This window comes from Heptranchias perlo, chromosome 28 (genome assembly GCF_035084215.1).
Source record: "Heptranchias perlo isolate sHepPer1 chromosome 28, sHepPer1.hap1, whole genome shotgun sequence".
Classification (NCBI taxonomy): Eukaryota; Metazoa; Chordata; class Chondrichthyes; order Hexanchiformes; family Hexanchidae; genus Heptranchias; species Heptranchias perlo.
In genome coordinates, this window is record NC_090352.1 from 21,726,236 (window position 1) to 21,870,414 (window position 144,179).

A 144,179-nucleotide genomic window follows, 5' to 3' on the forward strand; every position below is an offset into this window, starting at 1 on the left:
GCAGGCCATCCCACTGCTAAATTGGTATACGTTGCGCCCATTTTTCGGGCGTAAAATGGGCACAACACATACCAATTTCTACCCCAGTATGTCAATGAATCCAGTTACCATCTGCTTAGGAAGCCAGCAATCACTCTGACACTTATACGCATCACCATTCCTAGTTTTTGTAATTTGATCAATCAATGAATTACAATATTTCTAAGCGTAATCGAGTTCAGTTGTGAACATTGTTTGTAGAAGGGAGCTACTCTTGAGCTCCAAGATGATGCACAGATGATCCACTCCGCTGATACATTATTTGGCCAAATTTGACTGAAGTTAAGGAAAAGTCAAAGAGCTTTAATTTTGATTTTTTTTCTTCCTTTGGGGAGTACCTTCATGACATCATAACTAACATCAAGAAATTGAAGCGCAGAACTCCATCCCTTGTTTCATGGCACCAAACACTAATACTAAATTGGATTGTTAGCACGAGAAAGCAATTCAAGATGCTACATCAGCTCTATTTCTTGGATCAACTGCTTTCAGATGAGATGTTAACTGAGATCCTGTTTAGGTGGATATTAAAATCCTATGGCATGTTTTGAAGAGGAGCAGGGAGTTATCTCAGTGTCACAGGCAACATTCCTCCTGAAAACACTACCACCATATTAACTTGTCATTCATCTCAATGATATTCGTGGAATGTTGATGTTGAAGAATGGCTGCTATGTTTGCATACATAACAGCGAGTATACTCCAAAAGAAAATAATGCATCACCTGAAGCATTTTGAGATGACATGGCAAGGCACTATAAAAATGCTAGTATTCTTTTTAATTAACATAATTGGTAGGTGATCAGTTAAATAACAGGTTTGCATTTTATAGTCAAAAACAAAGAATATTTGGCTGTCTGTAAACAACCACTTCTCCTTTCTTTTGTCGTAGCAGTTTATTTCTGCATTAACAAAGAAACAGGAAGAATAATAGCCTACATACACTGGAAAGACAAGGAAAGGAAGTGACTTAGTCCTTAATTCATAATATGGTCAGTAGTCTTTTAATCATGATGACGACTGGTTGATAATTATTTGTTTTCTATGAACCTGCTCTTGGCTAACTGGTCCAGTCAGTGATGCCCAAGGCTTCCTGTAGTGTGCATGTATGAATGCTCCATTTTGGTCACTTGGGGACTGAAATTCTGCTATTGTTGCACCAGCAGTGCAAGTGCATTTGCACCAGCACATTTTGCATTTCTGCTGCACATGGGGACCTCCTTGGGTTTGCTGAGGTCCCCTCATTTGAATATGTGTGGTGCACTCCAGTGTGATTTTCACCACATGCTTGGGAGCGCAGCGGCCAAGGGGTGGGATTTCCTAGGCAGAAATATAAATGTGCAGGTACCATTCCTTAAAGTGGCATCTGCACTTCTGGTTTGCGTTTTGTGTAACTGCTTATTTTGCTGTGTATTATGCTGAGATGAGCCAGGAGTCTGCTAATTCCCAGGGGGAGTAAGGACAACTCCCTTTTCTGGAGGTCCTGCTGAGGAAGATTTTGGCAAGAAATTGTGTCATTTTTGGATCTGAGAGGCATTCTCCTCAGCAAACTGCTTTTAGACTTTTCCAGCCAGGGGTGGCTGAGGAAGTAAATGCAGTTTCTGAGTCAAAAAGTCAGCTTCCCAAATTAGGAAGAAATTTAAGACCTTGAAGATATTTCAAAACTCCTGTCCTTATCTCTTGACAGTGTACTGCAATGGCATGCCTGCAACACGTACACACACGCACACACACACACATACTTCCCTCTCATCCAGATGCATGCTCATGCAGTATGCTTCCTTTTCCTCACACGCCACTTCGCTTTTTCCTATCACTAGTACAAAGCAACTCAAATTCAGGCATGACCTAGCCTCTCAATAATGGGTGTGGGGGGGACACCATTATGCACTCCCCCAAAACCCATGTGTATACTGCATCTTCTTGAACTCTTGTTTAGGGAAGCACAGTGGCCAATTGCATAACTATGGCAGGCCTGAAGAGACAGTCACATTTCGTTAATGTGTTTACGACTGCAGGCGAAGAAGGCACAAAGGAGGGAGAAGCTGAACATTTTTCCTGAGAAGTGATAAGTAAATGAGGGAAAAGCATTTTATTTGAAAGGTGATTGATTCAGGTATTCTTATGTTGAGGGGTTGGCGGGGATTGGTGGAGGGGGGGTTGCGGGGTGGCGGCGGTTAGTGAGATATATAATGAAAATACACAGATATTCAATGAAAATCACTGAAATACAATTCCCCTCAACAGTTTGGTGGGCATGTCACTGACCTGAACTGTCCCTTGTTTGAAGAGAATAACATGGTGGCTTGCTCATAAATAATCATAGTCACTACAGTCAGTAATGGAGTGAAAAAGCAAATCAACCAGTTGAATGAGGTTGCTCTGTATACAACATTTTCAGTGGGGCTACTTCTTCCCCCCCACCCCAACTATCTCTTGAACAATGGTGGGCAAAATCTCATCAGTCCTAATTCTTTGCATCATGTTCCATAAATCCTGTAGCGGGTCACAAAAAACTCTTTCAAGGTAAGAACTGGACCGTGCTAATTTATGAGCTATCCAGCGTTGTGGCACTTGTGGAGCCTGCCACAATTTTAATAGTCGTAGTTTCAAAGATGCAATTCTATAATGACGTCAAATATATTTTACACGGTTAACCGCATAACATCCAAGCTGAATATCTATTTCCATGTTAAAATAGTTTAGTTTTTTTGCCCCCAGTCTCTCCCTTTTTCGCCCTCCTGTCCTGTCAAATGGTGATTTGTGCTGGTTTATGCTTCTCGTGCACCTATTTGGTACCTTGTCCAAGTGGCTGTTCTTCATGCATCAGTGAGTTTGACCAATAGGGGGCATAATAGGAAGTCCAACCGTGTCCTCCCTCAATGTCCATGTATATTTTCCAGCAGGAGCTAACTGGATTAGGAATAGAATCTTGGCTGATTTTTCCCGTCTGTAGCCCAGGGATACCAAGGCAAATTGTATTCTCGCTGAAATCAGTCCACTCAACACAAATTTGATATGTAATATGGGATCTTCCTCATCTGTATCGCTCACTACCACAACACAAAGTACATTTAAACACTGAACTTTCAAGGGACCACAACAGAGTGGTTTTCTAAATATTCCCTCCCGCTCTCCCTAAATCCAGGACTCAGACAATAATCTCTTCTTCTTCCTTTTTAGCCCCTCATTAATGTAACCTAATAATGTACATTTTTGTAATTTAAAAATTGATCATTTGATTTTGTATTCAGTTCATGTTCATTCTGTTAAAACTGTAATTGCTAGACTGGAAGTTGCCAGTTGGTCAACTATATCAATAAACAAATACATAGAAGAGAATTTTAACTCCCTCGCCCAGCAGAAACTGGGAGGGGGGCAGTTAAAATGGAGTGTGTGAAATACCCCTAGTGCTACCACACCCCAGCATTTTCTCCCACTATTTCAAACCCTGGTACCCCCTTCTCAGTGCTCAATCCACTCAACATAAATCTGATATGTAATATGGGATCTTCCTCATCTCTATCGCTCACTACCACAAAACAAAGTACATTTAAAAACTGAACTTTCAAGGGACCACAACAGAGTGGTTTTCTAAATATTCCCTCCCGCTCTCCCTAAATCCAGGACTCAATCCCTCAATCTCCCTTTCAAGCTCCCCCCTTTCCAGACTTTCACCGCCCGCATGCCTCCACACCTCTTGACTCCCAGACCTCACAATCTCCCAATATTGTCAATCCATATGTACTGCTACACACAGTTTCTACAACCTAACTCTCATTTACTTGCAACATCTTCCCTAGACCTTTCTTTGTATCCTGGGTGTTAAGAAAAGGTAAGAGAGGAAGAGAATGTTGAGGGACAGCAGAGGTGGAGCGAGAGAGAAAAGGAGGATACAGGGTGAGGGGGTAGTGTGAAGATATTGGAGAAGTGATGCAAGCAATGGGATGGTGGGAAGAGGAAGGGGTTAGGGGAGGTAATGGAAACATGGGGGCAGCAGAAAGCAGCAGGAACAGTGAGGGCAGGAGTTGGGGTGAGTGACAGTGGGGATTGACAGTGGGCATGGGGAGAGAACAGTGAAGCATGAGGCAGGATACAATACAAGGGGTGAGTAGTCATGGGAAAGAATGGGGTGGCCATGCAATCAAGGTGATGCTGGAAAAGGGAAAGGGATACAAGAGGAGATGCATTTTGGGGCTACTGGAGCAAATGTTAGACAAGGGAGCTGGAGCACAACCGTTTCATGTTTCATTCTGTTGCTGCTCTGCATCCTACCAAACCCCTCTTCCTGTCTGTGACCTGAAAGTTGAAACCCTGCACCTGCCACCCACCAGCATGGCCTGCAACTCACCATGTCAAAGCAAGCCTGTGGTCCACAACCATGACCAAAAAATTGCAGCCTGTGGCCCTTGGTGTCTCTTACCTGCCATGCTACGCCATACACCACCTCTCACCTGAAAAAAACAGGAAGACAGAAAAGGACAGGGAAAAACAAAAAAGAAGAAAACACCAGAGAAAAGAAAAAGAGACAAATTCAGGAGGAGAGAGACAGAATGAGAAGTAGCAGATCATAGATAAACAACAAGTAAGACTAAGACTATACTCCGGTTTACCTTGAGTAACGTCACAGGAAATCTACTAGTAATTAAAAAGAGTGGTCTGTCACACGTCAACTGTCACACTTTCTGACAATTTCAATTTTGAACACACTTGCACCAAATTGCTCAAATGCTAATGATGAAACAGCAACAAAATACAACCAGAGAAGTCGGAAACCTGCCAATGAACAAATACCAAAAGGGTATAAAAACTACTAATCAAGAATCATTAGTAAGCAAACTGCTGCCAATAAAACAACTGGAAAAGAAACCATTGAAAATCACTCAGGATATTCAACAACAACAACTTGTATTTATATAGCGCCTTTAACATAGTAAAACGCCCCAAGGCGCTTCACAGGAGCATTATCAGACAAAATTTGACACCGAGCCACATAAGGAGATATTAGGACAGGTGACCAAAAGCTTGGTCAAAAAGATCTTGGGTAAGAAGCATCTTAAAGGAGAGAGAGGCCGAGAGATTTAGGGAGAGAATTCCAGAGCCTAGGGCCTAGACATCTGACGGCACAGCTGCCAATGGTGAATGGTGAAGGAAACTGGGGATGTACAAGAGGCCAGAATTGGAGGAATGCAGAGTTCTTGCTTTCAGCCACCATCTTGTTTTGTCAGTACCCTGAGGACACAGTAATTTGTAAACATGGTAGATTCTGAAATTTTTAATCACTAGACCAAAATTGCAAAATCGGAATCTGTGGGAGCTTGTAAAACAAATCTTTAGCATTCAGGGTTTGGCAACCTAAGCCACTAGATGTCAGGGTTTACTTAACCAAGTCATTGGATGTCAAGGCTTAACAAGCAATGTTTTACATGCCAATATACAGTAAACCAAACTGCTAGATATTTGAAAGAAGGGTCTGCACCAAAATGTTAACTTGACTGTTCTCTCTACAGATGCTGCCTAACCTGCTGAGTGTCTCCAGCATTTTCTGTTTTTGTTTCAAATTTCCAGCATTTCCAGTTTTTTTTGTTTCGTTTACTAGATGTCAAGATTTTATAAACAACACTACACTATGTAAGGGATAACAAAGCAAGCCATTCATCCAAATATACTAGTTTGAACACTTTTCCTTCCTCCCTGCATTATCAGTGTAAAGAAATCAAGACCTGTTATACCCTGCTCTAACTCATTCTTTCCAACACTTCAAATCTCTGGAACTGCTTACTTCCTTCAGTCTTCCTTTCCTCCTACAGAGTTTTCCAAAATCCACTTGTAGTATCACCTAACCACTCCTTAATTCATCTAATCATCTATATATATTTTTTAACTTTGGTAATGTCCTGCATCACAGGTCTTGGTCCTTCATCTAGGTTTCTAATTAAATAATTTTGGTTTAATGTCACTAAACCTTGACATTAAACCAAAATTCAGGATGCATAAATATTACCAAGTTATAATTTATTAGTTTGTCATTTTTGGTATTGTGCTTTTTTTTTATTCGTTCATGGGATGTGGGCATCGCTGGCGAGGCCAGCATTTATTGCCCATCCCTAATTGCCCTTGAGAAGGTGGTGGTGAGCCGCCTTCTTGAACCGCTGCAGTCCGTGTGGTGAAAGTTCTCCCACAGTGCTGTTAGGAAGGGAGTTCCAGGATTTTGACCCAGCGACGATGAAGGAACGGCGATATATTTCCAAGTCGGGATGGTGTGTGATTTGGAGGGGAACGTGCAGGTGGTGGTGTTCCGTGTACCTGCTGCTCTTGTCGTTCTAGGTGGTAGAGGTCGCGGGTTTGGGAGGTGCTGTCGAAGCAGCCTTGGCGAGTTGCTGAGGTGCATCCTGTGGATGGTAAACACTGCAGCCACAGTGTGCCGGTGGTGAAGGGAGTGAATGTTTAGGGTGGTGGATGGGGTGCCTATCAAGCGGGCTGCTTTGTTCTGGATGTCCTTTGTCGAGCTTCTTGAGTGTTGTTGGAGCTGCACTCATCCAGGCAAGTGGAGAGTATTCCATCGCACTCCTGACTTGTGCCTTGTAGATGGTGGAAAGACTTTGGGGAGTCAGGAAGTGAGTCACTCACCGCAGAATACCCAGCCTCTGAGCTGCTCTTGCAGCCACAGTATTTATATGGCTGGTCCAGTTAAGTTTCTGGTCAATGGCAACCCCCAGGATGTTGATGGTGGGGGATTCGACGATGGTAATGCCGTTGAATGTCAACGGGAGGTGGTTAGACTCTCTCTTGTTGTAGATGGTCATTGCCTGGCACTTGTCTGGAGCGAATGTTTCTTGCCACTTATCAGCCCAAGCCTTGATGTTGTCCAGGTCTTGCTGCATGCGGGCTCGGACTTTTTCATTATCTGAGGGGTTGCGAATGGAACTGAACACCATGCAATCATCAGCGAACATCCCCGTTTCTGACCTTATGATGGAGGGAAGGTCATTGATGAAGCAGCTGAAGATGGTTGGGCTGAGGACACTGCCCTGAGGAACTCCTGCCGCAATGTCCTGAGACTGAGATGATTGGCCTCCAACAACCACTACCATCTTCCTTTGTGCTGGGTATGACTCCAGCCACTGGAGAGTTTTCCGCCTGATTCCCATTGACTTCAATAGTGTTTCTGAAGTGAATTAGTGGGGTGCCTAGATTCACTCAAGCCACATAAACAGATTCACCCAGGTGGGGCCTGGCTAGTATCAGTTTTAGGCTGACACTTGATGAGGTTACTATATTTTCTTGATTTTTTTTGTTGCCTGGGTGGGAACCAGAAGATTCAGTTTGCACTTCTCAAAGTACCCAGGTGGAGCTCCTATATAGCCAATAATTGGTGGGGGAGATTAGGAATAGGAAGACATAGGGGTTGACAGAATAGGTACAATGTCAGTCTGAATGCAATTTGAGGTCATTTTCCAAGACTATGAAATTGGAGGGGCTGGGGTGCCTGAGAATTACCCTGCAGTTCATGCTGGAACTTGATTATGGTTTGTAAAAGAAAGTAGAAAGATGTGCTTTCCAGAAATGTGAGCTGAATAAATATCCCAGGAGGGCCAGGATCCTGGCCATGCTCTGGACTCAAAGGTTTGGCATTAGGATGTTGTGAGAAGTGGACTTCATTCTTAATGAAAGAGCTAACTCAGATGGGGTGGGGTAGTCCTGTCAGTCTCATATAAACGGTAATACATAGTTTATAGTTTATTTCTTGAAGAGAATAATGTTGATGTTCCTTGGTTTGAGAGAAAAGAACTTCTGGATATGATTAATGTACAAGATTTTGGAGTTCATATCTGAGCATTAGGACACCTTTTAGCTGCTAGGATGATTTAGGATAAAGGTGATAGAATTTATTGCCTATGCACCAAATACCCATGCGCTGTGTTATTGTGACCTTTTGACTTGTCCTGATTGGGGATCAGTCCTATGAATAGGTAGTTGGGATTGGTAATACAATGTAATGGTCACATCCTGTGGATCAACACATGTCATTGATCAGTATCTCTACAGTTGTACAGTTGATTCTGAAAGGATTTTCTGTTTGGAGGGATATCATTGCTTTTACTGTATAGTCCAATTATATGATCCTTAAATCTGAGGCGTCTTTAAGTCTGAAAAAAACCACACAATATATTATTATATCAGATCACATTCCAGTGGGAATTGTCTTGCACTTGAACTAACATTAATCCCTCTAGACACTGCAGAATCAACGAGCCTGATTTTTCAGAATAACTAGGAGGAATAGGTAAGGCACAACAGCATTTTTTGACATCCGTAGCAACTGTTGCATTTAAATTTTGATCAGCAGATTTCACATCTAATTTACAATGGAAGGAGTGACATAGAACAGGGTTTCATGGTATATTTTGCACACACTTAATGAGATATACAGTAGGGTGAGAAGGAAGATAAACTGAAGCTGCTTACAAACCAGGAGCTGGCTCCTGCCCTCCCCATTTCCAGCACCCTTCTCAAGGGCAGTTAGGGATGGGCAATAAATGTTGGCCTTGAACGAATAAAAAAAAACTCCCTCCACAGGATTTCCAGAGATCCTTCCACATATGGGGTAAGGGGTTCCATGTTTGTGGGGCCAGCAGCTATTGCTATTCTCTCTCTTGTTATGGGCTGACTTCTCCTTAAAAAGGTGCAAAAAATGAGAAGTAGCTAATGTCATCATGACGTGCAGTAATACCCAAGTGTCAGTATGCAGCCCATAATAACGTGATCATAGGGGCATAAATAGGCAGCTACATTACATGGGAGAGTTCTTGTAGACTGAATGCATGTAGGGATGTGAGTGAAAGAGAAATTTCAGGTGAAGGCTGGGGGCATAAAGTGAACTCTACTGCCTCATTGGCATTCACAGTAAGCACTTTAAAGGGTATGAAGAGAGATAATTGCAAGTGACAAACATGCTCTGTATAGTGCATTAATGAAAGGTCTGGGTGGTCTCTCTTACCTTGCCTGACCTAATAAGGTCATTAAACTTCTTCCTGCACTGTTTGAATTTTTTTTTTGTTTAGGCCCCTTTTATAAGAAGGGGGGTTAAGGGTGTGCTTTATTCTTTAAAAAGCAAATCAAAATCAAATAAAAAACAAAATCAAATAATAATTTTATTATACTGGTCAAGGATGCACTCCAGTCCCTGCGGTGCCCACTGGTCGCAGAAAGCCTCAAGCGTACCGGGGGACACTGTGTGCTCCCTCTCCAGGGCCAGCTGGGCATGGAGAATGCCGCGGAAGAGAGGTAGACAGTCGGAGCGACCGCCCCCACTGGCCGCCTCCAGCCTGGATCTGTAGCACTGTTTGAATTATCATGCAGTGGTGAAATTGTCAGTGACAGATGTGGTGACCTCCTTCCACTCACCTTGGGCGCCTCTCCTTGGGAGATTGCATCTATTTGTGTCAAAGACGGGACCTCTCCTCTGTGTTATTTCTTTCAACAGGTCCCATTAGAAAACCTGGCTGCACCCTGGCCTCCTACACTTCTTGACATGCAGCACCTGTGATTTACCATACCCCCCCCCCCCCACCCCACAATGGGTGCGCTCCCAATCAAACAGAATACATGAAGCTTGCCTATAATATTTTAATAAGGCTGACCTGGGAAACGATGGCACAGGTCAGCGCTGAGCATATCGGGCAGCCACAAATTGCCCATCAGTCCACTCCCAGTTCGCCAATCAAAAAATCCGAAAATCTAGGCTTAAGTGCTTAAAAAGTATGAAGTAACCACTCTTGTTCTGGCCAACCAGAGTGTTTCCTCTTATGGGGGTAGCCAGTTACACAGATAAACCATGGAATTACTGCCAAACCAATTGCACAAGAAGGAAGAAAAACTTCCATTACTGGTGTCCAGCAGCCAAATGCTAAAATGTTTAAAGATAAATAAGAATTTTGTGAGCTTTGGTAGAAGACTATATATGTCAATGTGCCAAAACTGTAGAGGCAATGATCTAATTTTAGTGAACTATAACTTCCTTATTTTTGCACCTTCTGGGAAATAAAACCTGCAGAGGCCATTCATTTTCAGAGAGGCAGACAATGTGGTTGGATGCTGTTCATACTCAAGTACAGATTGGTTTATTTCATGTTTCTACAAGAAATTTATTGTTAAACATAAGTAATTAGAATACAAGTCATTATCAAATTGCAAAGTGCTCTGGTCAGACTCTACCTTGAGTACTGCATCCAGTTCTGATTGCTGAGACACAAGGCAGATATTCAAGTACTGGAGGCAGTGCAGAGAAGAGACATGAGGCTGATCCCTAGAGGTCTGAGGAAAGACTGGAAAAACTTTGCTTTTTCAGCTGTGACGGATATCTGAGAGGTGACCTTAAAGAGGTGTGCAACATAGCTAAGAGTATGTAAAAGGAAAAATTCAGAATATTTAAATTAAATTATGAAAGTAAGACATGGGGACATTGGTTCAAACTAGTTATAGGCAAATTTAGTTCTTCTTCACATAGACTGTGATCAACACATAGAATGGACTTTTAGTTAGAGTAGTCTATGCAAAAGCTCTGGAATCATTTTAGAAACAATTTGATGCTGTAATGAGGAGGGGGGCTGAAGTATGCTTCTGGATGGGAGAATTAAGATGGGCTGAATGGGCTTCCTTGTCCAAAAGTATCTTGTGATTTTGTGATCTGATTATATAATCATATAATAATATCAGTTGGTATTTATGTCTGAAAATAAATTGAGAATTATGAATTCATTAAATTACTAACTCCATCTCCTATGGTACTGTTCACAGGCTAGACTCCCAAACTCTGCACCAGGGCATTTTTTTAAAAATAGAAATTTGTATGAAGAGAGACGGCACTGTGCAAGAACAGGTTAAAAAAAAGCAGGTAAGAAAGTAAGTTTTTAAAAGTGCATTTTTTTTAAGTAGCACAAGCATGCATGAGCAAAAGATATCAATGCACAATTGGACCTGACTAAGAAAAACAAACAAGGAATTAAGGCCAGCGAAGAAGTTAAACTGCAGGCATGGAGGAAAAGTGAATCTTAGCATACAAGCAGGACTCTGGAAAGAAAACAACGTGTACGAATGTGCAATACCATAGAGGCAAATGTATGAGTAACTTCCATAATTTTAGGTGGAATTATAACATTTTTATGGGCTCTGTGTGGCAGTTGGAACTACTTGAAAAATAAATGTAGCAATGTAATTTGATCTTATACAGGATCTTTGCTGATTTATAATTAACTGAAACAGTATACTTAAGCTGCTTATTTGAGCCAATGAGAAGAGCACTTGATTTTTAATTACTACTCTACAAATTTAACGCAATAAGCATTCTGCAAGACTTACTTATAGTTCAGAAATTTCCAAAGTACAACTTGTGGGCCATTTCCATCCCTTGAGCGCAATCCTATTTGGGATTAGGGCTGGAAATTGCTGGAGAAATAATGGCAAATTGACACCACGCCCCATTATTAGTTTGTAAAAAATCCAGCAATTTGTAGTGAAGAAAAGATAAACCATGACTTCTGATTCGCTGCAAATTGTTGGTCGATTTGCGCCATTCCTCCATTAGCCTTATATTTTTTAATTGCAGGCAAGGAGGAAAAGTGTATTTCAAGAGTCTGGATGTTTGGAAAGGATTGTTCTTAGCACTGTTGCCTCACTGGTGAATAAATTTCTAATCAACACCTATATCAGCAGCTTAAGGTATATACACAAGGTTCCATGGCATGTACCAAACGATTGGACCCGCCAAGATTTGTTAGTTAAATATTTTTTTATTCGTTCATGGGATATGGGCATTGCTGGCGAGGCCGGCATTTATTGCCCATCCCTAATTGCCCTTGAGAAGGTGGTGGTGAGCCGCCTTCTTGAACCGCTGCAGTCCGTGTGGTGAAGGTTCTCCCACAGTGCTGTTAGGAAGGGAGTTCCAGGATTTTGACCCAGCGACGATGAAGGAACGGCGATATATTTCCAAGTCGGGATGGTGTGTGACTTGGAGGGGAATGTGCAGGTGGTGTTGTTCCCATGTGTCTGCTGCTCTTGTCCTTCTAGGTGGTAGAGGTCGTGGGTTTGGGAGGTGCTGTCGAAGAAGCCTTGGCGAGTTGCTGCAGTGCATCCTGTGGATGGTACACACTGCAGCCACTGTGCGCTGGTGGTGAAGGGAGTGAATGGAGGTGCCAGTCAAGTGGGCTGCTTTGTCCTGGATGGTGTCGAGCTTCTTGAGTGTTGTTGGAGCTGCACTCATCCAGGCAAGTGGAGAGTATTCCATCACACTCCTTACTTGTGCCTTGTAGATGGTGGAAATGTAAGGGTTAATTCCATGATCCTGTGCTGCTAAAAGGAACGCAGGTCAAAGGTATGGCGACAACACTTTAGTCCTGATCTAACCCACATTTCCTGCAAGTGCAACTTCCCAAATAGGATTAACCCTATAGCAAATAACAAAATGATCTGGATTTGATACGGTTTAAAATAGTCAAATACAGTATCACCAGATAACTTAGCATGGTTTATGTTAAAGCCTGAATTGCAAACATTTAATTCCCCCAAATAATATTTATAACTGAAGAACATCCGAACAGCAAATCAAAATCTTCAAACAAACCACATGAAATGGTTCTACTGTGTTGAAACGTTAGGAAAGCTGCAATCATTATGGTCGGACACAACGTGTAAGTTTGTACAGGTGCCAGTGAATCTTCCAGAGGAAGTGACGGTTCTGGCCGGCAACGGCCAGGATGAAAAAAGAGAGCAGAGCCTATTCCCTTCTCTTTGGGAATCAAATCATATTAAGATATCAGCACAGTAAAAAGCGACCATAATAACTCAGGATGGACTGAACCACTACAGAGCTCCGTATCTATGCAAATCCGCGTGGGGGTGGGACTGGGGCTGGGTTTTGGGGAGGCGGCTCTTATCACCGCCATCGGAACGTGCTCTTATGTTTATTTGCTTTTATAATATTCCGGTTGAACGCGGTACCTATGGGTTGCGACAGACCGTGCACTCAAATGCATTACTGTTTAGGAAGGAGTTGCTGAAGATTAGCGACAGTCGCAAGTGAACTGCAGTTTAATAAATTTAATAAATAAATGATCAGGTGATTAAAATCGCCAGGGATTAGGATCTGAACCAATAAATGTTAATGTTTCCTTTCGAAGTGCACAGAGCTACAAGATGGGTTTGAAAGTTTTCCTTTATGTGCCAAACGTTATCGGTAAGTGGCTTTTCCGGATTTTATGATAGTTTTGATTTATCATAAAAATAATTAGGAGTGGAGATGATGGATGGCTTGGATTGCCCTGCGAGTTCTCACCCTGATTTGGAGCATGTGATTGATGTACTTTTCCCAGGGCGGTAGGAGAGATTTATGTGTTGTGTATTCCTGTCTATTATCTGCATCTTTGTAGCTTTATTGCTTCGATTTTGAAATGTTCCCCCTCCGACCTGAGATGCGTTTGAAATGTGGGCACGTGTTTTACCGATGGTGCTAGTTATCAGATAGCTGCTACATTACAAAACGTCACAATGTTTGGAAGAGCACCTTTATCTAGGCTTATATTTGCAGTCTGTCTGACGAATTGCTGTTTAGGTGATGTGTTGAAGTGGTGCTGCTGGTTCTTGTGAACCCGTACTTGAGGAGAGGAGTGCTGGGGGTTAAAACAAAGGGTAAAAAAAACTGCAAATGTAGGAAATTGGATGAGGAGAAAAAATATTAAGATGCAAGTGAGGAACGTTTGAAAATATGTAAAACATTTTTGATATCAAGCAAACTACATGATCTATTTAAAAACATATTAGATTTTCTTTTATAGAAAATTTGTGTACAAGCACCTGCTTAAGCAGGAAAAATCTGCTCACAGCAAATATTCTCTGTAGAACCCAGTACTGTTAATAAAAAGGAAAGTGAGATTGGAATCATAAAAAAGCACAAATGAAAATATGTGGGCAGAGGGTTGTCTGTGTGGCTGCAAAGAATTCTACTTTTACCTTTTTTAGTTCCTGTTCCCTCCTTAGATTATGATTTTATCGGCACCAGCAACCCCAATAGTCATTTCTTAAGGTGTGAGCCTGGACAGTGAGTGATGGTCTATTCCACCACAGTGGCAGTACTGCTGAGCTCAACAGTCACATAAATGCACTTTCCTGCAGAAGACAATAGATAGGAGTCTGGTGGGGGACCCCTGGCAAATTTCCACTCCCCACCTCGGGTGCTAAAGTACAATTTTACTACCTCAGATGGTCTCCCAGCTGAGAGCAGTTAATTTTTTAAAAATCTGGAGATTGAATCTGGAACCTTCTGGTCGGTGTTGATTGTGGAATGCCATATGTTGCATTTACCTGGCAAGCTATTATTAGATCTCTATATTATGTGCTTAGGAGAAAGGAGGAAGTGAAGACAAAATGTTGTATGTGTTAATGGATTCTTCTCAACCCATTTAATTTCTTAAGGAAAGATTCTGTAATGTTTCCCCTTGTTCTTACTCCACCCCTGAATTAAAGAGTGTTTCTATAACTCTTAATTACAGCCCATCCAAAGTATTCCTCAGTTTGAGCATTCATAGGTTGGCTTGGAGACTGAACACAACTGTTCAGGGAGTAACTGGCAGCATGCACCTGCAATAAAACAGGCAGATTCAAATTATGAGTTCTCGGGAGCCATTGAGTTGGTCACTACAGGTCCCCAGAATGCAGGCAATTTCAATCTGCAGATTTTAACGTACATACTGGCAAGGTGCAGCTGGCAGTACTACACTTGGTTCAGTCCTTCTCATTGTGTAGTGGGTTACTGCCTTGTGATTCTATCTCCTGCAAAAATTAGTTGTTTCACTATCATCTTGTTTCACTTCTCTTTCCCACTGCAGCAGCTTCAGGTAGTTTAAGTAGAAAAGAGGCTGTTAAATGGGCGTTTGGGGCAGGGATAGAGTGTGACACTGGGCCAGGAGCTCTGATTATTCTCACACATTGTTGTAAGTTCCTGTTATCTTTTCCTACTCCTTCCCACCCCTTGTAATCTACCTTGGGATGTTTTCTCCGTTAAGGATGCTGTATAAATGCTTGGTGATGTCGGTGGAGAATCCAGCACTGCCAGCCTAGGTAGAGCTCTCATTACATTATTTAAAAAGGAATAGTTTAATCTTTCAGTATAATTTCTTACTTTTGGTGAAACTTCTACACCTTTTTATAATTAGAACTTTCATTTAATCATAGACTTGCAACATCTAGCAACCATAAGTGAATTATCTCATGTCAAACACTGACAAAAAAAGCAAATGTACCTTCCCATTCATTGTGTTAATCTACCTTTTATGCTATTTAATAAGCATTTGCCTGTAGCATAACAAATTAATTGTTTTACCTTCTCCCATGTCCATATAGTTTTTTTAAAAATTAAAATTTGCATTTGTACCACTCATTTATGGAAATCCTGTGTACATCTACCCTCTGTGGGGCTGGAGTTGATGAGTTGGAGCGACATAAGGCATGGAGAACCCATAGACCATGTTCACTCAGTATTCCGGTATCAGTGTGCTCTGGCTCTTTGCAGATGGATTGTAGCTATATTTATAGTCTCTTGCCAAGTTTTTCTATATTTTAATCATACACATGGCAGACAGTGAGATAGAAACAATCAGTGCAATTCAATCGTCTAGTATTTTTTTTAAGAGAGCAGGAATTTTTAAGTGTTGGCAGCAGCCACTTAATCTGATGCCCCATGATTTAGGACCCCCACAAGGTATCAGATTTTCCATTGTGATATCGTGATTTACACAAAGGAATCACTAAGTTTCTAAAAAAAAAAGTGCTGAAAGATAAGATATTAATATATGATAAACTCCCTCTAATTCTCTCTTTTCCTGTCCTCCAGTAGCACCTCCTATATTGACGGAGCTGAGATTGTGAATACAGTGGTACTCTAAAAGGCTTTGCGGCTTTGCTACTTTGCTGTTGAACTTTAAATGCTTAAAAGTCAAAGATATTGTGCGATGTCTCCAAATACTGTTGTAAAGTTTCCATTAGTTATGTTTTTCTTTCCTGGTTGTACGAGTGGGCATAATATCAGAGCTATTGTTCTAGCATGATACAGTGACATTCACAGCAGGCTGTCTATCTTAAAACAAAAGCAAAATACTGCGGATGCTGGAAATCCTGAAATAAAAACAGAAAACGCTGGAAATACTCAGCAAGTTAGGCAGCATCTGTGGAGAAAGAAAGAGTTAATATTTCAGGTCGATGACCTGACTATCTTGTCAGGCCATCGACCTATCTATCTTGTTTGTTACTTGAGCTGACCTGGAAAGGGGGTGCAGGAAGATGGAACTGACTGGATCAGGGAATCAAATCCCTAATTACTTTAACGTAAATAATACTGTGAAAGGGAACTAGAGAATGTAGTTAGCTAGATCATCATCGTTTCATTTCTGGGACCTAGTTTAAATGCAGTTCAGATTGATGGGATAAAAGTCTCCTTTTTCTGCCAAATTTAAGGGTTCCAAGTGAAGTGAGTTGGGCAGTCACAGTCGGGTTCCCATGGGAAGGGCTGTACTGTGCAAAACTGCTTGTGATTCTGCACAATAAGTGTACTAAATTTGCAGCGTTATTCAGACAACTAAGAATGGCGACTGTGGGAAGTAAACAGTACAATAGGGATGCTCCATTGCGGTTATGGTAGTGAGAAGCTAGCTTTAACCTGTAACTCACTCATGTTGTAGCTGGACCTGGAAGTGGTTAAATAAGTATACAACACATTATTTTTAAACTGAAAACACAGGTATCATGGTACTGCTGCTGCATTAACTTAGAGACCTCTAAAGGACGATAGGTTAAAAATTGATACCGTTAGAAAATAGCTTTCAGTTTGAGTTTGTTTTGGAACAGATACGTTAAAATTTCCCTCCTACAAACTGAAAGCCATTTTAGAGTCATAGACTCTATGACTCTAAAATGGCTTTCAGTTTGTAGGAGGGAAATTTTAACGTATCTGTTCCAAAACAAACTCGAATAAGTGTTGAGGTAAAATATATTTTGCTTTGCCCTATTCTGAAAGGTTAATAAGTAATTTCTGTAAGTATAAAATGTCTGTATATTGTATGTGAAAGTTTGAGATGTACTTTATTTGAACTAAATCCAGACTGTGTTGTTTTCAGGTTATATAAGGATACTCCTACTGTTGGTTAGCTGGTGGACTTTCAATTATCCTGCAGTGTTTGTTCCCTGCTATGTGATTTCCATTATTCTTGATGGTGAGTGTGTATCTTGAAATGTTGATCAAGAGAAGGAAGCAGAAAGTTTTAAAGTAACCTGAATGTGTCTAAATGGCTGATGCTGTTTCCCATCTGAGGGGTTGCAGCTCACAGATGTTGCTAGTTCTCTTAATTATTGTACTTCGTTGTAGCACCTGTTGGTTTCATGTTAGTACTGCATAAACTTCCCTTTTGAGTTTAAACTTCTCTTTTTTTTGAGTTTAAACTTCCCTTTTTGTGCTTTTTTAAAACAAGCAAATTATGAGATGGAAACCACCACCCATGGTCTATTTTTTAAAAAGTCACCTTCTCTTTGTGATTTTTTATTTTAAAAGAACTTCCTTTTTTTTAGTTTAAAAGGTTTCAGTGGAATTTGCTTCTGAAGTATTATTACTAAAATTATCATCTGTTAATCTTGTGAATTTCAAATATTTTACTTTATAGACAGATATAATTCATATGCATAGGACAGTGTGTCGACATTTCTTAGATTTACATTTTCCCCTTTCACTCCTGTCACCTACAGCTTGGAGGATGGGTTGAAGCTAAGGCCTTCTCCAGCATCTCAATGACAGTTTCTCCCCCGCTTGACCTGGTTCACAAGAGGCATACTTGATATTGGTTGAAGCACACTATCAGGCTTTCCCCTCTTGATGCAAGAAGCTCCATTACATGACATCCCTGCAGATACCTGTCAGAGATTCAGCCAATTGCATGATAGCTAGCCCATTCCCAAAGCAAGCAGCCCTTAGAGTTGTGTAATCACCTCTCACATGAGATCATTCCACATACTTGAAAAAATATAATTGCTGTTCTTTTCTGTCCTGATTTCACATCGTTATATGATGGTTAGGCACAGAAGGCAATGGAATCATCTTAGATCGTAGCCCAGAAGAAGACACATTACTTACTTGCACTTTCAATAATGAGAAGCTTCCAAAACAGTAAAATATTAATTTTACAACAAAAGATTATCTGGGACAATTTTCAATTGTAATCTTTTTGAAAAACCTAAAAGAAGGAGCAGAAGGACATAACATTGTGAAGTCTGGGAACGAGAAAAGATCATTTAGCCAATTCCTTCCACCATAAAGGCTACCCAACCTACTCAACTTCCTGAGAAAGGTAGTAAACTAATCTCCACAAAGATAATACTTTTCAACTCTGAAGCCCTTTGAGCAGAGCTCCAGGATACTAATTCACTGTTACAGTATCTACTGGTAAACTCTATCCAGTTACGTTCTACAGATGGCTCATCCATAGTCCTAGAAGCACAGGAACAGTTGTGTTTGAGAGAATTTGATCATATGTGCATATTCAATCAAATGCATAAATAGATATTTATCTAGATTTTTCAAGCAATTAATTGACATAACATTTACTGTTTTTTCTGGGAATTCATTCCAAACATCATCTGTACTTCCAGATAAGGGGAATCTTATAATCTCTAATGTCGCATGAAGCTTGTGAATCTTGTACTTGTGCTCTAGTTCTACCAGCACACTTTAACCTGCTTATATATCCATTAGCTGTACCTTTCAGTATTTCATATAACTGGAGTAGGTTTTTTCCCATTCTTCTTTTCTCCAAGAAAACAGGGTCAAAGCTGCCCATATGGCTCAGAAAAGTCAGTGCATTGAATGAAGGAGAGGATAAAATTGCATGTCGTGAAACCCAATGCAATTTTATTTGTCTCTTTTTATAACTTGGAGCTCAAAATCCAGAATCATCATAGTTGCTCTTCTCTGAACTTTCTCCAACGCATCAATGCCCTTTCGAAGGTAGGGTGCCTAAATCTGCACACACTATTCTAAATATCGCACCACATTTCAAGGTTTTTTTCTACAGAGAGGATTTAGAAAAGAGTCACATTTAAATGTTGGGTTTGAAAGCAAAGTATATTCACACAAGTTTAAAATAAGCACTGAAATGAATGGTGGTTTAAATGCTAATGAACTAGGCATTAATGTTGTTCCCAAAAGATTGAAAACAGTAACAATTAGTTAGTCTGTCTTGGTAATCGATAAACACTTCACACGCACTGTGTTGGGAGGACCCTTGTCCTTGGCACAATCTTGTCTGGCATATTCCGTCCCTGCTGGTTGTGAACAAGGTGAGGTGAAATACAGACTGGCAGTCAGGCTTTAAAATATAAAGCTGTGAGGGAAAGCTTTTTGCTAGGCTCAGAAGGTTAGAATGAAGGAGGGTAGTTAGAAGTTATCTTGTTTAAGTCAAGCCAGATGAGTCACTGACTTGGGGAGCTGAAATATGTTCAGTATTTTGTACTATTACATGAAGACAAGTTGTACTGATTTAATTGTAAGTCTGACCATAACTGTTGTTCTGTATTTTTACTTGATGTCTGTGAAATAAAGCTACTTAACAATTTGTGTCTCTCTTCATCTGACCAAAAACAACCATGGACAACTAAAGAGGTAAGGGACAGTATAAGACATAAGGAAAGGGCATAGAAAAAGGCAAAAAATGGCACAGATCCTGGCGAATGGGAACGATACAAAGATCAACAAAGGGTCACAAAACAGATAGTAAGAGCAACAAAAAGAGAGTATGAAAAGAAACTTTGCAAGGGCTATCAAAACCAATACGAAGAACTTTTATAGTTATATTAGGAAAAAGAGGGTGGTCAGGAGCAGTGTTGGCCCCTTAAAAACTGAAAGTGGGGATATTGCCATTGACAATGGGGAAATGGCGGACATGTTGAATAATTACTTTGCGTCAGTATTTACAGTAGAAAAAGAGGATAGCATGCCAGAAATCCCAAGAAAACTAATATTGAATCGGGGATAGGGACTCAATAAAATTAACATAAGTAAAACAACAGTAATGAAGAAAATAACAGCACTAAAGAGTGACAAATCCCCAGGACCAGATGGTTTCCATCCCAGGATTTTAAAGGAAGTAGGTGAGCACATTGCAGATGCCCTAACTATAATCTTTCAAAGTTCTCTAGATTCAGGAACTGTCTCTCTAGATTGGAAAATTGCACGTCACTCTGCTTTTTAAGAAAGGAGAGAGAGAGGGAAACCAGGGAATTATAGACCAGTTAGCCTAACATCTGTTGTGGGGAAAATGCTGGATTAAGGATAGGGTGACTGAACACCTTGAGAATTTTCAGAGTCAGCATGGATTTGTGAAAGGTAGATGGTGCCTGACAAACCTGATTGAATTTTTTGAAGAGGTGTCTAAAGTAGTGGACAGGGGAATGTCAATGGATGTTCTTTATATGGACTTCCAGAAGGCATTTGATAAAGTCCCACATAAGAGACTGTTAGCTAAGATAGAAGCCCATGGAATCGAGGGAAAAGTACGGACTTGGTTAGGAAGTTGGCTGAGCGAAAGGCGACAGAGAGTAGGGATAATGGGTAGGTACTCATATTGGCAGGATGTGACTAGTGGAGCCCCGCAGGGATCTGTCTTGGGGCCTCAATTATTCACTATTAACGACTTAGATGAAGGCATAGAAAGTCTCATATCTAAGTTTGCCGATGACACAAAGATTGGTGGCATTGTAAGCAGTGGAGATGAAAACATAAAATTACAAAGGGATATTGATAGATTAGGTGAATGGGCAAAATTGTGGCAAATGGAATTCAATGTAGACAAATGTGAGGTCATCCACTTTGGATCAAAAAAGGATAGAACAGGATACTTTCTAAATGGTAAAAAGTTTAAAAACAGTGGCTGTCCAAAGGGACTTAGGGGTTCAGGTACATAGATCATTGAAGTGTCATGAACAGGTGCAGAAAATAATCAATAAGGCTAATGGAATGCTGGCCTTTATAGCTAGAGGACTAGAGTACAAGGGGGCAGAAGTTATGCTGCAGCTATACAAAACCCTGGTTAGAGCGCACCTGGAGTACTGTGAGCAGTTCTGGGCACCGCACCTTCGGAACGACATACTGGCCTTGGAGGGAGTGCAGCGTGGGTTTACTGGAATGATACCCGGACTTCAAGGGTTAAGTTAAGAGGAGAGATTACACAAATTGGGGTTGTGTTCTCTGGAGTTTAGAAGGTTAAGGGGTGATCTGATCGAAGTTTATAAGATATTAAGGGGAACGGATAGGGTGGATAGAGAAACTATTTCCGCTGTTTGGGGATTCTAGGAGTAGGGCACAGTCTAAAAATTAGAGGCTAGCTCAATTGCTAAATTTAAATCTGAGAAAGATAGCTTTTTGGCAACCAAAGGTATTAAGGAATATGGGCCAAAGGCAGGTATATGGAGTTAGATCACAGATCAGCCATGATCTTATCAAATGGCGGAGCAGGCTCGAGGGGCTGAATGGCCTACTCCTGTTACTATATTCCTGTGTTACCATGTGTTTTCTTGGTCCACCTTTGAAAGAGAGGTCTAGATGGGGGCTCATACGAAAGACATGAATATTCAATTCAGTCCACAAGGAGGTCCTACTATTACACCCCTGGGTTATGCTATCATATAGATAGATATTGGGCAGTACAGGCATACCCAACTACAAGATGCGCGGATTGTACTTGAGCGATGTCTAAGGCAACATTTGAATTTGTAACATGTGGCCTTACTAATTATATAGAATTTTTTTCAAGGTTTTAGTGTGGATCCCAGGCAATAAAGTTTTGTTGATACGACTTCCATTTATTCAATACTTGTTAATAGTCAATAATCATATCCAAATTCTTTCTTTCCACTTTAATGGACACTCATTGTGCATGTAACAAAAGCTAAACTTCCTCTTGCAAATAAAATTGCGATATCTTTTGTATTTTATTTATTTTTATATATCTATCTATCTGAGGCTAAAATTCCTCACCAAACCAGCTGAGAACAGGATCAGGCTATCTGTGAGGAACAGGCCAGGCTTTTGATCTAGTAGTTAATCATATAAGGGGCGAGTGATGCATTGTCACCAGCAGTTAGCAGGTCCTGAGTATATGAGGCGAGATGTGAACATTTGCTGGTCAAGTGCTTCTTTGCTCCATACATTCCATTGCATTTTTCATCTGTCTTGAGTCACTGTTCTGTATCCACAGGCTGCTCAGGCTATGTTAAATATAGAAGCTGTCGCCTGTTCTGGAATTCACTCAATCCAACATTATGCCTGGTTACTGCGGTGATTCACAGTAACTCAAGTGTAGAAGAGGTGTGCAATTACATAAAACCTCATCAAAAGACTCTGTTTAAAGGACTATGAATCGCAATTATTAGTTTTATTGGACTCAGAAAACAGTCTACTGTATTGATGCAAGTCCCTTTCATTAGTCACATAGGCTGGTGTAATCAGTTTTACAATATTTCTGGATGCTCCCTCCTCTGTGTAATAAATGGACCATGTAAATAGCAATTGACCCAGAACAGGGACTACCCTGCAGAACTGCCCTAGTCACTAGCCCCAAAATAGAGTATTTCCCATTTGTCAGTTTTACTCCTGCCAGCAAATTTGCCATTAATTCAAATGCTTTCTGAAAATCCAAATAAATTACAGCAAGTGGGTAGTGATTGATTGTTTACTAATTTATTTACATTGACAAAGAATTCCAGAAGATTCATGAGGCATAGCTTGCCACTTCTAAAAGTATGCTGACTACCCATTATTTTTATTTTTGGGTGATTAGGGGCATAGGAACAAGAGTAGGCCGTTCAGACCCTCGAACCTGTTCCGCCATTCAAATAGATCATGGCTGATCTGTATCTTGACTCCATATACCGACTGTGATTCTGTAACCCTTAATACCCTTGCCCAACAAAAATCTATTAATCTCAGTTTTGAAATTTTTAATTTCCCACATATTGGTGTCTGTTTGCTGACTCAACTAAAAGTACAGGAATGAACCAACATATCCCCAATTGTGACGTAGGAGATTGATGGTTTAATGCACTGTGCCCATATCTCTGGACTGGCTGGTGATACTAAATAGAACAAGAGTAAGCACCTAAAATTTAATGTGCAGAACTCTGCAGCTGAATCTTGCTTTTTCAGCAGCTTTGAGGCCCAACATACCTTGTGAAGCTGGTGACTAAAGCTCATGTTGATGTCAGATAGGTTCTATTCAGTCTGCATGCGGGCCTGCAGTGATTCAGGGTGTAAGCAGGAATCTGATAAAGTTATGTTATACACACCTTTTAAAAAAAAAATCATGTGGCTATGGTGCCTCTAGAAATCTGCAAAGATTTCTTGCTCTACTTGTGTAGAAAATGCAGAACCAAACAAGCTGGAAGGTAGGCTGCAGTTAATGGCTGCGCAAGACCTCCTACAGAGACAGCCAAATTGTAGCACATATTACCTTGGAATTATCTTCTAAGGCAAGAAGTCTGATGTAGTGGTGACTCACTGGTTTCTGTGAAAGCTTAATCTTTCTCCCAGTGGGATGTTGTCTCTTTTAAAAAAAAATAGGAACTTTCATGCTCTGGGAAATACATTTTGTTCTGTCCTAGAGTGGCTTGTCATAAAAGGCAGTGAGAGCGACCAACTGTTTACTCAGAGGAAAGAGATTCCATACACTCTCCCTAGTGTGACTGATGGTGATAAGAACCCAATTCTCTTGTGATGCTCTGACTGATGGAAATTCTGAGATTAGGTTTTCTGCTGATGCTGCTTAATGGAACTTATGGTGAGAGTTGAGGGCTTTCACTCAGACTGAACACCTCAGAAGTTCCCTTCAGTGAAGTACATTAATTTCACCTTTTGTGCCAAACAGTACATTTTCATTTTATCACTGATTAACAATCAGGTCAGTTATTGGCAAGGTCATTGCTTTGTCATTGAATATATCAACAGATAGCAAATGGAAAAAACTGCATGATGCAGCTGAATTTTAAAGAAAACCCAGTAAATGTGTGTGTTAATAGTAAGAAATGTAGTTCAGATAGTTATAGTTTCTATGCTGAGTACTGTATAAGGCAGTAAACCCATCATGCATTAAAATGTTAGTGTATAAGCTTTATGCTGAGTATAATCCTACCAACACACACATTACTTTAGACTACATGGTGTGTATAAGGTTGGCAATCTAATGTAACAGTTACTAAATTGCACTTGTAATTTTCTTCCATTCTGAGGTGTATGTTTCCCCATAGTTAGTATATTCACTTTTAAAATGCTTCAAACATTACAGGGGTGGATGGGCTTGCAGCCCGTCAGTTAAATCAGGTATCTGAATTTGGAGCCTGGCTTGATGTTGCTATTGACAACCTGGGGCGTAGCATGTTATGGAGTTTACTCTTTAAGGTAAGAGCACAACTGACTGAGCTGTGAAAATGATATTACTGTACAAATTTGAGCACTTTTCAATTAACTTCTGTGGGCATTTGTTCCAATATGCCTAGGTTTAAAAAAAGAAAATGTGCACAGTAAAGCCATAGAGAATGAACAGCATAGATTCATCAGGATCAGTTAGGAAGCTATAATTATAAGGGGGACTTGAGATACTGGGACTACTTTCAGGCAGCAGAGAAAACTATGAGGAGATTTAATAGAGGTTGTAAAATTATGAAGGTTTTTTTCTAGCGTGAATCGGCAAAGACGATTTCTTCTGGTTAGGGAGTCAGTGATGAAGCATCATCAATTTAAAATTCTCACTGAGTGAGGAGAGAGGTTAGAGGAAATTTCTTTGCGCAGAGGGTTGTTGGAGCATTGACTGATTTGCCACAAGGAATAGTTAAGGCAGAGTCTGTTGCTTCTTTGAAGGAAAAGATAGACAAACTTTTGAAGCAGATGAAGATACAGGGCTATGGGAGAGAGCAGGGCAGTGGGAGTAGTTTTCAACTGATTCAGGAAAGAGCTGGTATAGATATGATAAGATGAATGGCCTCCTTCCATGATGTAAATTTCTATGGTACGAATGAAAGGAGATTGTAAATAAACTTATTATTTCAATGCCAAATTTTAATATTTCTTTTTTTATTTTGCCAGTGGGGACATTTTATCAGTAGCTTAGAATGGTGTGTTTTTGTCTGTACACACAATTCCATGGGAGCAGACTGGAAGAACAAGTTTGGCAATGGTCCTTGGTGGGTTCAGAAAACCATGGCAAATGGTATGAAAATCTTGATTTAATTGTTTTAAAATAATAAAAAAGGTATATTGTATTAGAAATTACACTGGTGGAAAATTGCAAGTTCCAACTGGCTCTCCAGCACTGTAAAATTTTGATTAAGGGTGTTGCAAATAGGAACTCCAGGAGTGGTCTCTTCTTTGGATCAACGTGAATGACTTGTTACTAAAAACCTCACTGAAAAGATCTGTAAGTATTTGGGCTGCTTGTTTTTAAACAGACAGACCAGTTCATATATTTTGTACAGTTGATCTTTGTGCTGTTTTAGTATCTCATTAGATCTTTTTTGCTTCTGTGTATTGTTTCACCTGACTGAGTAGCTCAGTTTGTACACATTGGTCTGGTGACCTGTTATTTTCACCTTTGGGAGAACATGGTGGGTATCCCATGTATTCTTCATTGAGTGATACATCACAATTAGGGGTTCATTGTTAAACCTGGGCATGCAAACCTGTCCATACATGGCCAAGAGCATATACATTTTGTAAGGCACTCAGCATATTTATAGAAAGTATAGTCTAGTCATGAACTGGAAAATTTGTTGGGGGGAATGTTCAAACTGTAACAGATGTCTGTGACTGAGAATACTTTTATCAGATCACCTGTGTTTCCTAGCACACTCTAGCCTGAGTTGACATGCTGCTATTTTCAAACAGAAGACAGATGATTTCTTCATATTTTGACACAACTGTTATTTCCCTCATCACAGGATTATTCTATTAAAGTAAGGGATGATTTGAAAATGTTCCCAATGTAAGTGTGTACACAAAGCATTGTAAATGTCACTGCTAGCAATGCCCCGGAATTAAGTGCAATAAAAATACCTGTGTTGCAGCAACTGTGTAACCAAGCGAGCAAACCCGAATTTCTTTACTGTCAGCTTTTTCTACCTACACAAATGTCACCTAAGCTACGCTTCTACTGTACTACCTTCTAGGCATCTGTCAATGCGGATCTTCAGCTGGCTATCAAGACGTATTCAGTAGTGAGACAGGAAAACATCTCTCCCTCTGAATTTTCCCCTTTCGTGTAAGGAAATATAGGTTTTAAAAGGTATTTAAGGGAGCCGGGCTTGAAAGGATTAAAAAGTCTAAGCTCTAGTTGAAATGGCAATATCAGCAGATGGACTGCTTTTGAATTAACTTGCTGAGGCTGCAGGATGACTAACAGCCCATGAGCATCCTGTTACTGCAAACCAGGAGGGAAAGAACACAATGGTATTTTCACTCCACGGTGGTAAAATTCACTCCTTCAGACATACTAGAATGCTGAAGCTAGCTAGAACTCCCGTTAGCATCAAGGCCTATAGGATGATTCATCAACTGCAGGGACAGGAAGGATCTTGTTATTGAGAATAAGGAGAGATAAGGGGGTTACAAGATCCTGTCCCACCTGGACAAGTACTTGTTGTTTTGGGAAATACTTGATTGGATGTATTTTACTGCAGTTCTGTTCTTTTGAGATATAACTGGAGGAGTCTGAGACTTTTAGTGTAGCAGCAACACAAGTGAGAAGCGGACACACTTTCTACCCAGAACTGAACGGGTAATATAATTGTTGTTCTGTTCTGATAACTATTGCCTCAACAGTTGCATGTGTTGATTCTTGTGTGAAGTTAATAAAGTATCACTATTTCCAATTGGAGTCAGGTCGAATCTTTATCAAGAAACTGGTGATCTTGTGGCAGGATCTGACATTTAATGATATCTGTTTTCTTTAAACGAGGACCCAGGGCTGACCTATTTGATATCAGTATATCATTTTGGGAAGGAAACCTTTTAGGGGCGTGCAGGCGACTTGCGTTACCTGCCAGTAGTCAATGTGTTCCATAATGGCCAGCTCTATGGGGGTTGGGGAAGCATTATTAAAGCAACAAGAGAATCTAGATGTACTGGAATTACGGTCTATGATGAGGGAAAAAAACCTATGAAAAGGTGGTTAATTATGTCCAGAAGTGAGTGGATGAGAAAAAGATTAAAATGGAGAAAGGTTGACAGTTGTTGGTCTATGCTGCGCAACTATGTGCGCATCAGGGCAATCAGATGGCTAACTCAACTGATATTAAGAGAGCCCAAGATAAGAAGTTTGAGAAATTATGTGTAACAGATTTAGTGTTGTTTTTGACTAGTCATGTCAAAAGGTGACAAAATGGATTAAAAGTCAAGTAACTGAGGGTAAGAAGCAAGAGGAGCGAGAAGCAGACACACCTTCTACCCAGAACAGAACGGGTAATATAATTTTTGTTCTGTACCGATGACTACTGCGTAGACACTTGCATGTGTTCATCCTTGTGTGAAGTTATTAAAGTCTCACTATATCCAATTGGAGTCAGGTTGAATCTTTACCAAGATTCTTCCCCACCTGCCCTCATCATGACAAAGTTCTTAAGTGTGCAATCACAATCTCCCCACAACAGTATGTTCAAGAGCTAAGGGATGGAGATGCAAGTTCAATTTCCTCAATTTGCCATGTAGTTGTTGGAAGTCAGGATTGGTGGCTGAACGTTTGATTGAGGCCAAGGAGGTGGAAAAAGTGCAGGTATACATGGAGCAGTGAGACTTATACACGTAGAAAAACAAAGAAAATAAGTGCAAACGAGCCTGTGTTATAATGATTTTAACCATGAATGGTTTAATTGAATAGTAATAATGCACTTATGTGCACAATGTCTAGCAGGAAGCAAAGGACATAAGGGAGTCCTGTGTGTAATATAAAGGCACAATTCTTCAACTGAACTGTCCTAAATCAATTATAGCTTATTAAAACATTTCTTAAAGGTTGCACACAAACTAGAAAATACCCCAATGTGCTTGTGAATGACAAAGCTTTTATTGTTGGCCTATCCTCAGCTTCCTGATCCAGTAAACAAGTATGTACACAAAACCAAATTCCGTGGTTAAATGTTTGTTTGCTTTCCTCTGTTATGCCACGACTGCAATGTTAATTTTATCTATATGCTTTCTATGGAACCAGAGTTTGTGTTTATTTCATAGAGCTATATTCCAGGTGACATACTTTATCGAAATGGTGAACAGCCATTTTCAAATGCAGATTCTATTTCAATTTGATCAAGGCTGTATAGCCATGTGAGCACAATCTTTTATCTCTTTTACTGTATTTTTTTAATTTGATTTAAATAATTGTTCTTTTTCTAACTTTTGGGTCATGTTCAAGATGTTCTAAGTCTTGCCAAAAGTCAGGAACCTTATGAACAAAAACAATGAACAAGTAAGAAAACTTAAGACGTAGTAAATTTTAATCTTCCTTAAATATTTCCCTCCCTGTTTATTTCAAAATAGAAAAATGGAAAGTTCATTACAGGTGAATTATTTTGATGCATATCAAATTTCTGGCCCACTAACCATGGACTAGCAACTTGCTGAACTTTGCCTGAGCCTCTGGTTAGGTACCATACTGATAATTCCCAGTTTATACAGCTCAAATAATCCGTTTCCTCTGTGGATGTAAAACAACTTGGGGGATGAGCCCTTCCACATCCTTGCCGTTTTAAAGTGGCCAGTCCTGTCAGGAAATCGCTGACTCATATGTGGGCAGGTGCATGGTTAGTACATGCAAGTGAGGGAAATATGGCCTCTGCTGAGCTTCCTGCCATTTGCACTCTTGGAATGCTGGATGCATGGGCCTGGCTATTAGGTTCCAGTATGCAGAGATTGGTAGTGGGGGGCTCTGCGGCAAAATTTGAAGAGAGGCAATGCACAGGCCCCATCAGAAAAAAATTTCCAAATTCTGAACAAAAACAAAATAATTTTTAAGTAGGCAGCTTTGCCAGCCATCATCTTCTCCTGCTGCAACAGATCTCTACTCCCTATTGGTCTGACTGGCCGAGACCAAGGAGCCTGTCTTCCCTTGGTAAAGGACCTCTGGGCCAGAAATACTGCCAGGATCAGTGGGGCATCTTTCTAATGGGTGGAAGTCCTGCTCCACTGGAGATGCTCCTTAATCAATGAGAAACGGGGTAGAAACCTTGGCCATTATTTTTGATCATCATTCTAGAAGACAAGTTGAGGTCTACAATGAACTCCCCTGAAATGTTATTATTGATTTAAAATAAATCTGCCACACTACTCAAGGAGTTTGTTTTCCTCCACGTTATCATTTTATAAGGTAGTTAAAACCTATAAATTGTACACTTTTTAAAGTGTGAAGCTCTGTGATTCAATAGTTCCTACCAAATTGTAAAAAATATTATTTAAAAATTAGTTCTGCATTTTATAGTAAAATCCATAGGCAGCTTTCACTTGTAGGAATGACACCTTTTTTAAAATCATGATTGGAGGAAGACATGGCTGTGCAACACATTGGCATCCTATCATACTGTTGTATGGAATGGTCCCACACTCCTTCATGCCCCTCTCAGCCCTGCTGTAGTTGGGAAGCACTAAGCAGAGACCAGGCACTTCCTGTCAGAGACAGGGAAAATTAAAGGTGCAGTCACTCTGGGCCATTTCCATACACCCAGTGCCCCCTTTTTCTCCGATGAGAATTAAATTACAGCTGATTGGCATTCACATAGTCTCCAGGAGATCAAGGTTCTGTTATTCTAGTTATTGGGTTAAAAATTTATTAAAATCTGTACTGGATCTTTAAAGATTTCTGAATTCAGGTCAGCTGAAACACTTGTATTCTTGAAGTCAATTTACAAAATATTATTTGCACTTTAGTGTGATAATACAATGGCTAAATTTGTATTATCCTACCGACAGGTTTTAAAACTCCTGTAGGAGCATTTGCCATCACTGGATTACATGTACTTCCTGTTTGGCTGTATTGGTACCACAATCAGGTTCTAACAGAAGCCTTTCTCCTGTCTTTTACCCTGCAATGGCTTGCAACAGTGTTGCTTGTTGCTGGAAGGCTTCTATGTATGGCTGTGGAGGTAAGAGGAAAAAAAGGTGACTTTAAAATGTATTTTAAAAAAACTGATTTTTCCAGAGCAGATAATTGAAAGACTTTTGTTTTCATTTTAGTTCTGGTGTATCTGGATTCATATTCTGTACCTCGTACGACATGAAAAAGAAACCAAAGGAGAGTAATGGACTGAATTTACATGCACTGCAGGCAGTTTGAGTTGTTCAGGAACATGATTTGTTAATTCAACACTTGAAAGAAAGCAAATGTTCTTGGTTAAGTAAGGTAACTAGATTCTGTAACACTGTGAAGTATAATCAAGATTTAGGTTCTCACTGAAATAGGTTGTGTGACGTTTACATTTTTGGGGGGCCTTTGGGAGAATTTGCCCCCCTTTTTTTAAACAAGGGTTGGGGGGGGTGAAGAGAGAAGAAAAGGTGTCAAATTAAAATTCTTGTTCTGGTATTTTTTTCTATCTTAAATAATTTTCTCGTGACAATCAACAAATCACTTTTTTTAAAATGAAAGGGATTTTCTGTGTTTTCATTTAGAAGTTTCATAGAGTATTTGATAAGTTTTAAAAGCCTTAGTTATGGGTTAGTTCATATACAATACATTTCTAGAAATACTACACCATCCTTTATTGAAATTGGAGTTTAATCAAAACAATTAATTCTAGACATGGCAAGAGGAAGAAGTCCTTTTAATGCAAACTCCCTGCCTGTCATTTAAATTATATTTTAATAAAAAAGTAGGAAGATGATTAGAATTTAGGGTGCAGGTATGCTGCCATTTTCACTTTGATGTAAAATAGTTTTAAGTGTCCACCGATATGAAAGTAGCAATATAGCTACTCCTGAGCACTCAAGGTCACATTACTGGGTCACCAGATAGTATAACCCCAGATTAGTGCAAAAATCATATTAATGCATTTACAGTACAACTTTAGCTTTAATGATTTTTGCACTAATCTGGGGTTATACTATCTGGTGACCCAGTAATGTGACCTTGAGTGCTCAGGAGTAGCTATATTGCTACTTTCATATCGGTGGACACTTAAAACTATTTTACATCAAAGTGAAAGTGGCAGCATACCTGCACCCTAAATTCTAATCATCTTCCTACTTTTTTATTAAAATATAATTTAAATGACAGGCAGGGAGTTGTAGCTTTGTTTTGCACCGACATTAAAGTTACAGTGTAAATTCAGACGCGGGGCCAACTTGTCTGTTTCAAAGTGGCACAAGACCGCTAGAGAAGTCTGCTTCATAATGATTCTACAGTTGTACTGTTAAAGCAGCCAAAGAATGTCTGAGCAGTCTAGTGAGTCACTTGGGGCCTTTATAAACTTACTTTGCAATCTTTTATGATTATTATTACAAGTAGCTGATCTAGCTTGCTCTCTCTTGCACTGAGCTCAATCAGCATAACTTGGGTCTGCTGAGCACTGTACGAGTTGGAAACTGCTATCTGTAGGTGCAATGTGCCCTTAGTACAATTCATTTCTGTTTCTTTGAGGCTCCACAGTAAACAGAAATGACTTAGCTGCTGAGGCCCACAGCTGATGCTAATGAGTGACTGACTTAATGAGATGATCTTGATTGGTATTCTTTCCTGTACTGGGAGGCATCTGAGCTAGGATTGACTGAATATTAGAATGCACTTGACTGGTACTTAAATTACCCTGCTTGAACACAACCCAACTGGGAAAAATCAGTACATACTGTTTTGCATTATTTGCTATGGAGTTTCTCAACATCAGCTGTAAGCCCTATCAACTAAGCCTAGTAGGGACAGTAGAGTCCTTAAGTGGTAGGAAGGAATTAGACAACATTTAAAAAAAAACACAACTTCCTTAGTTCTCCATATGTTATTGCCAACAAACCCACTTGCAGACAGTCCTTGTGTTACCTGCTGAGTTTGGAGACCAGGAATGGCAATGAAATGGCAAATATCCTGCAAGGCAGGAGTTAACATTGAGAAAGTACTCACCCCTAATGTGAACTCTTCCTTTGTCTTTAAAATCAAAATAGAAATATTTTTAGACATGTCTCTTTGACAACAATATTGTATTCATTTTCTAGGAGAGATTGATCTAATTTCTTCAGGCTAGCAAAGCACCTTAACTTCAATCTTACCCAAGAGTAAACGGTAGGGCACATATCCTATGGTCTAAGCCCCAGTTTTTTTCTTTAAACAAAAGTAGTTAAGATTATTTTTGCATTTCATGAAAAATGGTAATTTATAGTTTAAACTAAAAATTTAGTTATTGTGACCAAAGCTGAACTTATCCATAGGCTTCCTGAAGACTCAGCAGATTTACATTGAGTAACAGCATATTGAACAAGTCTCTGGTTCAGTTATGGATCGGAGTTAAACGATTTCAACTGAATTAGCAATAGCCGCAGAGTTAGCTATCATTCCCAATTGCTACCCAGCTGGGTAAGCTGGGTTCACTCTGATGGCCCACTGACAAAACTCACAATAAATGGTCACTGATCAAAGTTGAGTGGATGGAGAAAAATGCCTCAACACCTTTAGGAGAAGGAGAACTAACTTAATTGGTAGAGAATCTTCAAAGCTGCAGCAGAAATGTTCATGTTGCAATGTTCAAATGTTTACATAAAATTCAAAAGCTTGTTTAGTTTTTACATATGGAAGGCTAACCTGTGAAATGCTGCAAAAGAGAATTGAGACTTCTGACTTATTTCTACGTTCAGGAGGGATAACTGTTCCAGATTTCCACAAAAGAAAGGCTTTTTCTGAATTTGGTGGTAAACACTGGAGTTAAGAATTCTAGATTAATGTTATTTGCTGCATGCTTTTGTAATAGGACAGACATTAAATTGTTATTTCAACAAGTTTCCTTTCACTTATATTTGTGATTCACCTTAAAGCAATTGCATCTCCAGTCCTGTTCATTCATCTACCATTTAAGAAAAGTAATTACAAAAAAAAATGCTGCATTTTATCATCCTAAGGTTACAAAGTGAGAGTTTACAGGTTGCATCTCATTCCACTCAATTACCAGCTGGAGTTGTGCTGCTCAGATACCCCAGTGAGGTATCTTCCTGCAAAAAGGAAAATCAAAGTAATATCTTCTCCAGGTTATTGTTATGAACTCCTAGAAGCTGGCGAGAGAGCATTGGTGCTACTCTAGGTTCAGGCTATGTGTTTGAAAAGTTGTGATCTAGAAGGACATACTTTGAAATGTGGGGAAGAGAGAATTCACACCCGTAAGGATGAATATTCTTTCTCCTCCCATTTTAAAAGAAACTTGTTTTTGTTTTCAAATAATCTCTAACTTTTAAGAAACCTTATTGCATATACAGCTCTAAATATTTTTGCTTTCAAGATAAAACATCATTTTGAATCCCCAAAGGAAACTTTTTAACCAGTGTGCTGTACATCCTACTTTTATAAATAGAGCAAAAGTAAGTTGGCTTTTTTTTCCCAGATTGTAGGCTTCTGGTACAAAATCACTGCCAAGAAACTACTGTCAGTTTGGACACTTGTAGGAGGCGGTCTCATATCAAAGCAAAACTTATTAAAACATTTCTACAGGTTATTGTACTGAATAGAATGTGAAAACCTCCTTACGTTGCTTGAAACATCTTGAAAAAGTAACTGGGCCACAGAATTCCCTACAGCTGCAATTTTGTAATTCAAACTTGGCAGTTGTGAATTTTTCAAGTGTTATGTAACAACCCTTAACATGAACTATACTGGTAGATGGGTGGCAGTGTAACAGCTGAAATAAATGTTAACAAGTCTGAAGGTTCAGATAACCGATGTAAAACACCTCTAATAATATGTACCCCTCAGATTGCCAGCTTGTAATGCCTCTGGTGTAACTGCTTGGATATAAATGACACTTCACTGTGATGCAGTGATTTACATAAGACTCAACACTTCAATCTCAAACCTTAGAGGGATACCAAAGAGCAGGATTCATTCTTGAGAAATTAATTACAAATGATTTACATCTTTCTCTTTCAATCCAATATTTGTTTAAATATAGAGTATGCCGATTGGCCAGGAGCACTTGCTAAAAGCAAAGGAGCTGCATTAAGAAATGCATTTAGTGAAGCCCTGCATGTTATCTGGAGTTCTGCTAAATGCTAATTAAGCTCCTTTGCACAAGACATTTTTCTAAGACATCTGTCCTTGTCACTCACTTTTGACAAAGAGACAAGAAAAATGCAAATACTGCAGAATGATGTCCCTCATTATAATTCATTGTCAGTTTTTATTTGAAAGTGGTCCTGCTTATAGGACTCCTTTTAATACTAAAAGTGCTTTGGTCCAAACTTTTAAATGAACAATATAATGATGGCTTAGCACAGAAGCCAATATGATTGACGAGCTCAAGGCTTAATCATTCAGCTTAATTAGCTTGCAATAAATTGCTTGCTAACACTTCCAAACTGCAAAACATGAAATAATTGTTAGGTCACAAAAAAACTGAAGAATATCACTGCTTATAACCACGATGGAGGCTTGGGCCAATTAATCAGGGCAGCAGCAGGAAAAGTAAGCATGAGTAGGACTATACTTGCATAATAAAATTAAAACTCCAATTTACATGATCAAAGTAATATTTTTAGGTATTCATTTCTGGTAAAGCAGAAGAGTGATTACCAATATGTAGTGCAGGCCTCTGGTATATGGAGCAATCAGACAGATTTGGATTATCTCTAACCTTAGGACAGGATCACAATTCTGGTAAATTTCAGACAGCTAACACAATGAAAGTGAACTAAAATAACTTTAAACTTACATTTCTTGGACTGTGCTTCCACTTTAAATTTATTGCACAATGCTATTTAACAAATTGAATATGGAAGTATGTAGTATATCTTTCTATGCAAGGCAAAAGTGTTATTTTGGGCAGCACATAGCAAATGCAAACTTTACATGCTACAATGAACTTCTGTTTCACTATTCCTCTCATACTAACTCATAAAAGTATCAAAAGACAACTGTTGAGATTTCCTGGCCACATATCTTAAAAATGTGTTCTATTTATCAGTGATGTTATTTGATGTTAAATCAACACAACCATTCAAGTTGCTATTGCATGTAATTAGGTTGCTGTTATCTAAGCATACAGTTAACAAGATACTAATTTTAACTGGGAAAGGGCAATAGTTCTAAAAAAAAATCAAAACTTTGAAAGTGTTGATAGAAAAGGTTGTGGAAACTTTGGTTTTTGAACTGTAAACATTCAATTATTATTTTGGGCCATTTTTGGACGTGTTAAATATGCTTACATACACATGGTTAGATGTTTACTATGCTTTTTAAAAAAAAAAGTGTGACAAAGGGCACTTTTATACAAATAAAACCTCCACTATTATATTCCAGTTGTTCAAGACAAATCATTGGATAATTTGAATTTTTTAGCTTAAAAAATTATTGGTAGTGTACACTGAGGCCGTAGCAACTGAACAGTTGGTGGCTGTATGGCAAAATGGCCAGGAATATCCGTATGAATGTAAAATGTTGTTGCACTTGCTGCTAATTAACAGCCACTGAAGTTTTGTACTTTGCGACCACACCACCTTGTCCCAGACTCTCTGCCACTCTAAAAATACATCATTGGGGCAAAACCCAGAGTAACTGTTCTGATAGCTTCCTACTAAATGCCACTATCGCAACAAAGGTAAAAGTAGTGATGGCTCCTCGCCAGCATAGCTGTAGCAACAGGGCTTTCAAGGCAGCAACCTGATGACCGACAGTATTACTTGAATATTGTACTCTGCTTCTTCTCTCCCTCCCCCCCAGCACCCCTACCCACTTAGGCTTTTTAAAAATAGTTTCTGGTGTGAACATTTTGCATTTAAAATTTTCCTAGGCACTATACAGGGAAAACAATGCCTTTTACTGTGCCAGTTATACCCATGCACACAAATTAAACCCAAAGAAATAGCCATAGGAAAATCATCTCATTTAAAAATACAAAAGGATTCAATAATCAACTAAGAAGCAAAGACTCAGGTTGTGCATGAACACTGTATTTAGCAGATCAATAATGTTTTATTTAGTACAGTTACAGAATATCACAATGTTTGTTACAAACATAAGCAATAATGGTTTGATGGTTGCACATAATGTTGGGCGCTGCAGCCTGTATGTCGTTACACTAAAAGTTTCTGTACACAAATAATGGAATTATTTAAAATGAAACATGAAATTGTGATGTCACTGTACAAATTCAGCGTGGCACTATTACAGGGATTCCTGCTCAAGTATCATTGAGTGTCTGCTTGTCACCTTGCTTTAGAACAGCGGAGGCTGAATATGGTAATAGTGTTAAGCCAGTGCTGTCAGCAATTCAGGAAAATACAAAAATAGTACTGTTTACTTAAATGTGCAATAAAATGAACACCGTTTACCTTTGTTTCATTTCCATATCCTCAAAATGTTATCAAAACTTTATTATTCACTTAATGCAGAACATGGCAACATTATTCCCAATGAGGAATATAAATTGAATTTTAAAAAAAATGGATGACACAAATGGTACCTAAAAACATCAGTTAGTGATCCAACACTGAACTTGTGCACCACAAACCAACTTCTAGATATATCCTTTAATATTTCAGTTTAAAAAATGTGCACTTCAACAAACTCACTAAGGCCACTCATGCTATAGATACCTAGGAATATAATGACATACTGTAATGTACAGCAAACCTATCACAGTGCCCTTAAGGATGTCATTTTGGAATTGGTGACATAAGCAAAATAATTAGGAACTAACTGCGAGTCTGTGTGAAGACAGGCAGTGCAATGGCACCTGTTAGCATACTTCACAGGGAACTGCTATATCTTTCAAGATGCAAAAAATAAAAATATTCAGCCAATAGGCAGCAAGGCCTGAACGTTTGAAATCCACTTGCACATCCTAAAATGATCTGATTATGCATTAAGAAATGGTTGGATTACTATTCAAAAATTATTTATGTGGTCAGCAGCAACAAATGGCTGAAAATATAATTAAAATAAAATATTAAAAGGCTGCAGCTGCAAAATAACTTCACTTTAACCAATGTTTATGGCATTCAGGTGTCGAGACAAATCCTCCACGTCTTCAGCATTTGCAAACTTTACTAGACAATGACATGCCATGGCGACTGTTACCGTTCAGTTCTTTCCTAGTCTTGTATCTATTACATGAATTTTTTTTCCATTACCTTTACCTCTGAGCTTAACACCTAAATGAAAGTAATTACCCTAATGGTATTAAGTGTAGTTACTGGATTGTTTCACAGTATGCTTCTCCCTTGCAGTCCAGGGAATAAAGACTCTACGTGACAATTTACTCTTGTTTTGATCCTCAGCAACCCTGTCCATTTGTAGGCTGAGCTAACAGAAACGATCTGACCACTTCCTCTGTGGATTGTGTGCTGCCATTTACATCCTCAAGGGCATCACTGATGGCAAACTGTCGATCCCGCAGGCGGTTCCAGTTGGACAGAATATTATGGTATTCATATACTCTCTCAAAATTGCCAACAGAGTTGTACAGTTTGATGAGACCTCTGTAATCATACTCCAGTCCACTGTAACCTTCTCCAAATAACTTCTTTCCTGCAAGCAAACACATCATACAGAACTTCATTACTTGCTGAATGAACAAGTCCAATTCTTTCACTTTAACACAATCACGATTAAATCCTTTGATAAATTTGACATAAAAATGATGGGTAATTTACTTTTGAACCAAGGTAACTAATCTCTATATAGTGGAGTCTCCATATATCAGGATTCATTGAAAATCTCAACACAGCAAAGTTTTGGGATGGTCCCAGATCCTGGTCCAATTTCATTCAATTTACAACTTACACTTATACACACCTTTAATGTAGCAAAATACTCCATAGCTTGATGCTAGACCCAAACACAAGGTGGTAGGGATTAGGGGAGGTGGCTGAGAACTTGATCAAACAGGTAGAATTTAAAGGAAACTTCTGACAGTGGATTGGGATATGATAAGGCAGAGGGATTTAAGTAAAGAATTCCAGAGAATGGAGGTGAGGTCATTGAGTCTCTGCCACAAATGGTAGGGCTGAGGGAGTGTAAACATTCAGCAGGCCAGAGAAGGTGTGAGGTGGAATGCATGAGATTGGAGAGGTGGGGGATATGGTGAGATCATGGAGGAATTTGGAGATGACTAGGAGGATTTTGAATGTCACGCACTGACGACTGGGAAGCAAAGGAGGTTGGCAAGAACTGGAGGTGGTTAGTATAGAAAGAGTCATAGAAAGGTTACAGCACGGAAGGAGGCCATTTGGCCCATCGAGTCCGTATTGGCTCTATGCAAGAGCAATCCAGCAAGTCCCACTCCCCCAACGTATCCCCGTAGCCCTGCATTTTTTTTCCTTTCAAGAACTTATCCAGTTTCCTTTTGAAAGCCATGATTGAATCTGCCTCCATCACCCTCCCTGGCAATGCATTCCAGATCCTAACCACTTGCTCTGTAAAAAAAGGTTTTTCCTCGTGTCGCCTTTGGTTCTTTTGCCAATCACCTTAAATCTATGTCCTCTGGTTCTTGACCCTTCGGAACAGTTTCTCTCATCTATTCTGTCTGGACCCTTCATAATTTTAAATATCTATCAAATCTCTCAACCTTCTCTGTTCTAAGGAGAACAACCCCAGCTTCTTCAGTCTATCCACGTAACTAAAGTTACTCATCCCTGGAATCATTCTAGTAAATCTTTTCTGCACCCTTTCTAAGGTAAGCAGGACTCTGGGGATATAACACAGACAAGAGTGTCCTGGATGAGTTAGAGTTTATGGAGGGTGAGGCATGGAAGGAGACTAGAAAAATTAAGCCCGATGATGACAATAGCATGAATGAGGGTTTCAGCAGCTTTGGGGATGAGTAGTTGCAACATATTCCAGAACCTTGGAGAGGAAAGGAAGGTTGGAAATAGAGTGGGTACTTGGACAGAATTATTACAAAACCTTGAGATGGTGTAGCTAAAAAATATGCTCTATTCCTTCCACAACCGACATGACATAAAACCAAGCCAAAGCTGATAATGTAGCCACTGGCGTGCTGTACCTGGAGCACATTAATTTTCCATGGATATCAACACTGGAGGATAGCTAACAGTTTACTTCAATATTAAAGTCCATATGAAGAAATTAGTGAAAAGGCAAAGTGAAAGCATTAGGTAATATTAGCAAAGCTAGTTGTGGTGCACAGTGGTACCCAGGAAAAAAAAAAAAATTTGTGCAGAAACAAAATGGCATGCAACTGAATGCACTACTGATATACAGAATGTGAAGTTGACAAGGTAAAAAAGCAAATAAAGAAGTCATTTTCTGTAAATGGAAGGAGGAACATAATGTGGTTTACCCAAAATGAGAACAAAGTACAAACCTTCAGCAGAGCTTTGCTCGTGGAAGAGGCAAGACAATTCACTCAACAGCTTGGGTTTGCTGGCGACAACACTGGCTGGCTTTATAATTTCATGACATGGCATAGTGTTTTGAAGGATTTCCATCTCATGGAAATGACTGAAGGTTGGCCCCACACTAAGCTCCTCACTTTGTTGCATGTTTTCTGATCACAGGATTTTTTTTTTAAAAAAGCACACAAGTGAGTTTGGGACGTTTAACCAATTTTTGTCAAATAAAACGCTCAGCTCAAAGAGCAGATATAGTCAGGCATCAAAACAGCACATTACAATCCTGGAACATACCAGTGTGACTAAAAGCCCTCCAATGTGCATCAACAAATCTTACTTCTCAGAACTTTTCACAGAGGGTCTGGAAATGTGCTAAGACAGAAGAGAGGTTACCTAATCGTGGATAATTTCCCCACTCACCTCAAAAGATTTACTGTAAAGATTAACTTACCACCAAGCATGATGAGCCTCAAAATTTCACAGGTGCCCACCACCACCATCTAATAAGCGACATGACTGCTTACCTAAACAGAGCAACAGCGATGACAATCTGAAGGCCAGGCAGATTATCACCGTGCATGAAATGAGGTGACTGAGCAAACCATCAGAAATTTATCGCCACTGTGGTAGAAAAACTATAGAAGAGTCATCACCTGTGGTTGAGGGCCTAAAAGAGCTGGCAGATAAGGATGTAAATAAAGAAACAAGCTCTATAGGTAGGCATCAACTTAAAAAACTTTGAAATGCACATAAATGCTATGTTAAACCTGTACTCAGATTACAGCTACAGAAATCATATCTGCTGCCACTGCAGAAAGATGGAAACAAAGATGATGCTGACAGTATGTATGAACCGGCCAATCACTCATACGAGGCATTAACAACGGTGAACAAACTCGATAGGCTTACTCCAGCATGAAATGATTGTGATGTGTGCAGCACAGACTGTGCAAAAAACAGCATCACACCACCAGAAGGCACACAAGATAGACTTTTTAATTACACCTTTGCTTTACCTACTGGATAGTATTTTGCAAACCGTTTCAAATCTTACTGCAAGCTATTATACACTGTTTAAACAGTTACTGTACAACACCATGCACACTTTTTAACCCTGTTTATTAAATAGCCAGAGTAGTGATGTTTATTACAAAATACCGCCTACAATCACTGTGGCGAAAGCAAAAATTTTGTCTAATGTTAAATAGTAAGAACCTCTATATTTCAGACAGTTTTCAAGATAGAGTTAAATCGGAAGTTCTCTTACAAAAACTCCAACAGAGGACTGCAGGTGTGGTGGGTCTGGGCTGAAGCTCTCCCCTCTAGTAGCTTTTGAATGCAAGCTAATCAAATTATTGGTCCTATTAAGGACAATGGGTATTTTAGAGGTTAACTCCAGTTCATGCCATTCTGGTTTAAATTACTGTCAGATGTCAAAAGCAAATGAACTACTTAGATGGCAAATGAACTACTTAGATGTATGCAGGGCAAAAAGCTTGGTTTCATATGAACTAAAATGTGCACCCTTATACATGCAAGTCTGAGATAGTATAACCAGGATGAACAATTGCACTTTTATTGTGATATCGGCTCTTGGAGATCATAGTGGGTTATCCACCACGTTCTCTTGCCTTCTCCAAATGTTAATAGCAAAGTCTCCATTTTGAAATATCAGATGCTTAATAAGGTGAAGATTCAATATTAAGATTTTTTTCATTTTTGAAGATGATTCACTGCATCGACATTTTCCCCAGAACCTTCAACTTCAATACAGGGACTTCACCGTAATTTAAAGTGCTGATAATTTTCACAATTTTCTTATTTCATATGTTCCTGATTGTTACAAATATCAGATCACCAGGCTACTGCTTAAGTTAACTAAGAACTGGAACTCCCAATCAGAATACCAGAGTTCAAAGCATTTCTGCAAATGTCTGTGGGGGAAGGTTTTCTCTCGTTTGTTTGAAATACGACTTCAAACTCCATTAGTCATTCAAACAAAATAGCACACAATGAACATAAGTTTGATTGCTTTGACATTGTATTCTCAAATTCAAGTGATCATGATACATACCTATTGCTATAGATCTCAGATAAAGTTTTTCAGCATCTTCATACTGATTCATATCATAGTTATAGAGTGACGCAAGATGTCCTACTGACAGTGCCACTTCATAATCTTCTTGGCCCAAGAGTTGCTCCTTAATTTGAATTGCTTTTATGTGCATTTCTTCTGCTTCCTATGAAAATTGTAAAAAGTATTACGATTATGAAGATGAACTGAATACCGTCTTCTGAAGGTAATGATTTTCAGCATCGGCCCATAACTAATACCAAAATAAACTGGTTCAAATAGTTATTTCTTTACACCTTTGGAATGAAAATGATTCTACTAGGTCTTCCATAGTTTCCCATCAGTATCCTACTATGAACCTTCAGCTTCAAATGTTGCCAAGCATGGAAGATTCTACAGCCAGCAGTTATGTAGGAATGTTCCCCTATTACAGTCAATAAGGATGACTTGGACTCATGTTCATTCATCCATTGGAGGGACTAGCCAGCAGACAGCAGCAAAACTTCCTAACCTTAACCTACATCAGCAAATAGGACGAACAGCTTCTGCTCTATTTATCCTTGCTGTTGTCTCTATATCTTTTCTTGAAGTCTGCAGCAGCCAAATACTTTTTCTCTCTTTAGTTTTAAAAGGAGTCAACATAATGATTCCACTTCACCTTTATACGCTTTAATGATTTACGACTAAATCAAGTGTGGGCACCCTTCAAAGCCCAGTGCTAGAGAAAGAAAATGGATACTAACAAATTTGTAAAGTTTTAAATATAGTATACTGGTATTCTTATTATAACTACAAGTATATCATACAAGAAATCTAGCCCAATGTGATAACATGTTTTTGTTTCCAACTTCGATTACGTGGATAGCTGGGGTTGTTCTCCTTAGAGCAGAGGCAGTTGCAAGGAGATTTGATAGAGGTATTCAAAATCATGAAGGGTCGAGACAGAGTAGATAGAAACTGTTTCCCACTGACGGAAGGGTCAAGAACCAGAGGACATAGATTTAAGGTGATTGGCAAAAGAACCAAAGGCAACACGAGGAAAAACTTTTTTTATACAGCAAGTGGTTATGATCTGGAATGCAGTGCCTGAGGGGGTGGTGGAGGCAGACTTAATCATGGCATTAAAAAGGGAATCGGATAAGTACTTGAAAGGAAAAAATTTGCAGGGCTGTGGGGATAGGGCGGGGGAGTAGGACTAGTTGGATTCCTCTTGCATGGAGCTGGCACGGACTTGATGGGCCGACTGGCCTCCTTCCGTGCTGTAGCCATTCTATGATTCTAACTGTTTATTTGAAATCTGGCTGTACTCTTCCATCTTCATTCTCACCAATATCCCATCCTCTTGCCTCCTATTCCATGTTTATGACAGCAGTTGTTTGTCTCGTAATCTTGGTGTCTCAAATCAAAGAAATTGGTAGTATGAGGAAGCTCTTTACTTATGGTGGTAGTTGCAGTGTACCCATTTGCTCATTCGAGGGGCCCTGACCAGTTTGTTGTTTGAGCTATGTGTGCATTCAGGCCCTGCCGGATATGGTTGTGTATTTGAACTAAAATTAGTTTAAATTGCAGCTAGTTTAAAATATATCAATTAGCTGGGTCAGAACTGAAGGAAGGTCAACCTGTTTTCTTGTAGCAGATTGTATTCTCTCTGTTATTCTGCATGAGATTCAGTGTATGAGGCAGGTGCTACACAAAGCATTTAAAACCACACTTCAGCCAATGAAGAACTGCAAGATTCTCATGAGACATTAGGTACCCACTCTGCTAAATTAACCAAAGTGGCAGATAAGATTGGTGTCTGGGGCAACTCTGAACATCGGGGGAATTGCCTAATCCAAGAACAGCACTAGCATCATCTGTTGCATATTGCAAGTTTCCATTTTTCTCATGTTGACCCAAAGACAGGGCTTCACAACTAGTGTTTCACATATGGCTTGTGCTGGAAAGAAGTACCAAGTGGGGTGTGGGACTTTCTGAAATGGGACAATGAACTGTCTGCAGGATACATACAGAGTGGCATTAACAAAAAAGGGGGAGGGGGAAAAGGGGAATGAGTTCTGAAAATTCTAATCGTTGACTTGGAAAGCTGTGCATCATTTAACATTACCTTGAACTTCCGCATAGATTGGTAGAGTCTGCCCAGGTTTCCATAGTGCTTTGCTGTCTGCACATTGAATTCTCCAAAGGCTTTCTTGGCTAGCTGGAGCGAAGAAAGGTGCAAATCATGGGCCTCCTGAAGAAGCCGTTGCTCAGTTTCCTTGTTATGACAGTCAATAGCAATCTCCTCCAGTATAAGTGCTGTAAAATAAACAAGTGACACAATCAATCTGCAAACGGATTTCAAAAAGAGGGCATAACTAGTGACAATAACCCTGAGAATTCATAAATCCTGAAGATTGAAAGTAGATGTCTAAAACAAGGTCAGACATCAAGTCTTGGATTATGCAGCATGGTTTCAATATTCAGATAGAAATTGGCTTAAAAATTCTGCTTCTCTTCCCTACCTAAAAAATGACACCTATTTAATCCCACTCCCATGAAACTCCCACCTACTCTGGAATTAATGTTTTGAAATCAGGATAAATTTTTGATGCCTAATTGATGCCAGCCATATCACAGTGAGCAATACATTACAATATTCAGAAATGAACAGAAGTACATGCCAGACATTTGCTATACCACACCAGCTCATCACCATTTTGATATTTATTCACTTCTCTTTCTTCCAAATTAAAAAATTAAACAAATAGGTTCTTATACATTCTCAAGCTTAATTTGCTTCGGTAATATGGTGCTAGGTTTTATAGCTCAATATTCAGTCACCCTTCCAGGTTCCTTAAGTCAACTGTTTGAAGGAGAAAGTGAATTCTGTACTGTAAAAATATAAATCAACATGCTAGAAATTAACATTTTTCCACTTTACACTCAAACCACCAGGCACTCCCATATCAAGAATATACAAGTTTTGCACATTAATTTCCTGCATCATTTCAACCTCTCAGTCTCTACCCCAATAGTCTCAAATTGCTAGCAGTGGATATCTGCTCAATTAAAAGTACCCAAATTTATTTACGATTCCAGATTGGTTCAGTAACATATATTCCAAGATAAAATGTTCTGACCCTCTAGACTACCCAGCCTCTCAAACTAATTTATTTAAAAATGTTATTAAAACCAAATGAGGGTTCCAACACTGTGCTACTATGCATTAATGTCACTAAGTGCTGGACATAAGTTTATGCCCACTTCACACACCTCTAAAATACCTGATCTCAGTTCCGTTACTGTGCACAAGTGATGGAGAGGCTGGGTATGCCTAGGGGGATCAAAAATGTCAACCTCAGGTTGCTCTTGTGCACCACCAAGTGGCTGCCACAGGAGTAGTCTTGGCAGAGGCCTTAGAGCAGGTTGTCTACCTCATTAGTGCATTTAGTGCTTGGCCCATCCAGAGAGTATACTGGCTCAAAGCACATAGAAAAAGGTTAGAGAGAGAGAATCATAAAAGTAATCTATAATTTCTAAGTCTGTTCCACCATTAACTTTCCTTCTAAATGTACTTGTTAACTTTGTGTTCTGTTTAATATTTGAAAACACAAACTGGACTTGCACATTCTTTACTACCAATTACCAAAACAGCTACTCTTCAAACTTAAAAGATAAAACACTGAAATTTTGCTATAACATAATTAAAATATCGTTGCCGTAGATTAAACTTTGTATCGACAGTTCAGACAGATACATAGAAGGTAAGCAACACTCAAGCTTATCAAGTCACAACATTTTTAATATACAAACCTTTAACTCTTTTAGAAGAAGCCAACAATAAATGATCTTCAGGGAGGATATGGGTGATGATGTCTATGGCACGCTCAGCATGGAATCTGTAGGGGGGGGAAGTACATGCCTAACTTTAAAAAAATGCAGAATATTCCTTCTGTAAGAGGAGTAGGCCATCAAACATAGTAGCAGTAAATCAGGTAAATCCAAAGTTATTCATTTCGTTTTGCAATGTTGGGGGGGGGGGTGGGGGAGAAAAAGAGGAAAGAAAGAGGAAGGAAGGAAGAACAGTTACCTCGATCCAGTTCATGGTAGATGTGGACCCACAGTACAAACAAATAAAGAATAAAAATGATACAATCTATAGTCAGACGTTCTGGCAGAATGAGTATTAAATGTGGACAGATTGATCTCCTGGTTAAAACATTCTTTGTTATTCAATCTGAAGAATAGTGAAGAAACATTTTAAATGGCATTACCTTTTCTTACATATTTATAAAGTTACTTTAAAAATGCTGAAAATATGCAATAGGAAGTAAGGGTGGAGGTACTGGCCATAATTTTCCAAACATCCGTAGATACTGGGGTGGTGCCAGAGGACTGGAGAATTGCAAATGTTACACCCTTGTTCAAAAAAGGGAGTAAGGATAAACCCAGCAACTATAGGCCAGTCAGTTTAACTTCAGTGGTGGGGAAACTTTTAGAAACAATAATCTGGGACAGAATTAACAGTCACTTGGACGAGTGTAGATTGATTAGGGAATGCTAGCATGGATTTGTTAAAGGCAAATCGTGTTTAACTAACCTGATAAGAGCTTTTTGATGAGGTAACAGAGAGGGCAGATGAGGGCAACGCAGTTGACGTGGTATATGTGGACTTTCAAAAGGCATTTGATAAAGTGCCGCATGGTAGGCTTGTCATCAAGATTGCGGCCCATGGAATAAAGGGGGCAGTAGCAACATGGATACAGAATTGGCTAAGGGGCAAGAAACAGTAGTGGTGAACGGTTGTTTTTCGGACTGAAGGGAGGTGTACAGTGGTGTTCCCCAGGGGTCAGTGCTGGGACACTGCTTTTCTTGATATATATTAATGACTTGGACTTGGGTGTACAGGGCACAATTTCAAAATCTGCAGATGACACAAAACTTGGAAGGGTAGCGAACAGTGAAGAGGGTAGTGATAGAATTCAAGAGGATATAGACAGACTGGTGGCATAGGCAAACACGTGGCAGATGAAATTTAACGCAGAAAAATGCAAGGTGATGCATTTCGGTAGAAAAAATGAGGAGAGGCAATATAAACTAAAGGGCGCAATTCTAAAAGGGGTAAAGGAACAGAGATTTGGGGGTATACGTACACAAATAGTTGAAGGTGGCAGGGCAGGTTGAGAAAGCGGTTAAAAAAGCATACAGGATCCTGGGCTTTATAAATAGAGGCATAGAGTACAAAAGTAAGGAAGTAACGATGAACCTTTATAAAACACTGGTTCATCCACAACTGTATTGTGTCCAGTTCTGGGCACCGCACTGTAGGCAAGATGTGAAGGCCTTAGAGAGGGTGCAGAGAGATTTACTGGAATGATTCCAGGGATGAGGGACTTTAGTTACATGGAGAGACTGGAGAAGCTGGGGTTGTTCTGCTTGGAACAGAGAAGGTTGCGAGGAGATTTGATAGAGATATTCAAAATCATGAAGGGTCTAGACAGGAGAGAAACTCTTCCCATTAGCGGAAGGATCAAAAACCGAAGGGCACGGATTTAAGGTGATTGGCAAAAGAGCCAAAGGTGACATGAGGAAAAACTTTATACAGCGAGTGGTTAGGATCCAGAATGCACTGCCCAAGGGGATGGTGGAGGCAGATTCAATCATGGCCTTCAAAAGGGAACTGGATAAGTACTTGAAAGGAAACAATTTGCAGGGCTACGGGGTAAGGGCGGGGGAGTGGGACTAGTTGGATTGCTCTTTCATGTAGCCAGCGCAGAGTCGATGGGCTGAATGACCTCCTTCCGTGCTGTAACCTTTCTATGATTCTATGACGCGTTTCCTATTTTGATGTATGTGTACTAAGATGATATTTTATTTTTCGAAGATGAAAGTTATGAAGAGACTGTGAATTACCATTTTAATAAAAGATCAGAAAACATTATTGACATGCAACCAACTGGTTAACTTACAGTGCATTGTCAAACTTCCCCGAACTATAGTGGTGTACGTAAGAGGAATATGCCAGGTCTTCATGAGCTGTTGCTACATGGATGTTCTTGCCTCCAAATACAGACTGCCGGATATCGAGTGCTGTCTAAGAAACAAATTATTATTCAAAGTTAACTAAAAGTTTAAAATTATTAAGAATAAATAAGCTGCAAGAACCACCTACTTATAATAAATGTATGAAGAAGATTTTATAAGAAACTATTTATTTTGAGTACTATTACAGATGCCTGTCTACCAGTGGAGTAATTTGCGCAATCAAGATTCTCCATTTTTAGGCCATGATATTGCTTAAGTGCATGACCACAAATAGTGAAGCTTAAATCAAGGTATAATTTGTTTAAAATAAAATGACCCTGTGTAGGAGCAGTCTCACAGCTACCATTACAGTGTCAGTTTTAATAACCAAGATGTAATTTCTTCCTTCTACAGAGCAGCACTGTTCTTGCACTCTCCTATATTAACTTTTCATTAGCTAGCAAGTGCCTTCACTAGGAGAAGTTTTTTAAATGACACCAGTATTCATCAAAGCCAGTCTACAGAACAGGTCAACAGCTGCAACAAGACAAAATGTATCAGATGCGAAAAAGAAAGAAATGCTGCTGCAGCAAACTGCCTTCTTTCCAGCTCACCAAAATACGTGATTGGAATATTCCAGTCCTGTTATTTGGGGGGGGGGGGGGGGAAAGAAAGAGAGGATCTTCAACAGGAGGAGGGCCAAAGTATTCATTGAAATGCTTCCTCGGGGTGTGGCCTCTCCCTCCAGGGAGATAGTAGTAGCAGCAGCATGATGATGATAAGGCCAATGACAACTTGCATTTATACAATAACTTTAACATAGAAAATGCCCCAAGGCACCTCACATTGGTGTGAGGAAAAACAGACACTGAACAAGGAAAGATTAGGAAAGGTGACCAAAGACCTCACCAAAGAGGTGGGTTTTGAATGAAGAAAGGAATGAGCCACGGCAGAGCGATTTAGGGAGGGAATTCCAGAGTGTGGGACCTCGGCAGCTGACGGTGTAACCACCAATTGAAAGTGGGATGTCGGAGCCAGAGACACAGTGGGTTGGGAGGGGTTGTAAAAGGAGAGTGGTTGTAAGACTGGAGGAGGGGCAAGACCATGAAGAGAATGAAATATAAGAATTGAGTATTTCAAATTTGAGCCATTGAGTGTCTGGTGTCAATGCAGATCTGCAAGGACAGGGATGATAAGCAAAGAGAATTTGGCGTGTGGTAAGAAACAGGCAACATAGTTTTAGATGAGCTGAATTATTATGGAGACTGAAGGATGGGAGGCTAACCACAAGAGCATTGGAGTAACAGGATGCCAAAGTTACAAATAATCTGGCTCAGTCTGAAATAATAGAATAGTGGCCAGACAGGAAGATTGCCTTAGTAGCGAAGATATTGAGTTTGTGGCAAGGCCAAAGATGTTAGCTTCTGTCTTCCTAATTGATTAGCTAGAGGAAATTACAGCTCATCCAAGACTGCATGTCAGACAAACGGACTAATAATAGGCTTCACATTTTCAAACTTAAGAACATGCTTGACAGAACAATGATTTAAAGTGCACCCTAAGTGCTAAATGAACACAATTTTCCAACATACCTGATAAATAGCCACTGATTGACAAATATTATCTACGTTCAGCAAGTAAAATCCATAATCTAAGAGGGTATCAGAGTATTTGGGATGTTTAGGTCCAAAATGTTCCCTGAAAACAAAATACCAAATTTCTGTAGTAAATATTCAATCATGTACTATAGTATATCAGACACTTTTCCATTACATTGAAAATTTTAATTACAATAAAATTTTAAGTACTCTACTTAAATAAAGGGTGAATGTCGACAACACTTCCTTGTTAAAACTGTCTTTTCCCCCACCCCATAGAAAACATGACATGCTGAGTGGAAGAAGTTTATTTTTCACTAGTGTCTCTTCTTTTCTGATGTACTTATTTTGTTCCTTGCTATCACTTCAAAAGATCTGTGCCAAAGTAAAGAATGGAATAGTAATGTCTGAATTTTGGCCTAGTTGTTATTGTGCACAATATCAAAATGAGAGTGATCGAAAAGAACTATAAATAAGGAAATGACAACAGCAAAAGTAAAATCCAAACTTAGTGGTCAAAATATACATCAGCTTACCCATAGAAAATAAAAACACTCCACTGATCAGTAGAACTTTTATTAGTTACACTGATATGTACTTCAATGAAAATTGAATTTAATGGAAACCCTGTAATTTAATGCATTAAATTCTTTTGTGGATTACTTTTACATGGGAACTTACCGTGCTAAATAAACTGCATGTTTTATTAACTGCTCTGCCTTCTTGAATTCCCGCTTCACTACACAAGCCTATAAAACAAAAAGAATTCAATTCCAAATAACTTAATCTTAATCAACCAAATATAATTGAGAGTGAACTGATGATGCAATTCAAAAATCAAAATACAAATTCCCTTGCTAGAATACCATTGGGAATTCATTTTCATTATATTTTAAAACAGATTCTTCTGCAGGAAAAGAGTCTTTAGTCATTTTTGCTTCTGCTACACAGGAGCCAGCAGTAGCTTTTGTATCATCGGTACAGGTTGCAATAAAAGGACTCAATGACCCAGAACTATTTATACTGTTAAAATTTATATTGAAAAAAATTAAAATTGAAGATGCAGGGCACCAATGAATAATGAAAAAAAACTGAATTTTCACCTTACTTTAGATTAGGAATGGGACACAACTGTTTATATGTGGCTAAAATCCCAATTACTTATTTAGGTTTTTTTAATGCAAGATGGCACAGGCAAAACAAAACAATTATACCCTCTCTTCCAAACATGTACAGGTCGCAAATTGTGCAAAGTAGGTTTGACTCTATAAAGAGATTTTTAATCTTCAGAGGTGTTATATACAGCACATATAAGGACAAGAATAAACACTAAATTTGGTCAGGAAAACTATTTGTAACTCAAGTAAAATGAGTGGGAAAGAAAGCATGGCACTAAAAAAGAATATTTGCATACGGTCAATATAATCTACTCCATTTTGGATACTATAACGACTACATATTTTGCCAGGGTGAAATTCTGCGTAATTTCTTCCTGACCCAAAGACAATTGAGCAAAACTATAGACTGTCCATTAGTACAGAATGTTTATTATTTTTCACCATTCAATCCTGGCTGGCAATTTTCCATTGTTGACATTCATTTGGTCCCAAGCAGCTCATGGATCTGCATGTTCCATGGAGTGATTGTTTTTGTCTATACTTTTCCCTATACTCTTCAGTCCCATTACTACCAGTTATGTGTGGAACTCTTGAAGGAATTAAAACAACAACAACAATAATTGCTTTTGCTGGGAATCTACTGCACTTTCTATTGTCCTCTGGAGGAAGACAGAAAAGTCATCTTTAGTCTTGTGCAAGTCTTGGCAACCTAGTTCCGTGCTCAAAGCTCAGTTCTAAGAACCAGTTTACCTCTACAACTCCTTTGTGGCATTTGTTGTGTTCCAGTGCACCATTGCAAACTACCAACTTTCAAGTTTGATTGAAGTGAAGGGGCATTTGGTTACCCTGCTTTTTTTTGATGCTAATAGATATATAGGAACAGGAGTAGGCCAGTCAGCCCTTGAGCCTATTCTGTCATTCAATTAGATCATGCCTGATCTGTATCTTCACTCCATCTACCCACCTTGGTTTTGTAACCCTTCTTACCCTTGTCTAACAAAAATCTATCAATCTCAGTTTGACTTGACCTAACCTCAACAGCTTTTTGCGGGGGGAGGGGGAAAAAAAGTTCCAGATTTCCACTACCCTTTGTGTAAAGAAGTACATTCTGACATCACCCCTGAACAGCCTAACTGTAACTTTAAGATTATGCCCCCTTGTTCTGGACTCTCCCACCAGATGAAATAGTTTCACTCTATCTACCCTATCAAATCCTTTAATCATCTTAAACATTTCAAATAAATCACCTCTTAATCATCTATATTCAAAGGAATACAAGCCTAGCAACTAGGGATACAAGCAACCTGGCCTCATAATTTAACCCTTTTAGCCCCGATATCATTCTGATGAATCTGCAGTGCACTCCTTCCAAGGGCAGTATTATCCTTCCTGAGGTGCGGTGCCCAGAACTGAATGCAGTACTCCAGATGGGGTCTAACCAGAGCTCTGGAGAGCTGTAACATAACTTCCACCCCTTTGTATTCCAGCCCACTTGAGATAAAGGCCACCATCCCATTAGCCTTTTAAATTATTTTTTGTACCTGTCCACTAGCTTCTGGTGATTTCTGTACTTGGATCCCTAAATCTCTGTTCATCCACAGTTCCTAGCTTCTTACCATTTAGAAAATACTCTAACCTATCTTTCTTACGTCCAAAGTGGATGATCTCTCACTTTCCCACACTGAACTTCATCTGCCACAGTTTTTCCCAATCATTTAATCAAGTGAATGTTAAGGAGCAAAAGGAATTGTAACTACATGCTATTATCCAGCTGCATTTGGATCCAGCTCCTCATGAAATATATGGTAACTGGACAGATGCAATAAATTAACCACATCTGAAAATACCTGACTTGGGTAGGATTAGTTGGATTAAGGGCACACTGCCCTACCCACTTGCAAATTAGATGATGAATGCACATTACAATTTAATTTAAGAAAACAAAGGCTCAGCAACCTTTAATACATTACAGTATTTGACAATCACAATTATTTGAAAATGTCAACTGGTTTTCACTAAAATTTTCTAGCTAACTTCAACAAACATTGACCAAAACTACTTTATAACAGAACAAACTACTCACTTTTGAAGCTTGCCTCAAAACATCAACCGCTACTTTCACTGGCAAGCTAACTGTGATTTCCTTCATGGCTTCTACACACCATTTATAAGCCTATAAAAAACAATTGCATTGTAATTGCATACCTTTAAACATGATATATAATACCTTTTATCAGTTTTCTAATATGCTGCAGTATAATCAGAATTTTAGGTACTGACTGCAATAATGTAGCAGTGTGCACATAATTAAGGTCATGCTACAATAATCATTCCAATTTCATTAGAAGGATGATGCATGAGCAACCCAGTGCATCCTTGACCTATAAATATTTCCCAAATTAAGCCAGTGAATGGCTACCCAAGAGCATTTCAAGCTCTCAGCCTAAATACCATTTCCAGCACTCTAGCCAAATCTACATGGTAACCATACTGGTTAAAAAGTATACCAGACCACTTGATATAGAGACACTGCTCTTTGCCGTGATCCTAAGCATATGGAATCAATTCTTTGACCTTCCTTTGAAGTTGGCACAGTACTTGTCAGAAATAAAATCTACATCAGCTAGCTGTCTTCCTGCACCTAATTTAAAGCCAGCCTGGAGAACAATTTTCTGTGAAAATAAACTTAGGCCAAAGACAATGCAACACTAAGAGAGAGAGAGAGAAACTTTGCAATTTCAGAAGCATGAACTTGTAACTACACTTCAAGCACAATTACTTTTGAAGTGCTTTGGGATGCCCTGAAGACGTGAAATGCACTATATAAATGTACATTAGTCTTTCCTTCTTGTATATGCACTTTTACATCTTGATAAATGATTAGTGTCAGCCTTGGCTTAGTTGGTAGCACTCTCACCTCAGTCAGAAGGTTGTAGGGACTTGAGCAAATAATCTAGGCTGACATTTCGGTGCAGTATTGAGGGAGTGCTCTACTGTCAGAGGTGCAATCTTTCTAATGAGGTGTTAAAACCTCGTGCACCTCGCCCCATCTGCCCCTTCAGGTGGATGTAAAAAAATACCATGGTACTCTTCGAATAAGAACAGGAGAATTTTCCTAGTGCCCTGGCCAACATCTCTCTCGCAACCAACATTACTAATAAATGATTATTTGATCACTTATCTCATTGCTGTTTGTGGAACCTTGTAACGTGCAGCCAATTTGCGCACAGCAACAGTGACTACACTTCAAAAGTACTTAATTGGCTGTGAAGCACTTTGTGACATCTTGAGAACGTAAAAGGTGCTATATGAATGCAAGCTAGTTCTTTCAAGTTTTTTGCAAATCAAAGTTGCCCTTGAAAGTTTGTTTCTAGAACCTTCAAACAAAATTTGCAAATCTGCATGTTTGTTGGTGCTGCTACCCAAGATCTACAGTGAAAGATACTGCGGTACTTCAAATCTGCTATGGTGACTGTATAGGTTTGACCAGAGTGCTGAAAATAAGCAACAATGAATATCTCACTTTGTCTTCATTTTCACTCCTCTCCTGAATGTGGTGACTCATACTATTCTTTCGCAGGAACCTGGAATCCTCGGGTAACTTGCCAAAATAGGTTTTGTCACATGCGACCTTAGACATAATCTGCAGGCTATTCAAACATGAGAAACATCACAGTGGAGCCTGATGCTGTCCTCACATGATGTAACTGAAGCAAGCTTTTCAGGGGTCACCCGAGAGAAATTAGTAGGGTGAAATCTCAGCTAATTTTTCCCATTTTAATCCCAAGATACTGGGATTAATTTTTGTGCCCTCACTATTGCATAGGTTGAGATCAGCTAACTCAGCACAAACTGCAGACTGAACCTGGTGTAGTATCATACCACACATTACTGTACATAGTTACAAGTTTTGATGGGAATTTGGATAATCCAAATTTTGAACAGTTTGAATGTTCATTCACAAACATGTCCAATAATCAGTCATTACTAATTCAAAATTGCTGATAAAATGCAGTAAAAGCAACACTGTACTTGTTAGAAAAGCCACATATACACCACTAACGATTTGATCATTGTCTCCAGTGATTTTTTTTGCACTGCACACAACTTACCTCATCATAATGACTCTTAGCGAACAGTAATGCACAGAGCTCTCCAAAGAGTGCTGCTTTGTTTGCCTGGTGACCATGTTTTGCCAGTTTATCAATGTAGGTTTGAGCCAGTTTGTAGGTCTCTTCCCCTAAGTGGTACTTACAATTGCCATTGCGCACATGGAGTAACCTTGAAAACAAAAATTGGAATTAGAAAGAATGACAAACATCTGAATAACATAATCCAAAACTGTTATTTTCCACAGCAACCATTTACAATGCTTTTCACCAAAAGGCCACTTTTTAGAGATTATGGCCCGGAATTTCCTCATAATTTTCAGCACAGCAATAGTGCAAGAGCAGTGTTGCGCTGAAAATTACAAGGAAATTCGCATGTACGTGACTTACGCTAGAACCTCGCTAAGTGCAAATTTCCTCGATCGGGACATAAAGAAAGAAGATGCCATATGTTCTGCGCTCTCCTTGAGCCCAATTGTTTATGCTGATTTCTGCTCGTTTTACACTGGATTTTACATTACAGCAAATGCTAATGAGATTCTCAGGATTCAGTGTAAATTGCCGTGGGCAAGGTCAGCATAGAAACCGGCGTAAATCGAGGCGATGAAACTGTGGGTTTTTATTACTGTTGCAAAATTTTGGATTTTGTGCTAAATATGCTCTTGGATTGTCACTGGCCATCTTGCATTCCTGACTATCTGGAGTGCCCCCTTCACTGTCCAATATCTAGTTCCTGGTCACACCAATACCGAACCCATGCTGCATTTACCATCTACTGTAATATTGCAGTGTATTCTCCTGCCTTTATGGAAGACAGACTGAAAAACACTTTAGTGAAATGAGGCACAATTGCAAACCAACAAACTAGTTTATTTTACATGGATAATCAGTATACAGTTTTCAATGTACAGCTTCTCATTCTAGGGAAGAAACAATTAAAATAAACCTACTGACTCTCAATGTGAAAGCCCATTTTAAAGTTAGCTGGCTCTGTCTTTCAATAACAGACTGCTCACCCTCACTCTACCATAGTGGTAAGGTGGGAGAAGAGAAAAAGGAAAAGAAAAAGGAAAAAGAAATGAGAGAGAAAAAAAGAACGAATGAACCTTTGATCTCTCCCTCAAGTCAGTGTGGTCAGGGGCCTCAGCCTGCTAAGGTGTGTCACAGAAGGCACCAAATTGCCCCAATAGAACTGTGAGGAAACTACATGCTTTTCATTTTTCAATTAAGCCAGGGTGGCCAACTATCAACACTAAATGAAAACTATCTTTGCTGATATGATAGACTGCTTCTTGTATCTCTACTTCTAATCCATGAGCTTATGCAGCCAAGAGCCTGGGAATTTCCTGATCTAAGCCAGCCATTCTGCCCCACCCCTCCTCTCCCCACATCACACATTCACACTATAAAGGTTAGTCCGTCAACAATATACAGGTTACTGAACAGAAATAGTAAAAACAATTGACTAACGATGACAACGAGAATCTGTAAAACAACCTAAGTGACAAGACTGCAAAACATGCAGCTCATGATCAAGGCTGCATTGCCTTTATACAATTAAATATTGCGAATGTGCTTTCAAAATTATTCCAAGAATGCCATCTACCTGCAACACATTAATATTGTATTTGCAAAAATAGTATATTGAGCAGTCCACACAAATATTGAAATATATATTGGCAAAAGATTTCACACTTTTTGACCGAAAACCATAACAACTTAGTAATTATGGTTTAGACTTTCCTCCAACACTTGTAACTCACGGCAACAAGCGATTTCTATAAGCAGACTGAAACTCCAATGAATTGAAATCCGCACCTTTCTGTGTACTATGGGAACAATGACTCCTCAACTAGGATATATTGTACCGGAGACTACGTAACATATCCAACTACATTCTCTTTTCTACTGCAAAAGGCAATAAATATTGTACTGTCAGATCATTACATCTAGGCTAAAACTAATAGATTATACAAGGGACAAGATAATAGTACAATATTTAAAATTCATTATGATAGAATTATGGGGTTAAAATATCCTACATAGAACATACTTCTCACACAGATCATTATGCAAGGATGAAAAAAAAAAGTATTTCACAGACTTTCAACAATGTGATGCTGCAAATAGGCAATACAATTTCTACACTGGCCCTAAAAGCCTTGGTGAGACCACACCTGGAGTATTGTGTGCAGTTTTAGTCTCCTTACCTAAGGAAGGATATACTTACCATAGATGGAGTGCAGCGGAGGTTCACCAGACTGATTCCTGGGATGGCAGGACTGTCATATGAGGAAGGATTGGGTCCACTCGGCCTGTATTCACTCGAGTTTAGAAGAACGAGAGGGATCTCATTGAAACATATAAAATTCCGACAGGGCTAGACAAACTGGATGCAGAGAGGATGTTTCCCCTGGCTGGGGGGTCCAGAATGTGGGGTCACAGTCTCAGGATACGAGGTAGGACATTTAGGACTGAGATGAGGATAAATTTCTTCACTCAGAGGGTGCTGAACCTGTGGAATTCTCTACCACAGAAGACTGTGGAGGCCAAGTCACTGAATATATTTAAGAAGGAGCTAGATAGATTTCTAGACACAAAAGGCATCAAGGGGTATGGGGAGAGAGCGGGAATATGGTATTGAGATAGAGGATCAGCCATGATCATATTGAATGGCGGAGCAGGCTCGAAGAGCCAAATGGCCTACTCCTGCTCCTGCTCCTATTTTCTATGTTTCTATATATCACTGACCAAAAGGGCCTCAAAATGCAATTAATCACATTCAAAAGTACAACAGTCAATGCTTGTGTTCCATGCTAATGACAGAATCTTATTCATACCTTAAATAATGTACATTTTGAACTTCTCCTAGGATAGACTCCTTAATGGCTCAACCATTTAAGATGTCAATGCATGAGTCAGTAAGTTCACAGCAATTGACACCATTCCTAAATCTGATTGGCATAGGCTACAGTCTACAAATAGAACAAAGGGGCTAATAATTTGATTAGTCCCCAACAATCAAACTGCTGCATCCTGGTGAATTTTCAGGTCAAACAAACTGCCTGTACCTTGCAAACAACAGGGCTCCAGTCTCTATTCTGAAGTTTAGTAAGGAAAGAACTTCCATCCTAACTCAAGCTAGTTTATGAAATAGATATATGTTGCATATGCACATCAATGTTTAAAAGAAAATCAGTACAGAAATCTTCCAAATCAAGTTTCCCAATTAGCTTACAGTTGAAAAACTCTCTCAATACCTTTATAGAAGATGTATATAGTTTATTCTTGGAGGTCATGAGTTTAGATTCAGCAACAGAAGTAGATTCTTTTGGTGCACCTATAGATTTAATTGTGATTGCAGTGGTTTTCATATTCAGTAGGTTTTTTAATCCAAACCTGATGCTCAGTCCCCTCTTCTACTACAATTTTGAATATCTTTGAATTGTAAATATTGTCTGTAAGCTCTGTGCATTTGGCTTATTGCTTCATAGATTGGAAGATACAGGTCAGGTGATTTAGAATTATTAAGTTATTTACAGTCTGATGGTCCTGTAATCCTACTTTGCTAATAAAAATTTAGAGCAGTCTTAATTGGAGGCAAAGTTCTAAATTTTCAAGAGAGAATACCATTTCTCCCTCCAAAAGGAATCGTTGCAATTTGGTGCAACACTTAAAAATGTTTGTTTGAATTCCATCCCCCAGAATACTGTATACAACAAAGAGTACGAATGCAGAGTGACACAGCAAATTGAAGTACTAACATTCAGACACAGATTGGAATATTACATGTTCAACCCACAATGGTCATTTTCTGATCTAAGGTGCACTTTATGGGGGAGGGGTGGGGAGAAAGACGAGAAAGAGAATCAGGTGGGATAAATCTGGCCAAGCTGACCATGCTGGTGAAAGGTCAGCAAGGAAGCCATCTACCCAGATTCAAAGGACCAGGGAGAAAAATTGACAGCATGCCCTTCGCAAGAAAACAAATACCCCCAGTAAGAAGGTGGTATACTGGATGACCATCACCGTATGCATGTAGACTTGAGTATTGGATTTCATAGTATTAACCTTGTCTCAGAGGTAGAACTCTCACCTCTTAAGTCAGAAGATTGTATGTTCAAGCCCCACTCCAGAGACTTGAGCACATAATCCAGGCTGACACTTCAGTGCTGCACTGTCAGAAGAGCCATCTTGCAGATGAGACATTAAACTAAGGACCTTTCTGCCCTCTCTGGGACATAAAAGATCCCATGGCACAATTTGAAGAAAAGGGGAGTTTTCTGGTGTCCTGGTCAATATTTATCTCTCAACCAATAGCACTAAAACAGATTATCTGGTCACTTACCGCTGTTTTTGGGACAGTGCTGTGTGCATATTGCTGCTGTGTTTCCCTATATTACAACAATGACTACACTTCAAAAGTACTTCATTGGCTGTGAAACGCTTTGGGACATCCTGAGGTTGTGAAAGGCATTATATAAATGCAATTTCAAACTTTCTTTTTAGTTACTACACACCTGACACAGCATTCGACTGCACGAAACCAGTGAAGCACCTCATCATGTAGTGAACATAGCTGTAGACAAGAAAGGAACACCTTCTCAGCATCACTATACCAGCCTGCATCAGAAAGAAACCCACCTGCAGGAGGGGAAGAGAGAAAAGAAAACATTTTTCAGAAAATTGTTAAGCATGGTTTTACTTTACAATACACCTCTTTGACTCATGAATGGATACCCTGTACAGCTTCCAAATGTATCTTGTACACAATCAAGAGGCACATATACATGCAGTATTCAAACAATTTAAACTCAGCTGAATTCTAGCATCATCTTTTTATCTTGTGATTAAAGAGTTATTTTCGAAACACTTGCCACAAAACCTATCCAAACAAAATTAAAGTGCCTTGCCCTGGGAATGATTTCCACCCAAATTGTTTTGCATTTTGGTTTCTACAAAGCGACCCAAAGAAAATAAATTGTTCAGATAACTAGGCACCAGAGTTAAGTACAGAACCGGGTGGTGCAGTGTGCTGGAATAATCCTTTGAGTTGGTCATGATGTGAAGAGCCCTAACTGAAATTAGATACACTCAATCCAATTTCTGGTGAACATGGGTACACAAATCAAATAGGCATACAAGTGCCCATCTTGTGCCACACCTTAGGAAGGATACATTCGCCTTGGAGGCAGTGCAGTATTGATTTACTAGAATGATACTTGTACTCCAAGGGTTAAATTATGAGGCGAGATTACACAAACTTAGGTTGTATTCCCTGGAATTTAGAAGATTAATGGATGATTTGATCGAAGTTTTCATGATATTAAGGAGAACTGATAGGGTAGATAGTTTCTCTCTATTTCCACTGGTTGGGGAGTCCAGGAATAGGGGACATAGCCTAAAAATTAGAGCCAGGACTTTCAGAAGTTAGGAAACACTTCTACACGCAAAGGGTGGTAGAAGTTTGGAACTCTCTTCCGCAAATGGCAGTTGATGCTAGCGCAATTGTTAATTTTAAATTTGAGATTGATAGATTTTTGTTAACCAAAGGTATTAAGGGATATAGGGCTATGGCGGGTATATGGAGTTAGGTCACAGATCTCATTGAATGGCGGAACAGGCTCAAGGGGCTAAATGGCCTACTCCTGTTCGTATCTGAGAAGCTCGAGTCCATAGGAGTTCCCAGAACTATTAGTCTCAGCTGAAGAGACCCAAATTAGGTAGCAAGCTATTTCTTCCAGCATACATTTGCACTTACAACTCCATTTCCCTCCCCAATATGACTGATAGCAAGACTACAGAGGATTGCTGCTTAAGTCTCACCCCCTCGTCCACATCAATGGAAAGTTACAATGCACAAGAACCCAGAGGAAATCCATTTTTAGGAATATTGAAAGCAAGAGGATTTTTTGTATAAAACTTTAAAACAAAGCAGGAACACCCAGTTTTTGAGTTAAATTAGAAAGCACGAATGTTGTTTACTATATACGTTTGCTGATCTCCATAACTACAGATGGCATGTGCAGCAAGAGCCTAACAATGATACAGCTGAAATGAAAACTAATTCATGGGGAAGAATGAGAGAGAACAACTAAGAGTAGGTCCTTATATTCTGTATTGTATTGTAATGGTCACACCAGCTGCCTTTTATTTATGTTTATCTTGGAACTGAAAAACAACCAGCAAAATAAAATGATTCACATTCGCAGTGAGTTTTGGAAGAACTGTACCATTGCAATCCACTTCTCTTAATTTCAAGTTTCTTAATTCAAACAAACCAATAATTCAATTTTTTTCACATTAAGTTCTCACTTTGCTGTATTATTTACATTGCTTAATTCAAATGATTGATAATTCAAAATTTTCAATGTAAAAACATCTTTGAGTTTTCAGCAGACTTTATTCTAGTATGAAGGCAGGATCTGAATTGAAGTTGCGATTTAAACAGAATGTTTTGCTACCTCATTTGATATGCAGAGATATATTTATCTACTTAAATGTAGTATGTGAAGGGAACAATTTTATTTGTTAAACTACCTGCAGTTGGTAAGGAAAATGTTTATTTATCAAGAGCCAAGCAATAAACAAGCACTTACTGGATTGTCTCGAGGAGATCTTACAAAACCTCTTTCCCAATCCCTTCAGCAGAGATACACAGTCCCCACCGCTTGTAGCGATTTGTCCGCTATAAGTGGTGGACGCTAAAACTTAAATTTTATATTCGTAACAAATCAAAACTCAGTAAGAGAAGTTAGAAAAATCTACCAATAAAAAACACAAACTGCACCATAATCGGTGAAAATACTTGAAATGTTTTGTTCACAGCCTGGTGGGCTAAAAATAAACATCAAAAAATTTAAAATAATTCAAAACAACACAATTAAACTTACCAAACAATTGTTTTTGTGTTTGAGTAATTTAATTAATCCTTTTATGTGACGATCTCAGTTCTCTGAAAAGCTTGGGCTTGAAACTGATATTTTGCCCTAAAGCCATCATCATGGAAATGGTCTGAGCATCAGCAGAATTTCCCCATCGTGCATCAGGATTCTATTAGTTCAATTGCAAGGGTGTATTTCCTCAGGGAGCAAGCTTTGATCGTCGCCTATGTTTCGTCGATAGAAAAATGTAAACATTCCAACAAATCACAGCTGTGCTTATCTAGGACCAATGTGTATGTATTTTTGAGCAAAAATGTTCTGTTCCTCTAGCTTTCTATCAATACTGTTTCAGTGCCCATAGCCCACACTTCATACCACTCTCCCCTCTTCAGCTACTCACTACCATGCTCAAATACCAACTATCTCCTCTCCAGTTACTCACTATCCTCAAAATGTTCACTTGTATTGAACACCAACACGAATTCTCAGCACCCCATTCTAAGGACTCAATTCTCCTGTCCCAAAATTCTACACTCTCCGAATTCTCACTTCTTTACCCAGTACTTACTATTACCTAAAATCCTCATTTTCTCCCCCAACCACTGAGTGCCCCCTTAAACTAAACTACTCACCTTCCTAGTCCCTGCCCGAATCTTTATGAACTCAATCATTTGCCAAATATATCCCCTCACTTAATGTGAACAATGCCCCAGAAGATTCACTTCCCTATAAAACATTGTGTCTTGCAACTTTCAGCAAGTCAATGCCACAGGAGATTGATACAAAATAAAGTGCATCTAGAGTGCACTTCTTTTCTGTCATATTTTAAGCATCAACTGTATACTGCAAGTCTCTGTGACACGTGTATCAAAATTGACCCACCTCAATTCAAAATGTTTCCACTCGATTGCCTAATAAGAAAATTTATTGAGATTCAAACTTATTCGTTGTACTTCAATCTTAGGCAAATTGCTTACTGGAGACAGCTCAAAACACTGAAAAAGTTTTTGTCCCCTTAAACCTACCAACTACAGGTTTAAAATAAGTTTTACATTTTAAAAAGTCATAACTTGATTTAACACAAGCTTTTCAGCTTTTTGGAGTTCTGCCATGACGATTCCAGTTTGGTTAAGTGAACTGAAGATATGGTGAAAGGCTACAATAAATATGCCTGATTCAGGCAGCTTCTTACAACTCAGATCAAATGCAGATCTTTCATAATTGCAAGTGTTTGTGAAATCCAAACTCAGAGGCCCGTTGATTAATATTAATATCATCTACAATCCAGATGGTTGGGAGGTGAAAAGCCCCTCCTCCTTGATGAGTTTGCGTGTCAGGCTCAAGACAAAATCTATTGGAATCACGCCTGGTAAAGCCACGCATCTTTTTGTGAAAAATTAACCATCAAATGTCACATTGACCAGAGAGAATTTTAGTGCTATTAACTGTAATTCCCACAGACAGAATCACACATTAGCTTAGTCAACCGGTTCTCAAGATAAAAGGACAAAGGAAATCTTTAACAGAAACTGTACCATCAATTTTAAAAATCCCAGTCCCTTGGCCAAGTTGCATCTTTTCACTTTAAACTGTAAGACATGTTTTATAACATGGCACAGGACAAAACCAACATTAATAACAGATCTCCTATATTAGTATCTGTAAGAAATCAGACCAAATAATCAGTTACCTCCCAGTTGGTGCAGTTTCAATTTTTACATAAAATTTACAGCATAGAAACAGGCCATTCGGCCGACTGGCATAGACCAGTTGGGTGTTTATACTCCACCCACCCTACTTCATCTAATCCTGTCAGCATATCCTTCTTTTCCTTTCTCCTTCATTTAATAATCTAGCTTCCCCTTAAATGTATCTGTGCTATTTGCCTTAATTAATCCATGTGGTAGCAAGTAAAGAAGTTGCTCCTGAATTCCTTACTGGATTCATTAATGACTACCTTATATTTATGACCTTAGTTTTGGACTCCCTCACAAGTGGAAACATCATTATGTCTACTGTATCAAACTCCGCAATGATTTTAAAGACCTCTATTAGGTCACCCCTCAGCTTTCTCCTATCTAGAGAAGAGCCCCAGCCTGTTCTGTCTTTCCTGATAGTTATAACCTCTCAGTTCTGGTATCATCCTTGTAAATTTTTTCTATTCGTTCATGGGATCTGGGCGTCGCTGGCGAGGCTGACATTTATTGCCCATCCCTAATTGCCCTCGAGAAGGTGGTGGTGAGCCGCCGCCTTGAACCGCTGCAGTTCGTGTGGTGAAGGTTCTCCCACAGTGCTGTTAGGAAGGGAGTTCCAGGATTTTGACCCAGCGATGATGAAGGAACGGCAATATATTTCCAAGTCGGGATGGTGTGTGACTTGGAGGGGAACGTGCAGGTGGTGTTGTTCCCATGTACCTGCTGCTCTTGTCCTTCTAGGTGGTAGAGGTCGCGGGTTTGGGAAGTGCTGTAGAAGAAGCCTTGGTGAGTTGCTGTAGTGCATCCAGTGGATGGTACACACTGCAGCCACTGTGCGCCGGTGGTGAAGGGAGTGAATGTTTAGGGTGGTGGATGGGGTGCCAATCAAGCGGGCTGCTTTGTCCTGGATGGTGTCAAGCTTCTTGAGTGTTGTTGGAGCTGCACTCATCCAGACAAGTGGAGAGTATTCCATCACACTCCTGACTTGTGCCTTGTAGATGGTGGAAAGGCTCTGGGGAGTCAGGAGGTGAGTCACTCACCGCAGAATACCCAGCCTCTGACTTGCTCTTGTAGCCACAGTATGTGTGTGACTGGTCCAGTTAAGTTTCTGGTCAATGGTGACACCCAGGATGTTGATGGTGGGGGATTCGGCGATGGTAATGCCGTTGAATGTCAAGGGGAGGTGGTCACTTGTCACTTATCACTTATAAGATGTCAAGGGGAGATGGTCACTTGTCACTTATAAGCCCAAGCCTGGATGTTGTCCAGGTCTTGCTGCATGCGAGCTCAGACTGCTTCATTATTTGAGGGGTTGCGAATGGAACAGAACACTGTGCGATCATCAGTGAACATCCCCATTTCTGACCTTATGATGGAGGGAAGGTCATGGATGAAGCAGCTGAAGATGGTTGGGCCTAGGACACTGCCCTGAGGAACTCCTGCACATTCACTAGTGTCTCTTTATCCTTTTTGTAACATGGAGACCAGAAACCAAATTTTGTTTTTAAAAAGTTATTATTTGTTTACTGAAATGCAGCTTCGTAAATGACTGCTGCAATATCCACTAGCAGCCAAAGTTCCTCTATCAATTTTCAAGTGATTCCACTCAGCATTCTTTGATCCTCACTTCTCTTATGAATAGCTACAACAAGACTTAAATCTTTAACAAACATTTACTCATGTCTCAGTTTTTCAACAGATAAAAGGATGCATGAGTATCCTCTCTAATAAATCTATATCCAGCAAGTAACTGAGGGTTACTTCAAGGCAAGTAATTCAGGGCAATTTTATCTTTAAATATTTAAACACACATGCACTTAGTTCAAACTTTTCAGTATCAAACTATATGGGATCCCAGTATCTTATTCTGGTTGTAAGAAAAATTGTAGATCCTGTAAGCTTAAAGTCAGGCCACATCTTTATCACAAACTGTTTATGAACAATTAAAGAATGTAAACCACTGGCGCCTAATCGTGAAAAACATGGAGAATGAACAGATGTCAGCAGGACCACTAGTTTTCAAATTCACCCAAATTTAAGGCCATCGTTATAACAATTTACTCAACCCAGGAAAGACTAGAGCTAAGAGCTCAAGCATAGCATTCCAAAGGTTACAAACAACAGCTGAGAAATGTAGAAAAACATTTTGCCTATCACATACATAAAATTTGTGCATTTATCTTTGTCTTGAAACTTACAAAGGAATGAGAAAATGGTCAGTAGGTCAGAATCAAAACTAAACTGGTTTGTCAAACTCGAGGAAAAAGTTCAAATGAACTGGGAAAAACAGAATGCAGATGTATGAGGGGTACCTAATTAACACAGTGCCTTTAAGAATTAGCCAGCACACAGTATACCTTTACACCATGGTGTAATTCTTTCCAATCTTATAATCCATCCTTCAATCTATTTAAAACCATTTCTTACCTAAAACAAATCCAAATTGGATTGCCTTCTCTTTTACATTGGCATCTGACTCCTCAATGTACGAACAGCGCCTGCTGAAGGAATTGGCCAGCACTGAAGCCACCTTTACTCCATGGTCCATTAAAGCCTGGAAACAGTGATGCAGAAGATGTCTGGAAGAGATAGAATGGCACTGATTAAACACAGACTGCAGTACAACTTCAAACAGCTTAAAGATCCCTTGGTACAGCTAGCTCTTTTAAAAAAAAATAGAAAAATAAATCAGTTTCATTTTCAGGACTATAGACTTATGGAGGAAAAAAAACTCAATCCCTTCACTGGTCCTAACTAAAATGGTGCGAGTTTTTCATTTTACGATGCCTGCTTAGGGGGTATAGTTAATACCAAGGAAGATTGCGACAAAATACACGAAGACATTAACAAACTTGCAGAATGGGCGTGTAAATGAATTTATAAGTGCGAGGTGTTGCATTTTGGCAGGAGAAACAAGGAGGCCACATACTCCTCGGAAAATAGGAGTCTAAATGGGGTAGAGGCACAAATGGATCTGGAGTACAGATTCACAAATCATTAAAAAGTAGCAATGCAGGTTAGCAAAGCCAAACAAAGTGCAAACAAAACACTGGGGTTTACTTCTTGAGAAATAGAATTGAAAAAGAGAAGTTATGTTAAACTTATATAGAACCTTGGTTCGACCACACTTAGAATACTGTGCATAGTTCTGGTCTCCATATTACAAAAAAGGATATAGAAGCACTGGAGAAGGTACATAAAAGATTTACAAGGATGATACCAGAACTAGTACAACTATCAAGAAAGAATTAATAGGCTGGGGCACTTTTCTTTAGAAAAGAGAAGACTGAGAGGTGACCTGATAGAGGTGTTTAAACTTATGAAGGGGTTCGTTGGACAGACGTAGAGAAAATGTTTCCACTTGTGGGGGAGTCCAAAACTAGGGGCCATAAATACAAGAGAGTCACTAATAAATCCAATAAGGAATTCAGGAGAAACTTCTTTACTCAGTGGTGAGAACATGGAACTCGCTACCACATGGAGTGGTTGAATAGCAGAGCATAGATGCATTTAAGGGAAAGGTAGATACGTACATGAGGGAGAAAGGAATAGATGGACATCTTGATAGGGTGAGACAAAGTAGAGAGGGAGGAGGCTCAAGTGGAGCATAAATACCAGCAATGGCCTGTTTCTGTGCTGTAAAATTCTATGTATGCTTCTGGCAAATGTTTGTGCCTAAAGGAAGAAGGATATCAGTTCTGATGAACAGAACACTTCCATTTTTAGGATCCAGTGTTAGCATCCCAAATCAGGGAAATTGGAAGAGAGGGGCAAAGTGAAGTTCCTCTGTGTTGCTGCCCCAATGCAGCCAAATCCCTACTGCATCAGTACAACTTCCAGCTGTCAGTTATCCTTGCAGCCTATGACTAAGATTGCCAATTTATTCTGCTTAGTGATGCTTTGGGTAGTGCGCCTGTGCCCACCAAGAACAATGTTGAGACTGTTAGTTTACCTTGCAACTGGCTTGGGGGGAGTGGGTTGAGAGAGAAGGGGGGAAAAAGAAGAGAGAAACAGAAAGGATTTTATTTATCCCAGTCTCAGCTGATTTCAATCTCAGACTCCAGAAAAGTATGGTAACCTACTAACCAATACTTGTCAAACATGTACAATTGACAACCGGTGATGCTTCAATCCTTTTCTCATTTTCTCTGGACATATAAAGGAGCAGGTCTAAAACAGATGGCTCGCAAGGTAAATACAGATAAGAGCAGCTTTTTGACCCATAGTTTCTTTTTTTGGATGGATGGACTTAAAATGCCTTTCTCCCTCTTGCTACATCATGTCACCTAATTATATCTAGATTTTCACCTTTATCACCCCATATGGAAGATAATTCTTAATACTGATTGCTGTTTGCATGACATCTGTTTTAAATTGTTCGATCACCGTTAGTTTATGCAACCTTGTTCTAGCAACTTGAGGCTTACCTTAACTGTACAGTTTTGTATACTTCTATTAGGTCCCCTCTCAGTCAGCTCCATTCAAGGTTGAAGAGCCCCAGTTTCGCCAATCTTTCCCTGTAATTTAATTCTTAGATTTCAAGGATCTTCTTTGCAGCCTTCTATGGTTTGAATGTTTCCCTTACATCTGGATGACCAAAACTGATCAAGGTTCAGTCTGGCCAGGGCACTCTACATTTTCACAAGACATTCTCTGACTTGTACTCTACTAATTTAGCAATGTAATTCAGAATTCTATTCACTTTATTTATTGCTGCTCCACAATGATTTGACATGCTAAATGCCGAATCAATTATCACTTTAAATCTCTTTCCACCATATCCACTTCTATGCTATTTATAGTGTACTTATGTCACCCATTTTTCCTTCTAGTGTCTGTATCTTTCAAATATCTGTATTGAACTTCATCTGCCACTACTCTACCGATTTACATATTTTATCTACTTCATTTTGAAGGACCTTGGCTGCTTCCGCCAACTCAACTGCCTCTCCTCCTAATTTAGTACCCTCTGCAAATTTCACCAGTTTGCATTGGGCTGCTGAAATCAAGTCAATGATGTAGACAGTCGAGTTTGTATAACGTTAAGTTGTCTATTGTTAGAATCCGCATGATGTTATACTGGTGGCCGGTCTCGGCAGTGCTTGTTGTTTTGTATAAATTTGAGTATGTATACGGTTATAGCTGTATAATGATTTGTCTAATGTTATGTAAATTTGTGGTCCCAAAAATCTACTTGGAATTTCAAAAAATTTTGATAGAAAATTCCGTCACAAATCACTGAAGACATCAGGTTTAGCAATCACTCTAAAGTCAACTTGGAATGGATCAAGAGATGGAAAAATGTTCATACCATAACTCATAAGAAAATGGTCAGTGAAGCAATCCCTGAAATGACAAACAGATGGATTTCATCTCTAGCTGCATTACTTCAAAAGTGTGGGCCTTTTCTGGAAGCTTCTTCCAGGAGGGGACTCGCACCTTTCATGGAAGGAAATTCACTGGTGGGAAACAGAGCAAGGAATGCTTGATTCTTCTGGGCGTCAATATGGACAGATCTGAGAAGCAGTGGTAAAAGTGAGCAGCCAACATGTTTCAAAAATATTCGAGGAGCTTGCCCAACACATGTTGGGACTTCAGGCAGTACAGAGAAGCCCTTAAAGACTTGACCATACTCATATCACATTTTAATCTTTAGCAAATATTGCGAGAATCGAAAGAGTCAGTGAAGAGCACCAAATTTGCACACCCTGCCATAACATGAGACAAGAAAGTCGAAGGGCTGGAGCGTATACTGGATAGTTATGTTCCACTTCAACCCTGCATACCAAATGTAATCTAGTTGCAATCATTGTGGAAATTCACGCTCCAACATCACTTGTGCCTAGTGACAGTCGGTATGTTCTGTTTATGAAGCCAGAATTTTTAAAAAAAATCTTTGTAGACACACTTTTTGGAACAAATAATAAGAGAAAAGGCTTCAGATGAATTCCTGAGAACATCCAGTACAGCAGGGCTGCTCCACTAATTGTCTGCAATTCGTATGAAGCCTGGACTATGGCAATGGATTGCAGTAGATTACTTCTATGTGTGGTTCAGTATTGATTTTTTTTTAAAAAAGAGGATGTAATAGACAAGGTGGAACAAATAACCACTTAACTAGCTTTACGACATAGGAAAACATGGCATGGACAAGCTAAATAGCGGGGTAAACTGTGTATTCTGCTTAGGCTCCATGTTTAAAAGAAAGGTTTCACTGGGTAATTTCAAGCTCCAAAGATGCTTTGATAACTCCCTGGTGACCTGCCTCTCACTCCTCTAAAATTGACAGGTTAGTATCAATTTCCTAAAACAGGAATTAAATATTCAAAGTCAATTGGTCAATACATTCAAATACTACTTTCAACAATGAACAGAGTTCTCGGAAGGTTGTAGGGCTGAGGAGGTTACAGAGAAAGGGAGAGGCAAGGCCATGAAGGGATTTAAACATGAGGATGAGAATTTTAAATTCGAGGCTATTTCAGTGCTGCGATGGGATTAGAAAAATGCAAACATGGAGATGCGGGTAAGGTGGGCATGGATTTTAGAGGTTTGAGAGAGGAAAGGGAGGTTGGAGATGGGGCGGTGGTTGGCAACAGAGGGATCAAGAGTGTGTTTTTGAGAGGACCGATGATGCCAATTTTTAAAGGGAGGAGAGCACCTGATAAGAGGGAACCATTTACATCAGCTAGCATGAGGGCCAGGAAGGGAAGTTGGATAGTCAGCAGTTTAGTAGAAATGGGGTTAAGGGAGCAGGAGGTGGGTCTCATGGGCATGATGAGCTCAGAGAGGGCATGAGAGGAGATAGGAGAAGAACGAGAAAAAGACCCAGTTTCAGAGCGAGGGCACGCAAGAGCCTTGGGGGAGGTTTGGTTTGGTGGACATGTGGAAGGAGGGATGGGACAGAGGTAGATGAAAAGTTGGTCTCAATCTTAGTGAGAAAGAAGTCCAAGAGCTTTATATATTTGTCATTGGAGGCGAGGGTGGAGGGCCAGGGGAGAAGGATTCAAGGAGACAGTCAGTAGTGGAGAAATGAAGCCAGGGATTATCTTTGCTCTCCAAGACATCCTGGAGCAGTGAATGGTTTTGGCAGACATGAGCAAGGCCTAATAGTGCTTGATGTGGTCCAGACAGATCTGGTGATGGATCTGTCTGGACCATCCAGTTGTGTGCCAGATAAGCTCAAGTCTGCATCCCTTGGATGTACGGATGCACGTCAAGGATGTCACAGAGCGGCTGCAGGACATTCTGAAGGGGGAGGGTGAACAGCCAGAGGGCGTGGTCCACATCGGTACCAACGTCAGTAAAAAAAGGGATAAGGTTCTGCAAGCAGAATATAGGGAGTTAGGAAATAAATTAAAAAGCAGGACCTCCAAGGTAGTAATCTCAGGATTACTCCCAGTGCCATGTGCTAGCGAGAGCAGAAATAGAATAGACCAGATGAATGCGTGGCTTGAGAGATGGTGTAGGAGGGAGGGGTTTAAATTCCTGAGGCATTGGGACCGATTCTGAGAAAGGCAGGACCTATACAAGCTGGACGGGTTGCACCCAAGCAGAACCGGGACTAATATCCTCGCATTTGCTAGTTCTGTTGGGGAGGGTTTAAACTAGTGTAGCAGGGGGATGGGAACCAAAGGGCAGGTACAGATAGGACAAATTCAGAACAGGAAACGGGAAGTAGGAAAGCAGTTAGTGACGTAGTTAGCGACTCAAAGGCAAAAGAAGCAAAGGTTAAATAGTGTTCAGCACAGGAATTTGACGGGGTTAACGGGTATATACTTCAATGCAAGGAGTATTACAAACAAAGCAGATGAGCTAAGGGCACAGATAGACATATGGCAGCATGATATCATTGTTATCACGGAAACCTGGCTCAAAGAGGGGGATAACTGGCAGCTCAATATCCCTGGATATAGAGTTTTCAGGCAGGATAGAGTGGGTGATAAAAAAGGAGCGGGGGATAGCATTATTGGTTAAAGAATCAATTACAGTTGTGAGAAGGGATGATATGCTAAATGGATCATCAATCGAGGCCATATGGGTTGAGCTAAGAAATAAAAAAGGGGCAGTCACACTACAAGGAGTGTACAATAGACCCCCGAATAGCGAAAGGAAGATAGAAGAACAAATATGTAGGCAAACTTCTGATTGCAAAAATAAGAGGGCAATAATAGTAGGGGACTTCAACTACCCTAACATCAAATGGGATTCAAACAGTGTGAGGGGCACAGAGGGTGCAAAATTCTTGATCGGTGTCCAGGAGAACTTTTTTTTTCAAAGCCAGTATGTGACAAGCCCAACAAGAAGGGATGAAATTCTAGATTTAGTCCTGGGAAATGAAGATGGGCAAGTGGGTGAAGTGACAGTGGATGACCATATTGGGGATAGTGACCACAATTCAGTTAGTTTGAGCATTCTGGACCCCATGAAATCTCATGGCATCAGGTCAAACATGGGCAAGGAAACCTCCTGCTGATTACCACCTACCGCCCTCCCTCAGCTGATGAATCAGTCCTTCTCCACGTTGAACACCACTTGGAGGAAGCACTGATGTTTTATTATTACATTAAGAACATGAGGATAGCTGAGGAAAAGGTGGGACCTATCAGGGATGATAAGGGTAACTTGTGTGTAGAAGTAGAGGATGTGGGTAGAGCTTTAAATGAATATTTTGTCTCCGTATTCAAAGGAAAGGGATGATCCGGATGTGGTAGTTAAAGAGGAGAGGTGTGAAATATTGGATAAGGTAAACATAACGAGAGAGGAAGTACTAGAAGGACTGGAATCCTTGAAAGTTGATAAGTCACCAGGGCCGGATGGATTGTTTCCTAGGCTATTGAAGGAAGCCAAAAAGGAAATTGCGGATGCTCTGAGGATCATTTTCCAATTCTCACAAGATACAGGGGAGGTACCGGAGGACTGGAAGACTGCAAACGTAGTTCCATTGTTTAAAAAGGGTACGAGGGAAAGACCGAACAATTATAGGCCGGTCAGTCTTACCTCGGTGGTGGGCAAACTATTAGTTTATCCCATCTCTCAGTATTGATTCTGTCACTGCCACTTGGAAAGGCATGGTTTAATCAGGGATAGTCAGCATGGATTTGTTCAGGGAAGGTCATGCCTTACAAATCTGATTGAACTATTTGAGGAAGTGACAAGGAGGATTGATGAGGGTAGTGTAGTGGATGTTGTCTACATGGATTTTAGTAAGGCATTTGACAAGGTCCCACATGGCAGACTGGTCAGAAAGGTAAAAGCCCATGGGAAAAAGGGAAATGTGGCGAATTGGATCCAAAATTGGCTCAGTAACAGGAAACAAAGGGTAAAAGTCGATGGATATCTTTGCGAATAGAAATCCGTTTCCGGTGTTGTGCCACAGGGCTCAGTGTTGGGTCCCTTGCTGTTTGTGGTACATATTAATGATTTGGACTTGAATGTAGGGGGCATGATTGGCAAATTTGCAGACGACACAAAAATGGATAGTGAAGAGGATAGCTGTAGACTCCAAGAAGATATTAATGGGTTGGTGGAGTGGGCGGAAAAGTGGCAAAATGGAGTTCAACCCAGAAAAGTGTGAGGTAATGCACTTAGGGCGGGCAAACAATAAAAGGGAATACGCAGTAAACAGGAACATATTGAGAGGGGTCGAGGAAGTGAGAGACCTTGGAGTGCATGTGCACAGGTCCCTGAAGGTGGCAGTACAGGTAGAAAAGGTTGTGAAGAAGGCATACGGAATGCTCTCCGTTATTAGCCGACGTATAGAATACAAAAGCAGGGATGTAATGATGGAACTGTATAAAACGCTGGTAAGGCCACAGCTGGAGTATTGTGCGCAGTTCTGGTCATCACATTACAGGAAGGATGTAATTGCTCTGGAAAGAGTGCAGAGAAGATTTACAAGAATGTTGCCAGGGCTTGAAAATTGCAGCTCCAAGGAGAGATTGGATCGGCTGGGGTTGTTATCCTTGCAGCAGAGGAGGCTGAGGGGAGACTTGATTGAGGTGTACAAAATTATGAGGGGCCCAGATAGAGTAGACAGGAAGTACCTGTTTCCCCTAGCGGAGAGTCCAAGAACTAGAGGACATAGGTTTAAGCTGAGTGGTGGAAGAATTAGAGGGGACATGAGGAAAAGTTTTTTACCCAGAGGGTGGTGGGTGTATGGAATTCGCTGCCCGAATTGGTGGTAGAGGCAAGGACCCTCAACTCTTTTAAAAAGTAGCTGGACCTGCACCTAAAGTACTGTAAACTGCAGGGCAACGGACCGGGTGCTGGAAGATGGGATTAGAATGGGCACCTGGTTGTTCTTTGAGCCGGCGCAGACCCGATGGGCCGAATGGCCCCCTTCTGTGCGTATCTTTTCTATGGTATCTATGGTTCTTGGAGCCAAGATGGGGGACCATGAGGGGGAATGACTAGGGTGGAAGAGAGTAAGGGTTTTACTGGGGACAAAGTCATTAAAAATGGAGGCTAGAGAGTGGTCGAGTGGATCAACAACTGCAGAAGTAGCAAATGGAGGGCCAAAGGCTAGAGGGTTCGGAGTTTGGAAGTGCAGTTCTAAGTGACTTGCAGGAAATGCAACTTACTACTCTCCAACTCCCAGTCACCCACTCTCCTCTCTCTATACCAATAGTGGTGTAGTCAACACAAATTAAGATCAAAATCCCTCATTGACTGGAGAAACATGGTGAGAGATCAGGTTTTACACAAGCCATACTCTTTTTTCAGGCTTTTTGGCCAGAAATTAAGACGGTCATTTAATATTTGGATGCCTTATATGCAAACGTATGTGGTAGTCGGCGACAACAGATCATGGTTTATCTTCTGCAGCTACCTGTGAAGTTTAAATATTTTAGCCAAACTAGAATGACTAATGGCAGGAATTTACAGTGTGAACAATAACCTCTCATGGAACAATTGATCACTCTGCATCTACAGGCTATCAGCATTGGATCCTGTTGTTTTCAGTGACACATCATCAATTGGGTTACACAAAAAGTCACAACCTAGAAAATTATCTGGAAATGCAGAATGGTCTAGAAACTGTACACTGCTAAAGGTAGATCCAAAAATAAAATGTAAGATAGCTATTCTCAAATCAGTTCCAGTAAACAAACGTAGCATTCATCTGTTCAATACACACAAAATTGCCTACAGCTGGCAAGAAAAATAAAGCATGACTGCACCTCTACCCTCACCTCTGTTTACCAGAAAGGATACCGCAACCATGCAGTATGGCACATCATATTGTACTACAATGAAAGCTGATTTTTAATCTTTCAGTTATGCTACAATTGAAAGGTTTCTCTTTTAAATGTGAAAAATGAACTGCAAAAACTGAGTTTAGGCAGCAAAACAAATTTTGGTTCATTTTCAGGTTTCTCAAAAATCACTCCCTTTTCTTTCAATGGTTTACCGTGGTGTTCTTGGGTACTTTGCGCTTTGTTTACTCATTACAAATAGTCTAATTTGTAGAGTGGGTAAGTTTTTCTAAAATTTCCCAAGCTGCATCTCTCAAATTACTTTTGGTGAATGGATAAAATTTAACACATTAAAAGGTTCTAATAAAAAGCCAAAAATAAGTCTGTATTTACTTTAAGATCAGTTCTTCATTTCTATACTTCTGACAACTGAAACCTGTTAAGCACGACAACACCACCCTACAAGTTAGTGGTTTGATACCAACTTCTCTAATCATAGACATTTCATACGCTGCAGTTTTTCCATTATCTGGTTGTATTAAATGCCTTGTGGAAAAGTGTTGATTTTGAAATATGCCCATGACATTAGTAACCTCCTTCCCCTCTCCCCAGACAAAGCAGAATATTTAAGTAACTATTCTGGTTAAGCTCAGTTTCAATGTTTAGTGTACTTGTAGAATGCTTCCAGTCATGATCACAAATTCATGTTTAATTTGTCTAGCTGTTTGAGTACTACAGAAGATCTGAGCCACCTTCTCCCCTCTGCAAAAAGTCCACGTTGCACGACATTAGAAGAACATCAAGCAATAAAATAGTCGAAACTCCTTTTTCAGCTGACAATGTCAACTGCTCTTGCCAATGTGCACAGCAACGTCAGCACACTATGCTGTTCAACACTGGATCTTATCAGGGATTGGAAATTCAGGGGATCTCACAAGCTCAATATTCTAAGCTTAGCAAAAATCGCTGCTTTCACTTGTAAGACCAAGTTTAACTTCTGCTCAAAATAGGACTTCATGTTTACATAATAAATAAACATGCCTCTCTGCAGCTTCTGATGTTACCTCTTTTTTCTGTAGTTCCTATTCAAAAGTAGATAATTACATCAAGACCTGAATGTTACTTTTTCTGAACAACTGAAATCAAAAAAATTGCCAAAATTGACTCAACAGATGCAGAAATCAATATTTAATAGGAAGAATATTTAAATCAAAGATTGTGAATGGAGGAGGGGGGAAGATAAAGAGGAGGAAAGAAAAAAGGGTAGGAAGCGAAGAGAGAGAGAAGCAAAGGGGAAAAAAATTGAAGTCCTCACCAGGCCACTCAAGCGTCACCTGGGTGGTAACTTAGTGGCATTGGTGGAGGCCTGGGAGTGAACGGCTGCAAAACAAATGACTGGAATTCATATCCTCTTAAATGAAAATGTACAGAAATTAAAGTCCAACCTTTAAATTTATACCAGCACAGAGTGTACTTTCCCAAACTGCTCACAAGATTAACAATTAACCACCAACAGTTCACAATGGCATTATAGGTCCCAGCATGTAAACATAAGCATGGCCCCTGAAGTGTGAAAATGCAATGGTGAAAATTGGCACTTCACTTCTTGCAATATTTAGAGCTGCTCAACAGCATGCTTAGACCTCAAAACACACGGCTAGGACATGCTAGCATTTTAAACTTATTAAAAAATGGGTCATTGCCAAAATGAGTTTTCAGGCAAACTCAGTTCCTTCAATCACCTGTTTCAAAAGCAACTTCAAAGCTAGAATGCTGGATAGAACATATATTTAATGCACGCGCGCGTACACACACACACACCTGTGCAGTGAGATGTCCCATTTCTTAGTGCACACATTCTTGAGCAAAATATGTACATGGAAAAAAATTACCCTGTGTCATTATGTGGCAATTCAGATGAATACATTTCCCTTGAGGAGAATTTACCATGTTGTTCTTGGGCACTTTGTGCTTTGTGCTTTTTTTGTTACTCATTACAAATAGTCTAATTTGTACAGAGTGGATAAGTTTTTCTAAAATTTCCCAAGCTGCATCTCTCAAACTACTTTTGGCGAATAGATAAAATTTAACACATCAAGAGGTTCTAATAAAAAGCCAAAAATAAGTTTGCATTTACTTTAAAATCATTTCTTCATTTCTATACTTCTGACAACTGAAACCTGTTAAGCACGACAACACCACCCTACAAGTTAGTGGTTTGGTACCAACTTCTCTAATCATAGACATTTCATACACTGCAGTTTTTCCATTATCTGGTTGTATTAAATGCCTTGTGGAAAAGATTTGATTTTGAAATATGCCCATGACATTAGTAACCTCCTTCCCCTCTCCCCAGACAAAGCAGAATATTTAAGTAACTATTCTGGTTAAGCTCAGTTTCAATGTTTAGTGCACTTGTAGAATGCTTCCAGTCATATTCACAAATTCACGTTTAATTTGTAAAAAAGGTGCACTGTAGCATTGCGTATTCATGAAACTGCTGACACTCTTAGCAGCCCATATTTGAGCTGCCAGATATCACATAAAACAATTAGGATTGGTTTTTCATCAATTCCTTCCCCTTTACACATCAGTTCTTCCACATGCCATGGTTTCTTTTGTTGAACCTTGGAAAATTTAGTGAAGCCAGGAAAGTCTCAGTGCTCAATCCATTTTTTATTTTGACAATGTCAAATAACAGGTGAACAGGACAAATTTAATCCATACTTTGTCAGTTAAAGGCTTTACTTATCTAATTATTATAATTAATATAAATTCATTCTTTAAAACATTCCTTTCTTTATGAGTATAAAGGATACTGGTTACCCTGAAGACATACAGAATGAACACCAAAAATTAAAACCCCCTCAGATAAGTGAGCCAACTGTAGTCACTAACTGATTTCAGTGGGAGAATTTTCCAGAGCAGTACGAACCCCATATACAAGCACCAGATAAAAAGAAAAATCACACCAAATTAATCATCAAGAGCAAACTGGCCTAAATGTTTAATAAAACAAGGTAGTAGCATAACCAAAACAAAGTCACAGGAACCACTTAAATCAAAAAGGGAATATGAATAAACTGACATAGCTTAAAAGATAAAATAGCAAGCAACCATACGGCCCTCCTCCTTCAGGTAGATACATACCAACTTGAGGAGTCTGTGAATAATTCTCTCACTATTCCTCCATTTCTCCTATCCTAAATGCTGTGACTCAGGATTGGGTACCATTACACCATAGGCAGCAGCCCTTCTCTAGATCTACCCGAGTAGCAATTCGAGTACATGGCGAGCGTCAACAAGCTATCTGACATGGTGGTAAAAGGACCTGCCAAAACTGAACCCCAACCTATCCTCATCCAGCATACACCCACAAAAAAGCTAGCAAAAAAAAAAAGTCACTGAATAGCATGAAAAGCAGAAATTCTAGTTGATTATTTTCCCCTCCGTAACCCAGGGGAACAGGCCAACTGCAGCACCCTCATCACTGTCCCAATAAGACCAGCTAACTCAGCAGTGACCAAAGATCAAACTTTAGACCTTCCTGGTCATCATGGTTCAGTACCATTTGCTTACTGAACTATTGCAAGCAGTAGAATTACAAGTTTCTGTAATCTCTTTGGGAGTGGGGGAAGTGCACCTGGAGTCTACGTTTGGGCACAAAATAAAATGATTGCTTTGTTAACTTCTTAAATGTGCAATTTGCAATGTGTAAAAAGTACCAGGAGATACAAAGATGGATTGGGGGGCGGGGGTGGGAAAGGGAAGGAGAAAGAGAGAAAAGTTGCAGGGGGGGGGGGGGGGGGGTAGATGAGAAGAGAGAAGAAGAGGAAAAGTTGACCCTATGTGCTCTCCATCACGAAGACTGCCGTCTGCCAATTCCGTTACATCATCTGCCACCATCCCCATCTATCTGCTGCTGAAACCCTCAACCATGCTTTTGTCAACTCCACATTCCGTAAACTTTGGCTCATCCAAAACTCTGTCCACATCCTATCCTGCATCAAGTCTCGCTCGCCCAGCAGCCCTGTCCTCGCTGACTTACATCGGCTCTTGGTCCCCCAATGTCTCAAATTTAAAATTCTCATCCTTGTGTTTGAATCTCTTCATGGCTTTGACTGTCCCTATATCTGTTACCTTAACCAGCCCTAAAGCACCCCCCTCCCAAACTCTTCTTCTGGCCTCTTGTGCATCCCGTCCTCGGTGGCCACACCTTCAACTGCCTAGGTCCAAAGTTTGGAATTCCCGCCTTAAAACCGACTACTTTGAGCAAACCTTTGGTCACCCATTCTACTATCTCCATCTTTAGCTCAGTGTCAATTTTTCGATTATGCCTCTGTGAAGCACTTTGGGATTTTTTCTACATTAAAGGCTCTATATTAATGCAAGTTGTTTGTGCTGTGGATAGGAATTGAAAATCTCTCAAAAGGAATTTCGGATCCAACAAAAACAACAGGAATTTCCACCAGAACCATGCAGAAGAGGTTCTATTCAGAGTTAAACAAAAGGACCACCTAAGAACAAGGTCTGGTAATGAGGATTGAATAAGGAAAGGTGGGGAGAGAAGAGGGTAATAAATCTCCAAGCAAAGGAAGAAAAAAGGGCAAGGGCAAAGATTTGGCAGGGTGGGGCAAGAAGCAAGTGCATTACGGTTATGAGAAGGAGGCTGGTAGGGGGGCAGTGGAAGTCATAATATTTTATGATTTTTAAAAAGGCTCCCAAATAGAAAAGTTCTACAACTACTGAAATGGACTAGAGAATGTTATAAAGAAGAAAACAAAACAACCTTGTCCTTATAGAATTACAAGTATCATTAATCCGAGGTAAGAGCTATCTTCCTAATAGAACTGGGTTGTACACTGCCCGCCAGGAAGATATAATTAAAGCAGATTTTAAAATATTCAGTTAAAAGAAATACCAATAATGCCTGCAGCAGCAGGTTAAGCCTATGCTTTAAGATAGAACCTTGTCATTCAACTTGCCAAAATACTTGAAACCAGAAATTGGTAATCAAGTTCAGACTGTTTTGACACTGGCCCATGATTCCAATTATATAGAAGGAAGCAGGATAGAAAGAACACTGGAGGCAATTCCAGATCACTAAATTTCAGGCCCAGAATCCTATTACTCGGTTGTTGCTTCCGGATTGAAACAAGGCACAAAGAAAAAGTTAATCTGTTGACTGGGTAATGACAAGTATGAATTGATTATATTATAGTATAAACATTTACATGTACGTAAAATCAGCTACGCTTACCTTTTGTCTGATGCTCGAAGCACCTTCGCAAACACCTCAAGTTCACAGAATTCGCCACCCAGCTGGCACAGACGTCCTTGTTGATAAAGCTGCAAAAGCCAAACGTGATTTTGGTTTGAAAAATTACAGCACCTGTTATGAGCATCCAAATCATATTTTGGTTACTTTTAAGAAAACATATTGGTTCATTTCCCCAATTTTACTTGGACTTGCCACTATTCTTGTTCTTCTAAGTATTACTTAACAAGCAGCAGTTATACAAAGTTTCTTTACAGCCAAAAGTTAATGCTGATGAGTGGAACACTTTGCACTGTGGGCAACCAGCATCAACATCAAGTACACCCAGGTCAGGTACAGCACACTTATATGCAGAGTATTGTTCCTCTATGCGGCTCCTGCTGCAACATGGTATTTTTTCATTTTTTACACCAGCTGTCCTGTAGCCTCTCAGTGAAACTGCCAATTTAGTACTAAATTAGGCACAATTTATGCCTACTAGGATGCCCAAACTCCTTTTGCTCCAGGTCCTTATAGTTAGAAGACAAAGAAGACTTTCATCCCATTAGTCTGAGTTGGACTTTGAACAAAAAAAATTGCACTTTTCAAAGGCCGGAAACTGCAGAACCACTCAAAATGGAAAGACTCAAATGAAAATAACACATAAAAGCCATTGGTTGAAAGACAACCAGTTACAACTTGGATCGTAAACTTCCACAAACAATGTAAATTGTACTTAAAAATCATCAAAACCTTGACCGAATATACAATTTTACACAAGACAGCTTTTATCACGACAGGAATGCAGTTCATGAAGCAGCTGAGTGTGAAATCCCACATAGTGCAACAATTATGTAATTTGTTGAACTGAATTTTAAGGAATGAACAAGCAATTAAATCCCAACCACGTCATGTTTGGTTGGCTCTACGAGATGCACATCGAGTCTACAGCACAGAAATAGGCCATTCGGCCCAAGTGGTCTATGCTAGAGTTATGAGCCTCCTCCCTCCTTCATCTACCCCTATCAACATACCCTTCTATGCCTTTCTCCTTCACGTGCTTATCTAGCTTTCCCTTAAATGCATCTATTTGCCTCAACTACCCCTTGTGGTAGCGCATTCCACATTCTTACCACTCTTTGGGTAAAGAAGTTTGTCCTGAATTCCCTATTGGATTTATTAGTGACTGTCTTAGATGGATGACCTCTAGTTTTAGACTCCCGCACAAATGGAAACATTTTTCCTACGTCTACCCTATCAAACCCTTTCATTAACTTAAAGGCCTCTATCAGGTCACCCCTCAGTCTTCTCTTTTCTAAAGAAAAGAGCCCCAGTCTGTTTAGTCTTTCCTGATATGGATGATACCAGCATTGAGAGGATATCCTTGTGAATCTTTTTTGCACCTACTCCAATGCCTCTATATCCTTTTTAGAAAATGGTCGAAGTGTGGTCTAATCAAGGTTCTATACAAGTCTAACATAACTTCTCTAGAAGTGAACCCATGCTTGGTTTGCCTCTTTTATGGTCTTATTAACTTGCGTCACACAAATCACTAAAAGTAGCATCTGTGAACCTAAGATCCCTTTGCTCTGGTCCCCACATTCAGACTCTTATTATCCAAGCAATATAGGGCCGCCTTATTCTTCCTACTAAAATGCACCATCTCACACTTACCTATATTGAAATTTATTTGCCAATTACACGCCCATTCTGCAAGTTTAATAATGTCTTCTTGCATTTTAAAGCATCTCCCTATCTCTGCAACCTCCTCCAGCCCTACAACCCGCCGAGATCTCTGTGCTCCTCCAATACCTGCCTCTTGCGCATCCCCGATTTTAATTGCTCCACCATCAGTGGCCATGCATTCAGCTGCCTAGGTCCTATACTCTGGAATTCCCTCCCTAAACTTCTCTGCCTCTCTCTCTCTCTTCCTTTAAGACACTCCTTAAATCCCATCTCTTTGACCAAGCTTTTGGTTACTTGCCCTAATATATCGTTATGTGGTTCGGTGTCAAATTTTGTTGGATAATCACTCCCGCGAAGCGCCTTGGGACGTTTTACTATGTTAAAGGAGCTATAAAAATGCAGGTTGCTGTTGCTGTATTAACTACAGGCCCCAATTTCGTGTTGTGTGCAAATTTTGAAATTGTACTTCCGATTCTAAATCGTTGATGTAAATTAGTGAACTACTCCCAGCACCAAACCCTATGGAACACTAGTTCCCACCTTTTGCCAGTCTCAGTATCTACCCTTAACCCCTGTTATGTAGCCAGTTTGCTAGCCATTCTGCTACCTGTCTCGTCTACAATGCGATACCTTAATGAAGGCCTTTTGAAAATCCAAATATATTATATCTAGTACATTACCCTGTCTATTTTTTCTGTTACTTCTTCAAAGAATTTAATAAGGTTGGTCAAGCATGACTTTCTCTTCTGAAATCCGTGCTGACTACTCTATTATATTTTCACTTTCTAGATGTTTTTCTATTACTTTTTGAGTAAAGATTCCATTATCTTTCCTTCCACCGGTGTTAAGCTAAATGGTCTATAGTTTCCCGAACTTGTTCTATCTTCCTTTTTAAATATAGGAATAACATTAGCTGTCCGCCAGTCCTCTGGCTCTATTCCCATTTCTAATGAATTTATATATCTAACAGTGTCTCTGCTATCTCTTCCCTAACTTTTTTTTAAAATTCGTTCATGGGATGTGGGCATCGCTGGTAAGGCCAGCATTTATTGCCCATCCCTAATTAACCTTGAGAAGGTGGTGGTGAGCCGCCTTCTTAAACCGCTGCAGTCCGTGTGGTGAAGGTTCTCCCACAGTGCTGTTAGGTAGGGAGTTCCAGGATTTTGACCCAGGAATGGTGATATATTTCCAAGTCGGGATGGTGTGTGACTTGAAGGGAACGCGCAGGTTGTGTTGCTCCCATGTGCCTGCTGCCCTTGTCCTTCTAGGTGGTAGAGGTCGCGGGTTTGGGAGGTGCTGTCGGAGAAGCCTTGGCGAGTGTGGATGGTACATACTGCAGCCATGGTGCACCGGTGGTGAAGGGAGTGAATGTTTAGGGTGGTGCCAATCAAGTGGGCTGCTTTGTCCTGGATGGTGTCGAGCTTCTTGAGTGTTGTTGGAGCTGCACTCATCCAGGCAAGTGAAGAGTATTCCATCACACTCCTGACTTGTGCCTTGTAGACGGTGGAAAGGCTTTGGGGAATCAGGAGGTGAGTCACTCGCCGCAGAATACCCAGCCTCTGACCTGCTCTTGTAGCCACAGTATTTATATGGCTGGTCCAGTTAAATTTCTGGTCAACAGCGACCCCCAGGATGTTGATGGTGGGGGATTCTTTCAATATGCACGGAAACAATCCATCCAGACCAGGGGTTTTATGCTATGTTTGATTAGTTCATCAATTATCTCCCCCCATTCTATCTTAAATGTCTTCCAACTTTTTTTTGATCGTCTCTTCTAATGTCATACCCACCTTGTTAGTCTCCCTGTTAAATACTAAGGCAAAATAAGTATTCAATATTTCTGCCATTTCGCTGTCATTACCTGTGAGTTTATTTTGTGCATCTTAGTGGCCCTCTCCCTATCCTGATTTTTCTTTTGTTATTTGTGTGTCTGTAGTACCACACACAGATCATGTGATAATCTCTATATTCCAAAGACACATGTCAATTTAAATGAGTTTACCAAGCCTTGCTCTTAAAGAGTGTTCCATTTTAAAAACAAATAAATAGCAATATTTAAGCGGTAAGCTGAACCATAAAATGCTTCAACAGCCAAAATGAGAAACTGTGGTCTATGGATATACTGTTTTTAGCTAAAGGAACCCAGATATGCAAGTTGATTGATTATTTGCTATTCTAACAATTCACAGCAAAACACTTCAGGGGAAGGGGTGGAAATGAACTGACAACTACTTTTATATAAATTAATATATGTTGTGCTCTGTATAATTTAAAGCTAATGCCAGGGCAGGTTTAAGATGTCCACCCAGCTCCAGCATGTCTTGCTTCTTGAAGATGGCTTTTATCTTCTACTGTGTTAAGTAAGAAAAAAAGACATCATCTCGGTGCTTGTGGATATTTCAACCTGGAAACAGGACCATTACAGGAATTATTATGCAATCAAGTCTTCATTACAGACTTATACATACAGCATTAGTTTATGTCTGCCTGGAATTCATGATGAAATCCATGGATTTCAAAAAGAAAGGGTTACATTTAACCGCTGATGTGAAGAGTTCTAAAAGCAGACACAAAGGCAACCATGAAAATCATGAGAAACAGAGTGTAATGGAACCAAAAGCGAGTGCTGGAATGCGCTGGAGACAATTAGCAAAGACACTCTTTTCACTCAATGCTGCCAAGGGCAAAGTGGTTTTAAAGATCAGATCTTTAACAGCTGTCATTGTATATAGCTTGTGCTGTTCAGTATGTAGCCTACTTATTTAATTTCTGCAAATAAATCCAGTTAGTTAATTTGGAATCTGAGCCCAGTTCAAATGTGGTGTTGATAATCTTCTAGGGTGGCTGGGAGAGAAAGTGCAGTAGGTACTAGAAATCTAGGATTGCGAGAGTTGTAAAGATTACAAGATTTCGGCAGGGAATATAGGAACAGGAGTAGGCTATCACACCCTTGAGCCTGTTCCGCCATTCAATTAGATCATGGCTGATCCATATCTCAACTCCATTTACCTGATCCATATCCCTTAATACACTACGTAACAAAAATCTAGCGGTCTCAACCATAAAAATTTCAACTGACCCAGCATCCACAGCCTTTGGGGAACAAAAAAAGTTCCAGATTTCCACTACACTTCGTGTGGAAAAAGTGCTTCCTGATTTCACTTCTAAATGGCCTAGTTCTAATTTTATTATGCCCTCTTGTTCTGGATTCCCCCTCCAGAGGAAATAGTTTCGCTGTATTGACCCTGTTGAATCCCTTTATCATTTTAAACAGCTCGATTAGATCACCCTCAATCTTCTAAACTCAAGGAAATACAAGCTAAGTTTATGCAACCTGGTCCTCATAATTTAACACTTTAAGCACTGGTATAATTCTGGTGAATCCGTGTTGTACTCCCTCCAAGGCCAACGTATATTTTCCTGCAGTTTGGTGCCGAAAACCGAATGCAGTACTCCAAATGGGGTCTGACCAAGGCTCTGTATAACTGAAGTGTCAGGGGCAGATAATCACATGGCTGCAGTTTCTGGTTCATACAGAATACATTGTCTACTTAAGGAAGTGTGGCAAGAGCACTACAGATGGAATGGCTCATTAAAATACCTTCAAATGACATCAGTGAGCTGCAGGAGATGCACCAACAGTTACAAATTAAGGAGTGCACATGACCTTCAAGTACATCAACAGCAGTTTTCCCAGAGACTGAAAACAGTAACAAGATACAATAACCTTTATTGAAGTGGCCAGATAGAAATTTAGATCACTTAAGTATCATGGTATTAACGGCCCAGATTTTCCTGTCAAAATAATGGTAAGGCTAACGACGCTCGCCGTAATTTACGTGCAAATGCTACCGCAACTTCAGACAAGGGGCAAATGTGCGGTTAAACGTGGAAATCCAAACGTTGCTGTCCGAGATGTGCCACTCCGCCGTTAGCTTCACGAAAATAGCATCTCGCTGTCTGGCTCCCCATTGAAATGCATTGAATGGCGTGAAGTTGCTGTATTTGTACAGTGGATACAAACTAAACTTGCCACAGAAAGTTAAGTCAAGTCAAGTCATTTCAAGTCTAAGTTCCCTTTTAATGACGGGATAAGTGTTAATTACTGTCAATCAATCTCTCGGGCACTGAAAACGAACTATTACCAGTGGGACGTCTCATGCCTTCAGGTTTTAATTGTTGGAGATTTTAAAAATTTAAATTTTTTTAAAAATACTTCCTTTGTCTCTTTTTCTTTCAATCCAATCTTTCTTTCTCTCGCTATTTCACTTTCTGTACCTGATTTGACTTTGAATTCACCCACTCTAATTTACACTTCCTTCTCAGTTCTTGCACTGTTAATTTCACAATCCTTCAATCTGATAGGTTAAGGAGATATACAGTTGCTTGCCCTGTTCCCTCACTGTGACGTTACCAACTCACACTTTCAGCAACTTGCCATGCAAAAAATTTTAAAACCGAAACGTGCAAGAGCAAGTCTAACTAATGGCAGATGCCATTAGATGCCCTGCTGCAGCAAAATCTGGGCCATTGTTTTGAACGTAGGAATGAAATCCCGTTCAGCCTAGCCATCCAGATTCTTTTTCAGAACCCACTGTTAAATTTTCCTAGTCCAAATGATTTTTACTCAATTAAGAATTGATAAAAGATCCCACTTGTCCACTTTACTTGAGCCAACATTCCTTGCACTGGGTGGCAGTTTCATAAGTCAATTAAGGATGAAGAAGCTACTATTTACTGACATCACAAATTCTTTACCGTACAATCATTTCCACTATTTGTTCAACCCTAGAAAGTGGTAGCACTTCAGGTTCTACAGAACAATCAATTTCCTCGTTGAATCAGGGATCTGTAACAGGTATTGCCTAGCCAACAGATACCCAGTTTGATTTGGAAGATAAAACAAAAAAAATCCCTAGTTTAATGAAATAATAAACACAAGAATCGTATTTTTATAACGGAACTCAAACCTTAGAAATTCTTTCAAAAATACAACACAATACCAGTAAATAGTCACTTATTCCAACTAAAATCAATTTGTTCCACTCTTCAGTGTAAATCATAAATCCACAAAAATAGGCTAATTAAACAGTTTTCTTCTCAAAATACAAATAGACTCATCTCTATGACAGTACAATAACCTGAGCATGGTCTCTGTGTCAAATAGTCAGTACAAAAGCGTCCCAGGAACCAGTTAAATAGGACACAAAAAATGTACTGTTTCAAAATACTTTCGTATTTGCCCATATTACAAAAAAAAAGTTTTAAGAATGTTAGTTTTAAATGTGTAGGCAACCTATCTACATGGGTTCTCACTTTTGATCACTATCCAGCAACCTCTGCTGGAAGTGTATATGTATTGATGTCATGTGAGGACATGATTTGGCTTGGCTGTGATGCCCTCTGCAGTTCAACATTCTGCTGTCAGCCACCATCAAGGTTCACAAATGGTCACTTGGACAAGATATTGGCACCCATGGAATCATGTCCAAACAAGAAGTTGACAGCTTCAGGATAAAGGGGAAAAAGAAAATGAAGTCCACTATAAATTTTGCAGCGTTTTTGAAGCAAAGTGTGTGTTCTGAACCCAGCATAGACTGGAAGAACACTGCACATTACAAGTTTCACACTGCTCAAGACCCAAGACTATCACACTTTTACTAAAGCTGATCAGTAATTGAACATAAAGCCACTTTGATCCATCCACTATACCACTCTACTGTACAATTATGCAGCCACATGGTCTGAGAGTGGGGGTGATAGGAGCCACAAAACACACCAGGATTTATTTTATGTTGGACAAGACTGACCATTCATAAAGCATGCTAGAATTTGATGCTTGTGAGCACAATGTCAAAAACTGGATAGCTAGGTGAAGGATAGAATATTAGAGCCTGGTCTTCAATTGCTTTCAAGCCTGTATTCACAGAGGTCCACACTACCCACAGGGTAGATACCCTCTAGATAAGCTCTCATATAAATGGATACGAGGGTCCCCAATTGATACGCACCACCTGAATACAATTAACACTAATTGATAAAAATCATATGGATATAATTAACATACAAGTGCTATCCTTATTTTCCTTTTAAATTGAGTTTGCTGGCAAAATATGAGATCAGTTATGTAGAAGAACCTACTGCACAGGAGAACAAGCCAGCAAAATTATATCAGAAACAGAAGTTAGCATGTCTAGTCATTTTTGTGCCTTGGTTATGGAAGTGCTCTTAAGTATTAGAGAGGGACACATTCCAGTGCTTAACCTAACCAAGTTTTACCTGCACCTTAAGAAATACTGGGCTAGAATTTGTTGGCAAAATAACAACGTTTAATGTGCATGCCATTATTAGTGTGTAAATTGTCCAGCTATTTGTGGCGAGGAAGAGTTACTGAGAGTTGCGAATCGTCACAAATTGCTGGACGATTTGCGCAGTGCCACTGTTAGCATTGCGAAAACGGCAGCTTGCCGTCAACCAAAAAATGCTGCATTTGCGCATTAACTACCAATTAAAGGCGCCATAGAAAGTTATGGTTGGTACTTAACAGCATATGGACCCTTTTAATTATTAGATTTATGTTCCTGTAATGCCACTCAACCTCTCCGGCCCAGAAAGGGAACAACTGATACCGTGGCGTCTCATTCCTGCAGGTAGTAAATTTTTTCTTAGACATTTTTAAAATGTTAAATTTTTTTAAAAAGTTCTTACTTTTCCTTTGTCTCTTTTTTTTCTCTCTCTCTTAATCCAATCTTTCTTTCTCTATTTCTCTTTTTGTACCTAATTTGAATCAAATTCACCCTATTTCCTTCTCTGTCATTCCTGTTTCTTTTTCAATCCTTAAATCTTATTGATTAAGAAGATAGACTGTTGGTCCTGTCGTTCACCAAAGTCCCAGATGCCCCATTATCAGCTCCCACTTCCAGCAATGTGAGGCGCAAAAAATTTTTGAGCTGAAGGGTGAGGGAAAAAGTCTAACTAACTGGGCTTGCCACGAGTTGCCCTGCTCCAGCAAATTCTGGGTCATTATGTTTAACACAGAACTGCTTTACAAAATTACAGTGGAAACCACATACATGCTGAAAGTCAACCATTTTATTGGCTGACCCAGTGCTTTTGATAATCTGAAGGTCTGTCAAATGCAAGTAGCTAATCACACATTTAACAGGCAACAACCTATCATTTAATATCTTTACACTGAGTTCAATTCGGAGTCTCAGTTAAATACAATATGGAAACAAAATACAATTTTGGCTGAATGTCATTATGTTCACAAGTGTATTAATCTAATGTAATTATACTAACAGCATCTGTTGGTAGACTTGCAGTATTATGAACAATTAGAGTGTTATATGATCTCAATGAAGGACTAATGAATGGTCACGTGCAAAACCCAGTCAGAAATCAATGCCAATCAAACAAAAAAGATCCAAAAGTAGATTAAAGCCGTATGTGTGAACTCCACAACGCACATTATTTTTAAAAAGTTAACTGGAAGCACTTTCAAGGTTATAATCTGTGTTCAGATGAAAATTTTGCACTGTGAGACTCAAGGTCACTGTTTAGAACATCCAAAGCTACTCAGTGAGGTCAGAATCTTGAAACCAGTCCTCATAATCCATTATCTACCCGAGAAATTAATTTCTGGTACTTTTAAATTAACATTATTTCAATTCTATTATTTCTGCTACATAGGATTTTAAAAAAATACAACTGGCTACGGGAGACTGGAACTCCAACAACACGGATGCTCTTAAGGGTTAAATTCATGGCCTGGTCCGCTGTCGTTAGCCCTTTGTGGCCAACTGTGAGAAAGAATTCCAACTATCCAGTTCAGGGCACCGCACTTTAGGAAAGATGTGAGGGCCTTAGAGAGGGTGCAGAAGAGATTTACTAGAATGATTCCAGGGAAGAGGGACTTTAGTTACGTGGATGGACTGGAGAGGCTGGGGTTGTTCTCATTGGAACAGAGAGGGTTGAGAGGAGATTTGATCGAGGTATTCAAAATCATGAAGGGTCTAGACAGAGTAGATAGAGAGAAACTGTTCCCATTGGCAGATGGGTCAAGAACCGGAGGACAAAGATTTAAGGTGATTGGCAAAAGAACCAAAAGAAGGTGACTTGAGAAAAAGCTTTTTTTACACAGCGAGTGGTTATGATTTGGAATGCACTGCCCAAGGGGGTGGTGGAGGCAGATTCAATCATGGCCTTCAAAAGGGAACTGGCTAAACACTTGAAGGAAAAAATTTGCAGGGCTATGGGGATAGGGCGGGGGAGTGGGACTAGCTGGATTGCTCTTGCATAGAGCCAGCACAGACTCGATGGGTTGAATGGACACCTTCCGTGCTGTAATCTTTCTATGATTCTAATACCTTACATCAAATAATTTGTGGTTACATATAATTAGAAAGTTAAGACCTTGGTAAAGATCTGGTGCCTGTCCAGAAGAGCCACTTTTTTCTGCTTTACGATGTATAAACAATATAATTTCTGAACACTCCTTGAAGGGTAGTAAAATAAAAAGGGTGTGTTATGGAAAGCCACAACTGATGACTAATGCAAACATAGGGCACAATAGGTAATTCAGTCCATCTAGCTTATCTTGTCATTCAAGTCCTAATTCAGGACAGGCACATACTTCAATCTCTACTGTACTTCACTGCCAGGCCTATATCTCTTACCCTGATATATAAATCAATGCAATATGCGCAATATGGCTTCTGACCTTCTGCAAAAGCCAAGAATGCTGCTACAATGCAATATTAAAAATGGTCACAACGCTAGCAAGAATCATCCACAGACTAGAAGGGAAATATAATGGTCATGTGGTTTGTACATTAACAGATGCGAGGGACCTGACGGATGCCATTTTTTATTCATATTTATTAGTAACAGGAAGGCAGTAGCAAAGACATATCACATATCTATTTCTCCTTGAATGCAGAAAATAAAATGACAGGACTCTTCAACAATACTCTTAGTTATACTGGAGCAGAGGTAGAATCCCATTACAATTTTACTTCCTCGTGGAGCTTCCTCTTCCTGCCTTTCACTTGCCTTTTTCAGGAACTGTTGAGTGAGGAGCACGTTCCCCGAGATGTACCCTTTTAAGTTCAACCAGGAACAAAAAAGAAATCAAAAATGCATCTTTAAAAATCAAATAAAATGACCAATCATGTAGCTATAATTAAAAACAGTGTATGTTTGTAGTTCTGGAGACTATCCCTGGGGTGGCAACCACGTGCAGCTTATAAGTATCAGACCCAAATGTATTTATTACCATACTGCAAATTAGTTTTGTCTTAACGGACCATATGCAGAACAAAATCGGCGCAGTGTCAGATGGTGCTTCTGGTGACGTCAACCTGAATGCCTTCGCGATTAATCAATATTATACATAAAAGCCAGGTCACATCTCAACTGCGTTGTCCAGAGACTGGATAAGCTGGCACAATAAAATACACAGCTTAAGTGCACCTGGTTTTAACCCTGAAAGTACTGTAACAAAAAGATATAATAAAAATATACCATGATCAAAATACTTTTTGGCTCAAATGTCTGCAGAGTGATGAGAACACAATATATATTATATATTTAAGTAAAGTTACTCTAATCTTGGTGGTCCCTCCTCCTGCAGATCAGTTGGTGTGAAACAAACCTACCATTCGGTCACCATACCAACAGCCTGTTAAACAGAGTTGTTGGGCACATAAAGGTACAGTCTGTTCACTGACACCCACATTGAAAGCAATAGATTGGTAAAGTAAGAGAAATGCTGCCTTACTACAAATGTTATTTTCATTTGACAAAGTTTGATTCTACAATTACAATATTAATTGTAATGAACACAGTACTCGAAGTATGGTTTGACCAGAGCACTTACAGTTTGAGCGCAGCTTCCTCTGACTTGGATTCTACTGTTTAAGCTATGTTGTTCAACATTCTATTGGCTTTGTTAATTGCTGCTCTGCATTGGTTGGACATGTTGAGCATCAGTCTACTAAAATTCCTAGTGCTCTTTCAACTTCATCCACAGTTATTTCAATACTATTCATGCAGTACACCCATTTCCTCTTCTTATATGAAGTACTTTACACTTGACTGCATTATATTTCATCTGCTATTGTTCTACCTACTCACATAATTTCTGAGCTACATCCTTCGATTCCACTCCCCCTCCTAGTTTGGTATCATCTGCAAATTTGATCAATTTGCACTGAATTTCTGAATCTAGGTCACTGATGTAAATCAGAAACAGAATTAATATTAAGCACTGTACTTAGTGGAAAAAGATATCACATTTGAGTGAATTCAGTTTGTGCTGAAATGATGCCTTGTATTTGCCAGTTCAGAAGACTTCTGCATTTACTCAACAAGTAATTTTCAGAGTTGGCAAGAAGAAAAAATGACCTCAACCCTTCTATACTCATTCCACCTTACCAATACATACCCCATACAGCAATTTTACCCAGTTGCTCATGTGGAGTCTGGCTGAAAGAAGTTGTAAAAAAGTAAATTAAAAAAATGTTACTGAATGTACATGTGCCAATTTTAATTTTTTAAATATTAACTTACTTTGCTTCTCCGACAGCTCAGCTGATTAAGCCACCAGGTAGTTGCACCATACAGACCAGAAGGTCATACGTTCGAACCCTCCTCTTTGCTGAGTTAGCTGATCACAATAGACATGTGCTACAATTAGCCTTTACCACTAGGTCAGGGAGGGGGCGTCGGAGAGCATATGTGGACGACAAGTGGGCTGAGGTGGGGGGGGGGGAAAAGAGAAGAAATCCAAATCATCTATTATGCCCCTTACTAACCACAATCTTAATGGGTAAGATGTCCCAAATGAACAAGCAGTGGGAAACTTACCAGTCATCTTAGCTTGTTAACTTGCAGTAGTACCCCTGTGCATACTTGGCTAAGCCAACCTGCAAAGGGGATGAGTCTCTTTGGAGAGAAATTGTGCATTCAGTATTGGGCCAAAAAAGCCCTACAGGTAGGTGTAGATTTAATTGGAAACTCAAAATATGGCAAGGGGTTTCCATGCATGTCAGATGCCCAGCTGACCCCCAAAAAGCTATTGTTGACCTGAATGAGTCCAAACACTTTGTTTCATTACCTAGTGTTGAAACCACCCAAAGAAAAAAGGTGGACCAACCCCAACAACAAACCTGAGTTGTACAAGCAAGTCACTTGAACCAATAATTGGAAATCTTATTTTAATTTCCCAGCTCTAATATTTGTAAACACAAGTTGTTTTTAGATAAGCATGTTAACAAAAAGAGGGGAAAAGAGGATTTCATTTTTTGGGCAGTTAAGGTTTAATTAAAATAATGATAATCTTACATCACTGTGCTTAATTGTTCACCCTAAATAACTGAAATCAGGGCTTAAACCTTACTCTTGATCTGAAAATTAGTAGACACAGAGTAGTAAAAATTTAGATAAAGATTCAGCCTAGAACATTTGGTCCTGCAAATTATTTTAATCTCTGCAATTTGTATAGGTCAGTATTCTCTAAATCGGTGGCAGTGTCACTATGCAGAAACAATGAAACTATTTAAACTTCATTTGTAACAAACTGACAATAAATGCACTGTTAATACTGGAATTTAAAATCTCCGACATCTTATGCCAATGTCCATTGTGTATCACTTTACTAGCATGCAAAAATTTTCCAAGTATTACAGTTTATTCACAAGTAGACTACAACAATAACTTGCATTTACATCATGCTTTTAATGTAGATAAATGATCCAAGACACAAGGAAAAAATGGACCCGAGTCAAAGGAGAGATTAGTGAAGTGACCAAAAGCTAGGTCACAGATGTGGGTTTTAAGGGGGTCTTAGAAGTAAGGGAGGTGGAGGGGCAGAGGGGGTTTAGACAGAGAATTTCAGAGCATGAGGCCTAGACAGCTGAAGGAACAGCCGGCAACAGTGGGTGAATGCACAAGAAGCTGGGGTCAGAGGAACGGAGAGTTTGATGGATGATGAAGTGACTTGTAGGGATGGAGGCGATTAGCGATAGCAAAGAGAGACACCATGGAGGGATTTAAACAAGGGTAAGAATTTTAAATTTGCAGCATTGTGGCACCAGGTGGAACCTATGTAAGTCAGAGAGGACAGGAACAATGGGCAAGTGGGGCTTGCTATGGGATAGGATATGGACAGCAAAACTGAAAGCACAATTTTTTTGGGTGGTTTTAATGCATTTGAAATTACCATGTCCAATTAGCATCTTTGAATCAAGCAAATGAAAACTGCTACTTTTCCTTCTGGGCAATCAGATTAGGAAAATTAATGTGCACCCCTGCCCTCGAACTTGTCCTTCAAAATGCTCTAATTTGGTAATGCCATGACAAACACCTCAGGGAAATCAACCGTAATAGTTTTCTTTGATACGTGGGCAAAATGAAATACATACTTCATATTGTTAAAGACGTTAAGGAGAGAATGAAATTGCATTCAGAGCTTTGGCACATTACGAGCAAGGCAACAGTCAATGGTTTTCACAGAAAAATTGACAATCTTGGAATTGAGTTTATGAAGCTGAATTCTCACATTTACTAAGCCAAGGCAGAACACCATTAGTATTGCATAAATATTATTGTACTTTCAATTAAACTTTTTTCTTTCTGCCTTCATTTCCACATTCTCCCTCAGCAATGGGTGCTTAATTACCAAGAGTAAAGGGGGAAACTTTTCATTTTCCAAAAACCTAAATGAAATTTGCAATACCATATTCTAAACCTCTTCCTTGGAAATAACTTTTAAGTTCTGCCGTTAGCAACCTAGGAACAGGAGTAGGCCATTTAGCCCTCGAGCCTATTCCACTATTCAATTAGATAATGGCTGATCTGCACCTAAACTCCATTTACTCACCTTTGATCCATATCGCTTGATACCTTTACCTAATAAAAATCTGTCAATCTCAGTCTTGAAAATTTAGCCTAACCCAGCAACCACAGCCATTTGGGGGAAAGAGAGCTCCAGATTTCCACTACCCCTTGTGTGAAAAAGTGCTTCCTGATTTCACTCCTAAATGGCCTAGCTTTAATTTTAAGATTGCGCCCTCTTATTCTGGAATTCCCCCACGAGAGGAAATAGCTTCTCAGTATGTACTCTATCACATCCTTTTATCATTTTAAAGACCTCAATTAGATCATCCCGCAACCTTCTAAACTCAAGGGAATACAAGCCAATGTTCTGCAACCTGTCCTCATAATTTAACCCGTTAAGCTCTAGTATAATTCTGGTGAATCTGCAGTGTTCCTCCTCCAAGGCTAATATATCCTTCCTGAAGTGCAGTGCCCAAAACTGAATGCAGCACTCCAGATGGGATCTGATGACGGCTCTGTACAACTGAAGCATAACTTCCTCTCCTTTATATTCCAACCCACTTGCGATAAAGGCCAACATTCCACTAGCTTTTTTGATTACTTTTTGTACCTGTGTACTAGCTTTTAGTGATTTGAGTGCCTGGACACCCAAATCCTTCTGCTCCTCCACAGTTCTTAGTTGCTTGCCATTATGAAAACATTCCGATTGTTTTTTCTTGAATCCTTGGTGGATAACCTCACATTTCCCCACGATGAACTCCATCTGCCACAGTTTTGCCCGCTCACTTAATCTGTCTATGTCCCATTGTAACTTTCTGCTCCAATATAGATTGCTACATTTTGAAGCTTTATTCTGTTATCATCATCTTTCTACCTGTAGTAAGGACACCCAGAGTAAATCCATTCCATATAGTTTACCAGAACAGACATGTGTACTGATGGAACACAGGAAAATATTTTACAAATCAAGCACTTCCGATGCCATAAGTGACAAGAGCAAAGCTTGTGATTTATCAATGTCAGAGTGACCCTTGAATAAGGGTCACTTACCTTTTGGTTTATTATCTTTCTCTCATCGCAAAGTGTTCCTTCACCATGCACTCTTTGGCCAAGTGACAAGGCCACTCCAAGGCCATCACCAGTGTCACTCTTTTAAACAAATGGCTAAAGTTACATAGAGGACCAGTTATCCTAAGTTACACCATAATTCTTCTTCCTTCATTGTGGGGAAGCACCTTGTCTCCACTCAATACAGTGCAGCAAGACTGGGAACTTACCATGAAAGGAACTGCAGGTACAATCCTGCATCCCACTACCTCATCTTACAGCATGTTGGTACTATATCATGTTGCGATTACTGTCAAGTTTTTATTTTCAACTTCTTACCACAGCACAGCAGAAAAAAAGAACACATGAAATGGTCATAAATCTAAATGATACAAGGCATCATGTACCATAGCATTCAAAGCTCATTTCATGATATATTCTACTAAAACTAATAAATCAAGTAAGTTTTGGTCCTAACTACAAATAGACACACAAATTTACAGCAGCATTTTAGTTTTGTCATTTCAATTCTTCACTAAACAAATGGGAGGCAGCAATAGCTGATCACTGAAGCAAAAAAGTTTTTGCTAACCTAGCAGGAATCTGAGGGGTGATTTGGACTTGCCCAAGATAGTCAACCTGGATTTCAGTGAACGATAAATCAGCAATACATTTTACAAATAGGAATGGGGAGGAAAGAAGGGAAGAGAAGATATGGTTAAAACAAAACTACATACATAATCAGTAGAGCTGAATTGAGCAATTAGTTTTTTTCCTCCCAGTACAAGTCTGATAATTTCTTGATATTAACATACGAATAAAATCTCTCAAAAAACTTAAATATGTACATTAAATAAAAAGCTACGATAATCAAACTATACTTACTACAGGGGATTACAACATTAACACAATAAACCAAAAACCCAGTTGTGTAAATAGTACATCAACTGCAGTGTAGTGATAGATTGGGATTGTGTCATTACTTGCCCGGTTTGAAATGACAGATTATAACTGCGGCAAATGTGTTTTTTAAAAAAAATGTTAAAAATTCTTGTAACCCAAATTGCTGATAACAAAAACACCCAGCTTGTGGCCCATGTCACGGAGCATTACGTTACATTACCAGCACTGGATAACGGAGACCACAAATAACCCACTGAAACCATCTAGATACTCGAGGCAGCTGCAATGCAAAATCAAACTGAAAGCGCCGGGGGCGGATGGCCGTACCTTATAATAAACGTCAAACTGTATATTTTCGGGGAGCGAGCGGATCTCCCTGCGGGAGCGGGTGTAACTGTCCACCACGGCTGAGATTGCGGTGTTATACAGGGTTTCGGGAATCCATTCCAGCTCCACCGCCGCCATATTGTTGATGTCTTTTTTTTCCCCCCCCCCCTCAGTGGTCGTCTCACACCCCGAAGAGGCACCAACTGACCCGAGCAACGAGCCTCCTTCTCCTCGCAAAAACACCGAACTTCAGCTTTTAAAAAACTGAATCGTTTCTTAAAACTTAATTAAAATGCCATTTAATTTAAAAAAGACTTCCACCGCTTCTTCCTCCTCCCTCTTCATTTTGTACAATTTCCTCACAGGCAGAACACAGCCTAATTTTTTTTTAACGTGGTGACGTTTTCCGGGCGCACGCCTGTCCCCCACTCCTCCTACGTCATGACGTCCGAGTACGTCGTTTACGTCATGATGTTTTAAAAAAAGCGAAAGGAAAACCCGCAGTGGGTGGATTTCCGCAGCTTAACCGGGATAAATTCTCAGGGATGCGTGGAAAGAGAGGATATTACAAGCGCGGGCGGGTGGGAATAAAACCTTTGAAATATTCTGAGAATCCCACTAATTCTGTCTTGATCCATGGGAGGAAGGGACTTTTCTACTGAGGTGTTTCTTCCGGTAATATCACACTGTTCAAGACATGGGCTCAGCTTCAACATGTAAGCTGACCACACACGTGTCTACCTCTTCACCACCTTTTTCTACCCCTCCAGTGCTTCTAGTGTTGGCACACTGCTTGTCCGACATTTTGTCTTGGATGAGCTGCAATTTCCTCCAGTTAAACATTGGCAAGACCAAAGCTGTCGTCTTCGGCCACCGCCACAAACTCTGTCACACTTCCACTGTTTCCATCCCCCTCCCTGGCCACCGTTTCAGGTTGAAGTAGTCTGTTCGCCACCTCAGCATCGTATTCAACATCGAGCTGAGCTTCCGACCCCATATACTCCCATCATAAAGATCCACCTCTGTAACATTGCCCACCTCTACACCTACCACAGTCCATCTGCTGCTGAAACTCTCATCTATGTATTTGTCACCTCCAGGCCTGACTATTCCACTGCTCTTCTGGCCGACCTCCCAACCTCCATGCTCTATAAAGTTTAACTCATCCAAAATTTTGTTACCCTTGTCCTATCCCACACTAAGTCCCGCTCACCCATCACTCCTGTCCATGCTGACCTACATTGGGTCCCGGTCCCACACGATTTAAGTTTATCCTTGTATTTAAATCCCTTCATGGCCTCATCCTTCAGCATTATGAGCTCCCCAGAACTCTTCGTTCCTGTGACACTGGCCTTTTGTGCATCTCCCCTTCCTTTGCTCCATATTGACGGCTGTGCCTTCAGCTCTGGAATTTCCTCCCAACACCCTCCGCTCTGCACCACCCTCTCCTCCTTTAAGACCCTCCTTAAAACTCAGCTTTAGGTTATCCCTCATAATATCTCCTTCTTTGGTTCAGCATCCATTTTTGTCTGAATACGCCTCTCTGAAGCGCCTTGGGACGTTTTTCTATGTTAAAGGTGCTACATAAATGCAGGATCAAAAGCAAAATACTGCGGTTGCTGGAAATCTGAAATAAAAACAGAAACTGTTGGACTCAGCAAGTCAGGCAGCATCTGTGGAGAAAGAAACAGAGTTAACGTTTCAGGTCAAAGACCTTTCATCAGAACTGGAAGATGACCCTTTTAACATCTTCCAGTTCTGATGAAAGATCGTCGGCCTGAAACGTTAACTCTGTTTCTTTCTCCACAGATGCTGCCTGACTTGCTGAGTATTTCCAGCATTTTCTGTTTTTATATGCTATATATTATATGAATGCAGGTTTTTGTTGTTATTGCTGTTGCTGCTATTCAGGTTATCCCCACCCTATCTCGCTGCACTACTATTGTTTACTTCACACAACCCTTTTTGATATATATCAATGACCTGAACTTGGGTATAGGGGGCATAATTTCAAAGTCTGAAGATGATACAAAGTTTGGAAACAGTGAGGAGGATAGTAGCAGACTTCAGGAGGACATAGACAGACTGGTAAAATGGGCAGACAAATGACAGATTAAATTTAATTCAGAAAAGTGTGAAGTGATGCATTTTGCAAGGAAAAATGAGGAGAGGCAATATAAATTAAATGGTACAATTTTAAAGGGGATGCAGGAACAGAAAGATCTGGGGGCTCACATACACAAATCTTTGAAAGTGGCCTGACAAGTTGGTAAGGCTGTTCATTTCTAGGCACCGCACTTTAGGAAGGATGTCAAAGCCTTAGATAGGGTGCAGTAGAGATTTACCAGAATAGTACCAGGGATGAGGGACTTCAGTTATGTGGAGGGACTAGAGAAGCTGGGATTGTTCTCCTTAGAGCAGAGAAAGTTACGGGGAGATTTAATAGAGGTGTTCAAAATTATGAGGGGTTTTAATAGAGTAGATAGGGAGAGACTGTTTCCACTGGCAGGAGGGTCGATAACCAGAGGATACAGATTTAAGATAATTGGTAAAAAAAATCCAGGGGGGAAATGAGGAGAAATTTTTTTACACAGTGAATTGTTATGATCTGGAATGTGCTACCTGACAAGGTGGTAGAAGCAGATTCAATAATAACTTTCAAAAACGAATTGGATACATACTCGAAAAGGAGAAATTTGCAGTGCCATGGAGAAAGAGCATGAGAGTGGGCCAAAATGGATAGTTCTTCCAAAGAGCCGGCACAGATACGATGGGCCGAATGGCCTCCTTCTGTGCTCTTTGATTCTACGATTGCATAACCCATTGCGCCCCCTCCTTGCCAAAAGCAGAAATCTATTGTCGTAACAGGTTACTTTGTTGTAAAATGATCCAAATTAATACAGTGCATGGACTACTAAACTAGTGCCTCTATTGATCATTAGTTATGACATTATACACAAATGGGATGAAAATAGTACCCAGTGCTCCCCACGGTTCAATAGCCTGCTGTCTCTCACTAAACAGAGATGTCACATGTGAAGATTTGGTACTTGATCGACGTACAGTGCCCATGGAACCATACCCCACCCAGGAGTCAATGCCATCAGGAGGGCAAGAGCGGAGCAAACTGGCTGAAAAAGGAAAGGGTAATGTGGTGCCAATACTATTCAGAAGTATATATAATTGTAGATTTTTGTTCCGTCCAACAGGATTTTAATACACTCGATCATGGTGCTGATCCTACTGCTCTGGAAGTGGCACGGTAGTGACGCTCCTTAATTGATTCTATGTTCTGCAGCCCAAAATTTTAAAAAGCATAGTACTAAGGCCCTAGTCCTCGACTGGTCTAGGGTCCCAAAAAGCCTTTGTGTTATCAGCTTTTTTTTTCATTCAGGTGCTAATCTGGCCTGTCAAAAAGGCCAATTTAAGTATTGGCAACACATGCGACTATGTGGAAATACCTTTGAACCAAGCGTGTATTTTTTCCCATTGTGCCGTTGAATAAAATAAGTTTTTATTGTTGCAATGCTGCAAATATTAATTTACATACATAAGCAAATTGTTTTCTTATTACTCATTGAGGAGAAACAATATTTGTATGATATGATTATCATTTGATCCCTCAATGGATATTTGTCTGACTGACCTGTTTCTGGATTTGTTGCTAACTCAACATTGTAGCAACATTGCCAACAGTTGTTGGCAGTAGTCCCTCCTGCATAATGCAACGACATCAATGATTACCTATCACTCCAGCTTAGTATTTTTGCTTTATTTTCCACCTTATTCACTCACTTAACTCTGTAGATTGTCCCTCTTATACAACATATCTGAAAACTGGTGGGCATTTTTAAGCTTTACAATTTTGAACTTAATTTTTTAATTAATTTTTTTTTTAAATGTCCAAAAATTATTAAAATCAGTAGTAATGAGACTCCACATTTTAGAAGTTAATTTTCAGTGCCAGAGAGGTTGTTTGGCGGTCATTGTTTACCATGCCGTTAAAAGTTAGTTTACATCTAAAAAACTCAGCGTACCATTTTTGTGGCGTGATTAATTAGTTTCCAGCTGGGCAGGAGAGAAAGTTGGCGCTGGTCCATTGATTGTAGCCAGCAAGGTCCCTTTAACGTGAATTTTTCACATCACCGATGAATCAGGAAGAGCAAGTTCTGGATTTCCGCGTTTGACTGCGCATGTGCGGTCGCCAGAACTTGCTCTTCGATTTGCACAATAATAACGGCGCTCACCATTATTTCCGACCCAATGAAACAGGGAGACCCACTCTCTGCTTTGAAATCTGAACTGAAACAAAGAAATATCAGAAAAAGTATCTTTCACATTCAAACACAATTTTCAGTTAAGTAGCTTTCAAAGCAAAGAGTCTGCCTAACTGATTTTCTCAATACCATTTTTGCACCTGTGAAACATAGCACCTCTGGTACAAGGGGTGAAAATCTCCCCCCTCCCCCCACCCACCCACCCCACACACTCATTTCAAAGGTCTTGGCTGGGTGAAACCCATTGAATTGCCAGTTATAATTATTAACTGAGTAAACTGTGAGTCTTTTTCTCACTTGCTGAATAATAGCGTAATATTACTTCTATGCTATAGGACAGGCCCCTGTCTATGTAATTGACACAGAAAGAATAGAAACTCATTAACACCCTATTTACATAGCTATGAGCCACAGATATGTATATTCCAACTGGACAGCTTTTGCTCTGTTAGAGTAGTAACTCAATTTAAAGTGACGACAGACATAAGCTCCCATAACTAAATATTAGAAATAGAGCCAAAAATCAAAAAACTGCAGGCGCTGGAAATCTGAAAATAATAGAAAATGCTGGAAACACTCAGCAGGTCAGTCAGCATCTGTGGTGAAACAGGTGAGCTAACATTTCAGGTGTAGACCCTTTGTCAGCATTGGAAAAAGAAAGACTAGCATTTATATAGTGGTTTTCACAACCTCAGGATGTCCTGAAGCGCTTTACAGCCAATGAAGTATTTTTTGAAGTGTAGTCACTGTTGTAATGTAGGAAACACGGCAGCCAATTTGCACACAGCAAGGTCCCACAAACAACAACGTGGTAATGGCCAGATAACCTGTTTGAGTGATGATGAAAAGCATTTAAAAACGGACAGGACAAAGGGAAGGGAAGAGGGAAAAAACACACATATGAGAGAGAAGGTACATTACAACAATGGCTTCACATCAAAAGCGCTTCATTGGCTGTAAAGTGCTTTGGGAGGTCCTGAGGTTGTGGAAAGCGCTGTATAAATGCAAGTCTTTCAAGTCTTTCTTTTAGAATTACCTGTAAAGGGCTTAAACGGAAGCAGGAAAAACCAGCAGAGTGAAGAAGGCTACAGCGGCCCAGAAGCCTAGGAGAGGAAAAAAGCAGGTCGACACCAAGAGTGCAGACTTGCTTCCATTTCTAAACGGAAAATGCTGGAAACAGCTGGTCAGGTAGCATTTATTGTGAGGCAAAAGTTGACTACTACAAGACACTTTGATTTTAACAGCTATCCATAGATGCAAGACTTTAACAGTCAAAAATATTAGACTTGCCAAGTAGCACAGGCTCTTATTATCTCCTGGTCAGATTCTCCCAGATATGAATCCCAAGATTAATTTTAATTTGAATGCTCCTCTAGGCCCCACAAGGAAACCTTGCACCCCCCCCCCCACCACTGCCCTGAGCACGCTCCCCCTTTCCCCGACCACAATTCCCCTCCCTGAGTCCTCCGATCCACTTACCTTGTGCCAGGGACCATTCTGAGCTGAGATGGTGCTTGTGCTTTGTTTCTTTTTTTATTATTCGTTCATGGGTTGTGGGCGTCGCTGGCGAGGCCAGCATTTATTGCCCATCCCTAATTGCCCTTGAGAAGGTGGTGGTGAGCCGCCTTCTTGAACCGCTGCAGTCCATGTGGTGAAGCTTCTCCCACAGTGCTGTTATAAAGGGAGTTCCAGGATTTTGACCCAGCGACGATGAAGAAACGGCAATATATTTCCAAGTCGGGATTGTGTGTGACTTGGAGGGGAACGTGCAGGTGGTGTCGTTCCCATGTGCCTGCTGCCCTTCTCCTTCTAGGTGGTAGAGGTCACGGGTTTGGGAGGTGCTGTTGAAGAAGCCTTGGTGAGTTGCTGCAGTGCATCCTGTGGATGGTACACACTGCAGCCACAGTGCGCCGGTGGTGAAGGGAGTGAATGTTTAGGGTGGTGGATGGGGTGCCAATCAAGCGGGCTGCTTTGTCCTGGATGGTGTCGAGCTTCTTGAGTGTTGTTGGAGCTGCACTCATCCAGGCAAGTGGAGAGTATTCCATCACACTCCTAAGTTGTGCCTTGTAGTTGGTGGAAAGGCTTTGGGGAGTCAGGAGGTGAGTCACTCGCCGCAGAATACCTAGCCTCTGACCTGCCCTTGTAGCCACAGTATTTATATGGCTGGTCCATTTAAGTTTCTGGTCAATGGTGACACCCAGGAAGTTGATGAAGGGGGATTCAGTGATGGTAATGCCATTGAATGTCAAGGGGAGGTGGTTAGACCCACTCTAGTTGGAGATGGACATTGCCTGGCACGAATGTTACTTGCCACTTATCAGCCCAAGCCTGGATGTTGTCCAGGTCTTACTGCATGCGGGCATGGACTGCTTCATTATCTGAGGGGTTGCGAATGGAACTGAGCACTGTGCAATCATCAGCGAACATTCCCATTTCTGACCTTATGATGGAGGGAAGCAGATGAAAATGGTTGGGCCTAGCACACTGCCCTGAGGAACTCCTGCAGCAATGTCTTGGGGCTGAGATGATTGGCCTCCAACAACCACTACCATCTTCCTTTGTGCTAGGTATGAAGGTATGACTCCAGCCACTGGAGAGTTTTCCCCCTGATTACCATTGACTTCAATTTTACTAGGGCTCCTTGGTGCCGCATTCTGTCAAATGCTGCCTTGATGTCAAGGGCAGTCACTCTCACCTCACCTCTGGAATTCAGCTCTTTTGTCCATGTTTGGACCAAGGCTGTAATGAGGTCTGGAGCCGAGTGGTCCTGGCGGAACCCAAACTGAGCATTGGTGAGCAGGTTATTGGTGAGTAAGTGCCGCTTGATAGCACTATCGACGACACCTTCCATCACTTTGCCGATGATCGAGAGTAGACTGATGGGGCGGTATTGGCCGGATTGGATTTGTCCTGCTTTTTGTGGACAGGACATACCTGGGCAATTTTCCACATTGTTGTAGCTGTACTGGAACAGTTTGGCTAGAGGCACGGCTAGTTCTGGAGCACAAGTCTTCATCATTACAGCCGGGATGTTGTTGGAGCCCATAGCCTTTGCACTCAGCCGTGTCTGGATATCAAGTGGAGTGAATCGAATTGGCTGAAAACTGGCTTCTGTGATGGTGGGGATATCGGGAGGAGGTCAAGATGGATCATCCACTCGGCACTTCTGGCTGAAGATGGTTGCAAATGCTTCAGCCTTGTCTTTTGCACTCACGTGCTGGACTCCGCCATCATTGAGGATGGGGATGTTTACAGAACCTCCTCCTCCCGTTAGTTGTTTAATTGTCCACCACCATTCACGACTGGATGTGGCAGGACTGCAGAGCTTTGATCTGATCCGTCTTTCATCTAATCTACCTCTCCTTCTAAGTGATTCCTTTGTGAAATAAGTGAGTGCGCTGGCTGGCTGGCTGCAGGTCTCATTGACACATCTGATGAGATGCTGGTCCTTGGGCTATGCATTTTGTGGACCGTGCATTTGAGTCAGCCATGTGGTGGCTGACTGGTGATGATTCCTTTCAGACACCTCCTCCCATGCCTGTTACATTAGGCACTTTGTGGGAGGAGGACACCATTCACATAAATTCTGCGTATACTCTCCAAAAAGTCCTTGCAGTACAGTTTTGAACCCTGGCCAGCAAAATTGGCTTTCCTCACTCTGTATTTCCCAATTTACTGCAATGTTGCCTATCTTGTGTTGTTTCAGATGCTTAATGACCTTCTAATTATGGTTCACAACAGATTAACAGGATTACTTTTTTTTCCTTTTCAATAGCTGTCCCACAATGCCAAAAATTTAGCTCACATGTTCAGTCACAACCAGAAAACAGCAACATTTTGAAATGGCCAGCAGAAGTAAATTCTCCCCCAAAATTTTGGTAACCTCAAAGAGCACACAAACCACAACTTCTAGACTATGATTTTCCTGGTTGTTCCAGGAACTTAGCATGCCTGAAAAATTTGATATTTTAACATAACAACAATGAAGGTGGAAATTTCTCACTATTATAACTAAAAGTAATGCTGCCTTAATCAAATGGGTATTTTGTAGTCAATTTGTATTTCAGTGCTGCCAGATTGTGATCATTTTTTCCTGTGCATTATATATTTTATCTGTATTCCCTTGGATGATTTTCTTGAATAGATATGTGAGTTTGAATGACAAAATTGAAATGATAAAACTGTTAAGATATTTTGATTTAAGGTTAAAATAAAACATTTATATTTTACTTCTACTGTAAGATTTCCCACTACTATTTCTAACTACTGTACCACATTTTCTGTTTGAGTTGTGAATATCCGGGGCAAGTCACTATTAGTGAGGTTCTGGAATTTGTGATCAGCCAAACTTTTCTCATAAGACCTTTCTCCCAGTTTCTCTCACTTACTCTCTATCTTACTTAATTGTTCTCTGTACTTGCTTTCTCTTTGCTTTTTTATCATTCTATATTGGACGGTACACAGAGTTTTCTTTTGTACCCTACTCAGCATTGTTATCAAATCAGGTTTTGACCTGGACAGTGTGTTCTTTCAGTAGGCAATCCAGAAATTTCAAAACTTTTCACCGTTTAACACAGAATTTTATTTTTCCTGCTTCTGTGCTTTATCATTAGCAAAGAAAACACCAGCATTCAAGCAAAGATTACACTCCCCTGCTCCTATCATGCCCCCTTTTCAGTTTTTGCCTTAGAAAATGTGACAACCCTGAACTTGCTGCATAAGAAATATTCAATAATAGACAATGAAAAACGGTGAATGATAAACATCTGAAATAAAAACTGAAAATGCTGGAAATACACAGCAGGTCAGACAGCATCTGAAGGAGAAAGAAAGGTTTGCTGATGAAGGGCCCCATCTGAAACATTTGTCCATCTTTTTCTTTCAGATGCAAATTGAGCTGCTGTGAATTTCCAACATTTTGTGTTTTAAAAAAAAATTGTACAATAAATAGCTGCTTTTATATTGATGCTTGTTTAGGTTGTATTCTCTCAGACCGCAGCCCTTGAGCTGGTTCCCAGCGTTTACAATCCCTCCCTTTTATCCCATTAGCCAAAGTGTAGACCGACAAGAAAAAACTGGGTGTGCAATTCTGTCATTGGAACAAGTGAATTTGATTTAGTAGTGTAAATGCTGGAATCCAAACTAAACAAGCATTAGTATAAAACAGCTACAGACGCTGAGATACATATGGAAGTACATAGGACTGAGGCACGTGACGCTGAGGTACATAGCATTGAGGGATAATCTAGTGAGTATAATTTAATCAAAATAATGCAATATACTGAGATAATAGTTTGCAAAATCCATTGGACCCTAAGACTAAATTATAACTTTTAACCCATTGCAAATACTTGTCAGTTGACATAATATGATAATGGATAGTCTCATTACTGTAAAATCTGTTTTTTATGTACTCTAATCAGTCTGGCCTGAGCTGAGCTGGTCGATGTCAGACCCAAGAAGCTGTCAGTTATTTTGCAACCTATATTTCTATGCTTCCCTCCCCGACGGGAAGAACAGATAGAACTCTCAGCAGGGGAACAGATGGAGTTAGTATTTCTTTTGAAGCTGAATCTTACCATGGCTGGATTCTGAGAACTGTGCAAATTAGAACTGTGCTTCCACGAATACTTTCACCTAAAGAAGAAGACCACACAAAGAGCTTGATTTAAAGCAATGTTTATTGATGTATCTGCTTTACAGAAGAACAGTGCTGAATCAGTGATGCATGGGTGCAACAGGGAAATGAGAGTTCATCTTTAAAGTAAACAATTAAAAATTCTTGGCATTGCTGGTTTTGTGACTAACATTCGATACATACATATGTTGCATAGTTAACTTCGTGCACAATGTAATTTGTAATCAATGAAATAGAAAATCAATAAAAAGCAATTTTTATATAAAAGAAAATATACTAACTGCAAATTTAAAGAAAAGCAATAACAGGAGAATAGATCTAACTGTGTGCTCCTTCTAAATGTATCTCCATTGGGAAGAAGGAGTGAGGTGGTTGGTTGCTGAGGGCCAGTATCTGCCTCTAAGGATGGAGGTAGTCCATTACCTCCTTGTGCTGAGTCAGTAGATGGCCATGCAACTATAGGCATCGTGAGTGTTGATGAGATGGCTGCCTGGGCCTGTATATAATATAATACATCTGTAGTCATTGGAGTGGGATGGCTGGGTGAAATGGATATGGCTTTGCTTTGAGAGGCAACAGTATCATCAGAAACTCTTGTCATTCTTCTGCTGCTGGGTACCCCCTCAACATAGCCAGAGATCTCTATTAGAGGATCCGTGTCTTCAATGAAATAGGACTGGATGTATCTATGAAAAGTCCATTGTTCTCTCAACCCTACTTTGAATCCTTACAGAAGGCATCTTAAGACACTTGAGTGCTTCCACCAACGTTCCTTACGTAAAAGCCTTCAAATTCGCTGGATGATCATTAAACCAATGTGTTTGTCCTCTCAAAAATTGAAACAATCTCGATGTTTTCTCCTGGAAAAGCCGATAGTTTGCTGGCAGAATGAACAACAACAACTTGCATTTATATAGCGCCTTTAACATAATAAAATGTCCCAAGGCGCTTCACAGGAGCGACTATCAAACAAAATTTGACACCGAGCCACATCAGAGATCTCGGAGGGTCGTAGGGCTGGAGGAAGTTGCAGAGATAGGGAGAGGCGAGGCAATGGAGGGATTTGAAAACAAGGATGAGAATTTTAAAATCGAGACTTTCCCGGACTGGGAGCCAATGTAGGTCAGCGAGCACAGGGGTGATGGGTGAACGGGACCCGGTGTGAGTTAAGATATGGGCAGCAGAGTTTTGGATGAGCTCAAGTTTATGGAATGTGGAAGATGGGCAGCCAACCAGGAAAGCATTGGACTAGTCAAGTTTAGAGGTACCAAGGCATGGATAATGGTTTCAGCAGCAGATGAGCTGAGGCAGGGGTGGGGATGGGCAATGTTACGGAGATGAAAGTAGGCGGTCTTGGTGATGGAGCAGATATGTGGTCGGAAGCTCATCTCAGGGTCAAATAAGACTCCAAGTTTGCAAATGGTCTGAAGTTAAAGTAACTTTTAGCAGTTCCTATTGATCATTGATAAGCCTGTGAACATTCAGCAAGCAGGCACCTTGTGTTGGCAGCATTCTTAGTATTTGTTGCCATATGTAATGGGATGCGGCACAAGGGCATTTCCATGGCAGCGTTACATAGTGCCCATGTAAAACATGAGCATGCTGTACACTTGAAAAGTACACAATTTATTGCTTTAGTGCTGCGTATTTTCTCTTCCTCTGTAATGTTGCCCTAAAAGTTAAAGTGAAGTGCCTTATAAGGCAACATTGTAAAATTAAGTAAAATATGAACAGTAATTAGCTTGGCAATCTTCCTGAGACTAACATACTTCTCACCTGCTGCTAGGTTTGTAACACAATTGAAACAGCATTGACACTTTCTGGCATCTGCTGTGGCATTGCTTTTCACTGGAGGGTGGTCCTCATTTCTGAAACAGAGCACCCTTTGCAGAACCTCCTTCAGCTGCATCTCCAAAGTTGTTTTATTAAATCGTGCTGTCCTGATGTGTGCCCTTGCTGCAGCCATTTCTCCCCTTCTTCGGGAGCAGCTTTTATATGCTGCTGGTGGCTGGCAGATCACCCACTCCTTGAAACTAGCCTACTCCCAGCGCAATATGTGATGCGTGCTGAGAGCATGACAAATATATTTAAAGCTGACTTTGTATTATAGCACAAGGTCATCTCTTCACACTGTGGGTGCACACAGCACACAAGGCATAACATAATCAGCCCTATGGTTTCCTGATTGTTGGCCTACATTGACTTTCGCCAGTGAACTGCAACTTTCAGAAAACTGCATGTGCGCAGCTGCTTGGCTGTTGCTCTGGTGCTGGGACATCCCCTCTGCAATGTGAACAGGACAGATTCCACAACTGCTGGCATTTGGGAAGCTTATGTGATACCTTGGAGGTTTATTTTATTGTTCCTAGTCAATATAATTTTTTTTCTAAGTTTGGACTGGGAAAAGGTACACTCCCGTATAGGAAAATATCAGCATACACAATGTGACACATATTACTTTTAGACACTTGGGCCCTGAAATTCTGGGATCTGTCTCCGACAGCGTAAAGGCAGCAAAGTGGAACTCCTGACCACCCATCGAGTAGGATGCAGACCCCATCCAAAATCCCAGGGATGATGTAATTAATATAGTTAGGGGTCATTAATAGAGTAAACCGCATTAGAGGCGACTGCCCCAATCCACCAGCAGAAATCGAAGCTCAGGACCCAGAGGCTCAAGAAGCTCGACACCATCCAGGACAAAGCAGCCCGCTTGATTGGCACCCCATCCACCACCCTGAACATTCACTCCCTTCACCACCGGCGCACAGTGGCTGCAGTGTGTACCATCCACAGGATGCACGGCAGCAACTCGCCAAGGCTTCTTCGACAGCACTTCCCAAACCCGCGACCTCTACCACCTAGAAGGACAAGAGCAGCAGGTACATGGGAACAACACCACCTGCACATTCCCCTCCAAGTCACACACCATACCCACTTGGAAATATATCGCCGTTCCTTCATCTTCGCTGGGTCAAAATCCTGGAACTCCCTTCCTAACAGCACTGTGAGAGAACCTTCACCACACGGACTGCAGCAGTTCAAGGCGGCGGCTCACCACCACCTTCTCAAGGGCAATTAGGGATGGGCAATAAATGCCGGCCTCACCAGCGACGCCCAGATCCCATGAACGAATAATAAAAAGAAGGTCCTCCTTTAGCCAAAGCAAAAGATAAGTTTGCTATTGTTCAATTCCTAAAGGAGCTGAAAAATGTTTTTATATAAGTCATTGATCCCCTTCCTCTCAGCTGGCAAGAATTTTTTTGGGTCTTGCCAGGGCATTATGGGCGGAATTTCTAGAAAACAACAGCAACTCCCCCTGACCTGTAGGGTAGGCAGGTGGAAGACTCGACGGCCTGACTGGAATTTCATACGCTTCTTGCACAGGGTAGAAATCCGGCAGATCCGAGATCCACCCAAAACTGCGGCCCACTGCCCTCCCCGACTCCAGAAATTGCAGGCCCTTAGTCCATATTTTATGATTAGCCCTGTTTAGAGCTCGGGTAACTAAAAAAAAAATAATTTATAAACTTACTGATTTTTATTCTCAAATCATACAAAATTGTGAGTGATACTTAGTATAATCAACAGAATCAAACCTTCTCCAACAACCTTTCTAAAACCTTTTCCAACTCTCTGAGGTCTCTATTGAATCAACAATATTCAACCTTAAGCACCATATGCACAACAATTAACATGGCTTTAGCAGGGCTCAATATAAGGAAGAATAACAGTAAAATACAACTTCCAAGATTACAATATGTCCTTGGCAACATTACAAAGTAACAACTCTTCTTGATGATATATCAACTTCCTATTATGTCCAAAGAAACACTCAAATTGGTGTGGTAATAGCTAGCTGCTTTTACTGCTAGACCCTTTAGAATATTTCATCAGAGTAACAAAGTGATACAAGAAAAGACATTGGCATATAATTACTACAATGTGCTTACTCCATCAAAGGGTCATTTAATGTTTAGTTAATGCAAGTACTATGCATATCATTTCCCTGACCCTCCATCCTCACCTCTGATGTCAAGTGGGAGGAGTTCATGAACTTCTTTGCTTCAAAGATCTAGACTATCAGCTCAGCTGTCTTAGCCTCCTTTTCCCCCTCTCCCACTGCCACCTCCTCAGTCTCGACATTGCATCAATCTGTAGTTTATCTCACTCGGCTTGTCTCTACTATAAGACTTATCTTCTGTGCCTTTGATCCTCCAGAAATAGCACCAGACCACACAATGACCTCTTCTTGACACTGTTAATGGTTCCTTACCTCAGGGTCTGTTGCTCTTCCTTCCTCCAAAAGCCTTCACCCTTTCATCCTGTCTAATTATTATCCCATTCTAAACCTCCCCTTCCTTGCTAAGAAAGTTTAACTTGTTGTTGACACTTAACTCCATGCTCGCCATATCCACCACTGCCTGTTTGAATCTCTTCAGTCCTGTTTCCACTCTGCCCACAGCACCAAAAACCACTGTAATCAAAAACACAAAGAACATCCTCTATACCCATAACTGTGCTGTGCTATCTGTCCTTGTTCTTCTTACCCTCTCCATGGCATTTGCCGCTCCACTCATCTTCAAGCTCTCTTCTCTGTGCTCCACCTCTGTGGCACCCACCCTTACTTAGTTGCACTCCAACATCGTCTGCACTTCTCCTACAATGGCGTTTCTTTCTGGAATGCTCCTGGATTTCATTCTTTGCCCTCTCTGATTCCTGGACTACATGCTTCCCCTCAGTATGGGATCAGTTTCCATATGTATGCTATCAAAATCCAGCTCTACTGCTCCGCCAGCATGGTTAATGGTGATTCAGAACCTTCTCCAAGTTAACATCAGGAAGATCAAAGCCATTTTGCTGAGCTCCCACAAAAACATCTGCACCCTAGCACGTGGTTACATTGCCCTTCCCGACTGTTCAGGATAAATCTGACGGTTTGAAACTCAGTGTTTTGCTTGATCCTGAGGTCAGCTTCTACCTCCAAGTCTTATCCGTCATCAAAACTGAATATTTTCTCCTCCAGAACATCACCTGTCTCTGCTTTTACCCAGCATTGCTGAAACTCTCAAACATGTCTTCATCACCTACAAGCCCAAACCCCCTAATGATCGCCTTAACAACTTCCAGGGTTGAACCCTACTTAAATGCTGATCGAGGACGTAGTCATCTGGATCATGTCACCCACTCCTCTATTACTCCTGCTCTTAGTAACTTCCATTTGATTCCCTGTTTCCCACAGCATTGAATAAAAATTTAGCATCCTAGTCTACAAATCCCTCTATAACTTCCCCCTTCCTAACTCTACAATCTCCACCTGAGTTGCACCGCTGATTGACCTTCTTTGTAACCTGCCCATCCCTGTGCCTCACCTTTCTGGCAAATCCCAATCTAAACCTACCTCTTTTCTCACCTATAAGACCTTCTCAAAACCCACCTCTGTGACCATGTATTGGGTCACCTCTTCTCCTGCTGTTGCTTGGAGTCCAATTTTGCCCTCACTGAAGCATTAATGAATTTTTACTACATTAAAGGAACTGTATAAATGCAAATTGTCGGTTGTATGCTTTCAGTGTTAAGACTGTAATTGGATGGCATCAGTATAAAGACATATGACCTCTTCAAACATATAACAGAATAACTGAAATGTTGAAACAGTCCAAACTCTTTCTATGGCATACTAATTCAGTTCTCTGGAATTGGCAAATCATTTGTAGTTGCCTTTCTGCTTGTCTCAGTTGCTCGTTTCTTCTTTCACTGAAGTTTGCCTAAGACCTTCACATACTTGTAAAGGGCTATGTTATACTTTCTCTGTACTTCAATGCGCAGTAACCTCTCAAAAGCCTTCTCCAACAATATTTCCAAAACCTTCTCCAAGATCTCCACTGGATAAACAATGCTAAACATTAAATACTTTAAACTAATACAAAAAAAAATCACATCAAGCCATCTGAATAGTCAACCCCATTTTTGTCAATCATTGAAAAATATAATTCGGATATACAAACATCCCATGGAAATTGTAACCATCAAGTTAACTTTTTCTCATTCACGCAGGCAATTTAATGTGTGGGAATATTAGTGGGATGACTGATAATTTCATGTCAAGGATTTTATACAATGTTATCAGTCATAAGACGAGGGCAAAGAAATCTCTTTTTGTCTTAGTTGTAATGTCTGCTCCTACCATTTTCTCATACAGCCTCAATATTGTCTTGCATTATGAATCATTATTAATTGAAGGATATTTAAAAAAATTAACCTTATGATTAGAATATCTCCTAAAGATTATTTTAAAAAGCAGCTTAATAACTAAGGCACAAGGCTAAAACAAGGCTAAAAGGCTCTTTTACAAATTCATATGAACATGTACCAATATCTTTTTTTTTGAAGCCCCTAAGAAATGTTGGAATCATGCCTTTTGTCATTTCATTCTTTTCTGATCGGCTTAAGACCTAAAGGAGTACTGCCATTATGAAAAAATATTTGACAAACTATTTTTTGTTTGGGACGGGAGAGCAGTATGTCACAGTGAGGCCACATGCAACTAACACAATGTGACTTTTTGCATTACAATGCATATTTGTAAACAAATAGGTAAAAAACTTTACAAAACTGATTCTTGCATGAAGTTAGTGCCCTTTAAGTCAAAACTTTCAGCTGCTTCCGATGAGTTTCTAGGCAACTTATCTGTAGTATTCAGATGATGCATTTACATGTTTTTCTATTAATTCTAAGACAGTTTTGATTTATTTAGTTATTTGGATGATATCTAAGCTAGGCTGGCAGTAGGGTGCTACAATTGGCCTCACTGTCCCTGAACTGAGAAATGGGTTAAGAAGGAATGGAAAATCAACCAGAGGTCCTGCCCCTGATCACCATCCAGTGACTATGACTGTGCATGTGTAAACTTTGGGTGTGGATAAGATTGGGCTTGATTGCCATCCTCTTGTGATTAAGTAGCTTAGTGATACTGTCTTGTTTCACATATGAAAATGGCCACTTGGAACTATCCCTCAGGATGAGTCAATGCTTTTGGTAGCAGAAGTGGAAAAGTAACAAATGCACTCTGTGACCCTGTTGCAGCCAATCACAGAGCACCACCTAGTGGCTGACATGAGACCTTATCAGTTATCTAAAGCCCAGCAGTTATTAGAGTTTATTCTGTTGACCGATAGGGGATGAATTTCCTCAGGGCTTCTTCCGCTGCTTGGTCGTGACTTCAGTGGGAACCCCGTTTATGCGCGATTCTGCCAAATTTCGGCGTAATGCGAGAAGCCCTGAGGAAACTGCGATAGTTTTTTTTTGGTTGAGGTATAGTTCAAACAAAAATATACAACATGTTTGCTGGTACTGATCATTGAATTTGGTTAATAAATATTTGTTTACACTCATCCTGAGTGATGTTATTGGATGCAGTGCTCTCTATCATCAGAGAAGAACAATATCAGCCATGATCTTATTGAATGGCGGAGCAGGCTCGAGGGGCCGATTGGCCTACTCCTGCTCCTATTTCTTATGTTCTTATGTTCTTAACAATATGGTGATGAATTGTGTATTTATGTGGTGTGTGGTGTAATGAAGCAGGACTGGGATAACATTCATTCTTGGGCTGACATGTGACAAGTAACTTCACGGCACATTAGTCTCAGGTGACAACCATCTTGAACAAGAGAAAGCCTAGCTATCTCCCTTAGACCATCAACACACAGCCATTGCTGAGCCCCTCACTATCAACATTTTGGAGGTCACATTGCACAGAAGCTGAAATGGACCCTGAAATTATGCCATAGGATATAAATGTACTAATTGTTTGTCTGAAATTTGCCTATTTTAGCGGAGGCGTTAAACCATATTAACGCATGGTCTGAGTCCTCAACTAAAATAGTATAGAGAGTTATTTGAGACAAACACATTAGCGCTTATCCAATAATATCACACAATGTAATTTTAGGGCCTAGAATTTATACTGAATTTGAAGTAGTTTTGAATGTTGAGAACTGCCAGAGACCACAATTTCCTCTATGTGTTTTTCTGAAGGTTTTGTCATGTTTGTCTTCCTTTTTGTTATTATTCGTGTATAAAAATGATAAATCATTAATGTCTTGTATCCATCTCCCCCCCTCAATCCCGACAGAAGGAAAAGCATGTTTAAATAGGATTTATTGTTGTTATTGCTACTAATGAGTTTTCTTCTGAAATTTCATGCACTGGTAGCTCACAGGACACTATCATCTGCAAATGTTGTTTTGAAAGTGCTGTGCGGTGTCTTTTAACAGATGGTGCGATGGTGGGTATTATTAATAAACTCACTATTAAACAGGTCAATAAAAGTGGATAAGAAGTGATGGACAGATTTGAGTATATGCAGTAAGACATTTCTGAAACTCAACAATTAAAAGTAAATGAATATATAATTGACCAGTCCCTCACACGGCACGAGCACTAGCTCTTTAATATTACTGCTATGAGAGAGATGAAAATACTTCTACCACATATCATTCCGTTTGCTTCAGCACCAGGACCAAAAATACACTAGTGCTGACGCACACAGTGCTTGTGTTGCTTCAGCAAGGTGAAAAAGCTGTTCCATGAATTCACAATTTAAAAATTATGCAACATGTGATAGTAGTGACCAATTATATATTTTGCATTCAGAACTATTGTGACATTAAGATTATTTTTTTTATTAAAAGAGTTACTTTCTAACATTTCTGTAAGATCTATAGTGGGTTTGAGCTGTGATTCTAAGGCTTGGTGCAAATGACTCAGTGTCAAGGCTTTTGATGCACTAAATCACTTGGGATGGGTCGTGTTCCAACAATTGAGGAACTAAAACATCTATAACAGAGAAAAATGTGCTTATCATGTAAAGCAAACCTCATGTAAGTGAGTACTTTTAATCTTTCAGGACAGCGTATTGTGATGTTGATTTCAGGTCTCAGGGAAAAATAAGACTTAATTTATTGCTACGATGCAGCTAATAGCAAAATATTGCCACAAGATGGTGCCTTAGACACAAACCTAAACGACATATTTTTTCAAATGATTTTATTATTATTGAGTGGTAGAAAAGTTTTCATGCTTTCTCAGGCCAAAGTACAATACAAAACACATGCCTTCTTATGAATTATGGCTCAGTTAGTAGTACCCTTGCCCTGAGTTAGAAGGTGCCCTGCAGTAAACAAGCCTCACTCAAATAATTGAGCTATACTCTAAATTGACACTTCAGTGAAGTACTGAGGGAGCTGCATTGTTGGAGATACTGTTTTCGCATGATACTTCTGCCTGTTTTGGTGTTTCAGGTGGATGTAAAAGATCCCAGCTCATTGTTCAGAGAAGCGCAGGGAGTTCTCAATATGTTATAGTAAACTCTCCTCCTACAACCAACACCACCAAAAAAAAATTAACTGGCTAATTGCTCCCATTTGGAACTTTACAGTGTGCAAATGGACTGCTATATTAGTTACTGCACTTCAAGACTGATGATTTGACTATGAAGTGTTTTGGGATAACCCGAAGGGGTGATGAAGTGCAAAATGTATACGTTTTTCTTTCTCTACTTGCGGTCACATACAATTTCAGCATTCTGGGTCATATTTTCATCTCTGATGATGTTTTCGAAAAAAGTTGACATCCACAAAAAGACCTGTAATACTTGTAGACAACACCAATGGAGAATTTGTCTGTTTCTATCACTGCTTTGAGAATTGCTCCTATCTAAAATTGGATCCAAAGAAGGTAACAAGTTAAAAAAGCAGCATTTTGCTTGTTAAATTCTCATTATAGGCCAATTGTGAACAACTGGTGTAGATTTATGTTGTGAAGATGAATATAAAAGTAAAGTGACTTCTGAACATTAGGTCAATCCTAGCTTCAGTTTGCTGAATGAAAGGTTAAGATTTAAAACATCACCACAACATGGTCAGAAGGCAATAGTACAGGAGAGTTTTCTGGCACACAACTTGGATGTAGTGGCCATTGAATGGTATCCCTTAGTGCTGTAAGATCAGAAGAACAGGGTGGTCTGAGATTACGGAAAGCATAGGAATAATGTGATACACAGAACAAACTACCCCAGGTAGCAGAATCATCTAACTAGGCATGACGGAGGAGCAGTCCATGATGAATCTCAGGCTCAGCAGGGACGCTGCAACTGCGATGTGCCACCTGGCCCAAACAGACCAGAGAGACCATCAATGTTCTACATTCTATTACAGGTGCTTAAACATTGAAAAACTGCAGCTGACAACAATTACGAGGTTCTCGTGCTATGGGCTGCAGTTAGTAAAGTAAACTTGCCAACTTTCTTTTTCCTGGTGCTGGCAGGGGCCCATTTTTGTGAGCCTTAGAAGCAGTTAATGGATTCGTTGGCACCGGTTCTACCAAGATCTGATGGAGAACCACACCAGGTGCTTTACTAGTGCTAGTGAAAGTCACCACTGGCCTTAACATTTATGCCACATGGTCCTTCCAGACATACATAGTGGACATCACAGGAGGCAGCTACTTTTCTGTGTAGTTGTCCATTACGGGGATAACGGAAGTCCTGTTCTGCCATGCACCCAGTGACCAGAAGAAGCAATGGCGGAAGCTCCAGTTTTTCCAAATTGATGGCTTTCCCAACATATAGGGTATAAGTGACTATTTGCATTTATGTCTAGCCATTCATGCACCTATGAACAATCCTCTAGCATAGCTTATTAGGAGGGATTATTATTTCATCAAGGTGCAGAAGGTAAATGACCCATACCAGAAAATAACGCACACACTTTGGAGAGTATGCATGATTCATTGGTTTGGAAACAGAAGTGACTCAGGTCTTTGAAGGAGAAGGAAGGATGTATAGGTGATATAACCACATTTGATGATGCCTCTGCACACACCCATACTCCAACACAAATCAGATATAATGAGGTACATGGGTAAACCAGGGCCCTCATTAAGCAGGAATTTGCGGTATTCAAGTAAAGCTTCATGTCAATTGTATCTGTGGTTTATATCAATTAGTGTTAATTGTATTCAGTGGGTGGATATCAATTGGGTACTCTCTTGTATCCATTTATAGGAGGGTGTGTAATGTTGAGCTGTGTGAATAAAGGCTTGGAAGCAACTGAAGACCAGGCTCCAGTATCCTATCCTTCACCTTTAGGCAACCATCCTCTGCTACCATGTTATAACTGGATAGCCTGGTGGTGAAGGATAGAATACTGGAGCTTGTAGTTGCTCCAAGTCTTTATTCACACAGCTCAACAATACACACTTCAGACGTTTGAACAGGCTCGGGAGGCCTTACAGCAGGGCCCGCTTGCTGAGCTGGGGGTTTTGACTTTGTTGTTTAGACTTTTTTTTTAACAGGTTTGCACACTCCCAAGTATGATTCATCAACCTTTATTTACTAACCTTACTGGTTAAGTGCTTCTTTAGCTGCTTAAGAAGTGCTAAATGGCTGTTATTACATGTGTGACATAATTGATTTTTTCATATTCCATGCTAACTGTATTGTGTGAATTGCCCATTTAAAAAATGCCACATCCACCATATTGTCAGATCATAAATAATTACATGGTTATCACCTTTTTTTGAACCAACCCCTGGTGAGTTAACCAAATTTGATACTTTTTTTGTTTTTAAATTATGTGCAAACTCAGTATATGAAATTATTACTTTCTCTAATGTAGCCTGAGGCTCAGCCATTTAATTATACCTTAGGACAAGCAGCTCCCATTTGTAAATCAGTCCAAGATTAGCTCGCTTAGATAATGTTAATACAGTTTAAATAAATAATTTTTTTGTTAAATTCTGTTCTTTTTTGTGGTGTCAATGCAAATCTAGTACGGTATATTTTTCTCTCCATGTATTTGCATCTATATGATAATGCATTTTTGGAATTATTCTCTTGGATTGAAGCGATTTACATTCTGTATGAGATTCAAAAGGAGTGCAAGTCACATTGTACATTAGTCAATGGGGCTATAAATAGGCTGCCTCCAGGCTAGTGTCAGAATACCACTCACTAATCCTTCATTCGCATTACAGAACTGCTTTTACGAAGCAGACATTCAAGGTGCATTTACTATTAAGATGACCATCTTAACTGTTCTACTGCATCCTTCAAAGGATAGTATTATTTTTTTTCAATTAGCTAATTTGCCTATTATAAATATGTTAGGGAAATACAATCTGGCAGCAAACAGATCTTATATAATCTATCTATATCTCATTAAAAATTTAAGGTTGCACGCACTTCTTATCTACAAAACCTGACTTCCTGTTGTCACTTTTTGTCACACATTTCTGTCAATGTTTTCCATTACAATTTCTTATGTTCAAGTTTATCATGGAAAAACTCTATGTAAACTGGCTCCTGTCACTGTGTAATTATAGGTGACCTGTATACCTTGTCGTAGTAACATATTAACAGTTTCAGGGAGCAGATGGGAGTGGGGGTGGGGGGGAATGAATGAAAGGTTAACGGTGAGGTGACTGACAGAAGAGTGAGGGGAACAGGAAGATACAGGGTTTGAGTAGGTAATTCAGAAGGTAAGAGATTGGGGTAATGATGGGATTGAGTTGGGGGAGTGATGAGAGTGAGATGGTTGGAGGGATAAGTTTGAAGGCAGCGGGATAGAGGATGCAATAGGTAGGGTAGGTAGGTAGCATGATTGGTTGTCTTCTAGGGATCTTGCGTTTGGGAGGGGGGGGCGGCGGGCGGAGGGGAGTCTACAGCAGGGGAGGCCTCAGCTTTTCTTGTGGATTCCAGAGGAGCACTCCTGCGCCTCACGGACCCACAAGCCAAGTAAATAAACTTACCTATTTGAGCCTCTTCTGGCTTCGGCTCCTGTTCCCACTGTCTCAGACCACCAGTTAAAATTGTAGTCGGGTCTCAATGACATCAAAGGGAATGACATACATTTGTAAAGAAGGACACTGCTGGCTTTGGGTGTCTTTGCTGTCTGCTCAGTAGAGCAAGTTAAAATTTGGAAAGGTGGGTTTCTGGCATCATTCCCACGGGTCAGTAACCTGGGCAATTTTAACTGCTCACCAGCCCAGCTTCCACTAGGTGGATAGGGTTAAATTCACCCCCATTTGACTGCGAGAATGCTAGGGAGTGAATGAATGCCCGAACGAGACATGGCAGAGAGACAGATACTTTACAATGAGAAAATAGCCTCTCTGCAGGATCTTCTGGAATAATTGTTACTTTTAGATTTGTCACCTGTTGGGTTTCAGTTTATATTTAAATACGTGGAAATTTAGATACAATTGACAAAGAACTATGAATGAGAAAAATTAGTGGAAATGACTTTACAACTGCTGATGTATTACCTTGAATAAACTGACATTTACTTAATTTGGGGGTTATTATTGAATGTATGGTGCTTCCATGTGCAGACCCATCACTTCTTGTAAGGGAGACAGCCATTGAAAGCTTATACATATTGTACTACTTTATATCCATTTAAGTTTGAAAAGTTATACTGTGGATTATAAAGATACAGGGCACTAAATTGGGCTGTGTAGCGCCTGTTGTTTCAGCGCTACACAGCTTCTCCGACATCCAAGGTGGCATCTTGGATGCACACGTAGGTTTCCAGCGTGATGTGCGCCAGACGCCATTTTGGTATAGGAGTTAGCGCAGGCGCAGATAATGAACGCTGGAATCATGTGAAGTAAGGAGAAAATGGCTTCAATCAGTGTGTAATGCTGATTTAAAGTGATAGACACCATTTTGGGATTTAATGCTCAACTCAACACACAGTCTTAACCCTGAACATCTGAACGTATCTTAGAGTGCCTGGATGACCCCTCACCAGCGCTATTTAAAGGGACCATGCAGGATTTACAGGTTAGTGGCTGGATTATTGCTTCTGGGTGCCGAGACATTTGTAACTGTTTTTGGAGGTCTCCTAGACTTGAATACTAGGACTAGGGGACATGGCCTAACATTTAGAGCCAGGATGTGCAGGTGTGAATGAGGAAATGCTTCTACACGCAAAGGGAGACATTTGGAATGCTCTTCTGCAGACAGCAGTTGATACTAGCTCGCTTGTGAAAGTTAAATCTGAGATTGATAAATTTCTGTGAACCAAGGGTATTAAGGAATATAGGGCTAAGGCGGGTATGTGGAGTTACGTCATGGGTCCACCATGATCTCATTGAATGGCGGAACAGGCTTGATGGTCTAAATGCCACTGCCACTTGCTGCCTCTTGATATGTGCCATCTTCTCCTGCAAGAAAGCGGGATGTGTGTCTCTGGGTGATGCGCCTGTCATGATTGAATAGCTGCCAGTGTGTGTGGCCTGTGAGTTGTGGATGGACGGCTTGAAACAGTGGTAATGTGTAAGGGTGAGAGGAAACATCTGGTTGAAAGAGTTGAGTACTGATGGAAAGAGTTTGTTGGTATGTGGGGGATGTGGGGTGTAGTGCGTGGTGCAGTTGGTAGGAGATGCCACTTGACAGTTGACCTCACTCACCTTGACCACTCATGTCAAAGCATTGAACTCCTTCCTGCACTGCATCCATGTTCATGATGCTGTGCTCCTGGCATTGACTTCGTCCCCCGTTGCCTCCCACTGTCTTTTAGATATATGTCTGGAGGGCCTCTTGCGCCCCCCCACCCCCCCCCACCCCCCACAGCGGATATAGGCTGTCCCTCCTTCTGTCCACCTCTTGCACCAAGGTCTCTAGTGCATCTGCAGAGAACCTTGGTGCATGCACTCTCACAGGCCTGGTACCAAATCAGATCGGCAGATTGGTGAGGTGTGGCGTGCAGATTGGAGGATGTGGGATTTAGTAGTGCGCAACCTTTATTCAATGTATTAATGTAACTCACTAGTGTGTAAACATAGGGATGGGACCTGCATCTGTGTTTTACGTGTGCGATGTCTGATCTTTGTTCAGACTCCGTGCAGAGAGCAGACTGTTATTTTCAGCAAATAACAGGTACCAGCTACCCTTAAGAGATTTCTAAGAAACATCCTCCCTTTAAGAGATTGGGCTCCCCTGCTGGCGGAAAGTGCAAATTGCATTGATTCCACGTGCAAGGCCTGGAAAGGAACATTGATTGCAGGTAAGTCCTCGGGTGGGTCGAAACTTGTGTCCTGCCTGCGCAGGGGCCATTGGGTGCGAAGTAATACGCCCAAAAAACGGCCTCTGTCCAAGTTTTCCCCCCAGAATTGGATCATCTGAAAGCCATCAGAGTTGGGTTAAATCACGTTAACAATCAAGCTGTCATTCAAATGTACACTGATATTGGCAACATTCTGTCAAAAAGAATGGCTCCATTCTTCACGATTTTTAAAGGACATGCTGTTGAGTTCCTGTGCAACTTTTATTGTCTTGAACATCCTCTTTATAAAATGTGGAGCTGGCCTTGCAGATATCTCTGGAACACTCAAAGTTCTGTGCAATCAGCTGCAGTCATAGAATTATATAGAATTACATAGAATTTGCAGCTCAGAAACAGGCCATTCGGCCCAACTGGTCTATGCCTCCACACGAGCCTCCTCTCACCCTACTTCATCTAACCCTATATGAATTAACCCTGTGATTAGGTCAATTACAGAGCAGTAGGTGACATTTGAAATCATGCATTCTATCTGCACTCTGGCTTCATAGAATGTGCTGGTACTATCGTCTTGTCTGCTCACAAAAGCTATTCCATTCGACAACTCCATTAATGACATATGAGAAACACTACTGAGAAATAATACACTAGGCTTAGCCTCAATTAAATACTGGGTAACTTAAAATGGCAACAGGAAAAAAAAATCCCTTGTTGGATACGTGACAATTTCAGCAACTCAGCAGCTTTTAGCTGTTATTTGTGCTCTTCAAGGAATGGTATGTAACCTTGACTCAGAAACAGTGATAAACATTCTATAGGCCAAGTTATTCAGCACACTTCTGATTCATCTCAGCTCCAATGTTCTGGTCCAGTTCCCTCGGGATTTTCTTCGAATTCCAAAGGATCGAAAACCTTCGACTTGCCTCAGAGACCTCATAACATTTTTCTTTCAATTACACCATTGACACTTCAAGCTGTCCAGAAGCAGGGAAAGAAAGGGGTGATTATGCAAACATAAAAGGAAAGGGAGGCTGGGATCTGATCAAGTGTCCAGGATAGACCCCTTGGGCATAATTTTCAACTTTGCTGCCTGGGCAGTAACCTGGCGAAACGGATCGCTTACCCCTTGAAGAACCCGCCTGATTTTCATCCCTTGGGGTAGATTTTAACCTTTGGGTGGTCGACTGGCTGAGCATGCTGGCCACCTGCCCGTTCTGGCAGCAAAGAGGCTGGAGCCATTTTGAAGCCTGGTCCTTGTTTAGACAGAACTGGCGAGCTGCCCACCCCAAATGGATGTCTCGATGCAGCTTGCCGGATTCAGGCCGGTGGACGACTCCTGCTCCTCCTGATCCCACAAAAATAATTGAAAACTTACCTCCGACCAATTCTGTCCCACAATGGCAATCTGGATCCTATGTATCTTGAGTTTGTTTTTAACCCCGAGCGGGTTTCGGGCAGGCAGGGAATGGGCGAATGCGACTTGGTGGCTAAATTTGAGGCACTCCTGGGCTTCATCTACAAGCTGCCAGTCAGCTGCCCACCCGAAACGGACAGAAAGTGGTAGTTGGTCAGTAGGCGGGAGGGAACGTTTGGGCGGCCGGAGGCCACCAGCTGGCACTAAAGGAAGGCTCACTGGTAAGCAGGTAACGCGCAGGGAGGGGATTTTGGGAGGGTCTCGTGAGAGGGAAGGAGGGGAGTCCGGAAGATGGGTGGCCATGGCATTCCTTGTGGCCCTGGAGGAGCAGTCCTACTCATCCTGACCCCACAAAGGCAAGTTTTACACCTACCCTGGAGGGCCTCTTCTGTCTGAAGACCAGCTGCAGTCCTGCTTCAGCCTGACAGGCAATCCATGGCAGTTTCCCAGCTCAGGCCCCAGTTAAAATGCAATTGGGATCCTCTTGATGTAATAGGGCCCCGATTTGCATCAATTTGCTTTAGGCAGGCACCTCAACCACCTGCAGAACTCTGCAGGTTATAACGGGAAATGTCGTTAAACGGTCAAGTTTTGAGTGACTAAGAAACTTGCTCATTTTTCACCAGGCGAGTAGGGTTGAAATCGCCCCCCTTATGTCTGCATGCACCACATGTCTACAAGAACTTCTTGTTGTCAGGTTTTTGTGTCACACTTCTGTGTCAATTTTCACATTATAGATTGCTACGTGCACATTTAAATGGGATGTAATCTCCATGTCAAATGGCTCCCGTCACTACATAATTACAGGCTTTGGCACTAGGTGGTGCTGTATTAACTTTTCCCCAAAAATCGCTTAACATGCTTTCTGAAAAATGTTCACTGTCGAATTTTCAGTAACTAAAATTTCTAATGTTTGAAATAAGGGTTTAAGTAAAATAAGGGTTTAAGTAAGATAAAAACAAATAAAAAATTACATATTTCAAAATGACACGTCTTTGAACGCCTTCATTAAAGTTTTTATTGAACGCCTCAGCCTCTTCCAAAGCATGTTCGAGGACAAGGTATTCTTCCCCCAGCTGTGATATGATTAGCTGAAAGCAGGTGCTACAGTCTGCATATGTGCAGTGTACACAATTTTCTACTATGCATCTGAAAAATTGGTCCAGATGATGCTTCTGGATACTTTTGAGATGGCCAAATTACAGAATACTTTTCCTCTCATCTAAAGTTATTTTTCAAAATTATTTGAAGAAAACCTAGAGAATAAATTTCAAAAGCTTTATTTAGGTAAAGTTTATGTTCAATGCTTTTTCTTTTAACAGAAAGGCTATGGGGTGGAAATTCATTTTGGCCCACGTTGGGGCCTGAAATAGACGGCACGTCAGAAGCCAAAGGCCAAGAGGCTCACCCGAAATTGGGTCTTGGGCCTCATCAGCATATTGCTGGCAAGCTGTGGACGCCAAGCTTTCAAAACACTCCCATTGAATTAAATTTCCAATATAGTACACTCAAAATACATCTGACTCATCCAGGCAAAGTTTACCTCCAAATTATTTATATAACATGTGAAACACAAATTAAGAGCGAGCAGATTTTTTTACTGTTTATTCCAACAGCGCTTCCGATTCAAAAATGTTCCTTTGCCCTATCGATACTTCTATATTATGACATAGGAAGAAAGGAACATAGGAATACATAGGATTGGAAAGGAGCAACACAGGACATTTGGTTAGACCCAGTGTCTTGGAAATATCGGATCACACGGTACCTCTCATATCTACCAGAATTAGTAATGTGCATAAAAAGATTTTCAGATGTCGCAGAAAGAGCTGTATATCTTGAAAGCTGTACCCAGCCACAGAATTAATCAGCAGATGGGCCAAGGGTTATTATAACACAAATGGGTATTTTCAAAGATGTGACATGTTGAAATTCTGAATCAAATATAACTTTCTGATGAAGTAAATGTGCATTAATCATGATCCAAACTGTTATTTCTGCCTTACTTTAAATGTATTTTGCCAGAGCCATATACAGAGATATCATTAAAGCAAAAAGGACCATGAATGAAGCCATCGTTTGTCTTTTACTCAGTTCTATAATTTGCCATAGTCTAAAAGATGATCATATGCCATCTTCAAGCCAAATTAACTGACAGAGTGTGGGCTACAGTAAAATGTTTACTTAAAAATTCCATATCAGAATCATATGTAAACTTTGTAAAGGAAATTCAGAAATAAAAACAAAAAGTTTTGTGTTACTGTTCACTGTTTCTCTTTTGAGTTGATATGATCTCAACCTGCACCACAGCAAGGTATAATCCAGCAGTACAATTTAAATCTCAGCAGCCTTATAAACAGCTTCCATTTTGAACAAAAGAACATCAAGGTCGTTTTAACCTTACATGACTCCACTGCAGTTTCAGAACCATGCAGACATTCATTTCGATGCTAATAGCAAATAATAAGTATAATTGAGTGCTGACATTTCTTTATTTTCTGCATAGTTGATATTGAAAGCATCGCATAACAATGAAAATTTGTGCACATCACAGGCTGCATTCCCACATAATCTTTTGAATGCTAAATATCATTTTCAAAATCTGGAATAAAATTTGGCTGGAATTCTATGTTCAAAAAAATCATTCCTTTTTTGTTGAATATTACAAAAGTCATGGAAAAAAATGAATTTTCAGTTTGCTTAAATTTGGAGTTTATGAAACAAATTATAACAATTTGGAAAAAATGAACATTTCAGGCCTGCGTTTTTAGTTATTTTCTCCTCCTTATTCCTGCATTGGGAGCACGACCTTATCCTGTGACTCCTGAAAATGTTGCTACCTAATCATTTGCTCAGATACACTAACGTAACTAAACGTGAGACCTCATTGTATACAGAACAGCATCACGTTTACAGACCTGTGTATTATACCATTGTACTGACAGCCATTTTCTTCTCATCAAAATACTGAGATTTTAAATATTGCCCCATCCACAAAAAAGTAATGTCCTACCACTCCCTTTTAAAGGGAGTGAGCATTTGAATGTTGCTGCTCAGCCCACACATTAGTGTGATGCAAATAAACACAAGTATTCTCCTGTGTCATATTTATTGAATGTAATTTAAACGAGCAGGCACCCTTAATTTAAGGCTGCAATTTTACTGTCACTTTCACATCAGTGCAAAGCAGCTTTGGGTGTGCAATCACACAAAAGTAACAGCGTAATTGGAAAGTCAAGTCTTGATCTGACTTCCAAAGTTCACTAAAGCTAAGCCTTTCCCAGGATATCACGTGGCTGCGAGGGGGTAGTGGGATGGGGAGGAGGCTAGCCATGATGCTCCAGCCATCATGAGTGTGGAGCAGGCTTGATGGACCAGCTGGTCTTTTCTTGCCCATCAATTTCGTATGTTAGTAAGTGATCTGAGACTCCCGCAGGAGATTGCCTCATTCCACTTGGGCTTTGCACCAACTGGATGGAGCACAACTTTATCATTAATGAGTTAAAATCCTGGAAGCAGTGATTCAAGACTTACAGAATTTCAGACTTACAGAATTTCAGAGTGTTTTGGGAAAATAAGACATTCCTTTAAAACAGGCACAGTCAGATTATGGAATATAAGGGGAGGGAAAGGAGATTACTCGTTTGATTTGTTCTTCTAGTAACTTGATTTGAAGTATTTTTAGTTCCTTCGTAGTTTGTTGATTTTTTTCAAATCTACAATAAACTCAGTCTTTGATTTCACATTAGTTGAATGTAATGTGTTATGCCCCTGTCCTTTTTAAACCAATTGACAAGATGTCCTCTGCTCTTATTTGCCTGAATGACTGATTTAAAGTAACCAACCTCAAAAAAATTGGCACAGATTTAAAAAAAATAAAAATCTAACAATTGTGAAATTTAAAAAAGTGTTCTAAAATTAACCAGAATGTATCATTTTAATATACAATTCTAAATGTTTCTGCTGGTGCGGGCAACATGGCCCTGCACCCCCCTCAGGAATAGATGTGGTTGGAGTGTGTACAATTTTTAATTTGCTGTCCACATGACTGGATTGCCACTGAGTTCTGTGCACAACAACAGAAATGTAATAACGCAAATAAAGATGTTCAAAACACAACACTTGTCCATTTTATTTTAGAACTAACCCAGCTATCTTGTGGATGCAGCTCAGTAGGATTACTATAAGTCCAGTTTTTTGGGCAGTTAGTTTTATGAGCAAGCTGCCTCATAAACCCTGAAACTGGACACGGGGGGTTGCAGTGCGCGATTAGCCCGCGCCCGGTTGTTGAGATGCAGGCAGCATGTAACATTCATGCTGCCTGGTGATTTCCCTGATTGCTGCGTGCAGCCAGCCCTACCTGCGCTGTTGAGTGGCTGCTCACCAGCAGGGGGCCCAGATATCACGAATGGCTAGCACCACTTAAAGGCAGCCTGCACCTCTTAAAGGGAAGGTGCATTGTGGCTGCAGGAAGCAGTGGAAGTCAATTGAGAAGTGAATCTATGCTGCAATATAGTGCAGCAAGGTGACGATGGGACGTCTGGAATTTTTAATGAGTAACAACTGGGCTGCTGAACATTTGCGGGACTCTGATATTTGCAAAATATAAGATACGGGTCCGCACGGAGTCTGAACGGAGATCAGACGTCGCACATGTAAAACACAGATGCAGGTCCTGTCCCTATGTTTACAAACTGTTGAGTTATTTTAAAACATTTAAAAAACGTGCGCACTACTAAATCTCACATCCTCCATACTGCACGCCAGATTCCACCAATCTGCCGATCTGAGTTTGTACCGGGCCTGCGAGAGAACGTGCCCCCATCACCCACATACCAACAAACTCTTTCAATCAGTATTCAACTCTTCCAATCAGATGCTTCCTCTCACCCTCACACAATACCACTGTTGCAAGTCGCACACCCACAACTCACAGGTCAGACACGCTGGTAGCTAGTCAACCATGACAGCCACATCGCCCAAACATCTTGCAGGACACTCACCGACACACATCCCGCTTTCTTGCAGGAGAAAGTGATGCATGGCAGGAGGCAGCAAGTGGCAGCGGCCCCATGGAACATGAACCTGCTGTCCTCTCTCAGGATGACAGCATTCCTGTCCCTTCCCTGCCACTCCGCCAGTGCCTTTGCTGTTGCCTGTCAGCTAGCCACCCCACTGCCTGTAGAGTATTGAAACTTTATTATAGGAACATAGGAAGATAGGAACAGCAGTAGGCCATTTAGCCCCTCGAGCCTATTCTGCCATTCAATGAGATCATGGTTAATCTGTGACCTAACTCCATATACCCGCCTTAGCCCCATATCCCTTAATACCTTTGGTTAACAAAAATCTATCAATCTCAGATTTAAAATTAACAATTGAGCTAGCATTAACTGCCAATTGTGGAAGAGAGTTCCAAACTTCTACCACTCTTTGCGTGTAGAAGCATTTCCTAACTTCACTCCTGCAAGTCCTGGCTCTAATTTTTAGGCTATGTCCCCTAATCCTAGTATTCAAGTATAGGAGACCTCCAAAACAGGTACAAATGCATCAGCAGCCAGAAGCAATAATAATCTGGCAACTAACCTGTAACTCCTACATGATCCCTTTAAATAGCAGTGGTGAGGGGTCCTCCATGATGTTTAAAACCTGTTCAGCTGTGCGAGGTTAAGACAGTGCGTTGCTGGAACGTTGAGTTCCAAAATCGCATCTGTCCCTTTAATTCAGCATTGCATACTGATCTACTGCATATTCTCCCTGCTTTACATGATGCCGGCGTTCATTATCTGCGTGTGCGCAAACACCTTTACCAATATGGCGTCCGGCCCATGTCACGCTAGAAGTGTGTGCGTGCTTTTCCGGTTGTCATTTTCGGAGTTTAGGAGGCCGTGTAGCACCTACAAAATGGGCATTGTGCCGCCCAATTTAGCCCCCCGCAAGTCTGATTTTGGCATTTAAAAAAAAATGTGATACTGCAGTGTTTACAGTAGCATATCAAAACTGGGCTGGTTCAAACTGTTCCCATCGCTGTAAAATCACCAGAGTTTCAAATTGACTTTCAGCATCATAGGAAGAAGAGCTCCAGCTGGCCCCGGCAGTTAATATCATTGTGTGGAAATCTGCAGTATCTAAACAAATAGCTGGGGCTGAATAGAAATAGAAAGGGGCCAAAAAATTCTGTAACAGATATCGTTCAAAAGAGAGAGCGAAAACTCAAGTGAGAACATTCAAATAAATGTACTTCTATACCAATTGAATGTTAAGGCCACACAATAGTTGAAATAATGGGGTTCGATTTTAACCCCCTTCGCCCTGCGAGAATGGTGTGTGGGAGGAGTTATGGTGAGGCCGAATCCACTTTACCTGCCTGAGGCCGCACCGAAGAAAATGTCACGGTTCTTTTTGCTGATCATTATCCAGCAACCAGTTCTGATAATGTATATATGTGGATACTGGGTGAGGGCAGGATCAGGGTTGGGTTTGATGGCCTCCTTGGGTAAGTAGCCCACCAATGCTTATTGCTTAGGCTTATACATGAAAAATGGTAGTTTAGGTGAGGCACTAAAGGGCTGCTGTTACCCATTGTACTTTTACACGGGGACTCAATAAATGGGGGAGGCGGGGAATTAGAGGGAAGGAAATCTTCATGCTGTGCCCACGAGTGAATCATGGAAATTCAGCACACACACGGTTAAATATACTTTCTTTGTTTTTACTGGCCAGATTTAACCCACTTCTGGCTATGACCCAGGGAATGTGAAAGCTGGATTTTGATGTGCTTAAATAATTGAAAGCTTCGGCTCTCAACTTGTGAATATCTTCCTGAGAAGCCTGTAACAATTGCTTTTCTCATGAATGCAGTATCCCAAAGTACAACAGATTCTAATTAAAATCGGTATAAAATTAGTAACACGGCTCTCCAATGGCTCAGTCAATTTATGCAGTGAGAAGCTGAATCATACAGATCAGGAAGGTTCCTAGGTTTGATATTTGGACTGTGCTTAATTAGCTGATCTCAGTCAGAGCTGCAATAGGGCATGAGAGGAGAGAATTTGCCATGGTCATATTTCTGGTTGCTGGCCAATGATGTCTGCTGGAATTGCGGACCGGACATTGGGTGAGAATGGAATCAGGTTCGGCTATAATTACCCCTGCGCTCAAAAACCTTGTTGACACTAATTATCAAAGCTCACACATGAAGAATGGTTACTTTGGGAGAGATACTGAAAGGTGAGAGTGCCTGTGTAATTGTGCTCCAGCAAGGAGTTAAAAATTTCAAGGGAGCAAAGGGAAGAAAATAGAACATTTGGCGGCGATAGTGAGGAGCAAGTGGAGTGAAATAAATAAAACTGAAAGAAATCATCATAGCTGAAGCGTTAGATAAACCTTTACAATGAAATCTATACACAACATCAATAAGGTTGTTCATTATGTGTTGACTTCATTTTTATTATTGATAGAGTCTCTGAGAAATAGAAACAGTAAGATTTAAAATCTACTTGAAAAATCTGCATTGCAGTTGCTATGCAGCAACATGAATTTTCAATGCAATAAATATAGTGGCATTTGGTGGATCTAATGCAGAATTTTGAAAGGTTGAATCGGTCTTAAAAATCATCGATTGAACAGTGCCTCTAACTATATAAAATCCACAGTATTTCTTTCTGATGCATCAAAAACACCAAGAGCAACAACTTGCATTTATATAGTTCCACCAATGTAGAAAAAACACCCCAAATCACTTCACAGAAGTGGAAGGAAAAAATAGATGTAGAGTCAAAAGCGAACAGACTAGGAGGGGTGACAAAAGCTTGATCAAAGAGGTGGGTTTTAAGGAGGGTTTTAAGGGAGGATAGGGCGCCTGAGAGGCAGAGGGGTTTAGGGAGGGAATTCAAGAGTATGGGACCTGGGTAGCTGAAGGCACAAGGGGAGGGAGGATGCACAAGAAGCTGGATTCAGAGAAATGGAGAACTCATGGAGGGGGTGGGATTGTGGGGCAGGAGGAAGCTACAGAGATAGGGTGGAACAAGGCATTGGAGTGATTTAAACACAATGATGGAATTTTAAAATTTGAGGCACACAGGACCGGAACCAATGTAGGTCAGCAAGGAAAGGGCTGATGGTCGAGTGAGACTTGGTGTAGGATAGGATGTGGACAGCAGAATTTTAGATGAGCTGAAGTTTATGAAAGGTGGAGGATGGGAGTTTTGCTAGGAGAGCTTTGGAGTCTGAATGTGACAATGGATTAATTGTCAGGTTAGCAGAGGTAGGGTTAGATGTTGGTGATATTACAGAGATGAAAGTAGGTAGTCTTTGTGAAGGAAAGGATATAGGTCGGAAGCCCAGATTCAAACTCGTCAAACAGTTTCTGAGCAGTCTGGTTCACCTTGAGACAGTGGCCAGGGAAGGAGATGGAGGCAAAAGCAAAGTATAGAGTTAGTGGCAAACAATGGCTTCGATCTTACCAATGTTTAGGAGGAGGAAATCATAGCTTATCCAAGATTGGATGACGGACAAGCAGCCTGACAGCACAGAGGCAATGGAAAAGTTGAGAGAGGTGGTGGAGAGATAGATCTGGACGTCATCAGTCTAAGTGTGGCAACTGATCCTTGACAACGGATGGTATTGCCATAGGGTATTGTGTAGCTGAGGAAGAGGAGGTGGCCAAGGATGTAAGAGTGAAACCAAGTGAAGACAGTCACATGGAACTGGACAATGGAGAAGAAGCGTTGAAGGAGGATGGTGTGGTCGACTGTGTCGAAAGCTGCAGCGGGCTTAGGAGGTCGAAGAGGGACAATGCACCATGGTCACAGTTGCAGAGAATGTTGTTCATGATTCTGATTAGGGCAGATTCACTGGTGTAGGGGAGGAAACCTATATCAATCCATGTCAGTTTCCCTTATGCTCATTGCTGAAGAGATTAAAGGGTCATGCCTCCTTAAAGAGAGTCTAAATGTTACAAACATCCTCGTGTTGCCTCAAGCTCCATCATAATCAGCAGTGAAGGCCAGATGTCAATAAGATGAGAATTACTTGTTGGTGCCTGTGAGTCTGTAAGAGTGAGGTTTGAGCATTATAATAAGATATAAATAACGTTAAAAAAAAAGAAACATGATTGGGATAACTGCACTACAGAAATTCAAGACCAAATAATCTTGCAGTATATAGACTATTATAGACTTATTACAGAATGTACAGAACACCCAGGAGAGGGGATCTGTTAGGTTGCAGATTTTCGATGTTAAATATTTGAAATTATCCAGAACTAATAGAACTGCCAATTCTAAATGGGAGAAAATGGTTGTCATGTTCAGTGAGTCTGAGTAAATTGCAACCTAAGCTAAATAAATGGTTAATGATACAGTATTAACATCCAGAGCCCAATCACTCAACTCACCATCTGTTGCCATCCAATTATTCCTACTAAAAGGTTAGAATGAGTTCATGCTGACAATGGAAGGCATCAATTTTAGTTATTAAAGCTGCACCTTAATGCAACATTTACACTAGAAAAAGAGAGTGATGCTATTTGTCATCGAGTTTCTCACAAAGATGCAAAGATTCAGGGATTGGGAAACAGCTGATTTTGCACAAACAAAAAGCAATTATCAATCCAACATTAGACTGTCAGCTTGTTGCTCTGCACAAGATGTCCTTCGTGCAGTGACAAGTACTGACAAGCCATTCAGTGGTCTTTTTCCACAGCAAGTGAAAAAGAACATGTGCAAATATTTGAAGGAAAGAGTCTCCCAAAACAAAGTGTTATTTTTGGGAATTTAATTTTAAAAATCTCATGGATTTTCTTATATCGCGTTGATCACACATTTAGCACTATAGTAACAATCTATGTGCATCCACCACAGCCACCACCCACCCCACCCAAGTTTTGAATAAATGCATATTTATTAGAAACAACTGAGGGTAGAAATTCCTATCAGCAAAGTTCATGCACAGATGCAAAAAATTCTGTTATTTTAACCCATTCAGTTTAAATGGGTTATTTTAAGCGGATGAAGCCTGCGTAAATATAGCACACATAGGAATGTATTACAAATATGTTAGGCGTTCGTATGTAAACTTCAATGATTGGAATTCCTATTCTTTCCTGTAGAAAGACGAGGTAGACTTTCCATGATGATTAAATAAATTGGCAATATAAGGGGACTGAAAGCTTAAGACTCACCAATTTCAAACTGGGCTGATCTCCCAGAATTGCCTGGGGTCAGCCCTAATTAAAGACTCACAGCAAGCTCCCTGCCCATTTTGGGCCTGGCGGAAAATTGTGTAAAAGGCTGCTGGGAAAATGTTTGGATGTGACCACAAAGGGGGCAACAATTTTTTTCTACCTTTTACAATAGCAATTACCACATTTGCTGGACATTTTAGTGATACTGTTAGAGTCCTTTAAAATTGAAAATGTTAGTTGAGTACAATTCAGTTAGAATCAGTTGAGCTTGCCAGAGGCCACATTAATACTTTCCCAAAATCTCCTTAACAACACACTGTACATTAATAGGAGGGGAGAATATGGCTCATTAGTGGTGTGTTGCAAAATTTCTTCTAAAATACAAAATACACTGTGGGAAAATAAAAGCTTTACCTCTGTAAGGATAAACCCGGCAATTACAGGCCAGTCAGTTTAACCTCGATGGTAGGGAAGCTTTTAGAAATGATAACCCAGAACAAAATTATTGGTCACTTGAACAAGTGTGGATTAATAAAGGATTTGTTAAAGGCAAATCATGTTTAACTAACTTGATTGAGGCAACAGAGAGGTTGATGAGGGCAATGCGGTTGATGTTGTGTATATGGACTTTCAAAAGGCCTTAGATAAAGTGCCACATAATAGGCTTGTCAGCAAAATTGAAGTCCATGGAATAAAAGGGGCAGTGGCAACATGGATACGAAATTGGTTAAGTGACAGGAAACAGAGAGTAGTGGTAAATGGTTGTTTTTTGGACTGGAGGGAGATATACAGTGGTGTTCCCCAGGGGTTGGTACGAGGACCACTGCCTGGTACGCTTGAGGCTTTCCGCGACTGGTGGGCGCCGCAGGGGCTGGATACATCCTGGATTGTTATAATAAAATTATTATTTGACTCTGTTATTTGGTTTATGATTTGTTGTAAATAAGACACACTCTAACCCTCCCCACCCTTCTTACAAAAGTGGGGCCTAAATCACAAAAAAAAAGAAACACTGCCTTTTTTGATATATATTAATGACTTGGACTTGGGTGTACAGGGCACAATTTCAAAATTTGCAGATGACACAAAACTTGGAAGTGTAGTAAACAATGAGGAAGATAGTGATAGACACCAAGAGGACATAGACAGACTGGTGGAATGGGCGGACACATGGCAGATGAAATTTAACACAGAGAAATGTGAAGTGATACATTTAGGTAGGAAGAATGAGGAGAGACAATATAAGCTAAATGAAACAATTCTAAAGGGGGTGCAGGAACAGAGAGATCTGGGGGTATATGTGCATAAATCTTTGATGGTGGCAGAACAGGTTGAGAAAGCAGTTAAAAAAGCATACAGGATCCTGGGCTTATTTAATAGAGGCATAGAGTACAAAAGCAAGAAGGTTATGTTGAATCTTTATAAAACACTGGTTTGGCCACAGCTGGAGTATTGTGTCCAGCTCTGGGCACTGCACTTTAGGAAGGATGTGAAGGCCTTAGAGAGGGTGCAGAAAAGATTTACTAGAATGGTTCTAGGGATGAGGGACTTCAGTTATTTGGATAGACTAGAGAAGCTGGGGTTGTTTTCCTTAGAGCAGAGAAGGTTAAGAGGAGATTTAATAGAAGTGTTCAAAATCATGAAGGGATTATATAAAGTAAATAAAGAGAAACTGTTCCCATTGGTGGAAGGGTCAAGAACCAGAGGACACAGATTTAAGGTGATTGGCAAAAGAACCAAGGGTGACACGAGGAAAAACTTTTTTACGCAGCGAGTAGTTATGATCTGGAATGCACTGCCTGAAAGGGCTGTGGAAGCAGATTCAATCATGGCCTTCAAAAAGGAATTGGATGAATACTTGAAGGGAAAAAAATTGCAGGGCTACGGGGAAAGAACGGGGGAATGGGACTAACTGGAATGCTCATACAAAGAGCTGGCACGGGCTCGATGGACTGAATGGCCTCCTTCTGTGCTGTAACCATTGTAACCATTCTATGATTCTTGCATCATAGCATTAAAATAACATGCAAAATAATTTCTGTGTCAATCCAACTAAGATTTCAAAATTCCCCAAAAAACAATCTCAGATAGCAACTTGTAATTTTACATTGCTTAGAGTTAATAAAATACACAAGCAAAATAATAATTAAAGCCTATGTACTAAGCACAATACCTTTGCTGCTGCGTGTTTACAGAGAATGTGAATCTGGTTTGATGGTTAATGAAATGGAGATGCTGAGGAGGTTCGTCCTGTTTGGCACTTTAAGGCATTGTCCCCAGAGGATGGCTGTACCTGGCAGCAACTGGCAAAAAAGTTTAAAGGAGGAGGTGGTCTTGAATAGCACTTTGGTGCAGGTTGTTTGCAGGTGACCTTGGAGCAAATAGATCTTCAGCTGGCTTTATGCTGACCTGAAGGCCTCGAGCCTGTTCCTCATGGCCACTGCTAGAAATGTGAGCCAGAGCTTGCAGATACAGTTGGTGGCATAATGCAAGATTAGATGAAGTAGGGAGGGAGGAGGCTTGTGTGGAGCATAAACACCGGCATGGACCTGTTGGGCTGAATGATCTGTGTCTGTGCTGTACATTCTATCTAATTCAATGTAAAGGTGTTTTATAATATTTAAAAGAAGCTATGGCTTCTTTTTAGCAAGACTGTTAAAGGGAATGTGGCAGCATGGATAGGAAGTTAGCTAAAGGACAGAACACAGACAGAAGTGATTAATGGATGGGGTGAATTTTCACTTTTACTGATGGGCAGAAAACGGGGGATAGTGGGTCAGCTGCCCATATTACATCTTGCCTGATTTTCGTTACAATTTGGAAAGAAAACACGGGCTGGGCGTAAAATGGACGGCGGATCAGCTATGGCCCATTTTCCGTCCAGTGGTAAAGGTGAAAATTAACCCCAATGTTTTTATACTGGAGGGATGTAAACATATGAACATACAAAAATGACAGACAGGAAAGGACCCACTGGTCGATCCAGCCCGCCCCATACAGTTGTGATGCTTTATGCATCATGATACAAACACTCCCTACCCAGAAGGAACCATGTAATCTCCTGGCAAAGGTGAAAAACCAGATAAAAACCCAGGCCAATTAGGGGAATGAAATCTGGAAAATTCGTCTCCCCACCCCTTTAGACGATCGAATCATGTCCTAGAGATCACATTGACCCTGATTTATATTGGAGGGTACCTACCTCTTGTACAAGTCCAGCCAAAAACAGTCCAGCTCTCGCTTGAACGAATGCAGCAAATCAGTGTTCACCACACGAGTCGGCTACCTGTTCCACAGGTCCACTATTCTCTGGGAAAAGAAGAAGTGCCTAATATCCAACCTAGTTCTGCCTTTACATAACTTGTAAGCGTGACCCCCTGGTCCTCCCTAATCTATCCAGTTGAAATAATTGGTCTACACAAACACAGTCTAGCCCCTTCATTATTTTATAAACCTCGATCAAATTGGCTCAGTTGGTAGCACTCTAGCCTCTGAGTTAGAAGGTTGTGGAATCAAGCCCCGCACCAGAGACGTGAGCACATCATCTAGGCTGGCATGTCAGTGCAGTACTGAGGGAGTGCTGCATTGTCCTAAGTGCCGTCTTTTGGATAAGATGTTAAACCGAGTTCCCGTCTGCCCTCTCAAGTGGATATAAAAGATCCCATGGCACTATTTCGAAGAAGAGTAGGAGAGTTCTCCCCTTTTCCTGATTAATATTATCCTTCAACCAACATCACTAAAACAGATTGTCTGGTCGTCACCTCATTGCGGTTTATGGGATCTTGCTGTTCATGAACTGTGTGTCCCATAATACAACAGTGACTACACTTCAAAAATACTTCATTGGCTGTAATATCAGGGTGTCAAGTTTTAGTATAAAGAGAGACCAGAGAACAGGGGCTCTTTTCACTAGAACAGAGGTTAAGAGTGATCTGATAGAGACATTCAAAACTATGTGACGTGTTGATGAAGTAAATACGGAAAATCTATTTCCACTGGTGGGTGAATTAATAATTAGAGGGCATAAATGTAAGATTATTACCAAAAGAACAAAGGGAGAAGCTATCAGAATGTTTTATACAGAGGGTTGGTAGGACATGGAATTGCCTACCAAGAAACAATGGTAGAAGCAAAACCTAAAATAGTTTTTAAAAGGTAAGTCGAAAAATATTTGAAAAAGAATGATAAACTAAAAGGGAATAGGGATAGGAGAAGAAAATGGGACTAAGTGGCCAACTGTTTCAGAGAGCTGGTGCAGGAAAATGGGCTCAATTGCCTCCTTTTGTAGAATTCTATTTTCTGCTTCTGCCACTGACTGGTTTTCACAAGTGAACGTTTCATTGACAGCAGGGCCATTAGTTCAGAAACAAGTTTTCGAGCAATTTTGGTCAACACAATGCCCAATATAAGTGTAATTTTTGCCAATATCCCTGCTGGAATATTGCTTTCTGTGTCATTGCTCCAAGGCAAACATTTTCCTCTGTGATATCTCCTACCAATGCACTGATAAATACCCCACTGAACTAAATCACTTTAGTACTATTGGACATATTTCAAAGTTAGCAACTGCCAGCACACTGAGTTTGATATTATTCTCAAACATCTGACCTGCATTATATGTCACCTGAATAGATTCAGACTGTATGCAATCAGGCATTCCATACATATAACTTGACCTCAATCTCAGCGCTAGATCCCACACAAACTCATTGCAGTGGTACTCAAACACCTCACTGACAGAACCATAAAAATCTTGGTCATGTTTCTCACTGCAGTAAAATGTCACACTTTCATTCCTTTATCAAGATTCAATCTGACTGTGGGCAGATAAGTTGGAGGTTTACTTTCAAATTTCATAACATTTTAGTTGGAATGCAATGCTCATGTAGGCAGATAATAGAGAGAAGCTAGGAATATAAGTATGACAAGTACAAAGCAAAGTGATACAAAAGTTTTGCATTATGCATTTCAAAGACTGTTTTCAAGCTGAGAAATTACTTATGACTTAATAAAGCTGAGCACTTCTTCTGTTTTTTTCTGTGCAATACACCATGCTTCTGTATGCAATGTTTTGCTCTATGTGCTTGCTGTGAGATTGCGTGTGGTTCAACAATTACACTACAGGACAACAAATAAAACAATATCTGCAAAAATCCTCTCCAGTACCTGCATTAAATGCTAAGCAATCACATATAGCTTGAAATAGTGCAGGTAAAATCCTACTATTTCCAGAGCACTTTTGGAATGATAATGGAACACAGGAAGTACAGGAGATGCATTTTTGATGACTAGACAGGCACTTGAGTATGTGAATCTCAGGGTGTAATGTACACAACAGAGAAGCATTCATCCTCGAAGCACTAGGCCCACACAGGCATGGCACGAAATTGTGGAGTGAGTTAATATTGTGCCTGATCGTCACCTGCCATATGTGAAGATGAAAGAAAGTCAGCCCTGACAAACCTCACCCTGAGCTCCTTGCCCATGAAAAACAGTAGGAGAAAGTTAACAAGTGCAGTGGCGCCATGAGAGGAGCAGAGGAGCCCGTCATTGACGTGAATGGGAAGACTTACAGGAAAGATGCAAACCCGAAGGGACTGTTCATGGAAAGTTTGGCAAGAATTTAGCATGCCAGCTTAGACAGTCAAAGGTGTATAATGGGCGGATGATCTGATACCGCTCATTTTACACCATCACCTAAAGTTAAAATTACCCCTTGGAAATGCAGCAATGTGGTAAAACGTATTACCGATCCTGCTCATCCACACTAGACTGGATGAAAGTGTTGACACAATAGTATGTGGTGTCTGTGACCCCTGTCATACATCTGTGTACAGCAAACTGGTTGACAGAACATATATTACCAGTACTTAATTGAACAACCCTGATGAATAGAAGTTCAGCCCATAGTGATTTTCACTGTCATACCAATGTTGGAGTATGTCTACAGGTTTTCTTGGAGTGGATAGCTCAGATCAGTCATAGCTTCCCTGCTAAGTTATTACCTCCAGAGTTATTGCTTCTCTATCATTCCCAGATACCTCTGCCTGGGATGATACACCCAATGCGTATGGTACCAGTAGGACCTAACCATCTAACCACACATGTAACCCTCTCCTGTTCTTCTTGGTCTTGTAGTGCTAGTGACATACTGAATCCAATCCACATGTAACAAATTCAATAATTTCCTATGTTGTCTGAGCTGATTTTTGAAAAACTTATATCTCTGTAAGGTTGAATTCAGCATTGTTTTTCTCAACAATAAACCAGAGGCCTGAAACCAGCAAATTACCACTGTTTTAATTAGTAAACAAAGGTAGGGCCATTATGTATCATCTCAAATGTTTCAGGCCTTTGTGAGTGGAACACTGTTTGTAATTGTTGAGGGATCAGGTGTCATTCCATTCTTACAACCAGGGGCTTGGATGGGCAGACATTTGGGAGCCTCTTCCTCACAAACGGTAATAACTTTGATTGACAGCATGGTGGACCAAACCACCCCATCGCAGAGACTTAAGACAAGGGACAGAGAAGTCTGTCTGTCTGTCACTCTCAGACACAGGGGGTGAGCAGAAGGCTCACAGTAGCAGGAAGAAGCTGTCTATTATGTCTACTAGCTAGTTTTGAAGAGTTTAGCTAGAAAAGTAAGCTGGGATTTAGCCTCTTCATTTGCAATGTATGATAAAACTGGGAAAAGTTGCTATAAGGTGTTGAAGAAATTCCTCACCAGTAATTTCTAGGTTTTAATGATTGGCTTGCTTACCTTCTTGGCTTCTTGCTTGCAAGCACACTTCTTCAATGATTAGTTTTTGAATGATAATTTTTTAATGAAACCTTCCTCACGAGAAATTGCACTTCCCAGGCAGCTCAATTATGGTATAAGTAATGTTTTTTAAGCAACATATCAGGGACAGCTACAATTTCAAATGACGTATTTGTCACTATTTTGACAGCTCTGCCGTGCTAATAAGAATGAGGGCAAACACCTTAGTGATTTGATAGTTGTAGGAAGGAGCACGGAGCAGGTCAATTCTCAGCATGCTGAACTGCTATCTGGACTCAAGCAAGTGCAGTTTGAAAATCCTGTGTAAACACAGCAAGAATGTTTCAGCCAACCCGGCGCATTTATTATTTCTGGTAATTACTAACCTTCTAGTATGTTCTCTGACTGAATGTTTCTTTGTTGTGAAGAACTGTTCAAGAGAAAAAGTCAGAGCCTCTGGGCTTTCAGGCAAACATTCCCAGTTGACAGCTGCAGAAATAGACTCAAAACCTTAGGGAATGCTCTGCTCGCGTCAGTAATGTACCTGCCTTTTAAGGTTGCATTATTCTTGCTGCTTGCCAGTGCGGGAGGCTGGCAAGAGTTTTTGATCTTTTATTTAGGTATGAAAATCTAGTCAGTGTACTATCGTTTTATGGGTCTTCTCTTCCCAGCAGTTGTCATGTCATATAACTACATAAAGAACACCCGAGAAAAACAGAGAAGAGATGCCCATTTGTCTCTGGGCCGCACACTGAGTTGTTGACAGCATTGATTTTTTAGTAGAACATACAAATTCATCACACCCCCATGGTAAGGTTGTGAAGTAAAAGCCACTGAACTGGACTGAATTTGAATACACCAATACATATATAAGTAAGAGATACTGTTTTGTATTTGTCATTTATTTGTGCAGAAAGACACTGCTAGCCTAAGCCTAGGAAATGAGCAGTACAATGCAGTTAAAGATGCCGAAACTTTATATCATAGACTGCTTATCGCAAACAATAATAATTGCATTTACATCAGAATGCCTCAAAGTGCTTCATATGCAATAAATCACTCATGAAGTGCAATGATTATTGCCTTATAGATGAACACAACAGCAATTCTGCAACAACACTCCACAAACTGCAATGAGTAGAACGATCAGTTAATCTGTCATTTGGGAGAGGTTTTGGCTAGGACATCAGAATACAAAGCTCTTCTTCAGATATTGCCACAGGACCTTTAATATCCACCTGAGCTACTGGAATGACAGATGGGAGGGCCAATTCATCCCACGCCCGCACCCCACCCCCCGCCGCTGGTAACTGCACGCTAGTTAGGTGGAGTATACCTGAAGTGCTTCTATTTGAAGGTTCTGGTCATTATCCTAGGTCCAACACGATCTTGGTGCAGGAAACTGGTGCAGAAAAGTGAGTCTTACAGCAGTGGCAATGATCACTGGCTTTCGGGTCTTCTGGCTGCTGTCCAAAAATAGCAGGCAGAAGACTTCTACCATTGATCTCTGTCCTGGCATCTCAGGGAGAAAAATTACTTTTGTAGTGTAATCACCATGGCAATGTAGGGAGAAGAAGCCTTCGGAATTTCATAACCATACAATAGAATGTTAATAAAACAGTCCAGCAAAGGTTGCACATAGTGTGATGTAAAACAATGTTCAGGCCATACTTTTTTGTAGGTGGTCATGCTTAAATAATTCAGAACCCTTGTGACAATTTGGGTCTGCTCCCACTCCCTCAACCTGTGCTCATAGCAAAGTGGCAGTTTCCACAGCAGATCAAGTTTTCTATAAGTTGAACTTGCACCATTGTGCATGCCATAAATGGGACAACGTGTGACACCCTATTCCAGCAGTGTTACACTGCTCAGAAATAGTGGTACAGCATTGGTGTAACAGAAATGAATGTAAGTTAAAATAATGCAATCAAATGAAAGTGTTTCTATTGAGGCAAACTACAAAATAAAATGCCATTTCTGGAGCAGTGTATCATTGTTGGCATTATATGGCTTTGTTATCACTTCGGTTCTACTGTGCCCATTTGGAGGAATTGTGTAGTCTCAGCATTCTGCTTGGAATGTGCCAGTCCTGCTTACACAAGTGGGAATATTTACTTGGCAACAGCACTAAACACCAGTTGTAACCAGGTTATTGTTTCTAGATGTTCTTACCATAGATTCCTTAAGATTTTAACAAATTATAAACATGGTTAAAATAATATTAAAAAGCAAATAGGATCATCGTTGTCAGTTTTTGTCATGGAAAAATATATTCCCTGCCTCATGGGAGCATACTTTTGTGGAAATCTTGCCAGATTAGTTACATCTGTAGAGCCCCAGAGTTATTGCAATGACCCAGATTTTATAACTAACATTATTTTAACAGTGACGGTATATGGTTTAACGGTAGCATTAAAATAATGCTGATCAGAAAATCTAGACAAATGCTTCCAATATCTTGGTAGGATTAGTAGGATCTAAAGACCATTTTTAGAAACAAGGAAAGGGCATTCATCCCAACTAACCCATTCCCTTTTGACTGCACCCAACTTACCCGCTTCTTCACCTTATCCCTCAATATGTTGTCTCCAGAAACACTAGGTGAGGATAGGATTAGGTTTGGGTGCGTTAGCCTTCTCAAGTAAATAGCCCGCCCATGCTTATTATCCAGGTCATTACATGAAAAGTGGCTACTTGGACAAGGTATGAAAGGGCTGCAGTTTTGGACAGCAATAAATGGGGTAAAAACATCGAAGGAAGAAAACCTTTATCCTGCGTTCATGTGCAAGCCACAGAAATTCAGCAGTCACAGGGTTAAATATAATTTTGTCTTAGTTTTTACTTACCACGTTTAAGTAATTTCTCAATATGACCCAGGAATGTGAAAGCTGAATTTTGATGTGATTAAATAATTGAAAGTTTCAGCCCCACAACTTCTTTAGATGCTTTATAACAGTTGTATTTCTGATGAATTCAATGACCCATTAAGGTACAGTGGTTTCTGATTAAAATCAATATAAAATTAGTAAAAGAACTCCCCAATGGGTCTGTGAGTTTATCCAGTCAGTAGCAGAGCCACACCCAAGAAAATTCAATACCAGGTCTATGCTGAGTTAGCTGACTTCAGTCAACTGTGGTGATAGGGGCTGTATAATTGGTCTCAGCATCCTGCATTGGGGAGGAGAAAATCAGCCAGGGTTCTCACTCCTGATTGCTATCCAGCAAACGCTGCTGGACGTGCACACGTGTGGATGTTGGTTGAGGTCGGAATTCAGCTTGACTGTAACACCCCACAGTTAACTGACCTGACGATGCTCAAGTCTCACACACAAATAGCAGCATTTGGGTGAGGCAATGGCAGGCACCTAAATCATGATGGAGCTGTATTCCAGCAAGGGTTCAATACCCATAGGGGAGGGATGAGAAGGGAGAGGAGGGCAGCGGAGGGGAGGGGAGAAAATTGGTGCAAAAAGACATTTTTTAAAAGTTCACTTGTTTTTCTTTTCCCAAAATTTCAGTTGTTTTCAAATCTCTTTAATCCTCCATGTGCGCTCTTTGCCAGCTCAAAAGAGGGGGCAGGTAATTTGCTATAAGAGTTCTGGTAATGTTACTTTTCAAAGTTAACAGGTGATACACGACAGTTACCTGAGGTGACATACTTCTGTTTCTCCCTATGGATAATTACCTGCTTAGTGCCGTATTTGATGGTACGGCTTAGATGGAAATGCCATGTGGGCAATTCTCAGGCATAAACATACAGACTTTTTGGCTATCGTATCTTAGGTAAATAGGTCTCATAGGTAAATACCAACTCCAAAATCCTTCAAGAGCTTTGATTTTTAGGTAAGCTTTCATTAATGGACCCAGGATGGTTAATTTGAGAACATATCTATAAAATAACAAATGTCGAGCAAAAAAAAAACCTTTCTGTTTATTGCTTTTAACTACTGCCACCATAGGATCTCTCTCCAGATGAATGATGAGACATCACATCTGTCCTTGTTTAAAGTTTAAAGTGTTAAGCAAACAAAAGATGAACAAGTGAATAACTAACAGATAAAACACGCATATATATAAATATTTATGTAGAAATCCTTCTCGCTATCTCCTTGAAATGAAAGCAATAAAAGCTTGCAATCTAATGCTAAGCTATTCTTTTGTTGAATACCTTTACACACATATAAGTAGTGTTTCTTTTTATATTTCTACCACTGTGAGAGTTGATATAAGCTTCGATAATTTTCTGGAGAATACTAAACTGACTCCCTCAATTTCAGTTAGCCCTGGAATTTGTCCCCATTGATCAGCGAGTTGGCTGGTCTAATGGCAGCTATAAGATCCTGAAAGTCTTGAGAGCAGCGTGCATTCCGGCTACCAGTGTCTGCAGAGTACTGTCCTCAACTATAACCAGGGCACTAGTGCTTCCTTGGAGGTGGAAATACCGACTGGTCC

At 40.3% G+C, this 144,179-nt stretch overlaps 2 protein-coding genes across 4 annotated transcripts; one reads left to right on the forward strand and one right to left on the reverse strand.

Moving 5' to 3' along the window:
- Nucleotides 1-13,036: 13,036 nt before the first annotated feature.
- On the forward strand, nt 13,037-59,191 carry si:ch1073-145m9.1 (uncharacterized). 2 transcript variants are annotated; one of them, XR_010968493.1, is made up of 7 exons: nt 13,037-13,273; nt 17,205-17,300; nt 24,411-24,523; nt 25,208-25,331; nt 30,074-30,246; nt 30,338-30,503; nt 59,055-59,191. XR_010968493.1 is itself a non-coding variant. In XM_068008211.1 (6 exons), the coding sequence occupies exons 1-6, from the start codon at nt 13,234-13,236 to the stop codon at nt 30,401-30,403; spliced, it is 612 nt and encodes a 203-aa protein (XP_067864312.1). In that variant the 5' UTR covers nt 13,037-13,233; the 3' UTR covers nt 30,404-30,730. The 2 variants fall into 2 exon arrangements, 1 of the variants encoding a protein (XP_067864312.1); XM_068008211.1 differs by lacking the exon at nt 59,055-59,191 and having other exon boundaries at nt 30,338-30,730.
- On the reverse strand, nt 36,238-96,782 carry appbp2 (amyloid beta precursor protein (cytoplasmic tail) binding protein 2). 2 transcript variants are annotated; one of them, XM_068008209.1, is made up of 14 exons: nt 96,379-96,782; nt 79,579-79,667; nt 65,551-65,702; nt 59,066-59,189; nt 54,549-54,717; nt 52,520-52,609; nt 50,000-50,067; nt 49,313-49,418; nt 47,666-47,790; nt 45,510-45,595; nt 43,822-44,012; nt 41,715-41,880; nt 39,613-39,795; nt 36,238-37,814 (listed from the first exon to the last, which is right to left on the reverse strand). In XM_068008209.1, exons 1-14 carry the CDS (start codon nt 96,514-96,516, stop codon nt 37,561-37,563), a joined length of 1,941 nt encoding a protein of 646 aa, XP_067864310.1. In that variant the 5' UTR covers nt 96,517-96,782; the 3' UTR covers nt 36,238-37,560. The 2 variants fall into 2 exon arrangements, with proteins under 2 accessions (XP_067864310.1, XP_067864311.1); XM_068008210.1 differs by lacking the exon at nt 39,613-39,795.
- Nucleotides 96,783-144,179: the final 47,397 nt, after the last annotated feature.

What these genes read in the sequence shown, in the direction of transcription:
- si:ch1073-145m9.1 (XM_068008211.1), top strand. Translation starts at nt 13,234, where the DNA reads ATGGGTTTGAAAGTTTTCCTTTATGTGCCAAACGTTATCG. An exon ending in GATTTCCATTATTCTTGATG is followed by an intron (nt 17,301 to 24,410) that starts GTGAGTGTGTAT and finishes CAAACATTACAG; the next exon opens with GGGTGGATGGGCTTGCAGCC. An exon ending in TATGGAGTTTACTCTTTAAG is followed by an intron (nt 24,524 to 25,207) that starts GTAAGAGCACAA and finishes TTATTTTGCCAG; the next exon opens with TGGGGACATTTTATCAGTAG.
- appbp2 (XM_068008209.1), bottom strand. Translation starts at nt 96,516, where the DNA reads ATGGCGGCGGTGGAGCTGGAATGGATTCCCGAAACCCTGTATAACACC. An exon ending in TTCTTCTAAAAGAGTTAAAG is followed by an intron (nt 44,013 to 45,509) that starts GTTTGTATATTA and finishes TTTATTTTACAG; the next exon opens with CACTTATACTGGAGGAGATT. An exon ending in CGAGCAAAGCTCTGCTGAAG is followed by an intron (nt 37,815 to 39,612) that starts GTTTGTACTTTG and finishes GTTTGCTTGCAG; the next exon opens with GAAAGAAGTTATTTGGAGAA.